Raw genomic sequence first — 144,179 nt, 5'->3', positions numbered from 1 at the left:
CTCCACGAGGTAGGAACGAACCCAAGAATATTTTATAACACAAGCCAGGAACGAGAAGGCGGCAATGTGTTGTAACACAAGCTAAAAACCAAGTGCAAAGCTATTTACGAGAGGACATTTCTGTCAAACACATATCTATCTTACAAGAAGACATTTCTGTCAAACACATATCTATCTTTTTTATATGTTATTTATCTTTTTTATATATTGTTTTATTATAAAATAATTATTGATAACATTGGCATATGAATTATCACAGGTCTCAAGATATTCCTTCGTACACCCTGGAACACACGAATATATCTTCGGGGGAGAACACACAACCCCTTTTCATTGGATTCGCCATTTATCTGTTGGTTCTCTTGTCACTTCTGATGCAGTGCCAGTTAATGCATGTGAAGGAATGGTTATGTATATCAGCTCTCTCTCTCTCATAGTTCTTTTAGGTGAGCATCATTATCATATGGTGGGCATCTTGGGGCAAAATGCTTAAAGATATATTTTAGTAAAAAATATAGGTTTGGTCACATATATTGTTGATGCAAATTGTGATTATCGTTAACACTTTTATTATTTTTTTAAAAAAAGTCACTTTCATTATGGCTTAATTTGGGGTGTTGGGCTACAACATGCAGTAGGCTTTAAGTATTGGTTTATATGGTTGCATGTTGTTTTTGTCGTGACTCAGGCCGATCGGGTGTTGTCCTCATTGGTTCGCTTTTACAAAATTTATTTAGTAAATTGTTTTTTTATTTGTTTTGAAACTAATATAGCCGATGATTTTTATCATCGACTATATCCATTTTTATTTATTTTGAAACTAACATAGCTCATGATAATTTATCATCAGTATAAGAAATATAGTCGATGATTTTTATTGTTGGCTATTTCTATTTTTTAAAAAATTTGAAACTAATATAGCTGACGACTTTTATCATCGACTATATCCATTTTTTTTTAAACTAACATAGCCGACAATAATTTATCATCTATATAAGAAATATAGCCGACAATTTTTATAGTTGGCTATCTCAAAAAAAAAAAATTGAAACTAACATAGCCGATGCTAAAAATCGTCGACTATATTTCTTATGTGGATGACAATTTTGTTACAACAATGAAGTCATACATGATACTTCAAGTACAAGGTTTTGATGATAAATAAGTAAATCAACTGCATTTCAGCTAAGGCAATAAAGAAATATGACAAACATTGAAGAATTCGATGAAGAATCTTTGAAGACTAGCGTGCAAATGTAAAATTCATTAAAAGTCTTAGATTCTTGTAAGAGCCTTACTTAGAGTGCATAATTCGGTTGCATTTCACCTAAAAAGTTTTTAGAAAAACTTTTCTAAAAGAACCCTTCATGAAAATCTTTTTATAAAACTCTTTATTTAATTTTTCGTGTTTATTAGTCGACCAATAGACTCACCAGTTAACTAATCCTTTCGCGCCAAATTTTTTAAACAAAATGTCATTTTTGTCAGATTAGTCGACCGAAGGTTTTATCAGTCGACCGGACAAAATGTCTATTTTTTGGAAATTTAGCAGCAGTCGATTAATGATTTTATCAGTCGATCGAACAGAACATGTATTTTCAGAAAAATTTAGCAGCAGTCGACTGGAAGGTTTTTCAGTCTACTGATGATATTATCAGTCGACTAATTTTTTCTCTAGTCGACTAAGTTTCAAAAGTTCAGATTTTCAAACGGCTTGATAAACACATTAGTCAACCGACGATAACTATCAGTCTACTAATAGTTAATTATCAGTCGACTAACTATTGTTCCAGTCGACTAATTTTGTCATTTTTCCTAAAACTTTTAAAAGGCGTTTCTTTTCATTTTTCAAACGTTTTGATCGTTCAAAATGGACTGTTTAGACATCCTTTCATACCCTCAACGTATGGAATCTTTCAACTATAAATATGAGTGCATTCTACACTCAAAAGCAATCAATTTGAATCGAATTATATTAAATTACTCTTTGTTTTTCACTCATATTCAGTTTCTCACTCACTTGATATTTTTCACTTCAACTTTTCACTTAAATTCCTTTGAGAGACAGTGAATTTGTGAGTAGAGTATTCCAACAACCTCAAAAGCCAATTGCATCTCATTTTCATTCATAAGAAGGGCTCATAGGTTATTTTATAAGATGTTACATATTTCTTTTTTCTGTAAAAGGAAGGACTCCTTGGTTTAAAGGAGTTGTTTGCTTTCAGTAGGTGTGTTACTTAAAGTGGGACCGGATTTGGTCTGTTTGATCTTGTAGTTATACAAGGTTGATAGTGGAAATTTCAAGCGGGTTTTGCTTGAGGACTGGATGTAGGTCGGGAAAGACCGAACCAAGATAAATTATTGTGTTCTTTGTGTGATTGCTTTACGAATTGCAAAATCCGTCAAAATTCTAAAGACGTTATTTAAAAGCACTATTCACTCCCCCCCCCTCTAGTGCTCGTTGTCTCGATCCTACTGCACTTTCATTTGGTATCAGAGCAGGTTTGCTATTATTTTTATTTGACTATCATATAGCATGGCAACAACATCATCTCAGCACAAAGAAGGATGCTCCTTCGTTCGTCCTCCTCTCTTCGATGGAATAAACTATGGATACTGAAAAGTGAAAATGACAATATTCTTACAATCCATGGATCTCGAAATTTGAAGAGTTGTTTCAGAAAAGTACCAAATGCCATCAACTGATTTCAGTCAATGGACTAATGAAGAAAAGAAGACTGCCTCACTTAATGCCAAGGCTATGAATGCATTGTATTGTGTTGTTGACAAGGTATAGTTCAATCGCATCTCTCAATGCTCTACAGCAAATAAAATTTGGCATACTCTTCTTGTGACTCACGAATGTACGTCAAAGGTAAAAGAATCTAAAATTGCTTCTTTAGTTCATAATTTTGAATTGTTTAAAATAAAGCAAAATGAATCTATATCAGACATGGTAACAAGAATGACTGATATCACTAACACTCTAAAATCCCTTGCAAAAGAATATTCACAAGTGGATTTAGTCAGAAAAATCCTAAGGTGTTTAACTTCTGAATGGGAGAGAAAAACCACAGCTATTGAGGAAGCAAATGATTTAAACACTCACTCTTGAAGATTTGGTTGGTAACTTAATGGCATATGAAGTCCAATTTCAAGACAGACAAGAAGAAGAACCCAAGAAGAAATCTCTTGCTTTTAAGGCTACTTCTGACTCTGAAAATTTAAAAGAAGATGAATATGAATATATTGCTCTCATTACAAGGCAATTCAAAAGATTCATCAAAAAGGGAAGATTTCAAAGAAAGGTAAAGAAAGCAGATTCTTCTAATCCAAATGAAGTCAAGTGCTTTAATTGCAAAAAGGCAGGACACATTAAGAAAGATTGTCCTCTTCTCAAGATCAAGGACCAATTCATGAAGAAAAAGGCATTTCAAGCATGTTGGGATGATAGTGGCTCCTCCTCCGATGAAGCATCAAATGAAGAAGTCGCCAACATGTGCTTTGTAGCACAAGAAGACTTGGTAAGTCAATTTGAGTATGATGATTTATTAGAAGCATTCAATGATTTATATGCTAAATTTAAGAGTCTAAGTTCTAAAAACAAAGAGTTAAAACTGAAAATTCAACTCTTGACTCTCAAAACAAAGTGTTACTTCAAGAGATAGAAGATCTCAAGAAGGAAAACTCTTGTCAAGCATTTAAGATAAAAGAAATTGGAATTAGAACCAATCTCTTACAAAAAGAAGTAACTATTCTAAAAGAAAAATCAAATGATCTTCTTTCTATAGTGACCAAATTCACAAATGGTCAAGAGAATCTAGAAAGACTTCTTGGTTCTCAAAGATGCTCGGTTAATAAAACCGGATTGGGATATAGCTTCTTTGATACTCAAAATAGACCAAATTATGTGGTGAAGAATCAAAGACAATATTCTCAACCATTTGTTCAAATATCTAAATCCATCTAATCATGAAACTTATAATAGAATGATTTTCTAGTTATAATAGAAATACATCTAATCATGGAACTTATAATGCTTATAAGCCTAGACATGATTACTCTAGAAATGCTAATTTTTTTTATCAAAGGAAACCAAAATCCAAATGGATATGGGTTCCTAAGACTAACTCTCATGGACCCAAAAATAGAAAAGGGTCAAATGCTTTGTCTTCTAATTTTGTTGTAGGTACACAAAATAAGGAGCAAATGGATATTGGACAGCGGTTGTTCCAAACATATGACTGGAAGGCCGGAGTTATTTTCCACCTTCCAAAGTAAGGATGAAGGAACCTTCACCTTTGGTGACAATAACAAGGGAAAAGTAATCGGTATTGGTAACATTGGCAATCCAAAATTTCCCTTGATAGAAAATGTTCTTTTAATATATGGTTTTAAGCATAATTTATTATTCATTAGTCAATTATGTGATAAAGGTTTTCTTGTTTCTTTTGAACATGATTTATGCTTAATTTCTGATTTTCAATCTAAAAAGATCATTTTTAAAGGTAAAAGAAGAAAAATGTGTATGAACTTTATCTAGATGAGTTACTCACTTTTAATGAAAAATGTCTTATTGTTTCAAATGAAATTCAATGGTTATGGCACAAGAGACTTGGACATGTTAACTTTAAAATTATTTTCAAGTTATCCAAGAATGATCTTGTTAGAGGCCTACCTAGAATACCATATAAGAAGGATCACTTATGTGATGCTTGCCAAATGGGTAAACAAATCAAGAGTTCTTTTAAAGCAAAAGATATAGTTTCAACAAAACGTCCTCTTGAACTTTTACATTTAGATCTATTTGAACCATGTAGAATTCAAAGTTTGAATGGTAGCAAGTATGCTTTTGTTATAGTAGATGATTATTCTCGATTTACATGGGTGATTTTTCTAAAAAACAAAAATGATGCTTTTTCTGAATTTTTCAAACTTTGTAGAAGAATTATAAATGAAAAATCTACATCTATTATTAAAATTCGTAGTGATCATGGTGGTGAATTTGAAAATGAATCTTTTCTAAAGTATTGTGATTTACATGGTATATCTCACAACTTTGCTTTTCCTAAAGCGGCTCCACAAAATGGAATTGTTGAAAGAAAGAATAGAACTTTGCAAGAATGTGCTAGAACCATGCTTCAAGATAAAAATTTACCAAAATACTTTTGGGTTGAAGCAATAAATACAGCATGTTATGTTTTAAACCGTGTTCTTATTCGACCAATTTTACATAAAATATGTTTTGAATTGTATTATAATCGTATACCAAAGATCTCATATTTCAAATTTTTTGGTTGTAAATGTTTCTTGTTAAATACCAAAGATAATCTTGATAAGTTTGATTCAAAATCAGATGAATCAATATTTCTTGGATATTCGTCTAGAAGTAAAGCTTATCGTGTTTTTAATAAAAGAACATCTTGCATTGAAGAATCTTTACATGTTGCATTTGATGGGAATTGTGAGCAGGTTATACCTTTAAGTGAAGAAGAAGAAGTAATACTTCAAGAAGAACCTTTGATAGAGAGTACTTCTCAAGAAAATATTCATCTTCAACCTGTTTAGAAAGAAGTTCTCAATCATCCACATGAACAAGTTATTGGAGAAATAAAGAGTGTTGTCCAAACTAGAAGGCAATTGCAATACATTGCAAATATTGCTTTCATATCTAAAATAGAACCAAAGAATATCAATGAGGCTTGTGATGATGAATTTTGGCTTTTGGCCATGTCTGAAGAACTTAACCAATTTACTAAGAATGATGTATGGGATCTAGTTGATAGACCAAAGGATCATCCAGTAATTAGAACAAGATGGGTCTTCCGAAATAAGCTGGACGAAAATGGTGAAGTTATTCAAAACAAAGCAAGACTAGTAGCACAAGGCTATAATCAAGAGGAAGGCATAGATTTTGATGAAACCTATGCACCAGTGGCTCGATTGGAGTCAATTCGAATGATGCTTGCTTTTGCTAGTTACATGAATTTTAAGTTATATCAAATTGATGTTAAGAGTGCATTCTTAAATGGACACATCAATGAAGAAGTTTATGTAGAGCAACCTCCAGGCTTTGAAAATGAGAAATATCCAGAAAAAGTCTACAAATTAAAAAGAGCTTTGTACGGACTTAAACAAGCACCAAGAGCGTGGCATGAAAGACTATGAAATTTTCTAGAAAAATCTAGTTTTTCCATTGGTCGGGTAGACTCCACTTTATTTATTAAAAATCTTAATTCATATATTCTTATTATGAAAATTTATATTGATGACATAATATTTGGTTCTACTAATGATTCTTATTGTAAAGAATTTGCTAAAGCTATGCAGAAAGATTTTGAAATGAACCTGATGGGCGAATTAAACTACTTCTTTGGACTTCAAATAAAGCAAACTGAAGAAGGAATCTTCATCAACCAGGCTAAGTATACAAAAGAACTTCTCAAGAGGTTTGGGATGGACTTATCGAAATCAAGAAGAAATCCTATGAGTACAACCACTTCTCTTGATAAAGATGAAAATGGTAAAAATGCAAATACTAAGCTCTACAGAGGTATGATCGGATCTCTATTATACTTAACTGCTAGTCAACCTGATATTATGTTTAGTGTTTGTATGTGTGCTAGATTTCAAGCTAATCCAAAGGAATATCATTTAACTGCAGTAAAACAAATTCTTCGTTACTTGAAAGATACTTCAGATTTTGGTTTGTTTTACCCAAAATCATCTTCCTTTGATTTAGTTTCATATAGTGATACAAATTTTGCAGGAAGTAAATCTGATCGCAAGAGTACTAGCGGAACTTGTCATTTCTTAGGAAATGCCTTAGTCTCTTGGTTTAGTGAAAAGCAAAATTCAGTGTCACTCTCAACAACTGAAGCCGAATATATAGCGGCTAGTTTAGCGTGTTCACAAGTTCTATGGATGAAACAGACCTTAAAAGATTTTGGTTTGAATTACTTCACAACAACTATTTATTGTGATAACACTAGTGCTATAAATCTTTCGAAAAATCATGTTCAGCACTCAAGGACTAAGCATATTGAAGTTAGACATCATTTCTTAAGAGATCATGTGTTAAAAGAAGATATTTCGATAAATTTTATATCCACTAATGAACAACATGCCAATATCTTCACTAAACCACTTAAAAATGAAGATTTTATGAGAATTAGGAGAGAACTAGGCATTTGCTCATTTTTAGATTTATAAAATGCTAATTTTTTGAACAAAATCTCAAAATTGCATCTTATTAGTCGACCGATAAACTTCTAGTCGACTGATGTTTTAAAGATTTTTTTTTTAAGGTATTGCACATTATTAGTCGACCGATAAAATTTTAGTCGACTGATATTTTTTTTAAAAATTCAACTCAAGGGACCCGATACCCCTTGAATTTTTTTTTCACCCATTTTTTTTAAAAGGGCACCGTTTCATTTTTATGCCCATTTCGTTTTTCTTAAACGATACCCTCTCTCTCCTCTCTCTCTTCCGAAAATCCCTCGGAGTGCCGTTCGAACCCCTTTCTCACTGAAATCCTCTTGTCGTGACCGGTGCCTCTTCAGCCTTCGTCGAAATCCTCTTGTGGCAACCTCTTCTCACCCGTCGTCATCCACCGTGTCATCTTCTTGCAGACGAACTCCTCCTCGCCTCTTCATTCTTGCCTAACATCTGTGGAAAATCGACATCCCTTTTGGTGGGTTGTTTCTATCGATTGTTTTGGCCACTACCAACGATCTTGATCGTAGAAGGCACATCTTTCACTTTACACAAAGTTGCATTAGTTCTACGCCACGACGCCGGATAACATCTTCCTTCCGCCGGACGTCATTCTTAAAGCATTTGGAAGCCGACATCAACACTATCTTCAATTGTTTTTCTCAACGACTGTGTTGATCAATCACTCTCTGCAACTGCAAATTTTTTTTCAGGTGAATCTGTTTTGTTCCTTATCAACCATGCCTCGTCAGAAGACTGCATCCGCACAAGGTTCCCCTCCAACAACACCACAAGCACGTCATGGATTTTCTCTCAGACTACTCAGAAATCCTCTTTTATATGATACTTTTGGATCAATTTCTGTACTTCCTATTTTACCAGGCCGAAATGTCCTGTTTCACCTATTTTCTTGTTATAAAATCAGAGAATTATTTCTAGGTATTTCACATCTTTTTTATGCCAGTGCAGACCCTCTTCATTATCCTTTTCTGATCCACTTGTTTTACACAAATTTACAAATTGATCATGAAACTGGATTTCTTTTCTCTCTTGTCCGCGATGTTGAAATTAAGTTTGATTCTAAACTGCTTGGACAAATCCTAGATATTCCACCTTCAGAAACTCTTTTCAATATTATTGAACTTAATGATGAAAGAATTTTTGAACAAATTCTTCTTCCCGGTGCACCTCATTACCCTCCTTTCAAAAATACTAATCTTCAAACTCGTGCACGCATTGCTGGACGAATTCTTGCCCACAATGTTTTACCTAAAACTGGTTCTTTTGATTATTATTCCACAGATCTCTTTACGACTCTTTATGTCTTATTTGAAAATATTTTTGTAAATTGGGCCAACGTGTATTTTACTAATTTATGGAAACAAAAACCTTTTCTTCCATATGAATGTCTTCTTACTCGTATTTTCAGATATTTCAAAATACCCTTAACCAATAAAAAATACATTAAACAAAAGGAGTTCTTTGATCAAACTATTTTTAAACGTATGAAAATCAAATATCTGCCTCCTTTAAACTGGTATATTGATCAAACTGAATCATCTGAACCATCAATCTCTGAACCCTCACCATCTTCTGTGACACCTTCATCTCAAGCAAAACGAAAGAAATTCTCTACTAGTCAAGACAATGATGAAGTTTTGCAGTGAATGGAAGCTTTGGAGCTACATCAATACACTTTTCATGAAGATGTGACTCAACAACTTTCTTCAATTCAGAAAGATATTGTTGAACTCAAGGAAATGATCAAGCAACACTTCTCTTGATCTTTGATTAATGTCCTTACTGAACTTTGATACTTTATGGGTTGTAATATTTTGAACTTGAATTTGCATTTTGCTTATGCTATGACTGCCCTTACTCTTTTTTATTATGACAAAGGGGGAGAAATAGATAGAACTTGTAATTAGATAGAACTTGTATGAGAAATTAGGAGAAATTGATGGAACTTGCATGAGAAATTAAGAGAAAAAGATAGAAATTGCATATTGCATCATGACATGGAAATTACATCATTTGAAAGCATTGAAAATTGCATTTATGAAAAGTTTTAAAAATGCATGAAGTAATAATGGAAATGCAAACCAATCAATATGTGATATATATGCTTTGAATGTACTAACTTTTAATGTTTTGCAGCATATTGATAGGGGGAGTAAAATCTCCACCTATGCATCTAAATGCTCCATCTTTGATTAGTTTGTCATCATAAAAAAGGAGGAGATTGTTACAACAATGAAGCCATACATGATACTTCAAGTACAAAGTTTTGATGATAAACAAGTAAATCAACTGCATTTCAGCTAAGGCAATGAAGAAATATGACAAACATTGAAGAATTCGATGAAGAATCTTTAAAGACTAGTGTGCAAATGTAAAATTCATTAAAATTCTTAGATTCTTGTAAGAGCCTTACTTAGAGTGCGTATTTTGGTTGCATTTCACCTAAAAAGTCTTTAGAAAAACTTTTCTAAAAGAACTCTTCATGAAAAACTTTTTAGAAAACTCTTTATTTAATTTTTCGTGTTTATTAGTCGACCAATAGACTCGCCAGTCGACTAATCTTTTCGCGCCAAATTTTCTAAACAAAATGTCATTTTTGTCAAATTAGTCGACCGAAGGTTTTATCAGTCGACCGGACAGAATGTCTGTTTTCTAGAATTTTAGCAGCAGTCGACTAATGATTTTATCAGTCGACCGAACAGAAGATGTGTTTTTAGAAAAATTTAACAGCAGTCGACTGAAAGGTTTTTCAGTCTACTGATAATATTATCAGTCGACTAATTTTTTCTCTAGTCGATTAAGTTTCAAAAGTTCAGATTTTCAAACCGCTTGATAAACACATTAGTCGACCGACGATAACTGTCAGTCTACTAATAGCTAATTATTAGTCGATTAACTACTGTTCCAGTCGACTAATTTTGTCGTTTTTCCTAAAACTTTTAAAAGGCGTGTCTTTTCATTTTTTAAATGTTTTGATCGTTCAAAATAGACTGTTTTGACACCCTTTCATACCCTCAACGTATGGAATCTTTCAACGATAGATATGAGTGCATTCTACACTCAAAAGCAATCAATTTGAATCGAATTATATTGAATTACTCTTTGTTTTTCACTCATATTCAATTTCTCACTCACTTGATATTTTTCACTTCAGCTTTTCACTCAAATTCCTTTGAGAGACAGTGAATTTATGAGTAGAGTATTCCAACAACCTCAAAAGCCAATTGCATCTCATTTGCATTCATAAGAAGGGCTCATAGGTTGTTTTTTAAGTTGTTACTTATTTCTTTTTTCTGTAAAAGGAAGGACTCCTTGGTTTAAAGGAGTTGTTTGCTTTCAGTAGGTGTGTTACTGAAAGTGGGACCAGATTTGGTTTGTATGATCTTGTAGTTACACAAGGTTGATAGTGGAAATCTTAAGCGGGTTTTGCTTGGGGACTGGATGTAGGTCGGGAAAGACCGAACCAGGATAAATTATTGTGTTCTTTGTGTGATTGCTTTGCGAATTGCAAAATCCGTCAAAATTCTGAAGACGTTATTTAAAAGCACTATTCACCCCCCCCCCCCCTCTAGTGCTCGTTGCCTCGATCCTACTGCACTTTCAAATTTATCATCGGTTTTAAGAACATAGTCGATGATAAAAATCATCAGCTATATTTCTTATGTTGACAATAATTTATCATCGGTTTTAAGAACATAGCTGATGATATTTGTCGTCGACTATGTCAACATATATGATTTTCCAAAATTAATATGATGATAACTATCATCATTTTTAATCTATCACTGACAATATTTATCATCAGTTTTAATTAATATTATCGATGATATTTATCGTCGACTAGTACAAATCATTATCGCATTAATATTTAACATTCATTAGTATAAATTATGAATATATGGACTGCAACGAACTAATGGCAAATTAATTGCATATTTTTAAGTAACCCCCTTGACACTTTTCTCATGCATATATAGGCTTCTTCACTTTTAGATATCAAATTTGTAACATGCATAAGTGACCTACGTAGTTGTTGGTAACGGGAGGCTATATGGCACTTCTCATCAACACCAGATGGACTAACATTATCTGTATCCAGCAATTTAATATTTGTTTGTCTCGTTTATCTTTACATTAAATATGACTCACTTATTTCTTGTATCTTTTCTTGATTAAGTGTTTTTAATGCATGACGATATAAAATACCTTTGAATGCATACATTTTGCATGTATGTTCAACTGTTTTGTTGTCAATATTATATGTAACATGTGTTTCTTGCCTTTTTGGATGCTCTTCACCCTCCCATACAATATGATATGTATGCATATTCTCGGTTTGCATATGTCCTTCTATGTTGCAATTCATGACCTGTATAGCCTCCTTAATCCATTCAAATACAGTTAGTGTATACAGATCTTCAGGTCACATCAATATTTTTATGCCCAAAGTTACGGGGTGTGTGTTGATGCATTTCACATCTTGTTCAAGATCATTCTGTTTAAGACCGTCTATAAATAATTCATATTGTTCCATGAAGTAAAACGTTGTTAAACATGAATATAAGTTTTTCTTCAGTGTGACATACATAGATTCAACTCTTTCTGTGTTTATCATATATGCATAAAAGTATTGTCTTTCATATGTCAATGCCCACTTTTCTTTGTCTGCATATAAATTTTGTAACCACACAGAGTCTTCAAGATCGTACATCTGAATCATTTTCTCTCAATCAGACATAAAGGTGACCTCATCTACGCTCTCAAGTATATACCTTGTAAATTTTTTATTAAACCTTGTCTTCTAATTGAATATGTGTCCTATTTTCTTTGTCGTATTTTAAAAGATATATCATAAACATAGGTGATGATGTACATCTGACCATACATGAGACACTATAACCGTAATTGCATAATCACCATCTATAAGTACAGCTTTAGGGTGCTTCTCATTCATTGCCTGTGTAAATATTTTGAACAACCACTCAAAGGTTTCCTTGGTCTGATCATACAAAAAACTGTCACCTAATATGCAACTATGTGAGTGATGGTTCACTCTAACAAACTGTGTAAATGGCCATTGTTCAATATTAAACTTCATTGTCATATAAAAAATAAATATATCATTAAAGCATTCATAATCTATTCTTGATTTTGAATCTGCCCAAAACATATTCACAGTATATCCATCTTCATCCAGTTGCATTGCACTAAAGAAACTACGGTCATTGTTTGATTTTTTTTGTAAATAATCAACCAAAGAACAATTTTCTCTATTTTTCATGTTATTTGGCATCTTCCTTCTCAAGTGGTTTCTTAGATCCATATGTGTGAATTGTATGTCTTCTTTGGTGCAATGTCAATGCTATCATCTATTTCAGCAATTATAGCATGCACTTCAGTTACTTTACGATATGACCTTAACATAGGAGTCATAAATGAAGTTGTTAATTCATGGTTATGATCAGTGATTAAAGCACGAACTACATATTTCTCATTCAAAAGTCTTCTTAACACCATTCTTGTTGGACAGTGACATCTTAAATTTGGCTTGCTCCATGTTGGATTTTCAATTGACTTCTTTCAACCTTCCTTAGAACAAACATATGTCTTTCTTACCACGACACCATGTGCATTTTTGACCAAGAATACCTTCTAACACTAAAGCCAAGTTTGAAGATATAATCATTATAAAATTTGTATGCAACTTCCTCATTATTAAACTACATTACTTATACGGGAACAAAGTCAAGTATATTGTCATGATCGTCTACTTCATTATCGAATTGCATTTCTTCTGCTGGAACATTCAAGTCAAGAGTGAATCCAATGCTTGTACTCTTTTTATCATGTGCATCATTAGTGCACATGTTCACTTCTTTAGGTGCATCATTAGTACATATGTTCACTTTTCCATAACTTTCCAATGATTGAGATACATCATCTTCACTGCAACCAGATGATAAGCTCACCACTGTCATAAGCAAGATATCAATTTGTGTTAGCCAGTATATACTTTTACTGCAATTTATTCAATATGCATATAACAACGAATATCGATTACTTAAGCAAGTCAAAGAAATGATTGAATGAATCACAGTATAAAAGCAACAACGATTTGTTATTTGCTTATACTATGCATCAAGTTATTATTTATCATGTCAATAAAAGAAACAATTTATCATATATGTGTGTTGACGATAGCGATTCACATAACAATGATTTAATTATATCTATGACACTATGATGCGATTTCAATAAAAATCGCTAAATGAGCAGCGATTTGAATACACAAATCGCCATTATAAGCACACAACAATATAAATTCCGCATGCACATATTTTAAAATCATACTACAAATATCTTACAAATCAACACTAGTAAATACACAATATCTTACAAATCGATATACATATCACATAATATATTACAAATCGATATGGCAATTCAGCATAATAGCTTTTAAATCGATATTAACAAACAAAATCATATCTCACAAATCGGTAGTATGTTACTACAGCCGTGATTTATGATACATTGCATATATTGAGTGAATTGATTATATCAGATGAGGTAGAGGCCCTTCCTCGCATCGGTAACCAAACATTCTTGTCAACAGGTCCCAGTGTCATACAAATGTCTTTAATTTTCTAACCATTAAAAAGTCAACATCCACCTGCAATAACAAAACAATGCCTTAATGACACTCACGACAACATATGTTCTTCAACAATACCATGATGACATAAAAAAGTACTTATGACGCATTAATGGCACTTGTTGGAATGTTTGTGCGTCATTGTTTTTTTTTTATACTGCCTAACAAAAAATGAAGAAGAAGAGAAGACTGTAAAAAGAGATGGGTGACAAATCCCTCTATGACATCCACCAATGATCAAACCAGTCGATCAATTTATAGTTATCTCCACGAGGTAGGAACGAACCCGAGAATATTTTATAACACAAGCCAGGTACGAGAAGGCGGCAATGTGTTGTAACACAAGCTAAAAACCAAGTGCAAAGCTATTTACGGGGGGACATTTTTTTCAAACATATATCTATCTTACAAGAAGACATTTCCGTCAAACACATATCTATCTTTTTTATATGTTATTTATCTTTTTTATATATTGTTTTATTATAAAAAAATGATTGATAACATTGGCATATGAATTATCACAGGTCCCAAGATATTCCTCCATACACCCTGGAACACACGAATTTGTCTTCAGGGAAGAACACACAACCCCTTCTCATTGGATTGGCCATTTATCTGTCTGTTCTTTTTTCACTTTTGATGTTGTGCCAGTTAATGCATGTGAAGGAATGGTTATGTATATCAGCTCTCTCTCTCTCTCATAGTTCTTTTAAGTGAGCATCATTATCATATGGTGGGCATCTTGGGGCAAAATGCTTAAAGATATATTTTAGTAAAAAGTACAAGTTTGGCCACATATATTGTTGATGTAAATTGTGATTATCGTTAACACTTTTATTATTATTTTAAAAAAAGTCACTTTCATTATGGCTTAATTTGGGGTATTGGGCTACAACATGCAGTAGGCTTTAAGTATTTGTTTATATGGTTGCATGTTTTTTTGTCGTGACTCAGGCCGACCGGGTGCTGCCCTCATTGGTTCGCTTTTACAAAATTTATTTAGTAAATTGTCTTCTTTTTTAACTAATATAGCTGATGATTTTTATCATCGACTATGTCCATTTTTTATTTATTTCGAAACTAACATAGCCCATGATAATTTATCATCATTATAAGAAATATAGTCGATGATTTTTATCGTTGGCTATCTCTATTTTTTAAAAATTTTAAAACTAATATAGCTGACGACTTTTATCATCGACTAGTTCCATTTTTTTTTTAAACTAACATAGCCGACGATAATTTATCATCGGTATAAGAAATATAGCCAACGATTTTTATAGTTGGCTATCTCCAAAAAAAAAAATTGAAACTAACATAGCCGATGATAAAAATCGTCGACTATATTTCTTATGTTGACGATAATTTATCATCGGTTTTAAGAACATAGTCGATGATAAAAATCATCAGCTATATTTCTTATGTTGACAATAATTTTCATCGATTTTAAGAACATAACCAATGATATTTGTCGTCAACTATGTCAACATATATGATTTTCCAAAATTAATACGATGATAACTATCATCCTTTTTAATCTATCATCGACAATATTTATCATCAGTTTTAATTAATATTATCAATGATATTTATCAATGTATTTAATTAGTATTGTCAATGATATTTATCGTCACATTAAGAATGATATTACTGACGATCTCCTAGAGCCGATTGTTTTAAGCGACGATAATTATCGTCAGGATCAAAGACAATGATATATATTTGTTGTCGGAAATAGTAATAACGACCTTAAAAAGCTGATGCCTAGTGCGATAATATCTATCATCATTGATATTATTGTTGACCACAAATTAGCTATTGACGACGATAATTGTCATTGGCAATGACCTGTTTTCTTGTAGTGAGTCCTTCGTCCAACATATAGCTATCGCAGATAAGTCGAACTCAACTAGCCATGACAAATGCAAAGAACATTCACCCTTGCTTCATTCAGCACTAACACCACAATTTGAATGTGCCCCATTTTCACAAAGATTTTATTCAGAGTCTCCCAAAGCTTTCGAATGATACATTGAAAAGGGACTAGCCAAGCATTTTATAATTTCTTGTCTTTAAACAGGTGGTTACCCCACCAATGGAGGGCAGCTTTAATTTCATTGGGAGGCATTTTGTTTCACCCAAAAAGGCTCAATATCTTACTCCATATGAGTTTAGCTCTAGGGCAGAACTCCTAAACTTCACGTAATGGAAAACGATTTGCCAAAGCAAACCCCAAGCATTGAAGTCTATCCATGGTCATTAGTTTGTATTCCACTATAAACTTCAAAGTAAGACCTACCTTTAGGGGTGTGCTTTCTATGCCAAATTCTCTCTTAAAACGTGGGAGATACTTTACACATAGTTCAAAAATGCATAAAATATAAAGAATCAATTTAGTTTTAGAAATATGATCACATAAAACTATAATGTATCGTCATACATTAAAAGAAATCAAATAAACTCATCTTCATTACATGTTGAAAATACAATCCTAATGCTAGCCTTTTAGTAATAGTATCCACAGTCATTTTCTTTATGTTGATTATATTAATACACACTAAATGATTCTCAGTTCTTTCTTTAACAACAAAATACTTTAACTTTATATGTCTAAACAAAGTGAAACTTTTGTTGTTATTAGAAAAAGACACAGTAGCTTCATTATCACAAAAGATCTTTAGTGACCTCTCAATAGAGTCAACGATGCCAAGACTCAAAATAAAGTTTCTAATCCATATGGCCTAAGACAAAGTCTCATATAAAGTAATAAATTTTGCTTCTATAGTGTGAGCTACAGTTGTAGACTGTTTTTCGCTTCTCTATGAGACGACAACACCTGCTAACAAAAAGACATATCCCGTAGTAGACTTCCTACTATCGATACATCATCCTAAATCTGCATCCAAATATCCAACGATCTCTAAGTGGTTTATGTTTCTATAGGTCAATATATAGTCAAATATTCCTTGCAAATAACGCTTGACCTTCTTCGCAACTGATATCTACCATGCATCCCAACAATAAATGTGATGTCAGGACACATGAAGGTTTGCACATATTGCAAACTCTCAACCGCCAAAGCATATGGGATGCTTGCCATCTAAACTTTTTCATTATCTTGAAGACAACCATTTAAACTTAATTTATTCATGTTTACTATGGGTGCCAAACTTGAAGAGCAATTTTACATCCTATATCTTTTAAATTTTTTTAAGGATATAGGATTTTTAAGAGAGGCTGAGTAAACCCTTAATTCTATTATAACGGATCTCAATTTCAAGTATATAAGCAACTTCACCAATGTCCTTACTATCAAAATGAGAGAAAAAAAATTCTTTTGTTTCGTGTAGTAGACGCAAATCATTACTTGTAAAAAGAATATCATCAACATACAAAATAAAAACATGAGCTTACTCAAACTATCCTTAAGGTGTATGCATTGTTGAACAATGTTTTAACTTAATCTGAAAGCAAAATTACCTGATTGAACTTTTTATACCACTGGCGGAAGACTCGTTTAAGTGCATAGATTGATTTTTTTAATTTGAAAACTAAATTATTTGAGTCATCTACACTAAAACCAAGAGGTCGTTGCATATATACTTTCTCTTTCAGATCCTTATTCAAGAAAGTCATTTTCACATCCATTTGATGCAACTTTAAATCAAAATAAGTTACTAACCATGATTATTCTCAATGATTTCTTAGTTGAGATAGGAGAAAATGTATCATTATAATCAATGCCTTTCATTTGAGTGAATCTCTTTGCAACGAGCCTAGCTATGTATCTCTTCACTTGCCCTTTAAAGTCTATTTTTGTATTAAAGACCCACTTACAACCAACAGGTCTAACTCTACCAGGTCGAGGTACAAGATCCCATATTTGGTTCTTTGTCATAGAGTAAGTTTTTCTTTCATGGCATTGATCCAATGCATTGATTTATCACTTTTAATAGTTTTTGCAAAGGTTAAGGTATCATCATCAATATATATATATATATAATTGTTGGGCTCTTACAAATATATCACATAATCAGAGTGAATAGCAAATTTCTTGGTCCTCATAGACCTCTATGCAGGTGCTATTAGTGTTCAATTTGAAACTCTATATTCTCTTGTTGTTGTAGTATATCCTCATCAATAACTTATTCTACTTGAGATTGATTGTCATGGAACGAATTTTTCATAACATCAACCAAAGGGACAATGATCGAGAAAATTGGGTTTTTTTCTTTGCAGATAAAGGAACAAAATCTTGTAATTCTTTGAATATTAGACTTTGTGATGTATTTATTCCAATAGAGCTATGTTCAATAAATCTCACTTTATTTGTTTCTACTATTTGTTGTGTATGAGATGGATAATAAAACCTAAAACCCTTTGATCTTTCTAGATAACTAATGAAAAAACCACTCATCATCCTAAGATCAAATGCTTTTATATATGGCTTATACAATTTAGCTTTAGCTGAATATTTTTATATATGAATATATAACAAAAAAGGTTTCCAACCTATCCATAACTCATAAGGAGTCATTTGGATAGCATTCGTAGGAACCTTATTCGATATGTGCATTGTTGTCCTAAGAATGTCACCCTATAAGGTTAAGAGAAGGTTAGTTGATTTAACATCGCTTGAACCATCTTCTTAAGCGTATAGTTTATCTTTTTAGTTGCACTATTATGATAGGCACTACCAAACATGATGTATTGAGGTACAATGCCTTTCTCCTATATAAATCGTGCTAATGGCCCTTCCTTTTGTCATATCTCAATGAAATGATCATAATATTCTCTATATCTACCTGACCACTTTTATAACTTCATCGGTTCGTTTCTCTACTTATCTCTTGAAGTCCTTAAAACCTCAAAAGACTTGACATCCTTCTTATATGTGTTGGCTTGCTTAGTCTTTATGCAGTCAACACATGGCTTTGTATCTGTGAACTCAAGGAATTCCATTATCCCTTCTTTCATAAGTATTTGTATTCTCTTTTTTAAAATATGTCATAACCTTTGATGTCAAAGCAAGTAGGATTGATAATCAGTTAAACCACATTTATTGCCAATCAACATATTTTCAACAAAGAAAGATTCCTAAATATGATGGGTCATCGATCGCCACTTCCCCCCTCGCCACTGACTTTCAAATCCGAACGGAAGTTTGGTGAGGGAGAAGAAACTACCAATAATTCTTCCCCCATTGCTCAGGCTGTTAAGTTGAGAGGTGAGCAAGATCCTTGAACCCCAAAGATTGAGAGAAACCAATATCATGTAGCACTCATTATACTTTCATAGTGATTTATATAGTGAGAGGTTTTCTGTAGTTTTAAAACCCATAAATTTTTAAGAGAAAATAAATAAAGGAATTGCCTTATTTCAAGTTAAAAATGTGTTTTTTTATCTCTTGTTGTAAATTTTGTTTGTTTATACGGTAAAATGATCATTTCAATATTTTTTTAAGATAAAAATATCATTATAATATAAAATTATCATTAAAATATAAAACTATCATAAAAATTTATCTTTTTAAAGAGCATAAAATTATTGGAGTGTTTTCGAGGTGTTTTGAATGTAACAGAATGCATTTTAATGGTTTTTAGAAAAAATTGGTGAAAAGGGTATTTTGGTTATAAAATTAATTATGAAAAATATTTGAATTTAATAAATTATTATTTTAGAACCAAATTTCATCTAAGTTAAGACTATGAACCACTAAGTAGACTTAGTTTTAGTGTTATTTTTATTTTGTTTTCTTTATTTATTTCATTATATAGATTTTTTTCTTTGTATTGTATAAATTATTATTTTTTATTTAGTTATTTAGATTCCTCATGTTGGGTCCGAACCGGACCCAAATTAGGTCTGATCCAAACCCAAATCGGGTCTGATCCGGACCCAACGCTTTTCATACCCCGCGTAAAGCCCCAAATTGCACTTCCCTTCTTCCTCTTCTTTCACTATTCACAACCTGATTTTCCCCATTTCCCCTTCCCCGTTAGCAGACCCGTCGGAGCAGCGTCGCCGCCGACCCTCGTTGACTGACGCCCACCTTCCTCCCTTCTTCTCCTTCCTTCTTCTTCTCCCCTCTCTTTTCTGTTGTCGTTCCCACGTTTCCCCTCCGTCTGAGCCCGACCGGAGGCTGCCACCACCCATTGTTGTCGGTCACTGTGTTGGCCACCATTGGACGACCTTCTACTCCAACGTTGTAGCCGCCGGACCTCACCCTTCCCGTGCTGCAGGTGAATAGCCTCTGATGTGGCTCCACCACCAATGTCGGTGAACCTTGGTGAGCCGCTGCACCTTGCTTGAATATTTTTGTTCTTTTCCTCTCCTCTGTTTAGCAAAACGCCTGTTAATCATAGTTTTTGTTCTGAGGTTTGATTTCCCCATCTGCGCAAAATCGGAGTCATTGTAGGTAGTTGGATCTTCGTTTTTGCCGAAAAAATGACCTCCAGCAGGGAGGGCTTCACTGTTTAGTAGTATGTTGTCTAGATTTTTCCTGTTTTTCCCTGCTATATGACCCGATCGGGGTTTTGCAAAGAGGGGATGCACAATTTTCAGACCAACCAATCGGGATTGGTATTTCTTTAGTTAATTACACTGACAAGGGGCAAAATTTCATGTAGGCATTATAGTAAATCCAAAATTGTTGAGTTTTCCTCTTACTATATGTTAGCCATTTTTCTTTCATGCTTCACGACCTATCTTATGCACCCAATTCTAGGCATAGGAAACCATGTAAGGCAGCCTTAGTGTTGCAACTTGTATATTTTCATTTTAGTGACCATATTGTGTTGATTTTTCTGTTGCGGTTCGTATTCCCTATAGAATACGAAACTCCTTTTGAAACCAAGTGCCTCGGTTTTCATGCCATCGTGAGGAGCGATGCTTTGGACTGCATGCTGCTATGAAATTTACTCAAGGTTGTCCAGTTTTGTACGAGCTTGTGAACACGCTACTTTTTTATTTTTTGCAATCAGGTTACCTATTCGCGTTTTGATTTTTGTCACTCATATTCGAGAGTGAAATTTGCTAAGTTGTTGTGGTGTGTGTGCAGTTATAACACTCTCTCCTTGTGAGAGGGACAAATAGATCATGTTGTGTGGCAGTTGCACTGGACCTTTAGGATCTCTAGTTTTGTTTTACTTTTCATCACGTCGAAAAGGTAGGATTCCTAAACTAAACTTTTAGAATGTTATTCATATTGTATAATAGAATTTAAAAGTTAGTTAATATGCACACTTTGGTAGAAAATGTTAGAATTGTATTGTATTGTCTATATAAATATGCATTGCAGGTGCGTAGCAGAGCAAATTATGCAATACTTAATGCTAAGCATCGCATGCGGCTAAAAATGCCATGCAAAAATAAAAAGAAAATTGCAAATGCAAAAACATGCAAATCGGGTAAATACCCGTGGTAAGTAGTGCAATCGCATCATAGGTTAATTACTTTCTTGAATGCAATACTCTCATGCTCACACACTCACTTAGTTGTCGACATCTAAGACTGTTGACAATTATAGTTCGGAGATCATGCTAAGCATGATTTGAATGTATGAGAATAAAAGTGATCTTATTTTTGTAGTTAGGAGATCATGCTGGTCATGACAATAGTTAACGGGAAATTAGAGTGTGTTTGCTATAATTACATGTTTGACATTGTTGTGAAATGAATGGTTGACTGTATTGCCATATTTGAATTGACTGCATCAAATGTTTACATGACATTATTTTTTTATTGAGCTTGCTATAGATGTAATAATTATATTATGAAAACATGTGTAGAATAAATGTATCATGCTAGTGTGAAATAATAATTGTGTAATCATGTACAAAAACATGAACGAAAGAATCATGTTCATGATAGGATTATGCAAATACCATTATGCATGGATTGATACATCCTGTGATCTCATGAACAAACCATGATTTGTGTGAATGCTATATATATATATATATATATATATATATATATATATATATATATATATATATATATATATATAAGACACATTATGCATGAAATGCTTGCTTTGTATATTGATTCATGTAGTGAAACAATACGTATATGACTTGAATCATGTGTGCATAACACGAACTATGTAGGAGTTACATATGTTGAGGTTTAGTTGCTTCGTATTATGAAATATGCATGTTCACGTATGCATGCATAGAAATAATGTTTTGTTTGTGCATGTTTTGAGGTTCAATTTATGAAATATAATGTTTCTTGTGACGATGATATAATGCGTAGGATAATATGTTTCTGTATGATGTGATTTTAAATGCCACGTGATATAAAATTATGAATACATGTGATAAATGTTTAAGTTCAATAGTGAACTATAGTTCATGGAACCTTATTTGTTAAATGTATGATTTTATGATTTAAGTGTCATATGAAGTGATGTATGATATGATGCATATTGATTGTATACATGCTTGTGCCCGTGTTGGTGGCTATTGACCTTGAGAGTGGTCAATTGTATTGATGCATGTATCATAATAGTTTTTACTGGATATGGTACCCATTGAGAAATTGTTCCCAAAAGATTCTCTGTGAGGGTGTGCATGACCAAATTAGGTAATCCGACTAGAGTGATAAGTCTCTGTGAGGAAGTGCATTGTCCAAGAGTGGGTAGCCCGCAAAGACGGTATATTCTTGTGAGAAAGTGCATTGTCCAAGACCAATCAAATCTTCCATCTAGGATGGTAACTCCTTTTGAGGTTGTATATTTCTCAAATAAGGCGATCTGGCATAGATCTTCTGAACATTTATATGATTAAATAAAATATTATGATGAATTGTGATGAGTTTTTAAGTTGATTGAGATAGCCTGTTATGAATATATAGATTAAGCTTTTTTGTTGTAGCATGATTATATACTGAATTCAGATGTTAGAATTAGATTCTTATTGATTTTAGATCTTGATATGAGGTTATAATTGTGACGCTTATGTTAGCGTATAGGTGAATGACACATCACGCCTACAAATGATTAGTTTTGACTTATTAGGTGAATGATACATCACACTTACATAGTTTTATTGCAAATGATTACATTATGATTGTCTGAGTGAATATATCACATCTATGTATCATAATTGATGTGCATCATGAATATCTAACTAAATTATTTATAAGGTATGTGCATGTGTTTCATGCTAGAATGGTCAAATGCGATTTGACTTATTGTTTATAAGAATTATGAATGCATATGAAAATGATGCAATGATTTGAATGTCTTAAATGCATATATATATGTACGTATATATGTATATATATATATGCAATGACTTGTATGACTTAAAGGCATATAAATTATGTTTTATTATGTGAGTTAAGGTTGAATAGAATATTAAGTGATAAAATGCTTTATGTTTGAATGGTTGAAGTGAATGACTCATGGGATGTTGTTCCTTTGTCTATCACTTGACGATTGATGAATAATATATCATGTTTTTACCTTTAAATGCTTGATATGTTTTTTTAAAATTAGAGTTAGGGATGCAAGCCCAATTTTTTGCTTGTATTTTGGGTTGGCGTAGGCCAAGACCTGAGACCACGGGTCCATTCTGCCGACCACGGGTCCGTTCTTCCAACCACTGCATTGTAGGGTTGAATCACTTGGGAAAAAACCAAGTCATATGAAGGCAATAAAAAATACATAGAATAATGAATACTCATATGATTATTTCTGGATGTCTATCCCCTCTATTATACTAGATGAGTTTGAATAAATAAAAGAAACAATTAATTAAATTTTTAGGGTAACTGCTTTCATATGCATAATCATATATTGTGAATATATAGACTTTTAAGGTTTTACGTGATTATTGCATATGAATTTGTTATATGTGAATGAAAAAGACATGTTTATGTTTGGTCATGTGATCTGATCTGTTGATACAAGCTAAGAGCTTGGTTGATGCACGTGAGGTGCTTGTGTGTATGACACACATGAATGGTCGAGATAAGACTTGTTCCATTATTTTATTTGAATGCAAAGTGCATAAATATTATGAGATAATGACATGTGGAATTTATAATTAAAATAATGCATGCCTTAGTCATAAGTTGGACATGAACATGTTTCTTTTGAGCATAAAGAAAGTGAATGATGACATTTCATGATATATTGCATTTCTATTCTATTTTGTAGTATGCTATGAATTGTTAGTTTCATACATTTATGCAAATGATTATCATGTATATGAATGGTTTTGAAATTGAAAGCCATGAATTAAAATGAGAAAGATTTTTAGTTTTCATGTATGTAAGTGATGTAATTATGAATGCCATAAAATGAATGATGGTTTATGTGATTGAATATCGTGTTCTTATTATGATGTGGATTCCCTCGACTCTCATTTCTAAAATGATGGAAATTACACTTGATTGTATCATTTAAACTTGAATTGCATTCTTCAAGTTTAGTTTTGGATTCCTACGGGCATGTGGTTGATGCCATACAATATTACAGATGACCTCGTAGATGATTAAAGCGAAGCACGGGTTGCTGCCCGTCTGAAGGTTCCACTCTTACTTACTACGATTCCTAGAGAGATCAGACAAAAGTTTGAGATGGTTAAAAAAACTTGTGTAAATTTTATTTCTTGTCTAAATCCTTACATTTAAAGAATTATAATATTTTAGAATGAGAACATTTTTAAATTTTGTCTTTTCATTTCAGTTATGTTATTGCATATGATTTAGAACTTTAAATCTTTACGTGACTCCTCAATTATCTTAAATCGTCATATGTTTTGTCTTTCATATTTTTTTACATGCGAGAAACCCTTAGAGTAATAGTCTCAATCAAGTTGTGTATATGGATGATTCTGTACTAGATCTGATACTGGGAGGCTAATATACACTCGTGCTCAGGTGGCCCGTTTATTACTTGGAACAGTAGAAATATGGCCATAGATGAACTTGTTGGTATATTACTTTTGAGAATCATGTAAATTGCTTATATAAATAAAAAGTTTTAAATTTTTCTCAAAATTTGGGGTTTGAGAAAGTTTTAAAAAAGATTAGATTTTTGAGAGACATTATAGTAGTGTGAGGTTTCCATACATAGATAGTTATGCGATTTCTTCACATTTTCACAAGTGCCCTATAACCGAAACTGAAAACCTTGTCTTTATGTGCTTGTGTCAATATGGGTTAGATCAAGTTGGATCTGATCCAAAGTCCAACAAGACTTTCTTTGGTACTTGACAGCCACTAGGTGGGTCCAAGGATTCTCGTGTTTAGAAACAGCCGCATAAACCATTTTAGAAAAAAGGGCTATGTTCATGTCACCACCAATGTGTTTTATACCCATGTTCCCTCCTTTAGTGGATACCAAACGATATCACACACCATCGAATGAGAGTGATGGGAAGTAGAAGAACCGTCCCATAGAAAGTTTCCAACCAACGTCTCTAATTTATCAATGATCTTGTACTAGAGTTTGAAAACTGGCATCCAATAAATAAGATAAGAAGATGATACCGAGTTGATGAGAATGATTCTCCCAACCAACTGGTGGTGGGGGGGGGTTGTGTTGGGACGTTGCAAATTCAAATCCCATTGGTATGATGCAAAATTGGTGGGGTTTGCCTAACCCCAACTTGCCTTTAAAAGAGAGAAAAAAACAATTTACAAAATAGTTTTGCATTATGTTATTTTTCCCAAAGCAGGTTATATGCCCCCCCCCCCCAAGATGCACTGTTTGCTATAGTGCGTGTTCGGGGTCCCAATGAGCGCCACATATGTAAGCACGTGCGGCTCGTATCTCCATGTTTGTCAGCATCAGTTAGCGTCAAAGTCCGGTGTGGTTGCAAAGACTTAAGTACCCTTTCCTCCATTGGTGCCATAAAACGACAATTCTAGAAAATGAGTGGTTGTAAAGACTTAAGTACTGTAATACCCGTAAAATTTGAGTGATTTTATACATATTGGGCCCAGGATCTATTACCCGGATCCATAAGAAACCTACAAATGGGTATTAAAGTATATATATAATAATAATTATAAATAAATAAGTAACTAATATTATTTGTTATAAAAAAAGAATAATTAAAATCGTGTTGGATGGGTCAAATCCATAGTTGGACCCAAATGGATCCAACTGTGGATCCGACGATTCACGGTCGACCCGGATCCACGCTATGGTGGATCCGGCATCGCAGGTCATGGGTTTCGGACCCGGCCGCATGTTCTTTCCAAACTCAAGAAGGGGGGAGAGGTTACGGAGGCCGTAACCGACTCTTTCCGCCTTTCTCGGAGGGGGGGGGGGGGGGGGGAAGGGTCTCGAATCGTTAAAAAGGGGGTGGAGGGGAGTTTCACCCTTCACTCTGCTCTCATACTCTCTTCGACGCTCATCCCTCTCCGTGGTTCCTGCGCACGCCGGTGGAGTCACCAACATCGGAGGGTTTTCGACCACCTGCAGGTCTACTGCCGCCATCCCAACTCGCCGGCCATCACCTTCGCCAGCCATTTCTAGTCGCCGGCCACCTCCTGCGTTGTCCTCACGCCGGAAAGAGGTAGGATTCTGTGTCTCTTTTTGTAGGTATCGACTGACATCGGTGTGTGATTGGTTCTGTCAAGGGAAGGGAACCGGGTTTTCGCATGTCCTAAACACCGGTTGGGACTCTTGGCTGCCGGAAAGCTCAAGCCGGTAAGTTGGGGGGGGGGGAGGTTCTGGTAGCGGCACCATCCGATTTGGGGTTTTATTTTGTATCTTGGGTTCCGATCGCTGTCAAGATTTGGGGTTTCCTATCAACCCTCTATCTAAAACCTAAATCGGCTAATTGGGGGTTTTATTTTGTATCTTGGGTTCCGATCGCTGTCAAGATTTGGGGGAAGGGTTCTTGTTTTGGATTTTTTAATGGTGTTAAATAAAAGGGGGTTGGCCGATTTCCTATGGTTTTGTTTCGGTGATTACATCAAGTATAGGGCTATGCTACTGTAGATGTAAACGGCACCTGTATATTCTTTTTCTTCGGTAAATGAATGCAAGGTTGTTAACACATGGGATTGGTTTCGCAAATACTGAATTCATATATATTATTGGTCCTGAATATTTTGACGAATTTTCGTGTATATTCTTTAAGGTTTATGGTTCAGAAATTGGGTAGTCCCTTCAATCTCATGATATCATTCTGTGAAATCTTCTTAGTTGTATATCATTGGTTTGGTGTTATCAGCAAGGTTATCTAATGAGATAATACTTGTAGCATGTTTCCTCATATGTCTAGTAAATGGATGAGTTGGTAGGTACTTTTAGGTTCGTCAAACATAGATTGGTGTGTTTGAATTTGGAAGTGTCATTATCATCCTGAAAGAGAAGAAAGAAAAAAGAAAAGAAAAGAAAAGAAAAGAAAAGAAAGGTTACCTCCGTATAATTCTTACGTTAATTGAAGGTAAGATACCAATCACAGTTCAAGATGCTCAAGCTTATTTCATGCTTCTTATGCTTACCCAACAGCTAGCCCATCGAGGCAATCTACTCGTGTTTCTTCCAGCGTTTCTATTTTTATTAATTGATTAGTTAATGTTTCTGATAAGAGTTTACATTTCATGTTTTGTGGAAAAAAATGCCAGAAGAGAAATCATTAGTAGTGCTTGTTTGGAAAGGGCACTTAGAGCACATTTGTTAACAAATTTGCATTCAGAGTGCCTAAAATTAAATAATGTGCCATGCATTTTTCAAGTATCATGCTGTTATATTGGCTTTTAATTGCCTGGTTGTTGTGTGGTGCCCGAATGCTACTTCATCGTTCAAGCAAGACAAAGATGCTGGTATACCATTGGACACACGGATCTATGTCAATGCTTCTTTACATTGGCATTGCATTTGCTGTAATGCAAATATACTTTTCCATGAGTATGCACATGATTGCTGGGTTAGGGCTGGTAAATGAGTGTAACTAACCAAACATGGGTTATTCAGCCTCAACACCTTGATATTGTTTGGGCATTCTATTTATAGTGGGAAATATGTGATGCTACACATTTGGGAAACATTGGGTTTTAAGCCTTATTGATAGAATGATGGGCGTATATGTAAATTGCCTATATATGAACGTCATGTTATGTAAGTTGCTGATATATGCACCATTATCTCTGAATGTTGGTAATGAAATTTATCTTAAGGTTGCTGGTATCATTCATACTTAGTAACTATTAAACTAAGTAATTATGTTCCTATCAAATTAAAATCAAATCAAACTTGTATTTCAAGTAAACTATAAGTAAACTATGGTGATGACTCGAGAACACTTTTGTGCCTCAATGAGTAAATAGAGGTCATGATTGGTGCTGACACATAATTGGCCAAGCCTGATGCATGATGGGTCCACAGGGGGCTCCTCAAGTTTATAATGAGACTTCACATGAAAATGAGAATATAAGATTGTTACCCGACTGGTTTAAAGGTACCAGGACATTGGTGATTGACTGGTTTAAAGGCACCAGAGCACTTTGAGTGTGTTTATGCAATCAATATAACAAAGGATTGAGATTGTTTTATACACCTTGGTAAAATGACTAAGGTTGAAAATTCTACTGCTATGGTAGTAGAAGGAAGTTGGGGAAATGCTCCTGTACTTTGGGAAAATTAATTAAATGAAAAGATTAACCCACTTAGTTTTTGGGCTTACCTTGGAGAGGGTAGGTGGTACGAAACTCCGGGGACATGTGTTTTGGTTTTGAGCAAAAGCGGCACATTGGTCCCCAGTCCTCGGAGTTGGGAGGACCCAGGTTACCAATGTGTCCTAGGTGGTAACTCTTTGTTCTTCTGCAAAAGTTAGTGATGCATCCTGTTTGGTTTTGGCCTTTGGGAGATTCTCTCGGTCACTGACTGCTTCCTTAGGATTTTCAGTCTCAGTTAGAATGTTCAGGTTAATAAAACACCCTTGAATAATATACCCTCGAACGTTCTCTTCTATGATGGTTGACTCAGCCCGTGTGTACCCGTGGGATAAGATAAAATAATCACTATTTAGAACAATTTGGAATCATAGTGAGTGGAGTTACTAGAGAGACATTTTCATATTCCTTCAACATGCTTTATATTCTGAGCTTGTGATGAAAAAAAATCTTGAAATGTGTAGATATGAGATAATTGAATTCATATTGTGACTGTTACATGAAAGTTATGCATATTACTGATATTGTTGTTGCTGCATAATATGCTTTACTTGATTAATTACAGTTGTTGCATAATCTGCTTACTTGCCTAGATATATGACTATCATTATAGTTGCATAGTCTGCCTTACATGCCTCTGTATATACTGAAAATTTCACATGACACCCACATCACATCACTAGATTCATGATATACCGGCATTAAAAATTACAGATTTCCTACTTAGACTGTTATAGTCTAATTCCTATAATTTTACTATTTTCAGGTGAATAATAGCATTTACGAGCGACTGCAGGATGAGGCATCAAATCAAGATGTTGATTTATTGTGTTCCTGAGACAATCTAATATTAAATTTTAATCTATTAAAATTATTGTTAGTTGGAAACTTTGATGTCGGTATTTATTTGGAATAAAATCAATGTTATTGCTTGGTCACTCCTGTAATGCGTCTGAATGCTAAACCCTATAGTATTTCTTGTTTTCGCTGTAATAATAATAATAATAATAATAATAATAATAATAATAATAATAATAATAAAATTTCCTCAAAAAAAGTTGGGTTATAATTTCAGTGCATTACAAGTACCCTAGAGATGGTTATTTAAGATACAGTCTCTCCAATGCAGGATTATTCGAGAAAGGAATCCCCCCTGAAGAAGGCCATGAACATCAACCCTCTCTCTCTCTCCCTTCTCTTTCTGCCTTTGTGCACATCCAGCAAACGATCCTACACTACTCCATCAAGCACCAACTGACCTGCACACTGTTTGTAGTATGGTTCAACTCGATGAGTTGTGGAGTCGGATTCAGAGTTTTTGCCCTTATAGGAGGGGAGTCCGGGGGATCCACCCGATTTTGGTCCCGCTGCACGTTCAACGGGCGGGGGGTCCAAGGAGGGCCGCCCCTGGTGGGGTCTCTACGGGCAGTGCCCCCGAAGAATTTTTTTTTTGGGCCTTGTATAAATTCTTTCTTTTCTTTTCCTCTTGTAACTGTCGAAAAAGAACAATAAAGTTTTTCTTCTGGGCGGCCATGGTTTTTTACTCCCTCTCAGATTTGAGGGGAGGGTTTTCCACGAAAATCTGTGTCATTGTGTTTTGTTTGATCGTTCTTGTTTATTGTTTCCTTTGATTGTTTCTTGCTTGCGGTTTTCGTAATACCCATTCTCGCCATTGGTGTTATGAAATGAAGATTCTAGAAAAGGACAAAATTTCTTTTTTTTGCTACACGATTTACGAAAATTGTTGTGATTTACCTTTTTTTTTGCAACGCGATTTAGCGATTTACGAACATCGCGTAGCAATTTTCAATTTTTTTGCTACGCGATTTTCGTAAATCATTGCTCGATTTAGCGATTTTCCATTTTTTTTTGCTATGCGATTTTCGTAAATCGCTACTCGATTTAGCGATTTACGAAAATGGCATAGCAATTTGCCATTTATTTTAACGCGAGGTCCGTGACGAGGAAGCCGAAGAGGAACATGCCATTCCCGATGTTGGAAGGGAGGTGGGTCTTGTCGGAGAGCACGACGCTGGAGGTCGAGATGAGGACCTCGCGGTGCCAGAACCTGATGAATGCCCACCAAGACTTGAGGGTGCGAACGCCCGTGTTGAGCAGCGTCAGGGTGGCCTGGAAGGCATAGCCCTGATCAAAAGTATTGTCGACGTAGGGGTAGATGGATTGTACTTTGAAAGACTCCGTTGTAGGTGTATTGGAGGAAGATTTCGTTATAGGTGTCCCTCAAAGGCAGAGGAGGGGGCCACCACAATTGGTTGTCCGCTGGATGAGGGCAACATTTTGGCCTTTGCTAGTAGGAAGAGGACGATGATCGCCATTGGATCGTCGGCTCTTTGCCTCCCTTAATTTCTTCTCTACAGAGAGAGAGGGTTTTACAATGTTTCACGGAGAAGGAAGAAGAAGAAGATGATGATGGAAAGTTCAAACGGAAAAGAAAGAGAGAACGCTTCGGGTTCATTTTGCTGTTTGGACTTTGAAGAGTTAACATCATCCTTGATTTTATGGACGGATGACATTTTTGTCTTTTTCTCGAATCATCGTTTTCCTTTTTTTGAATAGAGAACATTTTTGTTATTTTCTCAAACCGTCATTTCATGACGATAATAGCAAGAAAGGGTACTTAAGTCTTTGCAACCACATCGAACTCCAATGCTAAGTGATGCCGACACACACGAGAATACGAGTCTACGTGCTTATATATGTGGCGCTCCTTTGGACCCCGAACATGCACTGTGGCAAACCGTGCGTCTTCGGGGGAGAACACACAACACCCTCCAGGTTGCACATCAGTCTGAAGTTAACAATCGTTAGATTCTCTGACAGTGGCCAGGAGATTGACAATATTGCCCATACAAAAGGACCAATTTGCAAAATACAAATATGGTATAGACTAATTTGCAAAAGGTTAGTAAACTAAACAACTATTGGATGAGGGGCATTTTTGTAACCAGCTAACCATGGACAAGACTAATTCGTAAAAACGGTGAGAAAGACTGTACCGATTTGCAAAATGTTAAAGGTAGGGACTTTTCCAAAATCACTATAAGGAAATGACCAATTTACGAAAACCTTTTTTTTTCAACAAAATCCCTATTAAGCCTCAGCCGAATCGAATTGAGCTCTAATTTTAATCTCTCCTCTCTGAAGTGCATACCTAGCGAGGAGCCAAGGACGCAGTGGTGCGTGAAGGCCACAATTTTCCTGATGTCGTGTCCAGCCTCCGGTGATCAGCATCGGTGACTCTCTATCTGCCCCTTTGCTTTTTCTTCTGGTTTCCTTTTTTTTTGGGGTGGGGGGAGGGGTTAGAAAGTTACTAATGATTTGTTTAGTGTTTCCGTGTTGAGTTGGTGGGCTGTGGTTTTCCCCCTTTTTTCCTTCAATCTTATGATGATCATTACATTGGAGAATTTGTACAATTTGTATTTTTCTTTTATTGTATAATATATTTCTCTTATATTATATTATTATATATATATTTTTGTATTTTTCTTTTCTTTATTTTTCTGTTTTATTATCTGGTTCAAATAGAACTAGTTTGAATAAACTAGTCAAGTCTTAGTTAAGACTTGACTAGATAGGGAGTCGTTGGACTATGGAGTCCCCTCCTCCTCCTCTTCTCATATGTGTATAAATAGGGGTGCTTCCCCTCTCTTATGAATCAACGCTTCTTAAGCATTTTGTGTATGAATAAAATATTATTTATTTTTTGAGTGTTCTTTCATTTATACCCTTTCAAGGGTCATGCTTGTAGTGTCTTCAATAGACACCTTTTTGTGAGTTCTGAAAAAGTTGTATCATATACCCGACCCGGGTCCATATGGGTTCTAGTGTACATTGTATTCTGGGTCTGGATATTATACCAAACCCAGATCCATTTTGTATACCAAAACATATAAATATATTATTCTTCTCTCTTTCTCTCAATACAGGTTCTACAGAGGATTCTAACATGGTATTAAAGCCGAGATCCATCTAGGGGTTGAAGAGGCTTTCAAAAGGTGCGTCCGACCAGAGGTTTGAGGATTCCTTCATCTCTTGTCTTTTTCAGTTTTGTTTCTTCTTCATCTCTCATTTCTTCTCTAGTTCTTTTCTGGTGGATTCACGTCTCACGTGAATCCCTAAATTCACCTGTGAGGAGTTCACGTGAATCCTTTTGTTCACGTAAATCCCGTGTGCCAAAAAAAGCGGGGAAAACTTGTTTCACGTGAATCTTCTGTTTCACGTGAATCACTAAAGTCGACCCACCTTCTTCTTCGTCTGGTATATTAAGATCTGGTGCACCAGATCTGTACCCTCTGCGCATCCCTTCTTCTTTCTCACTTGGACTGGATGATTTGTTTACTGATGATTTGTTTAGTGTTTCCGTGTTGAGTTGGTGGGCTATGGTTTTCCCCCTTTTTTCCTTCAATCTTATGATGATCATTACATTGGAGAATTTGTACAATTTGGTATACCAATAGTCACACAGATGATGATTCTCACCTCTCCTTTGAAAATTGTTAAAAGAGCTGTAATGGGGCGAGACATCTCAAGAACTACCATTTGAAGGGGTTCACCTACGGGGTGATATGGATACAAAACAAGGTTTCTCTCTGGTAGTTTTTCCTGACATAAACGTTGGTGCCTTTATATGTTTGGGGAGGTCACATAATGTAACCTTGTCTGTGCTTCGATTCTTGGATTGTGAATTTGCGTTCCATTTTTTCTGTTTGGTTGTTTTAGAAAGGTGTTCACTTGCTGAATATTTGATTTTTGGGCTTCTTAGTCTTAAAAAGAGAAAATGGTTCTAGTGCTTTATTTGTTCTCAATGAGACATTCTTGGACATTTATATTCAGTTTTCTTTCTTAATGAAACATTGGTAGTTGATTATGGTTTCTAAACTTGGCATTCCTACACATTTGATGTTTGATGCTTGATATTGTAGGTTTTAGAATCAGAGTGTGTGCAGGGGAAGATTTGAGGAGAAGAGGATTGAGGATTGATTAACGACCTGCATCAGGGGGATCCTTGATCCTCTTAGGATTGTCCTGCAGAGGCAGGGGGCTGAAGAATTTAACCTTCTCTGGGTAGCCGTTATCCAGCCTATCTGTCCCATTGGATTCCCAAACATGCTTGGAATCCAATGTAGACTGGGCCCCACCATGATCCTGGTGGTGTATATTTCAATGGCCCACTAAGTGGGCCATTGGATTTCATGTGAGACCCATTTGGTCACACTGGATCCATAGCAGGATCCAACATCTCCCACTTGACCATATGGGACGAAGACCCATATTTTATCATAACCAGTGCATTATGTATGCACTCATGACATTATGATGTTTACATACGCTAGTTGAAGTTTTCCTTCATGATATATTCCTATGATGAGGTTATTCACAAACTAGGTTATTTTTCCATCATGTCATAACTTTCAAGTATTCACCATTCATTGCATATTCAGTCATGCAGTCCACAAATACATCATAATGTGGGTCTTACATAGTCATGGGGTTCTTTTGCTCTTCCGTGACCTTACCATAGGTATGCACTCTAGTGGAGTACTATGAAAATTCATAAATTCATGATTTGCCAAACATAACAAATACTCTCACTTTCCATGTGCATTAACACATATGTTGATCACTACCTGATCATTTCAGATCAGTGTATTCGGATCCAAATAGATCAACATCATTTAGTATTTCATCTATAGGAAACATTATTATCATTATTACAGATAAATATCCTCACATGCATGTGCAAAAATTATAATTTCACTCTCAATTTTCCAATGCATTGCATTTAAGCAATATGTGCATTAAGCTATGACATCATGTGGCATGACTAGTTGGATTTTTCCTTCATGATATATCCATATCATGAGGTTATTCGCAAACTAGGTTATTTTTCATCATGAAGTAAGTCATAAATCCCATACCCATATCCAATTTGGATATGCACCAGATCCATTATAGTATTTGGATATGCCAAATATGATAAGCCAATTACCAGGCTTTAATCAAATCACAAGTTTGAACATTTAAGTTCAAATTCATTACCGGATCCACATATATATATCTAATTTTATTGCATTTGAAGGATTCCATATCCAAGTCCGTCTTGAGATGTTATCTATCAAGTCCAACATGATCCATATTAAAATGGATCTCCATACAAGTTTAAATAAAACCATAGATCTTACAGGATTTGACTATAATCTAAATCCATATCCAAAAACATATATTTCAAATGCCAATGGATCCATATTACACATCCAGTATTTCACTTATCTGGATCTAACCGTGTAAATCCCAAATCCATATAAAAATGTATATCATTATTAGATCCAAATATCTGGCTTAATACTATCCAGATTCAACATAAACTTGGATCAAATCTAGATCCATATAGTATATGTATATCTATTTAGATTTGTCTCTGGATCAATTCTGGATCCATATCCCATATATATTTATTCGGATCCATAACAAAACTGGATCAAACTAGATCCACATCCCGTATCCGGGTATCACTCAATTGGATCCAATCTGGATCAATCTAGATCCTTTCAAGTTCAATAAGATCTAATAACAATGTTTGGATCCAAAACTAATTAAACTGGATCTATACTAAGTCATATCATATCCAGATCCATATAAATTAGGACCCACAAAATTGGATCGATGCCAGATCCAAAACATGAATCATAATGTGAAGCATAAGAACAATGCAATAACTCAAAGAATTTCATGATTCAAAAGTTTTACTGGATCCAACGAGGTCTTTTATAAAAATACCTGTACCAACTGGATCCAAACCTGTAAGGATGATGCTCTGGGAGGTATTCCGCTAACCAGAAGCACTTTTCTGTAAAAACAGAAAAATTAGAAATAGTTTTGAGTAAAATAAAAAAAACAGAACATTAAAAACATAATATCTTTGAGTTATACAAAAAACTTTAAGTGGTCTTTTGTAATTTTTGAAAAATTTAAGATTGTTCTGAACAAACTAGAAAATACGATCTTGCCTCAAGAATTAACGAAAAGACATGCCTTTTTCTGAAAAATCCAAAAACAGAGCCTCTGTTTTGAAAAACAAAGGGACTGAATCGGTTCCTTAAACTGGACCGGTTCCTTAAAAGTTTTTTTTTGGTTACCCTTTTCGTAAAAAGGGGACTTAGCTTAGGGTTTCCCCTTTTTAAGAAAAGGGGAAAACCAAAGTAAAAAAAAGGAGGGAACAAGGGCGACGATCGTCGCCTTCGCCGCCACCTCTGCCAAAATATCTGGCAACCATCGGTCTCTTGGAGGGGTCTTGTCCTCGTCGCCGCCTTCACCGGAAGATCTGACAACTGCTTGGCCGTTCAACCACCCCACGAAAAAAAGGGGTTCTCTACCATCTTCCGGCCAGAGATTTCCAGCGAGCATCCAGTGGGGATCTCCGTGGCCACCACCACTGATTCTGCCATAACATCCCGATGAAGCTGGAATCTACTCTGCCATCTCCGTCGAAGCCTCTTCCGGCCTCATCTACCTGTGATGCGAGTCAGATTTCGGTCGCTCGCTTGTCATCTGCAACCCCATCATGTGAAAGTTCAGGGTTTCAAGATCCTCGTATGGTAGCTGACCCTGTAATCCTCCTCCTTGGCCTCCTCTGCAGGGTTCTTCTCCTTCCTTGGTGGTTGCACTTCTGGCATGTCAATCCGGCGGGCCGCAAGTATGATTGAGGTCCAGTAGCGATGCCATTTCGATTGGATCTACCTTTGGCTCTGGCAGGCACTCTATGGTAGGGGATCTCTTTCAGTATTGATGATGTCGATAGTGATCAGGGGTTTTAAAGAAACAAATTTTTTTCTTCTGCTGCTTCACCGACATCAATGTCTATCTGCAGGTCACCATTGTTCGGTGGACGAGCCTTTCAGATGTTGGGCTCCCTTCCACAGTAGCCTCTTTGTGGCTGCTACCATTGTCAGGCACCACTACTGTAGGTTTTAGAATCGAAGTGTGTGCAAGGGAAGATTTGAGGAGAAGAGGATTGAGGATTGATTAACGACTTGCATCAGGGAGGATCCTTGATCCTCTTAGGATTGTCCTGCAGAGGCAGGGGGCTGGAGAATTTAACCATCCCTGGGTAGCCGTTATCCAGCCTAACTATCCCATTGGATTCCCAAACATGCTGAGAATCCAATGTAGACTGGGCCCCACCATGATCATGGTGGTGTATATCTCAGTGGCCCACTAAGTGGGTTATTGGATTCCATGTGAGACCCATTTGGTCACACTGGATCCATACCAGGATCCAACGGATACTTGATGGTTGTTATTTGATGTTTGATATTTGATACTTCCTAGATATGATTATTGGAATTGCAAATAGATTTTTTGTTTTGCATTAAAAATTTAATTATGTAACCAGTTTGTTTTCATTTGATTTTTTTTCTTAAATTTTTTGTTTTTTCTTTTATTTTTCAGAGATTTTGCCTATAAAAAGCACAAAAAAATATTTTTTCTTTTGAAAATCTCACGAGATATTCATAACCAAGAAATTGCCTGTTTAAGCATTTGTCACTATGCATTTGAGTATAATTTTCCTTCTGTTGGTGGTTTGAAAATCGATATTATTTGTCATTCCTTTGTTTTTTTATCTGATAGTTGTGTAACAATTTTTAATGAAAGACGAGCATGAGAATGAGGTTCTAATAGTTGTGCTAAAGTGTGGAACTTTACACGGTGACATCATCAGAAGAGTGGTAGGTACGAACTAAGAAAGAAACAATGTGGTCTAGTTTGTAGCTGGGAGTTGGTAATCTTAGATGGCCATTCTTCCAGAAATCACTTGCAAATTCAGATTACCATCATGATGGGTTCCACAATAGTCATGATAAGGTAGCGACTTGTGAGATCACATGCTATAAAATGTGTGGTAAACTTGAGAAAACAATGATGATGATTCGGTTTGTAGTTTGGAGCTGCACCATTTTGCTATGCATTGTAACATGAATAATGCACAAAAAACGAAATCGTATGGAACATGCTTGATGTGCAAGGCATGATTCCTCTTTTCTCCCCACACTGCATTTTTTTATGAAACTTCATCTCCATTTTGGAGGTGGTTATTTATGAGGTCTTTGCCATTGGGACCGGCTATGTCAACCTTTATATGCTATGCAGCAGACTTTAACTGGCAATCTGGCATTTGTATGAATTACCTCCTTGTAGGGGTCAACTAGGAGAAAAATCACGAGTTTTTGTATAAGAGCCTGTATCTTGTCTAATTGAGTGCTTATGCTTTAAAGTCTAACACCCAACCAATTTCATTTATCTCATTTTTTTAATTATTAGTCTCTTAGAGATCTTTACAGAATAATTTGCTGATGTTTTATGAAAGAAATGATATTCTCTCTCTTGTTCATGGTGATATAGGTTAATCTCTCAAGCCACTAATTCTGTGTCAAAACTGTAATTAGAATATTTACAAACTTTTCTGGATACGTTGGTGCAAAATTATAAGGAACCTACTTTTGCACTATATGATGACATTTTTACTTCATATCGGTTATCATGACCTATGTAAGTGATCCATTTCTGAAGTATATGATATATTAATATTTTTTTCTCCAGCTACATGTGGTTCATATTCTTCTTATTTCTGAAGCATATGATATATTAGTATTATTTTCTCCATCTACATGTGGTTCATATTCTTCTTATTCCTGCAGTATAGCTCTTTTAAGCAAATCAATAACTGAAGGGCTCGATTCATTCATGGAAGAATCTGTTCAGCGCAATGTATCTGCATTGGCTAATCCAACTGATGAAGCATATGCAGTGATGGAGAAGGCAGAAGGTGAGCAGCAGGTCACTAGTGAAGAGGAGATGCTTAGGCAACAGGTGGATGAAATGGCTGTCAAGGTTGATGAGGTAATCACTTTGGATCTGTTGTTTCTGTTCTGGGTTTTATACCTTTCACAGGATTTACTAGCTGTAGATAAGAACTTTGTAAATTACTCGTCATGCATTTGGCTTTAGGGTTACTTGGAGTAAATATAAGTTCTTCATTGATGTCTCAGGCTCAAGTTTACTTCCACATTGAGATTTCTGACAGTGGAACTCGTTCATGTTTTGTTTGGCAAGCTTTTTTATTCATGTATATGACTTCTCTGTAGTGAAGGAAATTTGTTTAGGCGAAAGCATTCTTACTGCCTTTCTGTAGCCTGCCTACTTCAGCATCATCATTCTTTGCATTATCTTCTGGCAATAAAAACTTTTCTTATCCTGGATTTGTCAGTAAGGTTTGATGTTAATAAATAAGCTTATTATGAAGCAAAGCTTTAGTAAATTGTAATCTGGCTTGTTCCTGTCTTCACAGGTACTTTGTTACCTTCGAATGTAGAGATGTTTTAGTTTTCAAAACATGGTCTGTAAGCCTAATGACTAATGAGTTGACTTGTTTGGACTCATTTCAGACTTGGTGCACACAAATGCAGAAGTCTATGACATCAAAAAAAGGAAAAAAAAATAGCAAATAAGTAACATGTAATGGTTTAGTAGAATATAAATATCCAAAAAAATGACGATTCATAGTATTCATGGCCAACTAAACTAGTGTCTAGACATCCGTAGTCAACTAGCAACCATCATAGAAGAAATATCTATTTCCACAATCAACTAATATCCAACGGAACTTTGCTGTAAATGCATGATACTATTATTGCTTAACTACACAATTTCATAGCTGTAAAAACAACATTGGTCTTAGCTTAACGTGAGAGTTGACGAACAAATACAGCATATAAAATCCAATCTTTACCTTTACAGCTCATGTATATAACATCAACCATGTATAACTAAAACCTAGAAAGGGAAATATGAAGCCAGGTATGTATTGGTTGGGTTTACCGTCTATCCTATCCCTGTAGAATGGTGATTTGGGTTGACTCAGGCATGTCACCATGTCAACCCACTGGATTCCTAGAAAATGGTCATAAGGACATCATCTCTATTCTCACCTGAATTTAATATTTTGAGGTGAAAAGTTTATTAAGTGTCGTATAGTGCTGGACCCAGTTTGGGTCTGACCCAGACCCAAGCTGGGAAATCCTATTGACGTGTTTACTGGGGCACATATGTAATATTGTAACTTGTTAAGTTGTAACCTAATACATAATGCTTAAATACATTAAACCAGGCCACGATAATGAATTGAAAAAGTCGTGAGCCTGTGTGCAGTAAAAACGACTCAGCATCTCATCTTCTTTCTATCTTTTTCTTCTCACTTTTCCCTCTTTTGCAGATCAGCCCAGGAGGAAACTGATGTTCTAACATGGTATCAGAGCGTGGTTGGACCTAGGGCTCGGTATTGATTCCAAAAGGTATGACCTTAGAGATCATCTAATTTCGGCCAGGAAACTTTCTCTCTTCCACGATCTGTGTTATCGTATTTTCTCTCAAACTAACGATCTCTTCTTCTCATCCAGATTTTCTTTTCTTGAAAGCACCTTCGTGTTTTCATCTGAAACCCTATCTTGAAACTCGTGATTTCCTCTTTCTTGCTTCATCTGAAAACACGATTTCTTCTTCTTACTTCTCTAAAATTTGTTTTCTCATTCCTTTATTGCTGATTAATCTGAAAATACGATCAATCAACATCTCTTGAATCGTCGCTCATGCTTTCTTTTCTTTTCTTTCTGTTGGATCTGTTTTCTCATTCCTTTATCTGAATATTCATCGTTGATTAATCTGAAAACTCAGTTAATCATCGTGATCTGACACTTGTTCGCGTGATCCGATAACTTGAATATGCACAACGTTGATTAATTGTGCTTTGACTTGATTCATACATATTAAGTCGATAATTTGAGTATTCTCGTGATCTAATATAAAAAAAAGGCAGATCCGAGTTTTGTTATAGCGAGTTCTCTTCTGGACTGATTTTAAACCGTCACATTATCTCGAGTTTTAAGTAGTCATTTGATTGCTTTTTTCTTAGAGTGCTTTCCATTTTATATTCTCGTGTCTCGTAACCACGTATTCTTTTCCATCAGAGTCTGGTTTGTCATCAAACTTAGTCAATTCGTTTCTGAAAAATTAAATAGCTCCAATTTCCTGACTTGGAAGAGGCAAATAGTTCCTTTCATCAGGAGCCAAGATCTCTTTGGTCATCTGGATGGATCAATTCCAGTCCCACCAAAGTTCATTACAAAGGAGAAAACATACGCTCATGAGGCTGCATCTACTCACCTTGTTCGCAACCCGGATTATGTCTCTTGGATGAGAAAAGATCAGGCATTAATTGCCTACATCACGTCTACCTTGTCTCAGGAAGTACTAGTTGCTATCCCCGACGACTGCACAACGATGGAATTTTGGAACAGGTTGACACAGACATACTCTCAGATATCTAAAGCAAGAGTTTTATTCCTCAAGCTAGAATTCCAGCTTCTTAAGAAAGGTGGTCTATCTATCATGGATTACTTGAATAAGATGAAGACTATTACAGATCAATTAGCCATTATTGGATGTGAAGTGCCAGACAAGGATAAAGTGCATTAGACATTGAATGGTTTAGCCCCAAATTATCATGTATTGGTGACATCATTATTGTGCTTGCCCGTGCTTCCCGCATTTGAAGACCTTCAAGCAAAACTTCTACAATACGAAATGTCATTGAAAGGCATCACTGAAGATTCTGGTGCTCAATCTGACTCCCAAGATGTCTTAGCCACTGGGTTCTCCTTTGGTTGTGATCGTGGAGGAAATGGCTTCAGAGGAGGAAGAGGTCGTGGTAGATTTGCAAGTCCAGGTTTGCTTCCCATACCCAATATGTCGTTCAACTCTAATGCGAAGAACCAAATTCAAAGAGTTGTCCCGACATGTTACATGTGCAATAAAAAGGGACATATTAAGGCAAATTGATGGTTTAATTCTCAAAATAAAGGCAAATTGCAAAACACTGAGAGCAAGAAGGAAGATAATGTTACCAAGTCTGATGGGGAGGTGAAACAACTTTTGCTGGCCGCACTGTCTGGGTTACACTTGAAACAGAATGATCAAGGATCATGGTATGTTGATTCAGGAGCAGCGACCCATGTTACAGGCGATGTTGGTAAGCTCTCGAACTCGGTTTCTTACTTTGGTAAAAATAGTATTGTTACTGGAGATGGATCTCACCATCACATTTCTCACATTGGTAATGCAATCATTCCTCTGTCAAAATCATCTCTCAATTTGTCAAATGTTGTTCATGCTCCTAACATAAAAAAGAACATCATCTCTGTGTCTAAACTTGTTGATGATACACATTCTTATGTTGAATTCACTCCCTCTTCTATGTATGTCAAGGATCTTCAAACGAGGGAGACATTCGCTGAAGGGGAGCGAAAAGGAAATATGTACATCTTCAAGAAAGATCCATTTGCGCGTACCAGTCCCGTCTTGAAGCCCTTATTGAAGTCTAAGTCTTTTCAGTTTGAGTTATCTAAGTTAGGTCCTGAGTCTGTTTTTAGTCTTTCCAAATGTAATAAGCCAAGTCTTTGGCATGATCGTCTTGGTCATTGCAGTTATTCTTTTCTTGAGAAACTTGTATCAAGCAAATTAATTCCTAAATTAAGCTTAGCTCTTGAGATCAGTAATAAAAAGTGTCCCAGTTGTCAGATGCGTAAGAGTCATGTACTTCCTTTTGATTCTATAAATAAAAGAGCTTCAAGATCCTTTGAAATTGTTTATTCAGATGTTTGGGGTCCTGCGCCCGTATGCTCTTCTTCCGACAGAAGATATTATTTCATCTTTATTGACAACTACTCTCGTTATACTTGGATATTCTTTATGAAGCATAAGTCTGAAACCTTTTCCATATTTCACAACTTTCATGCCTTTGTTCGAAACCATTTCTCTACCAATATTTTGCATTTTCATTGTGATGGAGGTGGTGAGTATACATCAAAGGATTTTATTGATTTTCTCCAAAGTAATAGAATAAAGCGTAGAGTGTCTTGTCCACATACGCCACAACAAAATAGGGTCACTGAGAGAAAGCATAGGCATATTGTTGAAACGGCCGTGAGCATGATGCACGGCAGTAATCTTCCCGTTAGTCTGTGGACAAAAGCATTCCATTCAACTGTCTATATTATAAATCGTCTGCCTATGATAGTTTTGCAAAATAGTTCACCATTCTGTTCTCTTTTCGGCATTCAACCCGATTATAATGCTCTGCTTGTGTTTGGATGCATTTGTTATGTTTATATTGATGATTCTCTCAGGAACAAATTCCAACCAAAGGCTTCCAAGTGTAGATTTGTGGGATATGCTGATGATTATAAAGGTTATCGGTGCTATGACCCCATGACTAAGCGTATTAAGATTTCCAGGAATGTTGTGTTTGACGAGAATAATCTTGGAGATGTATCATTTAATACTTGTCAAAGGATTCCCAAAGAAGAAGTTTATCATCCATGGATGAATACAAAATTATTTGCAGATACTTATGGTGATTGCTCACCTCAGTGTACTCAAGAAACAAACTCGGCTGACCAAAATAATATTGACTCAGGCCAAGCATGCTTACCTTAATCTGGTGATCAGGTCGGTGGAGCTTCACACACTGAAGAAGGGGCAGACAAGGGTATGTGTATGTTACTCCCTCTGCTCCTCACATTGGATCAGATACTTATATGCCTGTTGGAAACCTGAGGAGTTTGAATAGAATCAGACATCCTATTGACAGATGGCTCAGCTACAATCATTTTTCTATGGATCTTCAACTTTTTCTGTCTCAGGTTGATAAGCATGATGAACCCATAGGGTTTCATCATGTGAAATCAAACAAATGGATTGAGGCCATGAATGAAGAAGTGGAAGCGCTTCATGAATGTTAGACATGGGAAATTGTTGCCAGACCTCCTAACATAAATGTTGTTGATTCCAAGTGGGTTTATAAAATCAAATACAGACCCGATGACACTATAGAACGATACAAAACAAGACTTGTTGCAAAGGGGTTTACACAGAAATATGGTCACGATTATGATGAGATTTTCAGTCCCGTGGTCAAAATGGGGACAATAAGAATTATATTGTCTTTAGCTGTCAAACATGGATGGACATTGAGTCAGTTAGATGTCAAAAATGCGTTTCTTCATGGAGACTTGAAGGAAGAAGTTTACATGAAACAACTTCCAGGATATGCTGAGGGAGACCCGAGCACATATGTATGCAGACTAAAAAGAGCCATATATGGTTTGAAGCAGGCCTCACGCTCGTGGTTTGAGAGTTTCTCCTTAGAAATACAGAGGCATGGGTTCTGTAGATCTCTCTTAGACCACTCCTTATTCATCTTCAAGGATAAAGCTATGTCACAGGGATTCGGCCAGACAGGTGTCGCACCCGCATCGACGAGGGTGCGGGAGCGGGTGCGGCACCCGGTGCGGTCAACCCATCCCTGGGTGCGGTCAACGTACCCAGGGTCATTTTGGTCTATTTTTGGATTTTTTTTTTTTAAAAATTTGCCCTTGGAAATGGGCTGCAGAATGTAAAAAATGGTTGTTCTGGTACCATCATCAACAAAGACGTTCAGGCCGTGACATTTTTTTAGGTGGTGGCTGGTTGGAAAATCTTCAGACGAAACCAATTTTTTTAGAAAAGATCATTTTGGGCCATTTTCAGGCCTGGCACTTCGAATATAAATGGCTGGAATTTTGAGCCTGAGGGAGTGAAGGGGGGTTGGCCTCAATAAACTTGGTTACAGGTAAAGTTAGCACTTTTGTTAAACTAATGATATATAAAAGAATGCAAAAATACTGTGCCTTTGGACAAATTGAAATTTGAGAGAGAGAGAGAGAGACGCATCTGTGGCAATCCGAAGATCGAACCCTTTAATTTCACTGACTTGCCTCAACGCCTCCCTCCATTCTTTTACCGTCTTCTCTTCAATGCATTGCTCATGTTGATTAAATGCTGCCTCAAAGGGACCCTTCTGTTTTCGTACATCTGAAGGATTGACATCGTAGAAGATGGGAATGAGCATCTTATTGGTCTCAACCATCTTGGCCACCTCCTTGAGGCACCATTTTGATTTGGCATAGTTTCTGGACAAGATGGGTATGCAGACTGCAGACCCCTCAATCGCCTTCCAAAGGTTGTCTCCTATCTCCTCTCCGATCTCCAGTCTCTCATCATCAATGAACGGATGAACGCCTTTCTGTACGAAAGCCTCATAGAGGTGTCCTGCAAAACCCCTTCGTGTGTCCTTTCCTCTAAAGCTCAGGAATACTCTGATTTCCTGTTCCATAAGAGAAGTAGATGAAGAAGATGAAGGGTTCTGAGAGAGAGTTCAGCCAGTCTTATTTCTGCACTTGAGGAGGGTAAAGATCCATAGGTTGCAGGGTATTATACTATTACTATAGAAAGAAGAAGATGAACGACAATGCCTAAAAGGTGCTCTGGGCCTAGCGTACATTGAAAGGTAGTCAGCCCAATGAACTGATGCCACGCGTCCGTTGATGGGACAACTGGAACCACACGTTTTGGTAATGTTACATCACTAAGGCTGGATTATGGAAAGTTTCGTCTCTTTCATGAACAAACAATGAAACATTTTGGGATATGCAGCTTGGTCCAAGAATCAACCACAGATGAGCCCCACGAAATGTTTTTCAGCCGTTCAATTTTCAGATTAATCTAGATTGACGGCATCTAGAGCAATGTTGTCGGTGTCAGCAGAAAATAGATGCGATTACGATACTAGCCTGAATCGGCTATTTTTGAATAAATATAAAAAACGCTAAAATTAATTCTTAATATTTTTTAATGGTTTTAACACATGTCATGTTTTGATTGACATGAAATATTTTTTAATTGTTTTTTAACCTATTCAGAGCTATTCAATTAAGGGTTGGTATCGGCAGATTCACCTGAATCGTTGGCCCGATACTGATAACATTCATCTAGAGGATTCGCCTGATCCACTTTCTTTTACTTGGTGTACAAGTGTCGGTTCAAGTTTGGTTTTGTTCGGAGATGTTACCCTACCCAACTCGATTCGGGTCTGAATCTGAATCCTGCTAAAATTGTAGACTTTTAGGGCATGTTTGAAAACGGGGGCCGAAGCTGCGCGGGGAGAACTGTTTTCAGTGAAGCCCACACGCCCCATCAAATAACAGTAAATTTACAACCGCTGCTAAATATTTGGACGTACATGTGAACGGGGCTGCGATGGCCTCGGGCCGGCTACTGCATGCTCTACACTCACTTGTACGAGAGAGAGGACCCGTGCCGGGGGAACCCCTTCTATATATATATATATATATATATATATATATATATATATATATATATTGCCGCACCCGCACCCATGTGACATAGGGATAAAGGCATAACCACCTTGTTGATATACGTTGATGATATTATAGTTACAGGGAATTCCATGAATCACATTGAAGAAATAAAATGACTATTAAGTCAAAGGTTTAAGATGAAAGATTTGGAAGATTTGCGTTATTTCCTTGGGGTCGAGGTAGACAGGAAGGATGGTTACCAGACCTTGACACAACATAAATACACTCTAGATTTATTAAAAAAATTTGGTATGCAAGCCTGCAAGCCTTTATCTACACCGAGTGTCTTACATCAAAAGCTCAGTTCACAGGATGAAGATTTGTACCCGGATCCTACAAGATATCGAAGTGTAGTTGGCATGACTCAATATCTTACCTTTACTCGCCCTGACATTGTTTATTCTGTCAATCAAGTGTCGCAGTTCATGCATGAGCCACGAACAGGGCATATGGATGCAGTCAAGAGGGTGTTGAGATACTTAAAAGGTACTATTGGAGATGGGTTGGTGTATCAGAAAAGTTGGAAAAGAGGAAGCATGCATGATGTCATGGTCTACAGTGATGCGGACTGGACAAGAGATCCTGATGAAAGAAGGTCAGTTTCTGGATATTGCATCTTTCTTGGGGAAAACCTAGTATCCTGGAGCAGTAGAAAACAAAAAGCAGTAGCTAGATAAAGTACTGAGGCTGAATATCGATCAATGGGCTGCAACTGCTGAAGTTACTTGGACAAGGCATTTGTTGAATGAATTGGAGGAACATATTTCCAAGTCTATTTTATTGTGTGACAATCAAAGTGCCATTAACATATCCTTTAATCCTATTTTCCACAGTAAGACAAAGCACATTGAGATAGATCAACATTTCATTCGACAGAAGGTTGAAGACAAAGAGATTGAACCTCATTTCATTCCTACCGAAGACCAGGTGGCGGATTTGTTTACAAAGGGTTTGACAAAAAACAGATTTTGGTTCTTGAAGAACAAGTTGTCCAACTTGAGGGAGAGTATTAAGTGTCGTATAGCGCTGGACCCAATTTGGGTCTGGATCCAGTTTGGGTCTGACCCAGACCCAAGCTAGGAAATCCTATTGACGTGTTTAGTGGGGCACATATGTAATATTGTAACTTGTTAAGTTGTAACCTAATACCTAATGCTTAAATACATTAAACCAGGCCACGATAATGAATTGAAAAGTCGTGAGCCTGTGTGCAGTAAAAACGACTCAGCGTCTCATCTTCTTTCTATCTTTTTCTTCTCACTTTTCCCTCTTTTGCAGATCAGCCCAGGAGGAAACTGATGTTCTAACAAAAAATACCTAAGAATATGCAGTGCATTGCACACAAGTTGGATATGTGAAAGTTTTCACTTTAAGATAATTTTTCCAGGTTACCAGATGACACGGGAGAACACCTTGAAATCAAAATATTGGACCATTGAGACTCTTTATTCAATGATCGAGGTATTTAACCATCAGAAACTGCTTCAGATGTGTCAATGACTCCATTTGGTTTCTCAGAATTTTAGACATGTATATCTTTAAAAAGACATGTCCAAGCAGACATTCAGCGAGCTTGCTGCTGTCAGGTTCTGCACCGATCACTACCCTGTGAAGAAAGAAATTTGATTTATTTGAAGTCTTGTCTAGCAAATACAATATTATATTCAATTACTTTCAGTTTAGCTAGCAAGGTTAAAGCCCTTGGAAGGCTTGAAGATAGTTCTTTTATGAGATCTCTGTCTTACTACACCATTAGCAGAAAAGGCCTCTTTTAGGAATCTTTGTTGAATATGAGCATTGTTAGTCTCACACAAGCAGCCAGCGATACTTTTTTTACGTTCTTTTATGAGATCTGTCTTACTATACCATTAGCAGAAAAGGCCTCTTTTAGGAATCTTTGTTGAATATGAGCATTGTTAGTCTCACACAAGCAGCCAACGATACTTTTTTTATTAGTAGAAGTTTAAAACATGATAAAGACAATGAGATAAAAAACATTACATTGTTTTGAAAGAAAAGCAGAAACTTGTCATAAAGGTGAATATTAAAGTATTAAACAGTTGTCTGAAAAAGATTAGGCGATGCCAAAGATTACCTAATGCTGAAATCAATCAGAAGCTTCCTGTTGCTAGTTTTCAATTCACCGGTCCTAACATCTGTGTTTTTTATTACATGTTTCATGTAATGCTTGAACAAAGAAACATCCATCTGAGATAAGCGTGCATAGCTAGTTAGACCTTGAAATTTCTAGCTATTAGTGGTTTTTAACTACCCAGTTATAAGAAATGATGAAAATCTTCTTTGCAGGCCTGTTAATCTTTATTCTTATGCGTATCAATGCTATCATTTTTATTTCCTTTTCATCTGTTTTTTTTGGATAGTTTATCAGTTTGAATAACTTCAAATGCTTAATTAACATCATTCTTGGCAAATAATTTTGAGGATATTTTGGAATTGATAGATATTTGATATGTATTATTGGAACTTGTTGGTAATGGATTATAAAGTACATGAGAAGTTTTTTATTATTCTAGATATGGGTAATTCTGAATGGTTGTTGGAGCACATTCAATGGAAAGACAATAACTGCTTAAAAATCAGCAGGATAGCTGGGCTGTACTATTAATAATTTGACCCATATTGTTAATGATATGCAGATAGAACAAAGAGTAAATGAAGTTGCTCAGTTCTATTCATCTTTTAACAAGAAGAAATCAAATAACTCTAAAGGTAGCTCAATGAAGGACAAGGAAAGGGATAAAGCAACTGCAAACCTTAAGAGGCAAGAAGCGGCTCAACGAGAGATTGCATCTGCAAAGCGAATGCAAGAACTCATTCGCCAGTTTGGTACAATATTTCGCCAGGTAACATAACATGAACAGTTTCTCTGTTAGTTCAAATTATCGAGATGATTTGGTAAAAAGAACTGTATCTATCTGACGTAGTTTAAAATCACATCCCTGCTTTAAACTCCTCTGTTCATATTATTTTTTTATTTATTAAAAGCAAACTGTTCTGTTACTTTTCAGATTATGCAACACAAGTGGGCGTGGCCATTCATGGATCCTGTGGATGTTGAGGGCCTTGGCCTACATGATTACTATAAGGTAAACTTTCCTTTTTTGTGTACTAATTCACATAGCATCTTTAGTTAGTCTTTTTTATTATATTTTGACTCTAGATGTTGCTTGAAGAGAATTTTTTGTTTACGTACCCATCTTATCCATGTTAACAATATGACCGGGTGCACATTAAATTTATTCTCAGATGCATATCTTCCTAAAACCTATAATATCATAGCTGTTGGTACCGCTCTCACAGCCCGCACCAAAACAGTGCTAGATGTCCATTTCGGAGAGAACCAGCTAACTCTGGGTTCAAGTGGCATTTGGCTTATGTTCTTCATGTAGCACTCAGACCGAATGACTATGAAATTATGTTGATACTTTCATTCCACATATTACGGGTAACTTAGGAGACATCTCTATTTTTTCCCCTGGGGGATCTTTAGAATTACCACTGCTTAGCTTTCAGTTCGCCTCTTGACCATCAAATGAAATGTGAATAATCCATCCTCTCTTTGAAATAAGGGGTGCTTCCGGTTCTATCTGTGCTTCAAACAATTTTATCTTCTCCATATTACTATATCTCTAGAATCAATAATTTTATATGAGGAACCACTAAACTCAATCACCTGCTGCCATTACTCTTCAATTTTCTATTGAGGTCTATCTCGTAGAGGTACTCAAATTGGATCAGTGATCGATTTCTAGGTTTTGTCGTAAATCTATTTGGTTACTTCCAATTACATAAATCAATGGTTCAAACTGCAATGGTGTAGTATCAGATCCCAAGGTGAGTAAGTCCTTTTTTCTTATTGAAGAAAGACTTTTTTAAAGATTCTATATAAATTTCTAGACGAAACCGAGATAGTTAACTTTCAGAAAACTCTAACGATAGAGGGGGATATCTATTCTTCATTATTCTGAGATCCTTGTCATAGGAGGCCAATCTCGTAAAAAACAATAACAATAAAAAAGTAAAAGAGGAAAGAGATTGGAATGGAATCATCATGTGAGTAAAACATGACTAAATAGAACAAAACAATACCCAACCTCTTGAATGGCATAGCCTTAACATTTACGACAAGGTTCAAACGAGGAAAGGCTTACGGTGGATACCTAGGCATCCACAGATGAAGAAGGGCGTAACAAGCAGACAGACCGATAAAATAGCAGTAGCTACAAATACTATTCTCATTCAAAAAGGTCAAAATGTAATATGTGTTTATATAGCTATTGGTAAAAAAGCATCTTCCGTGGCTCAAGTATTGACTACTTTACAGGAACGGGGAGCGATGGAATACACCATTGTGGTAGTGGAAATGGGAATCTCACAGTAATTTGAAATTTCAAATTCTCATTTTCCTGATTGTTCATTCAATTTATTTCAAATCTTCCTCAGACTGGGGCAGTCAGTAGAAAACCAAAATAACTAGCTATAGTAGGCATGAAGGAACTAAATGAGGTACATTCTTTTTATACATATGTTTATAAAGCACTTGCCGAAGTTTCAGTTTTTGCGAGATATGGTGATATGAAGAAATCCCAATTGAAGGAATTAGTCCTAATTGAATTTGTTTTCTTTTGATTTATTAGTCATTTTATTCATTATAAACAAGACTAACAAACGTTGTGTGATGAAGGAAATTAGTAAATTTACCTTACTATGAATTCATCGTCTATGACATTTACTGATCTCGTGATATTTCACTCCCCAATGGGGGTTCTTTTCACCTTTCCCTCATGGTACTACTTCGCTATCGGTCACCCACTAGTATTTAGCCTTGCAAGGTGGTCATTGATGATTCACACAGGACTCGATGTGCCCCATGCCACTCAGGTTAGAGTGTAAGCCAGTGATGCTTTCGGCTACTGGGCTCTCGCCATCTATGGTGCAGTACTCCACCGCTTTGCCTAGCAATACGACGCTTGTATTGCTCTCCCACAACCCCGTTTTCACGGTTTAGGCTGCTCCCATTTTGCTCGCCACTACTACAGAAGTCACTTTTGCTTTTTTCCCTTTGGCTACTAAGATGTTTCAATTCGCCAGGTTGTCTCTTGCCTGTCCATGGATTCAACAACAATTCAAAATGTTGACAGCAGAATAATCAGGATCATTAGAAAAATTCGGGTGTAGAAAAATCCGGGTGGCTTTCTTTCATATCTTTCGAGATCCACCTTATGATATGGGGTCAAAAAGCCAAAATAAGTGATTCGTTTTTAGCTTTTATAAAAGTAATTCTTGAACCTTTTTCACGCTCATGTTACATCGAGGTACTGCAGAAGAAAAAATTGCAAAATCCGATCCAATTTTGGAGAAAGGATTGGAAGGAATCCCTCGGGTTGTAATGATGAAAACACTTTCCTCTCCAACTCCATCGAGTGTTCGTAGACTGGTTGTAATGGGAATCCCAGAAACTTGAATGGGCGAACCCCTATTCTGCTCGATCGTTTGTGCTCTCTCATTAGTACCTTGAGAGATCTCTTTGTCTCAGGTCGATAGATCTTCTCAGTTGGAATATCTCTTATATGGATAATACACATTCCAGTTAACCGAGCCTAATTCTAATTGTTTTGTTCCGAAGCAAAGATATGGGTTCAGCATGATCTATTCGATACTGGTAAGAGAAGAACCCGACCTGGTATTATTAAAATAGAAAAGAAAATACAAAAAAGAGAGAAAGCAGAACCAAGTCAAGATGATACAGATCAACTCGTTCTTTTTGCGCCAAAGATCACAATACTCTTTCTACCACTGCGTTCGTACAAGATAATATGGTTTCAAAATGCATAAATAATTTAAATTTAGTTGAGAATTTATTTGATATAGAAGACTCTATCAATAAAATGATTTGAACCATTCACTGGAGGGTCGAGAAAGAGTAGATAGGAATCCAATCCACTATCCTGTAACTGAGGACAACTCCTTCTCATATCCCTTTTAGCTAGGGATGGCAGTGGACAGGGGACAACATGGCCCCGTCCTGCCTCACCCCGTTTGGACCGGGGATGAAGGTCATGAAACGGGGATGGAGGCGGTGTTAAAAATAAAATTGTATCCAAATACCCAATAAGGGTATTTTTGTCTTTTATCATATAGTACAGTCCACTAGGGACTGAAATGTAATTTAACATTATAATAAATAAATAAACTGTCATACAACTTAGGCACAACAGGCATAATAATGACTGTTGGAAGGCAGTCCAAAGAGCTGGACTGCCTCCCATGTGTTGGAGTGAGGCTCTATAAATAGAGCCTCACTCCCTTGTTATTCCTCAATGCTTTTAGAAGCATTTGAGGGTTTTCTCTAGAGTTTTTTCCCATCTTATAGGTTTGTATGCCTCTTGTGCTGTTTGGTATTTTGATCTCTTTTGATATTGTATTTGGTCCATTAGTGACCAACTTTAAGTGAGTTTATTAAAGCCCTTTGTTGGCATTGTGTTTGTTTCCCTATTGTTCTATTGTACCTTGTTTCATTACATGGTATCAGAGCGAGGTTTTTGAAAGAAGGAGAATCTCGTGAAGGAAGTGTTCTTCGATCATTGATCATTCCCTATCTTCTCTAGTCTAAACTCAAGTATTCATTATGGGAGAAAGAGAGTTCGCCACCGTCATCACCTACAAACTCAATGAAAACAACTACTTGATGTGGGCGATGGCTATGGAGAATCATATCAAAGGAAAAAAATTGTGGGGTTTTGTTAGTGGTTCTACTAGTGAACCACAACTTAAATTGACTAGAAGAGAAGGAGATCAAGTCAAAGCCTTGTCCGAAGAAGAAAAAGAAAAAGCCTTGGAAGAATTCCAAAATAAATTGGAAGATTGGGAGGCAAGCAATGCACAAATACTCTCATGGTTTATGAATACCATGGAGTTCAAGATCGCCACCAGTATCATTAAATTCAAGAAGGCATGTGACGCATGGAGCTTTCTAAGAAGTACTTTTATCCAAAAGGATATGGCTATACTTTATTATCTCCAAGATAAGGTACGTAATTCAAAACAAGGAGATAAAAGTGTAAGAGATTTTTACGGTATTTTATCTCCTATTTGGGATGAATTAGCCATGTTGGAACCAAAATGGGAAGGTTCGGCTATTGATATGAGAATGACCCAAATCGAAAGAGAAAATCTTTTCTCCTTTCTTGATGACCTTCGATCGGAATTTGAGCAAGTAAGATCTTCCTTACTTCATAGGATCACTTCTCCTTCTATAAGTGAGGCCCTTGCTCAAATTTGTCAAGAAGAGACAAGACTTGGAATGCACAAGTCTAATGATGAGGTCCTTGCCATGGCAAGGCCCGGAAATTTTGTGAAAATATATAAACCACCTCACTTTGAGAAGAAGTTCAATGGAGAAGGACACAATGGAGGAGGATACAAGGGAGGATACAAAGGAAAAATTATTTGTCATCATTGTAAGGAACCCGGACATATAAGACCGGAATGTCCCAAATTTAAAAAGGTGGCCGCCTTAAGTGAAGAACCTCAAGAATCAAGAAAAGGGGGCAGCTTCAATGAATTAAATTTTGCTCAAATAGCAGAAGCCGTCTCACAACTTTTTAAGGCTGCACCTTCTACAAACGGAGCTGCCATGTCTTCCTCGTCTCCTCCAGGTAAGACCTCTTGGATTCTAGACTCAGGTGCTTCTTTCCACATGACTCATAATGAGTCTCTATTATCTGATTGCACTAAATCATATTTTTCATGTGTGTCAACTGTCGATGGTACCGCTTTAAAAGTCAAAAGCTTAGGAAACCTTGATGATATTTCAAAAAAATTCTTTGTTCCAAAAGTGAGAGTCATTCCCAAACTGGATTTGAATCTTTTTTCGGTCTCTCAAATTGTTGACTATGGTTGTAAAATATTCTTCTCATCTAAGGTGTGTTGGGTGCAGGATCTCCAGTCAGGGAAGCTGATTGGGCAAGGCCATAGACGAGGAGACCTTTACTACATGGATTTCCTGTGTTTACCAAAATACTCGTTTTGTAATCATGTCAAAGACATTAATATAGATCTTTGGCATAAAAGATTAGGACACCCAAGTATATCCAAATTATCTCTTTTTCCATTTTTGGAAAAATTTTGTAAAGATAAAAATTTTGTATGTGAAGATTGTATACTTGGAAAAATGCAAATGATACATTTTGGGTCTAGAACCTCTGTGACACATAAATTTTTTGAATTAGTGCATTCGGATGTGTGGGGTCCTGCCCCTGTTATGTCAAAAGGTGGTTATTCGTACTATGTTACATGTATAGATGATTTTAGTAGACATACTTGAATTTACTTTCTAAAACTCAAATCCGAAGTTTTTTCATGTTTTAAAAACTTTCATAATCTAGTTAAAAATCAATTTAAAACAAATATTAAAGTCTTTCGCTCCGACTCTGGGGGAGAGTTTCTTTCAAATGAATTTCAATTATATCTAAAAAATCATGGAATTGTGCATCAAAAATCATGCCCTAGGACACCTCAACAAAATGAGATTTCTGAAAGAAAACATCGTCATATCATTGAAACTACTAGAACCCTACTTATTTCAAAAGAAATTCCAAAGCAATTTTGGGCTGAAGCTTCCCTAACCGCAGTCTATCTGATAAATAGAATGCCTTCTCAAACTTTGGAAAACAAGTCTCCTATTGAAAAACTCTTTAAAATTTCTCCTGATTTAAAAAGGCTAAGGGTATTTGGTTGTAAATGCTTCTTGCTTCTTGAAAAATATAGCAAACTCTCTCCTAAAGCCATAAAATGTGTCTTTCTTGGTTATGCTGATAATAAAAAAGGATATCGATGTTATGATAAAACAAATGATAAACTCTATGTTTCTAGAAATGTTACCTTTCTAGAAAATGACAGTGGATTTGATTTTGAAGTTCCTAAGAAAGAATCCGAGTATGCTTTCTTATTTGATTTGTTACCCAATAAAGATATTAGTAATGATATTGAAACCTTCGAGTCTATTAATGACTCAAGTAGTGAATCATCTCAAGATCTTCTTCAATACTCTAGACGAAATACTGGGGAGCATCCATGTGCCCTTGACATATATAATCAATTAACAAATACTGAAGAAACTAGTGTTAGAAGGTCAGAACGAACACATAGGCCTCCAAGTAGGTTTGTCTCATATGAATCCTTCTTACCAAACTACAAGGCATGTCTTCTAGCCATTCATTCCTATCATGAACCATCCAACTATAACGAGGCCAAAAATATAAACGAATGGGTTGAAGCCATGAAAATTGAATTAGATGCATTACACAAGGCTCACACTTGGGCAATTCAACCTCTTCCTATCGGAAAGAAGACAATAGGGTGTAGATGGGTGTTTAAAATTAAAACAAAAAGTGACGGGTCTCTTGAGAGATATAAAGCAAGACTTGTTGCAAAAGGATATTCTCAAGAATATGATATAGATTATGAAGAAACCTTTGCCCCAGTAGCTCGTATGACTACAGTTAGAACTCTAGTTGCTATAGCATCCATTCGAAAATGGCCGATATATCAGTTAGATGTTAAAAATGCATTTTTGAACAGAAACTTAAATGAAGAAGTATATATGGATCCTCCCCCTGGTCTGTCTATTGAAAAAGGCATGGTCCTTCGTCTTCAAAAAGCCCTATACGGGCTTAAACAAGCCCCTAAAGCATGGTATGATCGATTCAGTGGTACGATATTAAAACTTGGATTTAAATCTTGTTACACTGACACTGCTCTTTTTGTGAGATCTACAGGTACATCATTGATCGTTCTTCTTTTGTATGTTGATGATATGATCATCACAGGGAATGATCAAAAGAAAATTGAAGATATTAAAATTTTGCTTAAAAAATCTTTTGATATGACTAATCTTGGTTTTTTGAGATACTCTTTAGGAATTGAAGTAGCCTACTCACCAAGAGGATATATTTTATCTCAAATCAAGTTTGCAGCTGATATTGTTGAGCGTTCAAGAATCACAGACACAAAATATGCTGATACTCCTGAAGTAATAAATGTGAAAATGCGAGCTGAAGATGGAGTATTATTAGATGATCCAACCCCTTATCGACAACTTATTGGATCGTTGATGTACCTGTCCATTACAAGGCCAAATATTGCGCATGCCGTACATTCTGCAAGTCAATTTCAACAAGCGCCCACAACCGTCCACCTGAGTGCATTATTAAGAATAGTTCGATATATCAAGAAAACTATATCTAAAGGACTATTCTTATCCTCTTCCTCATCTTTAAGTCTTATTTCTTACACTGATTCTGACTGGGGAGGAGATCCCAATAACAGTCACTCAACTACTGGCTTTTGTGTATTTTTAGGTGATTCTCTCATTTTTTGGCGATGCAAAAAACAACAGAAAGTGTCTTTATCCTCTACGAAAGCTGAGTACAGGGCAATGGCTACCACAACCACTGAAGTTGTGTGGATGAGAGCACTACTTTCCGATATGGGTGTTGATGTCTTAGAACCTTAAAAGCTATGCTGTGATAATAAAAGTGCCATCTATATAGCCAGCAATCACACATTTCACGAGCGAACAAAACACATTGAGATGGATTGTCACTATGTTCGCGAAGAATATTTGAAGGGGACCATTACATTGCCATATGTCCAGTCTGAATTTCAGATTGCAGACTTCTTCACCAAAGCTCTTCCACTACCTCAATTTTTGTATCTTCTTAGCAAACTTTTGGTGATTTCCCCATAAGTTTGAGGAGTGTTAAAAATAAAATTGTATCCAAATACCCAATAAGGGTATTTTTGTCTTTTATCACATAGTACAGTTCACTAGGGACTGAAATGTAATTTAACATTATAATAAATAAATAAACTGTCATACAACTTAGGCACAACAGTCATATTTATGACTGTTGTGCACAACAGTCAAAAATATGACTGTTGTGCACAACAGTCAAAATATGACTGTTGGAAGGCAGTCCAAAGAGCTGGACTGCCTCCCATGTGTTGGAGTGAGACTCTATAAATAGAGCCTCACTTTCTTGTTATTCCTCAATGCTTTTAGAAGCATTTGATGGTTTTCTCTAGAGTTTTTTCCCATCTTATAGGCTTGTATGCCTCTTGTGCTGTTTGGTATTTTGATCTCTTTTGAGATTGTATTTGGTCCATTAGTGACCAACTTTAAGTGAGTTTATTAAAGCCCTTTGTTGGCATTGTGTTTGTTTCCCTATTGTTCTATTGTACCTTGTTTCATTACAGGCGGGGATGGACTTATGCTTTCCCACACCCCGCCCCATCCCCGCCCCATCCCCGCCTTTCCCCGCCCCGCCCCGCCCCTCCCCGCCCCATCCCCAATCCTTTAAGTAATGACTATAGATCGAGGGGAAACGGGCCCCTGCCCCGCCTCACCCCCGTTTGGACTGGGGATGGAGGACATGAAACAGGGATGGAGGCGGGGATGAAGGTTCAGATTTTGAAACAGGGCGGGGGTGGAGACCTTGTCCCTACTTTTAGCTACTCCGTCAAATAGCTCAACTGATGCACACCCCATGCTGCACATAAATAATATTCCAAAGCCTTCGAATGTTCTTTGTTGCTTGTGTGTATAAGGCCTATATTATAGAGTATATAACTTAGATCGTAGGGATTAATTTCTGGTCGCATAGCTTTGTAATAATTCTGTGAAGTCCCCAAGTATCGATTAGTCATCATGACTTGAAGCGGGTGCAAAAGATCAACTGTATGGAGTAAAAACTCTTGTATGTATTACCATGCCGAGGTTCCTATAGGATCCTCCCCCAGCCCCCCTAAAAATTGGCATGAAGGTTTCCTCTCATCCGACTTAATTAGTTATACTAAATAAGGGGTTTCTAACTTCCAAATTTTGCTCCAGAAAACCCCCACAAGGATCTACTCCTTACTCTAGCAGAATGCGAGAGATTGCCCTTTGATTTATCGAAAGTCGAGAAGGAATTAGTAGCAGGTTATCAAACTGAATATTCAGGTATAAAATTTGGTTTTTTATGTTGCTTCTTACCTAAATCTAGTAATATTCCAACCGTCCCATGAATTGGTTATTCCTAAACGAGTCATGAAGGGTATAACGAACATATCTTTTAGCCACATTGGATCAAGAACGGGATCAGAGGGATCAAAAACAGCTAAATCGTATAGAGCCATGGAATCGGCCCAACACCATTCATTCGTTAGAACAACATCCATTGATTCTTTGCACCTATCCTTTTTTTATTCTCGCTTTCTAGGAAAGTAACCCTTGTTTTTTGTAAACAAGATTTGGCTCAGGATTGCCCATTTTTAATTCCAGGGTTTCTCTGAATTTGGAAGTTACCACTTAGTAGGTTTCCATACCAAGGCTCAATTTGATATTAGTTGAGAATTTTGTCAGCGATTGCTATGAAATGTTTCATTCATGCCTAATCCATGTCGAGTAGACCCCGATTATTGTGAGAATTCTTAATTCATGAGTTGTGTGAGGAACTTATGTAATAACAATAATTTCATTCAAACACAAAGCAATGGTATATTCTTGGACTCACGAAACAGAACAAAAGAGATACATATTTTGCTATCATTTTCAATTGGACGATCCATTAATCCAATTCGAAGAAGATTTTAACTGGATAAATTTCTTTGATTTTCACTGGAGACTCGGAATCGATGGACTTTCCATAGGACCTATTTTATTGTCAGGATTTATCACTACTTTAGCTACTTCAACGGCTCTGCTCAAGTCTCTAGGCTGAGTAGCAGGAGCAACTTTTAATTTGTTATGAGCCAAGATGATGGATTCAATGAGTTCTTGCCAACCACGACCACTAATTAGAAACATTAAACTGAAGGCCTAGACAAAATGAGCACCTAAAAAAAGAGACCATAGGCAGATTGATTTAATAACTATCTTTGTAGCTTCAGAATGTTTCAGTTTATGCTCCTACCTAGATATACCAAGAGAGATGTACGGTCTAATGAGGCTACTACAAAGTATTTACTCATAGGTGGGGGCAAACTCTTCTATTCTGGTTTATGGTTTCTCTGGGTTATATGGTTCATCCGGAGGAGAGATCGAGCTCCAAGGGAAGTCGAATCCCTGCTGCCTCCTTGAAAGAGAGATGTCCTGAATCGTTAGACAATAGGGGCATGCCCACCCGAAAGCCATCATACTATACTCATAGTATGAGTAGTTTTTTGGAATTGTCAATGTCAATATAATGCTAGGATACATAGGAGCATAAACTGAAGCATTCTGGAGTTACAAAGATAGTTATTAAATCATTAGGACCACATAAAAATATTCCTCCTAGAGTAGCTGTTAATACAAATAACAAAAACTTTGTTATAGCCATTTCTGTACATTCAATGTACTCTATGGATAGCGGAATACATAGAGTTGAACATAGTAAAATAAGGAATTGAAAGGTTTCGGAACACATCAAATCAATTTAGATTTTCTCTTCCAATTATCCTTTTTATCTATGTGTTTGTTTTGTGAAATTTTAACTCTTTTTGGTTGCCATGTGGATAAAATACCATTCAAAGAGGTCTTATCCGTGTCCTTTGAACCACAGTGACAGTCCCAAGTAATTCATCAAGGCATTTCCCAACATGAAAAGTTCTTTATGTACATGCACACTTAACCCAGATGAGGAAGGTTTACGCATAGATGCATCACACATTTTCAGTTGTCACATGGAACTGGACCACTATATTCATGGGATCCTTTTTTAAGTGTTGATTATCTTTATTCATTTTCTTGCTGGTTCTTTATGAAAGTTTTGTATCATGTAACATTTAGATGTATCATTTACATAATTTCAGTGAGCCCTACTCATCTCTAACCTTTGTCTTAGGTTATTAATGTTCTGTCTCTGCATTTGTTCACCTTGCCACACACACACACACACCACCACCACCACACACACACTTCCCCCAAACAAAAAAGAGAACTTTGAAGTCCACCTAGTCTGAATATTGAGTTATTCAAACATTTGCTACAAGTATTAGAAGCAAACCCAAAGGTAAGACAACCCATCGTTGTATGTATGAAAAGATAACGTGAATTAATTCTCTATTTAAGGCTTATGGTTAACAAATTCTTTTGTTTTGTGCTTCCATCTAGCTGTAAAATATAAGCAGCGTCCCACAGATATATATATATATATAGTATTGGTATTTCCTCAAGATAAAAATGGCATTTATTAGTGAGCTTGCTAAATCAATAATTTAATTCATTACTTTCCAATCAAATATAACACTTTAAGGTTTTGGTTATGATAGAAATAAAAGAAATCAAAACTCATGTAAGTGCACCTATTTTTCTCTTTGGTATATTGTTGACCTATGCTAATATCATAATTGTTTTATTTGTCATGTGTTGCAATTCCTCATTGTTTCTTTTTGATAGGTTCTCCTCATCGTTTCATGTAAATACCAGAGTGTCTTTTTTCCAGCTGCATGATTTCTTTCAGGTGGTTCAAGTGAAATCCATCTGTTTTTCATGGCATTACAGTTTACCCTAAAAAGATTAAAGGAAATGAAAAATATTTCTTCATTCGTTTCAATGGCCAAACCAACCATATTCTGATTGTCTTCATGCTTTTCTGTTAATTAAATGATTCTGTACTATCACTGCAATCTACACCATAACTTGGAAGTATGAGAATGGCTCAATCAACCATTATTGCTGTTTTCTACATCAAGCCAACCTGCAAAGGTGGACGTGATCTGGGTTCTCCATAAGTTGCATTTGCTGGTCATCATATATATTAAGAATGGAACAACCCATCATTTTACTGAGAGAAGATTGGACCATAAAAATAAGAGGGGAAAAAAGAAGGGCAAAGGGAGCACTGATTTTATTGGTGTTGAACTCATCTTTGGTTGGCTCATTATAGTTGTTAAAAGTAATATTCATATGTCTTGAGGTGGTCATACGTAATTAAGCATAATTGTGTATGCCTACTTGTAATTGTGTTACACCTAATCACCTTTTTAAATAGGTGATTAGGGTTAATGAATCGATGAATTCTCTCTCTCTCTCTCTCTCGTCTCTTTGAAATCGAACCTAGGGCTGAAAGAAATCAACATGGTATCAGATCGGGTCTCCCTTTTGGGATGACGCTGCTGCCGCTGAACGTAAAGAAGGACTGGATGCTGTAGATGGGGCGACGCTGTTGAAAAAAACAAACAAAAACAAAAACTGTGCTGCCGTGATCGTGTTTTTTTTGCTGGTGAGGAGGTCACTTATCGATCGTGATTGTGTGCTGGTGTTGATCGTGGAGAAGCTGCTGAAACTGTGATCGCATTTTTTTTGCTGGTGTGGAGGTCACTTACTGATCGTGATCGTGTGCTGGTGTTGATCGTGGAGAAGCTGCTGAAATCGTGAACTGATTGTGGGTTGAAGACACTGCAATTGCTGATTGTAGATTGCGTCTGAAAACATTGACTGGATCAAAAATAAATAAATTTATAGATCAAGGTTAGATCGTTTTGATATCGTCTTGGGTTTAGAATTATTTTTAATGGATGCAGTTGAACTATTGCAGTCCGCGATCAGATTTAAAAATAGGGATCAGTCACTGTTGAATGTCTGGGAACAAATCTTTGCTTTGGAAGATTAAATGGTAGTTGTTTTCAATCTCAAGTTGATAGTCGTTGTTTAACTTTTGGTTGTCGTGGTAGTGATCTGATCGCTATTCTGATCTGAAACAAAGTATGCAGGAGATTATTGTTTCACATAAATAGTTGGTTGGCTAAATTTTTTTTGGTTGCCCCGGGTGAAAGAAATTTTACATGGCTGAGTCACGTGCTTTTAGATAATCATCAAAAGGGAGAGGCCATTGGTGAATATAAGGCCTTTGCAAATCCATTTTCATATGGATGTTCAGTTAAGCTAGATGATTCGAATTATGCAAGGTGGTCTCGCATCTTCATAATATCTGTTTCCGGTCATCGAAAAAAGCACGTCTTGTTGGAATTGGAGCCCACTGAAAGAATAGGAAAATATGCCACCTGGGATGAAGACAATGACATCGTGATGTCATGGATAATGAACAGTGTACAACCACATATAGTTGATGGACTGATTTATTACACCTCAGCTAAACAAATGTGGGACAATCTTCGTGATACATATTCTCATGAAACTAATGTGAGTCGTATTCTACAAGTTGAGCAGAAGATTTATCAGTTGCAACAAGGAGATCAGACTTTAGCGCAATACTATGCCTCAATTAAATATGCTTTTGAGAGGCTAAATGCACACAAACCCTTATGCTTCACCAACCAGAAGATCCATCAGGAACAGACTATGGTTGCTCGTTTTCTTACAGGGTTGTCATCGGAATTCTCGGTTGCCAAGGTCCAAATTCTAACGAGTTCTGATGTTCCTACACTTGCAGAGTCCTATAATTGTCTGAGTAGGCTTGCCATCACTCTTCCTTAAACTCATTCTGAATCACAGGCATTTGCCCTAGCAATCACCTCAAGTCGTGGAAGAGGTACTTTCTTGAGTTTTTGAGGAAGAGGTCGAGGTCGTAGTACTGGAGGTAGAGGAAGACCTCAATGCACATATTGTGGTAAAATTGGACATCTTGAAGATAGGTGCTGGGATAAGATTGGTCGACCTCCTATTCCATCACCTAAACCGAATGCATCCAAGGCTCAAGTTGTTAATCTCGAGGCAGAGAACCACATTACCTCCTCCAGCGATTTGGTTATTCTCAGTCGTGCAGCATATAATGAATTGATGTCTCACCGGCTTCCCAGTTTGAGTGCCCCTATGCCTGTTGCTGATGTGACATGCTCTACAGGTGATAGCCTGAGTTGTCAAGGTAGTAGATGGATTATTGATTCTGGCGCCTCTAGACATGTGTGTGAGATTTCCCATAATTTCTCTAAGCTACATCCTATTGCAGAACCTCGCAATGTTATACTTGCTGACGGGAGATCTTCTCCTGTTGTAGGCCAATGAAACATTCCTATATCCCCCACACTTCAATTGACTAATGTCCTTCATGCTCCTTCATTTCCTCAGAACTTACTATCTGTTAGTCGTATTGCTAAGGAGAATAATTGTAGGATGATATTTGATCCGGTGTATTGCATTTTTCAGGACTTGCTGACGGGGAAGCAGATTGGTGGAGGCCATGAGGAGGGTGGTGTCTATTATCTACATCAGCCGGTTGGATCCATGAATTTTGTGTCTGAGCAATCTTCCAGTACCTATCAGTGGCATCTCCGTCTTGGTCATGTTCCTTTGCCAAAGCTTCGTAGACTTATTCCTCAGATTTCTCCATCTGATTCATTCCAGTGTGACGCCTGTCAATTGGGCAAACATCACAAAAGCTCCTTTCCTTCTCGTCAGAGTCCATCGAGTCAAACATTGTTTGAGATTTTGCATGTTGATGTATGGGGACCTAGTCAGTCTCAGTGTCATTATTACTTAGTTATTGTTGATGATTTTTCCAGATTGTTATGGGTTTTCTTAATAAAAGAAAGGTCTGAGGTTGCCTCCATTCTTATATCTTTAATTATTGAAATAAAGACTCAGTTTCAGTCTCTCGTCAAGATTATCCGCACAGATAATGCTCTTGAGTTCAAATCCAATGAATTGTTACAATTTTATCGAAGTTGTGGCATTCGTCCTCAAACTACTTGTGCTCATACATCTCAGCAAAATGACGTTGCTGAAAGAAAACATAGGTATCTTCTAGACGTAGCTCGCACCCTTATGTTGCAATCAAATATGCCATCCTCCTACTGGGGGGACGCTGTTCTCACCGCTTGTTATCTCATTAATCGTATGCCATCTTCATCTTTGGAAGAACAAATTCCCTTGCACATTCTCTATCATAATGCTCCTTTGTTCCCAATTTCTCCCAAAGTATTTGGATGTGTTTCCTTTGTTCATAAACTTGGATCTAACCGTGATAAATTGTCTGCCCAAGCTATCAAGTGTGTATTTCTTGGATATCCGTAAAATCAAAAGGCTACCAGTGCTATGATCCCATCTCCTGGCGAGAGTATGTTAGTGCAAATATATCTTTCTTTGAATCTGTTTCTTATTTTTCTACCACTACATCCAGACTGCATGTTGAACAGGGTGATACCCTGCCTCTTCCCATTCCTCCTTTTCCTTTGGAGTCAGTTTCTAAGTCTATCTCTCATTCTCAGTCTCCCACATTTGCTCGGTACCAGGATCCTCCTCTGGTGTACACTCGCAGATCATCACCTGAATCAACACCTACACCATCGCCTTCTTCAGAAGTGAGTTCTCCTGAAAATATTACGATGTCTATTGTTGATGATGACAGACCTATTGCTCTCAGAAAAGGTAAAAGGCAATGCACATTACATCCTATCTCCAAGTTTGTTACTGAGGCAAGACTTGGGGTTCACATGAGGAATTTTATCTCTGCTTTATCTGCCACTTCTGTCCCACTTAATCATCAACAAGCATTATTAGATCCTAAGTGGAAGCAAGCAATGCAGGTCCAGATGGATGCCTTGCTTTCATGTGACACATGGGATTTGGTTGTTCCTCCCACTGATGCAGATATCGTTGGATGTAAGTGGGTCTACACCATTAAGTACAACTCGGATGGCTCAATTGAAAGGTACAAGGCCCGGTTGGTCGCTAAAGGGTATACTCAAACATATGGAGTTGACTTTTTTGAGACCTTTTCTCCAGTAGCCCGTCTTGGGACTATTCGGTTGGTCATATCTGTAGCTGTCCATTATGGATGAAGTTTATGTCAGTTAGATGTGAAAAACGCCTTCTTATATGGAGATCTATCTGAGACTGTGTACATGCCTCAACCTCCCAGGTTTGAGGTTCAGGGGGAGTGTAGCAAGGTGTGCAAACTAAAGAAAGCTATATACGATCTTAAACAAAGTCCACGTGCATGGTTTCAGAAGTTATTTGAAATTATGTCTGCATTTGGCTTCAACAGGTCATCTTCAGATCACTCCTTGTTTATCAAGAAAACCTCTGTTGGTATTGTGGTTATGGTTGTATATGTAGATGATATTATTCTTACAGGGAGTAGTGCAAAGGATATCTTAGACATAAAGATTCATCTTCAGAAGCATTTTGTCACAAAAGATCTCGGTTCTCTTAGATATTTCTTGGGCATAGAAGTGGCCATAAACAGTGAGGGGTTAGTCCTATTACAAAGAAAATATGTACTTGATCTACTGCAGGAAACAAGGATGTTAGGCGCCAAACCAGCCAATATACCAATGGATCCTAAACTGCATATGTATGATGAAGAAGCAGAACCTATTGACAGTGGAAGTTTTAGATACGCCAATTCATGGACAAACCTACTCGAGTGCATTGGCAGACAGCTATGATGATTCTTAGGTATTTGAAATCCTCTCCTGGAAAGGGATTGCTATATGAACAAGGCTCCAACCTTGATATAATTGCATACTCAGATGCAGACTATGTAGGGGCCATTGATGATAAAAAGACTATGTAGGGGCCATTGATGATAAAAAGTCCACCACAAGGTTCTGCATGTTTGTCGGAGGAAACTTAATTACTTGGAAAAGTAAGAAACAAACTGTGGTAGCTCGTTCTATTGCTAAATCAGAATATAGAGCTATGGCTCAAACTGCTGCTGAAATGATGTGGGTTAGGTCCATTCTAAAAGATATACAAGTGTTGATTCCATCCCCCAATGTTGATGATGTGTGATAATCGAGCAGCTACCCATATAGCTAACAATCCTGTTTTTCATGAGAGAACGAAACACATTGAAGTTGATTGCCACTATATACGTGACTTAGTGCAGGTGGGGCATATTTCTACTAGTCATGTGACGTCTGAACATGTGACGTCTGAAGATCAAGTTGCAGACGTCTTCAGCAAGCCTCTCGCAAGTGCAGGTTTCTCAAGATGTTGCAGCAAGCTGAGCATGATAGATATATATGCTTCAGCTTGAGGGGGAGTGTTAAAAGTAATATTCATATGTCTTGAGGTGGTCATACGTAATTAAGCATAATTATGTATGCCTACTTGTAATTGTGTTACACCTAATCACCTCTTTAAATAGGTGATTAGGGTTAATGAATCGATGAACTCTCTCTCTCTCTCTCTCTAGTCTCTTTGAAATCGAACCTAGGGCTGAAAGAAATCAACAATAGTACTAGGGCACTTATATTTGAAATGTACTAGGGCACCTTATATTTGAAACTGAAACCCAGAGAAAGCTAAACAAGATTCCCCTTGTAAGGTTTTCACCTGGTTTGACACATCTAATATTTAATATGCGCATGCACGCACGCGTATACACACACTCATTCATACATACAGCTGGGGTTTCCAGCATACTAACAGTGGCAAAATTGATTATGTCAGATTGGTGCTTAAAACTTTTAAATGTACATTAAGTTGATTGAATTTTGATTGTGTAATATATGCTGCAGTCTTGTCTAACACATAGGCCAAATGCCTTGTTTTGAAGCTATTTCATCAAGGGAAGGTCTCTATTGTTGTAGATTGCTGTAGGTAGTCTGAAATTGTCACTGATACCCGAGGTGTAAGAGATGTGAAAGCTTTTGTACATGCATGAACCATATTATATGCCGCATGGATGGTGTATGTTTTGTATTAGCAATCTAAATTTATGAGAAAAACTTTTTAGTAATGATGCTTGGTTGTTGGTTTATACTCTTCTTTTCATTCAAAAGGGTGATGAGTATTTATTTGTCAATTGATTATCTCATTAGGTAATTGAAAAGCCAATGGATTTTAGTACGATTAAGAATCTGATGGAAATGAAAGATGGCTCTGGTTATAAAAATGTCCGTGAAATATGTGCTGATGTGAGGCTGGTTTTCAAGAATGCGATGAAGTACAATGTAGAGAATGATGATGTGCATGTAATGGCAAAGACCCTACTGGCAAAATTTGAGGAAAAGTGGCTGCAATTATTGCCTAAAGTTATTGAGGAGGTAAAGTTTTGTTGCTATCTCTGCATCAATTTCTTTCCAGTTGCCTTGGATGCAAGGTGCTTCCCTGAAGCTTTGATATGAAAGCTATCGTCCTTGGTAGTTTAGTACAAACTTGTGCATGCCATCCGTGAGTATTAACCTTGTTTTGATATTGATGATCTTCCAGGAAAGAATAAGGGAGGAGGAGGAAGCACAAGCCAACATGGATATGCAGGTTGCTCAGGAGGCATCTGTTTCCAAAATGGCAGCACGGATAAATGCTGAGGTTTGTGTATTTTTCAGAGTCCTTGTTGAAAACCTTTTGCTGCCTGTTGAAGAATAAAGTTTATCTGATGCTTCTAATTTTATCATGAACATTTATCCAATGTATAGCTGGTTAATTGGAATGATTGTTGGTATGTGCATACTTTGAGTAAGTAGTATGAGTTCTTGAATGCTCTCCACCTGGTAAGATAAATTGCATTCTTCAAAGCATCAATTTTATTTTGCCTGGAGCACATAAAGAGGATGTCCTTTACTAACCTATCAGTTACATATTTTCAGCTTGATGGGCTCAATTTGCATTTGGATGATCTTAGAGAAAGTGTGGTACTCCAGTGCAGGTTTGCTTCTGCAATGTTTTCTCCACTTATTATAATGAAATATACTTGTATTTTTATGGTAAATTATAAGATGTTATTCTATGATAAAGTCCATTGATGCAACTTTTTGAGAAAGTATTTTTAAAATATGTTTTTCAGTAAAATTCGCTTGTGTAAATCATGTATCAAATTTCAAATTTCGGTTCACACTAATGGTGAAGTCCGGTCGAACACAATGAACGTGAAAAAAAAACTTTTGTACGTCACACAGAACAATCTTTATTGCCTTAAATAAAAAGTAAAATAAAAAGTGTTACTCTTTGCGGAGGGCTAAAAAATAAAAAGGCTTTATTACAACCCAACGTAAAGTAAATGACCCTTTGGCTAAAAAAAAAAAAATCAAAGAAAAGTCAAATTGACAGTCTTTTTTACTTGCGATCTAGCCTCTCTTGTTTGCTTGGATGCTATAGTTGAACCTTCAGGCTTAAGGGGTCTCTTTCTCAAGGGGCACGTCCTTGAGGGGCTCTTTGGAGGGCTCTTTGCACAAGAAAACTTCCCTGCAAAACACAATAGATACGAAAACACAAAACAAACTCAGAAAACTATTTCTAAAATTGATGTTAGTTATATAGAAACAAGAATCAAAACCTATGTCACATGGGTGCGGGTGCGGGGATGCGGCACTTCCAAAAAACCCGGGTGCGGGGGTGCGGCAAAAATAAATAAAAAAAAAAAAATATATATATATATATATATAGTCCAAAAGTTGGACATAAATGACCTTGGGAGAATCCTTGTGACATATAGGTCAATTTTTTTTTTCTTCGCAATATTTTTTTAAGTCTGAAAATTTGACCAAAATGACCCTGGGTGCGGTCAACGCACCCAGGGTTGTGTTGACCGCACCCGCACCCGCACTCACGTCATGTCGATGCGGGTGCCGCACCCTCGTAGCGTTGACGCGGGTGCCGCACCCTGCTAGCCGAATCCCTGTGACATAGATCAAAACTAACTATTCTAACAAACTAACTAATTTGATCTAACGATCTAACTAAAATTGTAACAAACTAACAAGTTCTAACTAATTGCAAAACAAACTAAAACAAATTAACTAATTACAATTCAAGAAAAACGTTGAATCAAAACTAACTAAACAAGAAATTCTAATCTAACTAATTACTATAAACTAATTGAACAATTCTAATAACCTAATGCTGACTTGTTAAATTAACTAACTAGTGAAGGAGAAACATGAACTTAAACTATGGACTAATTAATCATAACATTAAAAGTCTAACACAAACTAATTAAAAGAAAGAAGTTGGATCAAACAACCTAATCTAAATAATGCTAAAAATTTAAAACATGCTAACTAACTACATACAGAACTATGCAGATTTAATCTAATGATAACTTGAACAAAAAAAATCTACTAAACAGAATAAACTGAAACACGCTTGCTGCAAATAACAACTGATTAATCGTTGATCATGCTGGTGCGTGATCTGCAATTAATCAACGTGATTCAACAAGATGCAACGCGAAGCAGTGTGATTCAACGTGATTCAGCAAGGTGCAACATGGTCAGGCGTGAACCAGCGTGGACTGTTCACACTTGGTGCTATACGAACTGCGTGAATCACACAGCTTGCTGGAGATCCAATGATAAAAAAATTATCTCAACTATTATAACAGCGTTTTAATGCTCATTCCAGCAACCTGCAGAACGATCCAGCGCGCAGAAAGATCACGTTATCTACCCACATGTTCGCACTGGTTGCAGCAGATCGTTTCACGTTGGTTTATTCCGTTTTGGCAAGACCAAACTGGTCTGCGTGATTATGTAAATTACGCAGATCAGTTTGCAGGCCCGAGAAGAAAAAAGCTAAAGATGCTACAGTTTCTAAAAAAAACTAATATCAACGAACTACAAGAAAAAATCTACGATGCAATATGCTTCTAATCTACTGTGCATAAATCAAAATCGATTATTCTAAATGAAACAATATTGCATGGAAATAAGCTATATAGTATGCAATGCTGAAAATAAATCTAAACTATGCATTACTCTAATAATGAGACAGGGGAGAAGAAGCAAACCACACAGCTACTTTCGATGGAGGGGTTGAGAAAAAGAGGCGGTCGCTCCCGCGGTTGAATGTGCGCTCTAACGATAGGTTAAGAAGCACCGGTGAAAGCAAAGACCAGAAGAGCGATGAAATCAAAATCAAAGAAGGGAAGAAGCGGGGAAGAACCGGTGATCGAATGAAAGATAGAGAGAAGAAATGAAGAGAGGGAGAGAAGAGGCTGGCGTTTTTCCCAATGGAAGGACGTCGACCCCTTCTTAATAATGCTATTTATAAAACATAATTAGGTTAAAAACTATATTTTCTAAAACTCGGTTTAAGTTTTCAAAAAATTCTAAAAACTACCTTTTCAAAAACATGTTTTTCAAAGAAAGACTCCTAAAAGAAATAACATTCTAAACAAATTGTGCAGGTGAACTCTATTTGTGCGATTTTTCTTTTTGAAAATAAACCACTGCCCTGGAAAACGTTGATAAATATGGGTATTTAACCCATTTTTGTGCCGAATCATGCATAAAATCGTGAATCTAATATGCATAAATTATGCATGATCATCCATGAACGCCATAAAATAACCAAGTTAACTCAAATTTTTAAATGAGACTACATTTGAAAGCCTTCAGTCTCAAAGATGAGGGATCTCCTCGGATAGCGCCCCCACCCCAATCATTGCTTAGATACATGGATCTCCCCCTTTCCTCCTTTATATCAGGGATCTCAAATCCTTGATTTAACATCCCCTGTTTGAACTACCTAGGACTTTGGCATGGGGCCCACACTGTTAAAGTTGTATATATATAAGCTATATATACCTATATAATGTGTATGTACATATCTATACATATAAATATGTATATATATTTTATATTGTTGCAATAGGTAATACCCATTAGGGGTATTTTTGACATTTCACATTATGTAATAGGCTGTGCCCATTAGGGGCACATTAGACCTTTTCTATTTTTCTTTCTTTTCTTTATTTTTTGTCCTTTTATTTCCAGCTAAGGCATTACTGTCCTTAGCAGGAGCTCCCTAATGGCTATATTTATAGCCTATAGCCGTGGGGGTGCTCCCAATGGCTCTTTTAGCTCTCTATTGCCTATATAAAGGGGATGTATCCCCTTCTTGTAACATGCTTTTCTTGAGCATTTTATATATAAATTTTGTTATTTTTATTTGTGTTTTCTTAGCCCATAACAGGCTTTTGTGTTGATTGTATTGGTCCATAAGAAACCTTGTGTTTGTGTGCACTTATTGTAATCTTGTAAGCCCATAAGTGGCAACCTCTTGTGCACTTCTTTATTTCATTACCGAGAAAAAATGATGAAGGTTGATGGCACATTTCCCGAAGCAACGATCCAATGCTCCCTTGAACTTAGGAACCACCACACAATCTTCGAATACACAAATTACAATTCAAGAGCTCCAAGTCTATGATACCATGTAATGAAATAAGGAAGTGCACAAGAGGTTGTCATTTATGGGCTTACAAGATTACAATAAGTGCACACAAACACAAGGTCTCTTATAGACCAATACAATCAACACAAAAGCCTCTTATGGGCTAAGCAAAACAGAAAATAAAAATAACAAAATTTATATATAAAATGCTCAAGAAAACCATGTTACAAGAAGGGGATTCATTCCCTTTATATGGGCAATAGACAGCTCAAAGAGCCATTGGGAGCACCCTCAACTGCTCTTTGTACTAAGGACAGGAATGCCCTTAGCTGGAAATAAAAGGACAAAAAAAGTCTAAAGTGCCCATAATGGGCACATCATATTACATAATGTGAAAAGACAAAAATACCCCTAATGGGTATTACCTATTACAACAATATAAATTATACATATACATATTTATATGCATATATATGTGCATTCACATTATATTAGGTATATATAGCTATATATATACAACTTTAACACACTGCATCAATGTGTCCCACTCCATCTCAGATCCTCGGATCTGAGACTGGAGGCTTTCAAACGCAGCCTGGGAGTTATACTCTTTTTCTTCTTAAGAATTATGGTCCTTGCACTGCTAAATGTTAGAAGGAGGCCGAGTTCTAAAAGATGTCAGTTTGGTTTTCAAAATTTTCATGTTGCTCTTCCCTGTTTCTCCACGGGCTTCTTATGACCACAAAAAATTGATCATATGTTTTGTGTGCTTGAGATTTCACAAGTTTTCTTGAAGACTTCAATCTCATGAATTTTGATTATACTCTAGGGCGATGTCCACAGAAGAAAAGAGACAACTTGGAGCAAACCTCAGCCGGTTATCTCCTGAAGATCTTACTAAGGCACTTGAAATTATTGCTCAGAAAAATCCAAGCTTCTTGGCTACAGCTGAAGAGGTGGACCTTGATATAGATGCTCAGGTTGCTAGTTTTTCTTTCTGAAGATCCAACTTATTGCAGTTTACACGGCTTCTCTACTTTCATGATTCCGATAATCAGATTAAAGGGGGTTTTGATACACTCTGTTAGATAAAAGTGGGATCAGCATTGAATTGTAGATCATAGTGCAATATCTGAGCTTGCTCCACTTTTCTGGATAAGCGGGGTGTATCCAAACACTGTTAGTCAAGACTTCATAACCTGGTAATATCTTATTGCGTGTAGAGTGCGTCCACATTATGGCGGTTAAAGTATTTCGTGAAAGAAGCATTGGATCTTCAAGCAAGAAGCTCTGCCAACAAGGATAACACAAACCCGAAGCGCAAAAGGGAGGTAACTGATGCCATCGCTAAGAATGCAAAAAAAAGAAGCAGAAAGATTGCAACATAACAGCTGGGTGCTCCCTCACAATTAAGCGGCTGTCATCTCTCAGTTTGAAGGTTTAGTGTACTGAAAAGAGCAGAAGCTACTAACCAAGTTGATGCTTGTCACTATAGCTGTGGCACATCTGGTACAACCTTCCAATCCTGGTGTTCTGAAATCATGTTGATGCAGATTATAACTTAATGGCATTGCTACCAACTAGATAACCAGTAACTGGTTTAGCATTTGTGGCTCTGCGTAAAAGTATCTGCGGTCGTTGAATCTTGTTCCTTTTTTGCTGGAAGGCAGGTGTAGCCGCTAAATTTGAAATGGATGTGCACTTGGTTCAGTTTTGCATCTTGCGTGCTTGCTGTGGTGTTTTGCTAAGGTTGTTTTCACTTAACAAATGGGGAGGATCATTTGATCGAGAAGATTTTAAGCAACGAAAATAGGACTGGAAAGAAAAGTGCACCAGATCGATCATGCCACCGTCCATTTCATACCTTTGAATGATGGCTCCTATTAAATGATGATCGGCTTAACTTTCTTTGTTTGATGGGCTTGCCCCTCTCTCAGGGTCACTTAATGGGCCTGCCCCTCTCTCAGGTAAACTCCCGGGTGGGTTCACAGCCACCCTGCACCAAGGCCCCCAACCATGTACAAAGCTATGGATCTACCTGAAATGGTTTTCACTTAGGGGGCTTCTGAATACTTCTGATTTTGAAACCGTTTACTGCTTTTAGCGTGGAGCCCACACCGGGTTGATCCGTGTGCTCTCAGAGTTTTACGCCACTAAGACAGCAACAATAGGTTCAGCAGGCTAAGACCAGTGCAGTCATGTCTTCAATTTCTTGTGTGATTAAAAAAAATTAGGATCTGCGTTATGCAATGCTGAATCTGAAATCTACCACAGGATGGGGATTTGAGATTGGTGTGGGAGGGGGAGGTTGGGCCAGAGATTTGAATGCAGTTTCCATCTTTTAATCCAGGGAAACCATGAGAAATGAACAAACTTTACATACAAATGATAAACAAAATTGCAAGAAACCATGAGAAATGAACAAACTTTACATACAAATGATAAACAAAATTGCAATATCGTTGCCGTGGTTATCCATGTGGTCAGCGGGGTCCTGTGTCAAGCTGAAGGCCCAGGACCGAATCCCACTGGCTTATGAGGGTTGATGATGCTTTATCATGTTTGGGTCATGTAAGGCTGCGTGGTTGTGTCCTCAACCTGGAGTTTTAGCTTGCAGGTAGTCGGGCCCACTAAGTGACCCTGATCTTGGTGAGGGTTCTTCTGTCATAAAAAATTTTGCGACAGTATTATGAATCATTTCGATGGACCTAAGTCTTCTTGGATCTGGAACCAATATTCAGGATTTGCAGTGTGCACCAATAGGACGCAGAGCACAAGCTGGTCTTAATATGAGTCTATTAGGTCCTATTGGTGTTTTTAAAGTATTTTGTTATTTGGGTTAGATTATTGGATCCATTTTACAGTTTAGATTATTTTAGATTTTATTTAATAGATATTGGATCCATGTAACAGATCCGTATCTACATTTAGCAGTTTCTTAAAATTAGGATGCTTCAAGATAGGAAACTTGAATCATCATGATTGTAACCTCTATTCTATAGAAAGATGAGAGGGACAGAGTCAAGAGGAGAGTTGGATATGAGATTATTTCCAATTTGATTGAATTTTCTATTATTTCAGTTATTTCTTGCATTTCTTTCCAATTTCCTGCATTTTCTTAGAAATTCCTAGATAACTTAGCTTCTAGCTGCGTTCGGGTATCAAATCTTTAATCGCTACAACAAGTAGTCAACATCCTCATTTGGCTTGCTTGAGAAGATATCACAATCCTGCTTGCTTGCACAAACGATGTGCATTTCAGCCAATAGAATCATTGGTCAACTACAGTGACAAGAAATGCAGGAAATTGGAATGATAATCAAATCAACAGCAGAGATTTTATATGGTCACCTGTTCTTAAACTTAATTGACAATCATTTCATACTGCCGTTTTTCTAACCTTAATTAGAGACTATCATTTAATTAATTGTTTGGTTAAATATATAAGAAAGTGATCATAATTATATATGCTGCACAATAATCAAGATTACCCATATTCTTTGGTCACAACTGTAGACTAACTTGTAAATAGAACAATTAAAACAAGGAGTTGCTACCAATGACACCCTTTTACAAGCATAAGTTGGGTTGGAGCGGTCACAAGAAATGCATGGCCTAGCTACGTTGGCATCCTCATACTTGCATTAAAGAAGAGGATACCCATGGCTGGAAGTTTGCAGGAATGAGCTGCAAGAAGAAGACTATGGTAAGAGGAGTCATTATGTTGGTTCTTGGGCTTGTTGTGGTTCTGGGGCTTTCATTCTTCATTGAATCCAATTCAGGGAGGTGGGGTACCATACTCTCTCCAACACACTCTGATTCATTATCTCATAAGGTGCCCTTTTATCTTTGTTCTCTTACGAACAATTCTCTTAATCTTCTCTTACACAAGTAATTCTAATATATATATATATATATATATATATATATATATATATATATATATATATATATATATATATATATATATATATATATAGAGAGAGAGAGAGAGAGAGAGAGAGAGAGAGAGAGAGAGAGAGAGAGAGAGAGAGAGAGATTTGGATTGATCAAAATTTTTAGTATGGCATGATTCGACCCCTAAAGCGATTTGATTTGGTGCTAATTTGATTCGAATAATGCAATTCGATTTGATTCTGGTAACATTGAGGTAATGTTTATGGTTTTGGCAATTCCGAATGCCTGTGTGGGTTCCTGCCTAACATCGGGTCAGGTTTAAATAGGTCGAGTAGGTGCTCCATGAAGCCTTTAACGGGTCAGATTGGTTCGGTTTAGGTGTAAATCAGGTTTTCAATAAACAATACGGATTAAATGAGTTTGCTCTAACACAAACCGGGCAAGTTGCTAACGAGTTTGACTTGAACAAGGTTAAAAGAGGTGAACTTAATTAGGAAATTTAGTAGTGTGTATTAAATACAGGAAAAAATTATGTTAATTAGCGTTTCAGAAGATAATGATTAGGTAGCTCCATGAAATTAAGAATATGTACATATTCATGCAGGCTATAAATTGGTTTTTGTTCTAAAGTTTTATGCATGAGATCCTACCCGCTTCTTAAATGAATAAAAACGTTGGACATGACACAGTTACATCATGTAAGACCTAAAGGATTTGGTTTCTGAGTCAGGTTTAGTAGACCCACTTGCCCCAGTATCAGGAACGGTCAAGTTGGACAAAAAGCTCTTGGAGCAAGCTTGCCCCTTACTCAGCTCCAATTTATGAAGAGTCACTTTGAGTTCCTCCCACTCTAATGTCGGATTATTTGATTGTTAATTGAGTTTGAGTGGTATAAAGTCCCCCCCTAAGATCACATTGCCAAACTTGATAAGGATGATTCATTTTACAAGGTTAAATCTAGGGATGTCAATGGGTCAGGTAGCCGATTCATTAGTGCTGGACCCACCTAAATAACAAATCACTGGGCTTGGGGTTTTGTCGGGTCACAAAAATGGAATCCCAAATCTGGACCTGCATAATTTCAGAAAATAATAATGCAAATATATTCGGGTCAGAATTTTTCATACCCATACCCAAAATTCAGGTTCGAGTCGGGTCGGGGGTGTCCGATACAAACCCAACTTGTTGATAGTCCTAGTTTTCCCCCCATAATTTGCTTGGAGAAATTGTGTTTGGGACTCGGGACATGCCATCTCGACGGCGTAAAACACTAGGGCTAGAACCCTCACCCCCAGGGCCTAGTTGGGCTTCGACTTATGAAAGGCGGTAGCGCCCGAGGGAGTGGAACCCCAAATGCCTGTCTGACTCCAACTACGCTAACCCCTTTGGGGTTCGATGACAGCCCTAGTTAAATCCCTAGTCTTATGCATTTAGAATGACAACTAACCGTCTGTCAATTTCTCGTAAAAAAATTAAAATATCTCTTGTGCCTTAATCAGCAAAAAATAGAGACAAAAATTAGTGATGAAAATGAGAAAATAATGCCACATTTTTTCAATAGTAAAAAAATACAGCGAGTTCTTATGTCAAGAAGATAACTACCACATGCGTTCACACCTTTTAAACTGGAATCAAGTTTGCAAACACAAGGTGGAGGGAGGTCTTGGCATTCAACATTGAAGAGACCAACGTCATGGTTCTTACTAAATTAGCATGGATGATATGCCAATGACAAGTTACTTTATGAACTTAGCTAGTCAAGGCTAAATATCTACTAAAGGGGTTCATGTGGGTGCCTAGGAAGAGCAAGATCACATCTTATGGGTGGAAGGGAGTATCTACTGATGCCTTCAGTACATTAAAAGAGAGTATAAGATGGGCTGTTGGAGAAGGGAGAACGGTTGAATTTTGGATTGATCCATGGATGCCATGTAGCCTTCTTCAGTTGCCTTCAAACTATCAATAAGTATTGTATTATACCATAACATTCAACTCATGAATGTCATAGACAAAGGTTCTCATCCCAACATTCATCTTACCCATACAAGATATGAGAGCAATAGAAAGGCAATAATGGCAACTTGGGAAAGAAGACAAGATTCAATGAATGTCAACAAAGGAATATTCAATGAGAAGTGCATGAGAATCATTAGAAAAAAATGTCCACAAGATCAGGTATACAAGAAAGTTTGGAACAATAAAACCCCTCCACAAGCAACAATTACCTTAAGATTCACTATCTAAAGGAAGTTGCTCAATCAAAACTGCCTTCAAAAGTTGGGTTTACAAATGCTAATCAACCTATTCCTAAGAGCCCATGAGCCTTAAAGGTAGCAGGAAGGTTGTTGTTACATATTTTGTACTATAGCTAATGTAAGGCTCCTTTTTTTGGTTAAAAAACCTAGCACACTTAGCAAGAGGGAGAATGACCAAGACTTGAAAAAATCAACCCCACTCATTGCGAAGGGTGAATTTTAGAGGGAAAGCAAAAAAATACAGCGATATTTGTTAAAACCCCCATAACTATGAGACAAATTCTACATAATGCCCTTCCCCAATATTTTTTTCACACGAGTAAATCATAAAAGAGGCCTAACTCATCAACTACTTACAGAAAACCACCAAAACGTTTTGATACCTACATTTAGCTGTCAATTTTTACCATTTGTGTTTTAAACCACACGCTTGGCCTTACATGCACCTGGCCTTTGTTTAGTCAAAGTAACTAAAACACCCACATTCGTCGATTTGTTTAACAAAGACAATGAGATTACATAAGATGAGTTTGTTAAAAAAAAAAGACATACTGTTCTACAGCTCAGGTTATTTGAAATGCATTAAGATAAAGCAGTTGATTGTAATAAACTTAATATTAAGTTTGTTTCTATAACTAGATGAAAAGTTTGGTTGGTTTTTGTAATATTCTTTTTCCACATTACCTACCACAAGATTCATATTTTCTTGGTTACAAACTTACAAAGGACCCGCTTGAAGCTGAACTAGAGAGAGCCTCCATGGGGAACAAGACCCTCATAATAGTAGGCATGAACAAAGCATACACTACAGGGAACGACAACATGCTTGATCTCTTCCTACAAAGCTTAGAGCAAGGTGAAGGCACTCAACCTTTGATCCAGCACCTCCTCATTGCTGCCTTTGACGAATCTGCCTTCGACCAGTGTCGAGCTCGCCTCCTACACTGCTACAAAGTCATCACAGATGGTGTCGATTTCTCTGGAGAAAAACCCTTCATGGGCAAGGATTTTATCAAGATGATGTGGAAGAGAACCCTCTTCTTAGCCAAGGTGCTTGCCCGAGGCTACAGCTTCATCTTCAGTGTAAGTCTCTCTGCTAGAATGTGTACATGAAGATGCATTTTTAAACATGCCTATTAAACATTCAACTTGGCCCTCTTGGGAAAAAATGAATTGATCATGGTAGAGACAAACATGGCACTCTCCCATTCGCAAAAGCTTTGTAAGACTTTGCTTCTTTTAGATTTCCTAGTCATATGCTTGGAACCATATGGTGCACCAATGTGAGCACACTATAATAATATAATTTGCACATATAGTTTTCCCAGTTACATGAACCACAATGTAGGCTGTGAGCTTGTGATCCACTCTAGCCCCACAATTTAGTATGATAATTGATGCAACACTCTGATCACATCATTCAAATTAATGGTAGACCAATAACTCAGGCAACTTCCTGCTGAGAGAGAGAGTAGCTCAAGCTACGACCTCCATGTCTTGAGTTGCTTCAGTTAATAGTCAGTTGGAAGTTCTGCATATAACACAATGAACTAGCATGGATCATCCCACTTAACATTGGACCCAGTTGGTGTGCAAGTGGACCTAACTCAAGCCCTTGTAATAAATAAGTCAGTTCAAACCAAGCCCCTTATCAGTCTTGAATTAAAACTAAAAATTAATGTAGAGTTGCAAATGGGTCGGATTCAGGAAGAGGAATTTGCAAAATTTGGCTGTCTGGGATCCGAACCGATCGGACTCCCCAATGTATTTTAGGATCCAAAACCTGACCCGTTTGCATATAAGATATGCTATTTGCCATATTTTTATCTGCAGGATGCTGATATCTTGTGGTTCCGGAACCCATTCCTGCTGTTATCTCCGGAGGATGATCTGCAGATAAGCTGTGATGGATATAATGGACGACCATATGATACCTCTAATCCATTTAACACCGGCTTCTATTTCGTGCGCTCGAACAACAAGACTATCAAGCTATACAACATGTGGTATGAGAGCAGGAACATCTTCACATTCATGAAAGAACAAGATGTGCTTGATATCTTCAAGAGCAATGGGGTTTTTGAACACCTGGGCCTGAGATTCAGGATTCTGGACACACTCTACTTTGGAGGGTTCTGCCAGAAGAGCAGGGACTTGAGGGAGGTGGTCACAATGCATGCTAACTGCTGTAAGAGTATAAAGGCCAAGATGACAGACTTGAGAGCCCATCTTGATGGTTGGAAGAGTTTCATGGCTACAAGCAATGAGAACTCTGTTGGGTCATGGCCTGAATCAAAGGCTTGTCAGGTATCAATGATGTGATCGTAAAGCCCATTTAACAATTTTGAACTTTGTTTCTCAATGAAATTTCCATCTCTCCCAGAATCTAAATCCAATGAGCCATGCACACCCTACATGGCCTTCAGACTCATATGTAGTATCTACGAACTGAGCTCCTATTGCACAGTAGATGAGCTTGATCTCAAGGTGCATTTTCAAAGCATAGGCTCATCACACTTTTTTTTCATGGGGGCGGAAAAACTGCCTCCCGAAACAGAGACCTAATCGAAAAGCCTACTGTACCAACGGTTACCGTCCAGTGGCAAAAAACTGTGGTGTACTCCCCTTGACCCCCAAGAAGAGCAACCATGCTTCAGCTTGCAAAAGGGAGCGCCCACTAGGGGACTCAAACTTAGAATAGAGAAAGCTCCCTATCGCCAAGCCTGAGGCCAAGTAGGCAAACCCTTGGGGTGGAACAAGCACACTTTTATAATACCGTTTTTCTATTAGTTCTGATTTTTACACTTATACTACCGTTCTTATATTAGTTCTGGTTTTGACATTCACATTACTCCTGTTTTATTTTCCAAAGGGCCCCAGTCAAAATTTGGATATAGATTCAATTCGACTGCATCAGATTAGTTAAGATCCAAGGATTCAGATTTTCATCTAATGATCAAGCCTGTGTCCAAGCCGTTGGCATCCCTAATCCATGTCTGACCAATCTTAAGTCATTGCAGCGCAGTCTGATTAAAATGCTGCGATCATGGCCCAAAATTTCGACCATCTTTTTGTTTTGTTTTGTTTTTTTTATCAACTCCTGTTTCAAGCCAAAGAATTCGAAAAACTAGGCAAGCCAAACCAATAATCCCATTCATGGGATCCGATCTCAAGTACCTTTATTTTTTTTTATTTTTACTTGGAGAAACTGCTCCAGGGGTACAGTCCTAACCGTGCTGGCTCAGCCTGCCATACTTACGGGCCCTGTCCATGTCCTTACCCCTCGACCCCAGGGAGTCGCCAAGCTTCGGCTTACGCATGGGGTGACGCCCATGGGATTTGAACCTAGACTACCTCAGGCCCCATCCCACTACGCCAAACCCCTTGGGTCTGATCTCAAGTACCTTAATGATTTCTTGAACTGCCTACTGCTATAAAGATAAAGCCTTGATTGATAGCTAGCTGCTGTCACGTGCCAGGTGTAATGTCAACACCTAAAACAGTTAGCATGAAATTATGGAGACTATATACCAACGCTCCGCGCTCTGCGTGGTTGGTAGGAGCTATCAGTGCACTCTCCTTGTGGTGGGACGTTGCAGGTTCAAACCCCAATGGTACTTTGAATATTAACTGGTGGGTCTGCCTAACCCCAGCTTGCCTTTCAAAAAAAAAAAAAAAAAATTATGGGAACTGCAAGTTTTTTGGGCATCTGTTGGAGATTCAGGGCGTGCTTAAGTGCCTCCCTGTGTGACACAGGCCAATCACATGACAGCATTCCATGGGCCCCAAGGGTGGCAAGCAGAAAAATGCTTCTCACAAGGGAGGTATGAACCGCTTTTCATACGATAACCCTGTATCCGTGGGAAAACATGGGGCCCACATTGACCTTGTAGATTACATGTATGAAGAATTTATTGACTCCCACCAGACTAGACATTCATACAAAAGGTAAAATGGAAATCTAACGTCTATCATAATTAATAACCAAGAATCATACCTAGAAAACTCATCTTCCAATTTTCTTTTCTAATAGGATAAACGAAAACCATACAATTGCCACTTTGAGCTTGGGCTTCCTCGTTAAGCATCTTTCCTGCAGCCATAAATTCAATAGAAACCTTTAGTCTTTACCCTGTATATAACATCATCTGTAAGAAAATCATAATTTGAAAATTCATCTTACAATTCGTTTCTCTGTCTATTGGTTTCCAATAGAATAAAATCATACAGATGCCACAGAGCTTGGCATTTCCTTGTTAACCATCTTTCCTGCAGATGCAATCCAATAAAAACCTTTAGAATTTACTTGCAAATGAGCAAAACACACACTCTAGCATGTGCACACCACACAAACAGTCATACACCAACACATGCAGAGATGCACAATAGGAACCCACACACCCCCCCCCCCCCCCCCCCCCCCCCCACACACACACACACACACACAAAAGAAGACCAGTTACGAAACCTTGCAGTTTGGCATCAGAAAGAAAATTGGATTTCTTGATACAGCAAAGAACGAAATTGGTCCCCATCCCAACGAGTCTTGAAGCAACTATCTCAACAGGATTTACACAGGATCAAGTTAGTTATGTTGGTGTGCATCTTAAGCTGCAGAAACTAGCTATTGAATGAGTTTTGACAAGATAACCTCTGTTGCAGTGATTGGATTACAGGATTTCTTATAGTTCAACCAATAACCAGAGTCTCCAGACAAAGTGAAGAGAAGCATGAACTTGTAGCAGGCCTAGGAACTCATGCATCTTATGCATAAAAACATAACCTCCATCCCAGGTATTTATAATGCACGGGTTCATGCCTCTAGGTAGATGCAGGAATAGAAAATGGCTAAAGAACCACCAAGATTCCTAAAAGAACTCTCTTATACCATGATCTTATAACACATTTCCTATCACGACACCAGTCAGTGCTTCAAGAGGGAAAGAGCTCAACAAATGGAAACACGGGGGGATAAGTTAATGGGTAGACCATCCCAACGTGGGGCGATCACCATCTTGAAAAAATGATATCTGCTCCATGCAAGATCACCTTATGGAATTCATCCTCATATTCAGATGAGTAAATTTTTGAATCGCTAATGAGCAGGACCAGATAGTGGTTTTCTATTAAGGTGAACCAAACAGAGAAATACTGGTGGGTCAAATCTAAACTGCACTATTACAAGGTTAGTCCATTGTACCCACAATAGTGGCAAGGGCAGTCAAGGACATCCAGATTGGTTAGCTATTTGATTCTTCAACAAGATAAAATATGCAAAACACAAAGTAAAAAATATGCAAAATAGAGAGTAAACTACAACGTACTTTCTTTTTCTTCTGTCTCCTGCAGTGTTTCTCATGTCCACCTTCATGAAATTAGATCCTGATGGCACAGTCAGCTGCATTGGAGAAGGTGCAGATGGTGCTGAAGGAGCGGCTGATGCTGGCACAGGTGGTGCAGGTAGTGATGGAGCAGGTGGTGGGGCTGTAGATTCAGGGAGAGATCGAGGTAATATGTGCTTCAGCCGATTGTTCCTGTAGTTCTTCCAGAGATAGAACTGCTGTCGATGAGCCAATTCCTGTGAAGCCCAAAAGAAAACATTAGCATACATTGAGCATTTCCACAATAAAACATGAGAGAATGTGGAACAAAACATAGACGATAGAAGACTTGAAAAATATTATTACAAAAAGGATCCTAAGTTATTAATCATGACATGTAGCATATTAGCAAAAACATCAATAGGTGGTGAATCAATAGACACTAGGTAGGCTAGAAATAAGCAGCATAACAGGAAAGAGACTCAAGTCTTTGAAATCTTTCAAAATTCAATTTCAAGGAAGTACATTTATTAATGGAACATAAGGGTACAGTCATACCCTCAACCTAGAAAAGCAATCAGAAAATGCATCATGAATATATGGAACATGGTGTGTGTGTGTGTGTGTGTGTGTGTGAATTGTAAGAAGAATAGTTTATTAGTATGAACTGTGATTGGCAAACACAATGACAAGTGATGACGTGCCCAGTTTTTCATGCTCAAGAGCACACAAATAAAAGTAGAAGCAAGTAGATAGAAAGCTGCTAACTTGGTCCCCGGGCTTCCAGCCTCACAAAGGCAATGGAGAAACTTGTGCAACTGTACTTCAAGTGTTAAATCTACTTCCACATGTCAGACTGGATCAGATGCTCCAGCTGTCTGATTGGTTGGGTGACAGAACCAACCCATGATGGGCATGTCAGCATCCATAGTGAATCCAGTTCCAAAGCAAGCATCCCTTACTGTCCTGGTGAATCCAATGCAACCAGATCGGAATAGTTGGTGCACCTGATCCCATCTCTCTGTGTGACTGGATGACGAATTGCTGAAACACATCCACTTATCTAATGGCTAATAAGTCAAATATCACAACATTAGTTGCAACCATAGTTTAAAAACTCGCTGGGTCAACCCAGTGACTCGGTTGACTCAGCCCGGATCGCCCAGTCATTGGGTAAAAAATGAGTACAAACTCGTTTTGTACAAAACTCTGCCCAGTCACCGAGTTGACCCGGCCGAGTCATGGGCGATTAATGCATATATATACATATATAATATATTATATATATAATTACATATATTATATGAAATATAATATAAATATTATCTATATTATATATAAAAATATGGTTATACATATATTAAAAAAATTATACATTAAATATATTATAAAAAATATCATATAATGCATATTATATATAATATATTGATAAAATACTATAAACTATACATAGTATACACCAAGGTTGCCAAACTAGGAAGCGGAAGCAAGGCATTTTAAAATTTATACGAAGCGGGAAGCGAAGTTTCAATTTAAAAGCAAAATATGAATAAAAAATGAAGCAATATGGAATCAAACAAGAAACAAATAAAAACTAAAATAAAATTGATCATTCTTATATTTCATGATTTTTTTGTAAAAGAGTTAAATTTTTTGTTAAAATCTATGGTTACCAATTTAAAGAAAGTACATGGAAAGTGAGTGAAAGCGTGAGAGAAAATACATGAAAAAGATGAAAAGAAACGTGAGAAAAGTATATAGTATGCATAGATCATGTGTATGAGAAGCATAGAAGAAGCGTGAGGGAATCGAGCTTCCCATGAAGTTTCGGAAGCGAGGAGTATCGCGCTTCCGAAGCGAGTTTCCGAGAAGCGAGCTTCCCACCTACCTAAGAAGCTTCCGGTAACTCTGGTATACACATATTTATATATTTTATATAAAATATAAAGTTAACATGACATGGTCAAGTCACCGAGTTGACCTGGTTGAGTCACGGGTCACTCAAGAATGAGTCGAGTGACTTAAAAGTTAAAACCATGGTTGCAACAACTTTCTAGAAGGGAATGAAGAACAACTAAAAGGAGTCAATAGAAGGTAGACAGGGAAGCATTTGGCCCAGCACATGAACTAAATAAGGACCTAAAGTAAGGATCAGATGGTTGCATGGTTCCTGTTAAGTTGTATATATATATATATATGTATATATTTTTTATTTATAATAATGTAATAGGTAAATACTCATTAAGGGTATTTTGGTCATTTCAGTCCTTGTAATAGGTTGTGCCCATTAGTACTTTTACTTTATTCTTTTCTTTTGTCCTTTTTTGCTTTTATAGGGACTATTTGGTCAAATACCAAATAGAGTTTTTGGGTTCTTTTTTGACTAGTCAACATAGAGTTGACTAGTCAATAAAGCTGTTGGAACAATCCACCAGCTTTATTGAGGTCTCCCTCTCTCTTGTATGTATATAAATAGGGGCTTTTATCCCTTTTCATTTCCTAATGCTTCTCTTAAGCATTCATGCTCAATAAGATGAATATTTTTTATTTTTTTAGTCCTCTCTTTAGTTCTTTGATGTATTGAATGCACTTAGTGCTTGTATAGTGTCTTTGTGCTCTTATATTGTCCCTTAGTTGGACTTGTGTATGTGCATATGCACTTTGTGTTTATGATTTTATAATCCCCTAGAGGCCCTCGTTTTGTATTTTTAAATATTTCATTACATAGTATTAAAGCCAAGAAATATTTCTTAGTATTTTGCCTTTTTTGGGTTTTGAGATTCTTTGGTTCGAGTTTGTGCTTCGTAAAGGATTTGTGATCAGCGTGTGGATTGGATTCAAGAGAAATCATGACCTGGTATGTATCTTATATCTTTAAGGTTACTTGAGTTATCTATCTCATGCATTATGCATGAGAAAACACTCATTTTTCTTGTCTTTGAAAATTTATTTGTTATTTTTGCTAAAAATTAAAATGTTTAAATATATTTTTTTAATTATTATTGGATTTATTCTTATTAAATATTTTATAAGGTTTATAATATTTGTTTGACCTTGTGAAATTATATATGTGCATGCTTTTATGAGATCTAGTTTGAATCTTAGTTTTTCGAACTTTCTTTATTTAATATGTATGTACATGATCTAATATTCTTGAGCATGTATTGTTGGCATTTAGATGCTCTATTTGAACACTTCAAGGTTATAAATGTCAAATCATGTTCATATTTATTATTGAACTTTGCTTTGTTTCTTTTTGAAAAATTATCAAATATTTTAAAATAATTTGAAATGGTGTTGAGTGTCATTCACAAGTATGATCTCATGAGATTCTGCTTAACTAGTGTTTGAACCTTTTCTTCTTTCTTTACTCTTGATGTATTCTTATGTGAAACCTAAAATAGATTATGAAGTATTATGTAGTTAGGATCTATGTCACATGGGTGCGGGTGCGACACGGGTGCTGCGCAATTTTAAAAATTTTGGACACAGGGACTCAGCTATATATATAGATATTTTTTAAAATATATATAATAATATATCCAGTGTGTGCATATATATGGATATTGTCCTCTAAAGTTTGGCACCAGCATGAGTGTTTTTACAAACTTTGCAAATTATACTTTTGCCCTTGCAGAAAGGGGGGTCCGGGGGCTCCCCCCGACGCGGGTCCCGTTGCGCAGTCAGCGGTCCAGGGTGGACCGCGCCCCTTGGATTTTTTTTCTGGGGCTTATGTTTGAGACTCATGCTATATATATATTTTAAAAAAATATATAAAAAGATTATTTTTTTTGTTTTTTGCCCTACAAATGGACATTTTTGGACTCAGTCAACGTTGACCGAGTCCAAAACAAGGACAGACTCGGTCTCGACTCGTTGACCGAGTCTGACTCGGCGTTGACCGAGTCCGGGCCATGTCCGAAGCCGCACTCGTGTCTGCACCCGTGTCGACTCGGGTGCCTCGACACGGGTGTGGTGCCTCCCTAGCCGAGTCCGTATGACATAGGTTAGGATCTTAGTGATCATGAATACCTTGCTATTTTTGAATTTTGAATAAATAATTTTATATTGATATATGATGAATAAGATTATCTATTCCTGCACTTATGATTGCCGTACATGATGAATAAGATTATCTATTCGTGCATAACGTATTGAGCATGATTTCTTATGGAAATCATTCACTTTTATGAATGCCTTTTAAATATGTTTCTTTTTAAAAATTATTAAAAATAGTTATATTATTGGGTGCTTCTCTTGTTGGCCCTTTTGTGATCCTTGTGATTGTGTTGTTTTTTTAGTCTCATGGTTCTTTAACGAACATTATCTTACATGTTTTGCATGAGATTTAAATATTATGCTTTTTGGCATACTTACAACAACAACAACAACTACGCCTTCATCCCAAAACAATTGGGGTCGGCGATATGAACCAAAAAAGAAAATCATTCTGGGTCTTCCACATGAATCCTTCTCCTCCAATCATTTCTATCCAATGCCATGTCCTCTGTGAGGTTCAAAGCATTCATATCCTTTCCTATCATCTCCATCCATGTCTTCCTAGGCCTACCCCGACCTCTTTTAACTAATATATTTTTCCATTTCTCCATTCATCATTAGACCTTCGCCGAATATGTCCAAACCACCGTAAACGATTCTCTCTCATCTTATTTTCAATGGGTGCAACGCCTACCTTCTTACGTATCTCCTCATTCCGAATCTTATCTTTTATTGTATTTCCACACATCCATCTAAGCATACGCATCTCAGCTACACTCATTTTTTGAATATGATGTCTCTTGGCAGCCCAACATTCCGTACCACATAGTAAAGCGGGCCTAATAGTCGTCCTATAAAACTTTCCCTTCAACCGCAATGGCATTCTACGATCGCACAACACTCTAGTTGCACTTTTCCATTTCATCCATGTGAAAACACGTGAGAGAGAGAGAGAAAGAGAAAGAGAAAGAGAAAGAGAAAGAGAAAGAGAAAGAGAGAACCTTTCTTGTGAAATCGGCAGCCCAATCTGTCTCGGTTGTTGCGCTAGTCCTTCATTAGTATAGGGTTACGAAAATCTTTTACAAGGACAACATTGCCCCTTATAAGTAACACATGTTACATTATGATACAACTTAAAGCAAAACTCGTGGATGGATATGGATCCGATATCGGATCCATATCCAATCCATATTCCACATTCTAATACCCTCCCTCAAGTTGTGCATGGGGTTGAACCATGTGCAACTTGTTCTTCAGATACCAGAAACGATGACTTGTAAGACCTTTTGTAAACATATCGGCAACTTGGTCTTCTGAAGGCACATAAACTGGTTCAATCTCTTTGTCGGCTATCTTTTGTCTGATGAAATGTTGATCGATTTCAATATGTTTAGTCCGACTGTGATGGATTGGATTGAATGCAATTTGTATAGCACTTCTATTATCACACATAAGTGTCGAATTTGAGATATCCTCTCCCATCTCTGTAAGAAGATGCCTAATCCAGGTCACTTCTGTTGTGGTAGCTGTCATAGATCTATACTCTGCCTCTGTGCTAGATCTTGCCACAGCCTTCTGTTTTCTGCTACTCCATGAGACAAGATTTCTCCCAATGAAAACACAGTATCCTGAAACAGACCTTCTCTCATCTAGATCCCCTGCCCAGTCTGCATCTGTATAGGCAAGTATGTCATGTTTTGGTGATTTCCATGAAGATTGAGTATATATGAGTCCATCACCCACCGTTCCTTTTAGATAGCGAATAATGCGTTTGACAGCATCCATGTGACCAGTCTTTGGTTCATGCATGAATTGAGATACTTGATTGACATAATACACAATGTATGGTCTAGTGAAGGTAAGGTATTGTAACATACCTACTAAACTCCGATACTTGACAGCATCAGGATATAACTCACCATCACAGATACTGAGCCTTTGATTAACAACACTGGGTGTGGGTAGAGGTTTACAATCTGTCATTCCTGCTTTAGCTAGAAGATCAAGAGTGTATTTATGTTGAGTTAATGACATTTTATCACCTTGTCTATCTACCTCTACTCCAAGAAAATATCTCAGCTCCCCAAGGTCTTTCATTTTGAATCGCATACTCAATAGAACTTTAATTCGCTGAATGTGGTCTGGAGTATTACCAGTGATAACAATATCATCAACATATATGAGTAAGAAAACCACAGTGGTACCGTTCCTATATATGAACAGAGAATGGTCAAGTTGGGAACAAAAGAAACCATGTTTATGGATTTCTAAGGAAAAGCTTTTAAACCATGACCTAGAAGCTTGCTTCAATCCATACAAAGCTCTGGTTAACTTGCATACATATTCTTTTGGGCTTCCCTCTGTATAACCTTGAGGCTGCTCCATATAGACCTCTTCCTTTAAGTCCCCATGAAGGAATGCATTCTTAACATCAAGCTGACTGAGGATCCACCCATGTTCAATTGCCAGGCCAAGTATAATGCGAATAGTTCCCATTCTCACCACTGGGCTGAATGTCTCATCATAATCCTGACCATATTCTTGAGTGAAACCCTTGGCCACAAGACGCGCCTTGTACCGTTCAATGCTACCATCCGGTTTATATTTAATTTTATAAACCCATTTGGAACCAACAACATTTTTCTCTGGAGGACGGCCAACTATCTCCCATGTTCGACATTCATGAAGTGCCTCGATCTCCTCATTCATCGCTTCAATCCATTTGTTGGATTGGATAGCTTGATGAAAACCAAGTGGTTCATCGTGTTTTTCAATCTGGGATAGAAAGATCTGAAAGTCCATAGAAAAGTTGTCATAACTAACCCACTTTTCAATAGGGTGCCTTATCCTCCCTGATCTTCTTGGTGCTTCTCTGTCATTAGACAATGCAATGTGTTCTTCAACAGGTACATTCGTTTGCTCTCTAGATCTCCTGGTATACACATTTCCTTTGTATCTTAGGCACTCTGCTTGTGATGCATCATCTGAAACTGTCTCACCATGTATGCTTTCAGGAGACAGAATAGTATGCTCGGCAACATGTGAAATAAGTTCAGCACTAAGCCATGGATCATACCAATTAGCAACTGAACCAGTAGGTTCACGATTGGCATCTGTTTCTTTTCCCAGAAAATTATTTTCATCAAAAACAACATTTCTGGAAATTCTAATCTTCTTATTTGCAGGATCATAGCATCTGTAACCCTTGTGTTCATCTGCATAACATACAAATTGGCATATAGAGGCTTTGTCTTGGAATTCAGTCCTCATGGATTTGTCAATATGAACATAACATGTGCACCCAAAAACTCGTAACTCATTATAATCGGGATGTGCACCAAAGAGAACATAATAGGGAGATTGATTTTCAAGAATAAGCATAGGAAGGCGGTTTATCACATGAGTGGCAGTGTGAAAGGCTTCAGACCAAAGACTAATGGGTAAGTTACTCCCATGCATCATACTCATTGCACTTTCCACAATATGTCTGTGTTTACGTTCAGCAATTCCATTTTGTTGTGGAGTGTACGGGCAAGAAACTCTACGATGCATCCCATTATCTTGGAGAAAATCTAAAAATTCTTTAGAGGAATACTGGATATCCAACAAGGGCTAATTGATATGTGATGCTTTTGACTTGATTTAAAAATTCAATAATGGTCATTGCTCCTTTCTTTAAAAGCTGAAATTCACGCTTGAGAAACGGCACCTTAGCCTTTGATATCTGAGAGTAGGTTTGAGCTAAAGTTTCCCACAATACTTTAGATGTGCAATAATCAGGGATAGAAACCAAAACTTCTTGCGACAGTGTGGAAGTGATATATGCAACGAGAGCCTGATCACGTTTCATCCAAGCAGTAAATACAGGATTACGAATGGTGCTTGACATTGCTCCATCCCCTTTTTCTTCGGTGGTGACAAATTCCGGAGGTATTTGAGTGGAGCCATCCAAGTGACCTGAAAGATCTTGACTGCGAATAAAAGGGGTAATCTGCCTTTTCCAAGTCAAATAGTTATTTGTATTCGATTTTTCCGAAACCAGCTGCCCCAGGAAGTTGGAGGAAAGACTAGAATTGCCTGAAGAATCCATTTGTAGGCTTATGACAGAAATGTGACTGAAAACAAAGAATAGAGTGACGCAACTTATGACAGAAATAGGTACCAGAAGAAACGAATTCAGCCTTTTTGTGTAAACTGAGAATGAATGAAGAAGAAAAAATGACTTGCAGTTGTTGTGGGAAAATTAAGAAAAAGAAGTGCAACAACTAACCCAGTTATGACAAGTTGTTGTGTGTGGATAAAAAAAAACAGCAGGCTGTGTGTGGATTAAGAGGAACAAAAAAACTGCAGCAGGCTGTGTGTGGATTAAGAGGAATAATAAAAAAAAACTGCAGCAGACTGTGTGTAAAAAAAAACTACCAGTTGCTGTGTGTGAATAAAAAGGAATAAGGAAAACTATAAGAAAAGAAGGTGAAATCAATAAGAAAAACTATGAGAAAGGAAGGAGAAATACCAATTGCTGGAAAAGGAAAATTGAAGAAGACAAATTAGGTAGCAGACGTTAACAGAGAGGGGAGAGAACCTGATTCACGTGAACAAATTCACGTTGCTGAGGAGGACCAGATTCACGACTTCTGAAAGAAACAAGAAGAACACGTTGACAAAGAGGGGAGAGAACCTGATTCACGTGAACAAATTCACGTTTCTTGCTGAGGAGGACCAGATTCACAACTTCAAAAAAAAAACAAGGAGAACTCGGCTTTTGCTTGGCTATTCACGTCCCTGAGGGAGAACTCGACTATTGCTTGGCTGTTCACGTCCCTGAGGAAGATCTTTTTTTCTACCCAGGAATACAGCGTGCTCTGATACCATGTGAAAACACGTGAGAGAGAGAGAGAAAGAGAAAGAGAAAGAGAAAGAGAAAGAGAAAGAGAAAGAGAGAACCTTTCTTGTGAAATCGGCAGCCCAATCTGTCTCGGTTGCTGCGCTAGTCCTTCATTAGTATAGGGTTACGAAAATCTTTTACAAGGACAACATTGCCCCTTATAAGTAACACATGTTACATTATGATACAACTTAAAGCAAAACTCGTGGATGGATATGGATCCGATATCGGATCCATATCCAATCCATATTCCACATTCTAATAATCCACCCAACCTTTATCCTATGATTTACATCTCCATCAATTTCTCCATACTTTTGAATGATAGATCCCAAATATTTGAAAGAATCATCCACCAGTATTTCTTGCTCACCAAGATTCACTACACTCCCATCACTACTTCATTGCTTACTAAACCGACATTCCATATATTCTGTCTTACTCTTACTCAACTTAAAACCTCTTACTTCCAATGTCTGTCTCCATAATTCTAACTTAGCATTAACCCCAACTCTAGACTCATCAATCAAAACAATATCATCAGCAAACAACATACACCACGACACATTTTCTTGAATTGATCTCGTAAGCTCATCCATAACTATAGCAAATAGGAAAGGGCTTAAAGCAGATCATTGATGTAACCCAACCGTTATAGGAAAATTGGTTGTCACCCCTCCACAAGTGCAGACATTGGTTACTACTCCTTCATACATATCTTTAATTATACTAATGTACTTGAGATAAATACCTTTCTTCATCATTGTCCACCAGAGAACGTCCCTAGGTACTCTATCGTATGTCTGCTCCAAATCAATAAAAACCATATGCAAATCTTTGTTCCTCTCTCTATTTCTCTCAATAAGTTGTCTAAGAAGATGTATAGCTTCCATAGTTGATCTTCCAGGCATAAAACCAAATTGATTCTCCGATATCATGCATACTTAGTTTTAATAAAATATTAATTTGAGAATTATAAGAACCTTCTTTGTGTTGGACCTTTGTGGGTGTTAAAAGTGTTTCTCTCGTGGTTCACTTTAGTAATTGTTCATTATTAATGGATATGCTTGTTCGTAATTGAAGACTCTCATTGTTGAACATTTTATCTTGTCGTATGATTGCATGTTTTTACTAAAACTTATTTGCATTATGATACCTCACATGAGTTTTAAGTGTTATGTTTCTATTGCATACTTATGATATTCAATAAAATAGCATCTTTTGTATTGTGAGTCTTGTTTCCAATTTCAACCTTAGGTGATGGACCCATTCTACAAAATGGTCCCTTAAAGAAAGGCCACGGATAAAACATTGAACAAGGTTTAACAAGAACCGTTAAATACTATGTCACAGAGACTCTTCAACTAGGTGCTGCACCCGCGTCGCACCTGCACCTGCACCCGCACCCGATGCGGTTAGCCCGACCCTGGGTGCAGTCAACGCACCTAGGGTCATTTATGTCCAACTTTTGGACTTTATATATATATATATATATATATATATATATATATATATATATTATATTTTTGCCGCACCCCCACACCCAAGTTTTTTGGAAGTGCCGCACCCCCACACCTGCACCCATGTGACATAGGTTAAATATGAATATGGGCCACAAAATGGAGTTGAGTTCAGAAACGATAAAAGCAGAGAAAGGATCAAGGTGCCCATGAAAATTGTCATCCAAAACCCCCAAAAAAGAATTCCCTGATGACTGGAATTATACAATAATGAACCAAAGAAGGCTCTTCTCTAGTAAAATCTTGACACATTTAGTGCAACTTTCTCCAAAGGCAGCGACTACTTTGACTAGAGGAACTTCATCATGCACAACGCAATTTACTGAAATGAAATGGGGATCTTCGAAACACGAGCTTAGATTAACAAGGGCAAGTGTCAAGAATGACACTAAAGCATAACCCTTAAAAAGGGTATAACTGGAAAGAAAATAAAAATAAAAATGTATTCTTTATTGATATGAAAAACCAATTGCTTAAGAAGCATTGGAATAAAATACAAGAGGGGCTGCACCCCTTTATATACACAGCTGAAAGAAGACTCAATAGAGCTGTTGGACACAATCCAACAGCTCTATTAAGAGTTGTTGGACTGTGTCAGTCCAACAGCTCTATTGCTAGTCAAGTCTGGACAGGACTTGACTAGCAACAGTCATTCTAGTTCAAACTGAACTAGATGACATAAAGACAAAAAATAAAAATAAAGGAAAAAAATTACAGAAATGAAAGAAATGAAAAATGTATTTATATATATATAATAATATAATATTATTATATATACATATATGTACAGTTTTACATTTTAACACTCCCCCTCAAACTTACGGTACAATGAGCGAAAGTTTGTCTAAGAGAAAGTGAAATCGGGGAGCAGCAAGAGGCTTTGTAAAGAAGTCTGCTAACTGATATTCTGAAGTGACATATGGCAGATCAATTATCCCGTGTAGATATTCCTCTCTGACGTAGTGACAATCCATTTCGATGGGTTTGGTGCGTTCGTGGAATGTTCTGTTACTGGCAATATAGATCGCACTTTTGTTGTCACAACACATTTGTGAAGCCTTTGTTGCTTCAACTCCCATGTAAGCAAGCAGTCGTCGGAGCCAAACTACTTCCATGGTCGTGGTTGCCATGGCTCTGTATTCAGCTTTGGTGGATGAGAGAGATACCTTCTGCTGCTTTTTACACCTCCACGAGATCAATGATTCCCCTAAAAAGACACAAAAGCCAGTGGTTGAGTGTCTGTTATTGGGATCACCTCCCCAATCAGCATCAGTATATGCAATTAAATCAAGAGAAGAGGAGGAAGATAAGAAAAGTCCTCGTGAAAGAGAGGACTTGATGTATCTGATAATACGCATGACTGCTCCCATATGAACAGAAGTAGGAGCATGTTGAAATTGACTTGCTGTATGAACAACATGTGCTATATCTGGTCGAGTAATGGATAGATAGGAAAGTGCCCCGACAAGCTGTCTGTAAGGAGTAGGGTCTGCAAGAATTTCTCCATCATCAATCTTCATTTTAACATTAACAACTTCTAGAGTGTCAACTTTCTTATCATCAGTAATACCAGACCTGAAAACAATATCAAAAGCAAATTTAGTCTGAGATAATAAATATCCTCTAGGAGAATAAGCAACTTCAATGCCTAAAAAATATCTCAACAAACCCAAATCAGTCATTTCAAAATGAGATTTAAGAAGTGTTTTGATTGTTTCAACTCCCTGTTTATCGCTTCCAGTGATGATCATATCATCCACATAGAGAAGAAGCACAATGATCCCTGTATCAGAATTCTTAATAAACAAAGCAGTGTCAGTTAAACAGAATTGAAAACCAATATCAATCATAACACGACTAAACCTATCATACCAAGATTTTGGTGCTTGTTTAAGTCCATAAAGAGCTTTTTCTAAGCGAAGGACTTTACCCTTAGGAATACTTAGACCAGGAGGGGGTTCCATATATACTTCTTCAACTAGCTTTCCATTTAAAAAAGCATTTTTGACATCCATTTGAAAAATAGACCATTTTTTGATAGAAGCTAAGGCAATTAAGGTTCAGACAGTAGTCATACGAGCCACCGGAGCAAAGGTTTCTTCATAATCAATCCCATATTCTTGGGCATAACCTTTGGCTACTAAACGGGCTTTATATCTTTCAAGAGTACCATCACTCTTGGTTTTAATTTTATAAACCCATCGACATCCTATAGTTTTCTTCCCTGGAGAAAGATCTTGAATATTCCATGTAGAAGCCTTTTCAAGTGCATCTAATTCAGCTTTCATGGCTTCTATCCATTTGATATCATTTTTTGCTTGAAAATATGTGGATGGTTCTTCATATGAGTGAATTAATGCAATAACTGCCCTATATGTGGGTGAGAAAGACTCGTATGATACAAACTTTCCTGGAGGCCTCGAGATTCGGGATGATTGTCTAGTTGGAATGTTAGAATATTTCTCAAGTGCACATGGAGGATTAGACTCTTGTCGTCTGGAATATTGAATACTAGTATCTCTATGAACTTCTTCATTTTCAACATTAAGATCAATAATTCTTTGATCATCATCAAAGTTACAGTCAAGGTCATATTCATCAGATGTTGATGTTAGATCTAGCAAAAAGGAGTACTCAGTGACGTCTTTTAATTTTCTAAAATCAAAGAAGCTCTCCTTTTCAAGAAAGGAAACATTTCTAGACACATATAGTTTATTATTTTTGAAGTCAAAACATCTATAACCTTTCCGGTTTTAAGCATATCCTAAAAAGGCACAGGGAATCGCACGAGGGGAAAGTTTATCATTTTTGTCAGTAAATATGAAACATTTGCACCCAAATATTCTTAGTCTAGTGTAGTCTGGAGAAATGTTCATAAGTTTTTCAATGGAGTGATATTTTGTAATGAAGAAGATGGCATCCTATTAATGAGATAGGTGGCAGTTAAGGCAGCTTCTGCCCAAAAGTCTTTCGGGACTTGATTTGCTATTAATAAAGTCCTAGTGGTTTCTATAATATGACGATGTTTTCGTTCTGCCAGTCCATTTTGTTGAGGTGTATAAGGACAAGATCTTTGATGTGTGATGCCATGCAATTTAAGATAATTTTGAAAATCTGTGGATAAAAACTCTCCCCTTGAATCTGTGCGAAAAATAGTAATATCATTTTGAAACTTGTTTTTAACCATATTATGAAAAGTTTGAAAGTATGAAAATACTTCAGACTTATGTTTGAGAAAGTACATCCACGTATGTCGGGAGAAATCATCGACAAAAATAACATATGAAACAAATCCTCCTTTAGAAATTACTGGTGCAGGACCCCAAACATCCGAGTGTATTAATTCAAGTGGTCTTGAAGAGAAAAATGTTCTGTTCTGAAATGGTAATCTTTTCATTTTGCCGAGAATACAATCTTTACAATCAAATGATTCAGAGTTACAAAATTTCCCTAGATTTGGAAAATGTTGGATTTTGGCTATATGTGGGTGACCAAGTCTCTTATGCCACAATTCCAACTCTATTTTTTGAATATTATAACAAAAAGCTTTCTTCGGCATTTCCAAAAAATCCATGTAATAGAGTCCTCCTTCTCTATGGCCTTCCCCAATCAGCTTGCCTGACTGACGATCCTGTACCCAACAACCATGAGAAGAAAAAGAAATATTACACCCATAATCAGAAATTTGAGATACAGATAAAAGATTTAAATTTAATTTGGGAACATGTCTAATTTCTGGAATAAAAAAAATTTTGTTTTATAAATTTTTTCAAAATTTCCTATTCCTTCTATTTCAAGAGAAGTCCCATCGGCAGTAAAGACCTTTGACACACTTGTTTTATTTTTAACACATTTGGATAGACTTTGATTATTTGGGGTCATATGAAAAGATGCACCAGAGTCAAGAAGCCAAGAAATTTTACCTAGATCAGAAAAAGATGAGGCTGCTGCGCCGGTTGAAGCTTCAGGTGAGGAAGAGGCACCTTTGATGAGAGGTTGAAGAATCTCCATTAGTTGGGCCAGGGAAATTGGTGCATCCTGATCTTTAGGCTCCGATCCAGCAATTGCAACTCTTTTTTCTCTCAGCTCCTTAAGTTTGGGACATTGTGTCCTGTAGTGTCCCGGTTCATGACAGTGATGATAAATAACTTTCTTCTTATCATAGTCACCATTTTGTCGGTTAAAGTGAGGAGGCCTATATGATCGAACATGATTCCCTGGTCTAGACACGGCTAAAACAGAATCATTTTCAATTTTTAAAGAACCTTTCCAGAGACGATTTTCTTCCATTGTTAACTCTTCAATAGTTTCAACAATAGAAGGAATTTTTCCCCGGTGAAGTACGGCCGATTTAGTGGTTTCAAATTCCGGCCTTAATCCAGTGATAAACTGGTAAAAATGTTCAGCATCGAGTTGTTTCTGACGAAGTTCGATGTCTTCGGCACAATGCCACTTTGGTTCTAAAAGGGAAAGTTCTTCCCAAAGTTCGTACAACCCATTGTAATATTTACGAATAGTTTTGTCTCCTTGTGTCATCATTTGAACTTTTTCTTGGAGGTTGCACACGTGTGCAATATCTTTAAGGGAATACATATTCTTAAGGTATTCCCTTGCCTTATCGGCATGATCAAATTTGGCAAGACTTGAGCATTTTTTAATGTCAATGCTATTGATAAGCTATGACATTATCTTCGCATGAGATATTCTCCATTCTTTCCATTTCTTCTCGTATGAGGCAATAGCCTTGATTTTCTCTTCTTCCGATAGAGGGACCTCTTTATCTCCCTCCTTTTTAGTAAGAGATAGCTTAGGTTCCGAATCGGAACCATCCACAATCCCCCATAAGCCTTTTCCCCATATATGGTGCTTCATGATTGAAGCCCATGTTACATAGTTCGTATCGCTTAGTTTCATAGGCATGATGGTGACTTTATCATTGTCATCCATCGATTACAAGGAGAGAAAGAATAGGGATAGAAGAGAAACAAGAAGGAAAATGAAAAAGAAAGAAAAAAAATACAACAAGATGTGAAATCTTCTCCAATGAAGTGATAAAACACTTATCTTCAAGTGACGAACACTTTTGCAAACGGGCACAGAAACCGAGGCAGCTTTTCGTCAAGATTTAGTACTTCCGCGGCTCTGATACCATGAAATGAAATGGGGATCTTCGAAACACGAGCTTAGATTAACAAGGGCAAGTGTCAAGAATGACACTAAAGCATAACCCTTAAAAATGGTATAACTGGAAAGAAAATAAAAATAAAAATGTATTCTTTATTGATATGAAAAACCAATTGCTTAAGAAGCATTGGAATAAAATACAAGAGGGGCTGCACCCCTTTATATACACAGCTGAAAGAAGACTCAATAGAGCTGTTGGACACAGTCCAACAGCTCTATTGCTAGTCAAGTATGGACAGGACTTGACTAGCAACAGTCATTCTAGTTCAAACTGAACTAGATGACATAAAGACAAAAAATAAAAATAAAGGAAAAAAATTACAGAAAAGAAAGAAATGAAAAATGTATTTATATATATATAATAATAATAATATAATATTATTATATATACATATATGTACAGTTTTACATTTTAACATTTACTAGCATATCATAGAACATAAATAAACTTACATGGTTAGTGGGTAGATGCTCATGTCATTTGCAAGGAAAGGAATTGGTTTTACACTCAGATTATTTCCCCCTATTCTCCAACCGATTTAAATTGGCTGAAAGAAGAAGGCATTGCTTTGAGTGTGGCAAATTGGCATCTTAGTTGTCAAAAGTTGTGCTTAGGCTCACTAGGCGTAGGGTCACCGCCTAGGCTTATGGGTCTAGGTGGTAGGACCCTATTTTTTTTTACCTAGACTGCCTAGGCTGTCCATGCCTAAGCTGTAGGGACATAGTTGTCATGTTTTTTTTTAAATTTTTTTCTCTTTTCTTTCTTTTTCTTCTTCCTCCCGCCTCAAAAGCTTTCTTTTTTTATCTTCTTTTGTTTTTTTTTTACCTTATTTTTTTCTTCTTCCTCCTCTCACCCCTCCATTTAGTTGTCAAAGGCGGAGCCTAAGCACCGCCTAGGCGGCCTAGCCGAGGTAGTCTCTCGGTCTGATGCGCAGTTGCACACACACACACACACACACACACACACATATATATATATATATATATATGTTTTCCGTGTAAATGTATACAATTATATATATTAACATATCATAAATATATATTATAAATTTATAATATTCAGTGTTTATATTATATATATAATTATATATATACATATTTATGTACTTAATTCATATATAATCTATAAGTGCATGAGTTATCTATTTGACTGTTTTTATGTAATATAATTGCATTACAATGTTTGACATCATGTTATTATTTGTCTATTGTTTATTGTTGATTGATTTTATGTTGTATACATGTTTGTTATTAATTTTAGTAGTTTGTTTACATATTTTGTATGTTTTTTTTATTTGGGGTACCGCCTAGGCCTCGCCTAGGCTCCGCCTAGCGCCTTTGACAACTAAGATTGACATATAGAAGCATGCAACTTAAGGGGAAAAAAGTGTTTTTTAGGATAATGGAGCTGAGGCTTCAATTTGCTTTGTGGGAATTCAGACCAAGCAGGATGATTGGAATTTCAAAGGAATCTTGGGACCATTCCCTATTCTTCATGATAATAATACAAAAAAAGGTTCAAACTTGTTGACAACATTATTTGTCAGGATGTATACCTATTATGCATTAGCTCTTGTGTCAAAAATATCCACCTACAAGGGTTAGAGATGAGGTAAAGAGAGAAGAGAGGGGTCGGCGGCAATAGGGTTTCCCTCTTTTACTTATTATTTATAAGTGTTGTACATAGTATTGTTAAATTGTATCTCCTAAAATCGTTGATGTAAATATAAATATATATACTTATATAAATAGAGATACATATACATATAATATATATATATGTATCTCTATATATATAAATATATATATTTATATATATATTTTATTTTTACCCGATAAGGGTATTATTGTAATTTCCCCTCTTGCGCATATTCCATTTGGAATATGCTGTATTTTTCTTCCTTTTTATTTTTGTATTTTTTATTCTTTTTATTTTTTTGCTTTTTCATAAAAGGCGCATTGGGGGTCCCCCAATAGAGTCGTTGGCCCCCCCCAACGGTCATAAATGTGACCGTTGGGGGCTCTCCAACGACTCCTTTGGGAGCCCCCTTGCACCTCCTCTTTCTTGTATAAATAGGGCTGTTCCCCCATTGTTTTCCCTAAGCTTGAGAGTCTCAAGCATTTGGTTATTTCTATAAAATACATGCCATTGTGCATGTTTATTATTTTTACGCTTTTGCGTACTTTGTTCAAGTGTTGTGAGAGTGCCTTCGTGCACATCTTTTCTATATTATTTGTGCTTGTTTGCGTATTGTCTTTTCATAGACAATTTCACATGGTATCAAAGCAAGGTTGATTATTGAAGATCGTGGGATTCTCCATTTTCGAGTGCCTCAAAAAACGTGCCTTCCGATCTTTGAAGTTTGAAGTGGTGGATCTTTCTTCTCAAATATTTTAGAAGAATCTTGTGCAAAGCTGGTATTGAAAATATTGTGTTGGTACGCTTTTTTCTCTACCTCTTTACTCTCTAATGGGCGAAAAAGAGTCTCATTTTGCTCTTGGTTTCAAATTAAATGGGTCCAACTATCATGTTTGGGCCGGAAATATGGAGGCTCATATAAAAGGGAAAGGCCTATGGGGATATGTACTTGGCACTATTCCGGAACCGGAACCCAAGATTACCGTAGTAAATGAAGGCGAAATCAAGATTCTTGAGGAAGAAGAAAGAACCAAAGCCCTTGAAGAATACTCCAAGAAACACGATGAATGGGAAATGAAGAATTTCAAGATTCTTTCATGGTTTTTCTCATCCGTGAAAACCAAGATAAATGCCAACATTATTAAATTCAAAAAGGCATCGGAAGCTTGGCATTATCTTGAAAAAATGTACACCTCAAGGGATCTCTCTCATAAGTATTACCTTCAAAAGAAGGCAATCTCCCTTACTCAAGGTGAAATGACGATTAGGGAATATTTTGCCGATCTTTCCTCTATTTGGGATGAGCTTGCAATGCTTGAATCAAAATGGAGTGGAGAGGCAATTGAGCTCCGTCATAAGCAACTTGAAGAAGATCGGTTCTTCAACTTTTTGAATGGGCTAAGGCCCGAATTTGAGCAAATAAGGTCATCTCTTCTCTCCTCTTTTTCTCCCTCTTCTCTTGAAGATGTTCTCACCAAATTAAGTGGTGAAGAGACTCGTATGAATTTATGTAAACAAGGACCAAATGTTCTTGCGGTCCCTTGTAATATTGAAGAAAATAGTGAGGTCAATGTCGTATCCAGACCCGGAAACAATGTAAGAACCTATCGTCCCCCTCACTTTAAATTTCAAAATCAAGGTGAAAATGGTGGTCAAAGAGGAAGAAGGGACTATAGCAAAACTATTTGTCATTTTTGTAAAGAACCGGGGCATATCAAACCCGTATGTCCCAAATGGAAGAAACTTCTGGCCATGGCTACCACTGGTGTACCACAGAAGGATGAGGAATCTTCGAGTGGGACCCTTTCTATAAATCAAATAGTGGAAGCTCTTCAACCTCTCCTCAAGGGATCTACCTCCGGTGCGGCCGTATCCACTTCTTCCTCTCCAGGTAAAATCTCTTGGCTTATGGACTCCGGTGCATCCTTTCATATGTCCCCAAACATTTTTTCACTTTTCGATTATTCGAAAAATGGTTCCCCATCTTATGTCTCCACTGCTGATGGAACCTCTCTTGAAATAAAAGGAATAGGTAATTTTGAAACTCAAGAATTTTCTATTCCAAAAATCAGATTTATACCTAAACTTCACTTAAATCTCCTCTCTGTTTCTCAACTCACGGACCATGGCTGCGATATTAAATTTTCTTATGATAAATGTTTAATACAGGATCGCCAGTCTGGGAAATTGATTGGGGAAGGCTTTAGAAGAGGAGATTTATACTATATGGAATCTCTTCAAGTTCCAAAAGTTTTGTGTAATGTTGTCCGACATAAAGATATAAATGTGTGGCACAAAAGACTTGGTCATCCTAATATCACCAAGTTATCATATTTACATTTTGCAAAAGACCTATGTAAAAGCTCTTTTTCTTGTAATGACTGCATTCTCGGAAAAATGTGAAGTTTACCTTTTGAGCAAAGAACTATGTTCTCTTCTAAAACTTTCGAAATTGTTCATTCGGATGTTTGGGGACCTGCACCTATTGTTTCAAAAGGAGGTTTTTCTTATTACGTAATATTTGTGGATGATTTTTCCAGATATTCGTGGATATATTTTCTTAAGTTTAAACATGAAGTGTTTTCATGTTTTAAAAATTTTCATTCAATGATTAAGAATCAATTCAACAGCAACATAAAGATTTTTAGAAGTGACTCTGGAGGAGAATATCTCTCCAATCAATTTAAGGTATATCTTGAGGATCACGGAATTATTCACCAAAGGTCTTGTCCTAAAACACCTCAACAGAATGGGTTGGCTGAAAGAAAACATAGTCACATTATTGAGACCACTAGGACCCTTCTTATATCTCAAAATATTCCTAAAAACTTTTGGGCTGAAGCAGCTCTTGCTTCTGTTTATTTGATAAATCGCTTACCATCTAGGATATTAGGAAAAATATCTCCCTTTGAGGTATTGCATAAGCTTGAACCTGATTATAATAGGTTAAGAGTCTTTGGATGTAAGTGTTTTATACTTACGGATAAGAATGACAAGCTCTCTCCCAAGGCTATTCCTTGTGCCTTTCTTGGTTATTCCGAAACTCAAAAAGGTTTTCGTTGTTATGACCTTAGAGATGATAAGCTATATGTCTCTAGAAATGTAACTTTTTTAGAAAACGAGAGTGGTTTTGAAAAAAATGTTTCTCAACAAGAAAATTTTGATTACTCCTTATTTGATTTATTGTCTAGTAATGATGATTTATCTAGTGATGATGAGGTATCATTAAACCATGATGAGGAAAATGATGCAAATATTGGTGAACATAACTCATCCAATGAACAAGAAAGTAGAGTTCCAAGTGAGCCAAAAACTTACTCTCGTAGAAACCAAGACACCTTTAGAAGTACTATTGATCAATATAGTGAGCTTTCTTCTATTCTTGACCATAGAAGATCTGAAAGGAATAGAAGACCCCCAACTCGTTTTGTATCTTTTGACTCTTTTTCAGCCCGATATAGGGCTTGTCTTAGTGCCATTCACTCTTATTTTGAACCAAGAAATTTTAAAGAAGCTAAAAAATGTATAGAATGGCAAGAAGCCATGCAAAGTGAACTTAATGCTCTTAAAAGGGCAGAAACTTGGGATTTCCAAACTCTACCTATAGGAAAGAAAACTATAGGCTGTCGATGGGTATTTAAAGTTAAAACCAAGAGCGATGGTTCTCTATAAAGGTATAAAGCTCGCTTAGTTGCAAAAGGGTATGGGCAAGAATATGGAATTGATTACGAAGAAACCTTTGCCCCTGTGGCTCGCATGGTTACCGTTAGGTGTCTTATTACTATTGCATCTATTAAAAATTGTAACATTTTTCAAATGGATGTTAAAAATGCCTTCCTAAATGGTGATCTTAACGAAAAAGTGTATATGGATGCCCCACCAGGCATGATAATTCCTAAAGATAAAGTTCTTCGTCTTCGTAAAGCTCTCTATGGCTTAAAGCAGGCTCCCAAAGCCTGGTATGATAGATTTACCAGTGTGATGTTGGAAAATGGTTTTTCCTCATGTTATACTGACACTGCCTTGTTTACTAGAAAATCTAATGCAGGGATTGTAATTTTGTTACTCTACGTTGATGACATGTTAATTACAGGTGATGATGTTCAAGGAGTCAAGGGTATTAATGTTAAAATGTACCTATTATATATATGTATATATATATATATATATATATATAAATTCTGTATATTACATCAATACCCGATAGGGGTATTTTTGTAATTTCACATAGTTGTTTTAGAAAACAACTATTTTTCTTTTTTGAATAAATGTAATTTTTATTTTTTATTTTTTTAATTCTTTTTTTATTCTTTTTGAGGACCTAAAGGGGCTCCAACATAGAAGTCGTTGGAGCCCCCAACGGTCACAAATGTGACCGTTGGGGGCTCCCAACGACTCTATGGGAGCCCCCTTTTGGCTCTCCTTTTGAGGCCCTTTGGCCCTCCTTTTTCCTCCTCTTCCTCTTGTATAAATAGGGGTGACCCCCTTGTGTATTTTCATTTTGGAGAGCTTCTCTCTCTTTTCAATAAGAGGCTTTGTATATTGTTGCCTTCTTAAAGGCTTGTGCTTGTATTGTCCCTTCGTGGACTTGTGATATTTTCTCTTTTATTCATTGTTGTATGTGCTTGTATGCACTCTTTATATTTCCGCAATATCTCATTACATGGTATCAGAGCCACTCGATTCTTGAAGGAAAGGTGTGGTTCGTGTATCTCATAATTTAGTGAACATCTTCTCACTTCTTGGCAACATCATTGAGACAGATTGATCTTTCTTTCAAGCTCAATGGAAAGAACTATATGATGTGGGCATCGGCAATGGAGAATAATCTCAAAGGAAAGAAGCTTTGGGGTTATGTCATGGGGACCGTTCCGGAATGGAAGAAGATCAAGAAAAGGCTCTTGAGGGAGATGCTCGTCTCAAGGCCATTGAAAATCATCAAAAGGAAGTGGAAGATTGGGAAAGCAATCACGCAAAAATCCTTGCGTGGTTTATGAACAATGTGGAGCTTAAGGTATGTGCTAATATAGCTAAATTTCGTAGAGCCAATGAGGCTTGGTCCTTTATGAGGGGTATGTATACCCAAAAGGATCTTGCAAGAGCATACTTCTTGCAAGAAAAGGTTAGAACCACCAAGCAAGGTGATTCTAGCATTCAAGACTACTATAGTGCCCTAAACCCACTATGGGATGAATTGGCTCTCTTAGAGCCAAAGTGGGTTTCTATGGAAGATGTTGATTTAAGACAAAAACAAATGGAACAAGAGCGATTGTTTCAATTTCTTTTTGGGCTACGTCCCGAATTTGAGCAAGTGAGATCCTCACTTCTCCATAGATCTATTTTTCCTCCTATTGAGGATGCTATTGCCAAAATCACTCAAGAGGAGACAAGGCTTGGCATGAGTAAGCATGTTGATGAAGTCCTTGCCGTATCCAAACCGGGTAACAATGTTAGAACCTATAAGCCTCCTCATTTTGGGAAACAAGGGAACTACAATGGAGGAAGAAAAATGATTGTTTGTCACTATTGCAATGAGCCGGGTCACATTAGACCCGCTTGTCCAAAGCTTATGGGAACCTTCAAGCCTAAAGTAGCCTCTCTTGAAGAAACCACCACCAAAGAAGATGAAGGCAAAAACAATGACATTAAAGAAACTCTTGGACAAATATCTATGGCTCTCCAACAAATGCTAAAAGTTTCTTCCTCCACATCGGGTGCGGCCATTGCTTCAACATCATCACCCGGTACGTATTCTTGGATCCTTGATTCCGGAGCTTCTTTTCATATGACCCCTCATGAAAATGCACTTAGTGATGTTTGCATCAATTCAAAGGACTCTTGTGTCTCAACGGCCGATGGAACTTTTTTGAAAATTTCAAGTATTGGCTCTTTTAAAGATTCACAAATTTTTTGTGTTCCAAAAGTAAGAGTTGTTCCCAAATTAAATTTAAACCTTTTTTCGGTTTCTCAAATTGCCGACCATGGATGTGAAATATCTTTCTCATCTAATGGTTGCTTTGTGCAGGATCTTCGGTCCGGGAAGCGGATTGGGCAAGGCCATAGAAAGGGAGACCTCTATTATATGGACCATCTTGATCTCCCTACAAACTTTTTTTGTTCTTATGTCCAAGAAAAAAATATGGAAACTTGGCATAAAAGACTTGGTCATCCAAGTTATTCCAAAATGTATCTCTTTCCTTTTGGAAACAAATTTTGTAAGGAAAAAGAAATTAATTGCAAAGATTGCATTTTTGGAAAAATGAAGTCTATTCCTTTTCCAACTAGATCTTTTTTCTCATCAAGGCCTTTTGAATTGGTGCATTCGGATGTTTGGGGTCCTTCTCCGGTTATGTCTAAAGGGGGCTATTCATATTATGTTACGTTTATTGATGACTTTACTCGGTATGTTTGGATTTATTTCCTTAGTCATAAGTCGGAAGTATTTACTTTCTTTAAAGATTTTCATAAAAAGGTTCAAAATCAATTTCAAAATAACATATCTATTTTAAGATCCGATTCCGGTGGTGAATACTTATCTCACGAATTCCAAAACTATTTAAACCAAAATGGCATTTGTTATCAAAAGTCATGTCCTAGGACTCCTCAACAAAATGGCCTAGCGGAAAGGAAACATAGGCACATTATAGAAACCGCTAGAACATTACTTGTGTCTAGAAATATTCCAAAAAAATTTTTGGGCGGAAGCCGTTCTTACCTCAACCTATCTAATCAATAAAATGCCCTCTTCTAAGTTAAAAAATGCTTCTTCCTATGAGAAACTCTTTAAGTTTTCACCCGATTTTAATCGACTTCGTATTTTTTGTTGCAAATGTTTTGTCCTACTACATAAAAGGGATAAGTTATCTCCAAAAGCAATTGAATGTGTATTTTTTGGATATGGTGAAAATCAAAAAGGGTATAGATGTTATGATTTTAAGAATGATAAACTATATGTTTCAAAAGATGTAACATTTCTCGAAGAAGAAAACGGTTTTGATAAAATAGAAGAGACAAATGAAATCGATTATATATTCTTATATGATCTTATTGATGACATACAAGAAGATTCTCTTGAAAACATAGATGACACTCACGAGGTATCCCCTCTTGACATAACACTCTCAAATGATAGTAATTCAAATACAAATGTTCATGATAGTGATGCCAATATAAATGTTTACTCAAGAAGAAATCAAGAAAAACCTATTAGTGCCCTCGAAAAATACTCTCAAATTTCCGAATCCATTGAGGAACCACAAGTTAGGCATTCTTCTAGAATATCAATACCCCCAAATAGGTTTGTATCCTATGATTCTTTATCTCCCAACTATCGGGCATGTTTGATAACTCTACATTCTTATTTTGAACCGGCTCACTATAATCAAGCTAAATCTATACCTCATTGGGTTGAAGCAATGCAAGTTGAACTAAATGCTTTAAAAAAGGCCAATACCTGGGAAGTAGTTGATCTACCCTCACGCAAAAAACCTATTGGTTGTCGGTGGGTCTTCAAAGTTAAAACTAAAAGCGATGGCTCTTTGGAACGATATAAAGCCAGATTGGTGGCTAAGGGATACTCCCAAGAATATGGTATTGATTACGAAGAAACATTCGCCCCCGTAGCTCGTATGACTAGTGTCAGAACCTTAATAGCTGTCGCATCAACCAAAAAATGGCCTATTTATCAACTTGACGTAAAAATTGCTTTTTTAAATAGAAGTTTAAGTGAAGAAGTTTATATGGATCCACCACCCGGAATAAATATTAAGCAAGGTCAAACTCTTCGGCTTTTAAAGGCCTTATATGGTCTTAAACAAGCCCCTAAGGCTTGGTATGATCGTTTTAGTGATATCATGATAAAATTAGGATTTCATTCTTGTTATACTGACACTGCTCTTTTTGTTAAAAATGCAGGTTCTAGTATCGTAATTTTGTTGCTTTATGTTGATGATATGATTATCACTGAAAATGATCAAAGTAGTATTATTAATGTTAAAAATATGTTGAAAGATAATTTTGATATGTCTGATTTAGGTTTTCTCAGATATTTTCTTGGAATTGAGGTTGCATATTCTCCTAGAGGATATATTTTGTCACAGATGAAGCTTGCTGCAGATATATGTTCTAAGTCTGGGATTTCTGATGATAAGAAGGTAGAGACTCCCGAGGTTATTAATGCCAAATTGCGGTTAGAGGATGGGGTTCTTCTGGAAGATCCTACACCGTACAGACAACTCATTGGGTCTCTTACATATTTGATCATCACCAGACCAGATATCACTCATGCGGTTCACTCAGTCAGTCAATTTCAGCATGCTCCTACCACAGTGCATATGAGTGCGGTTCTCCGAATCATCCGCTACATTCGGAATACCATCAATAAAGGGCTATTTTTATCCTCCTCTTCCCCTTTGAATCTTCTTGCTTATACTGATGCAGATTGGGGAGGTAATCCCAATGATCGAGTCTCAACTACTGGTTTTTGTGTCTTTTTAGGGGACTCATTGATTGCCTGGCGATGCAAGAAGCAGCAGAAAGTTTCACTATCATCCACTGAAGCAGAGTACCGGGCGATGGCAACCACAACAATGGAACTTGTTTGGCTTCGCAGTTTGCTTAAAGATATGGGAGTTGATATTACTGAAGCCTCAAAGTTGTGTTGCGACAATAAGAGTGCCATTTATATTGCGAGCAATCATACTTTTCATGAACGTACGAAACATATCGAAATGGATTGCCACTATGTTCGTGACGAATTTTTACGAGGAACTATTGCTCTGCCATATGTCACTTCAGAATATCAGTTGGCGAACTTCTTCACTAAAGCTCTTCCGGCTCCTCGCTTCATGTTTCTTCTTGGCAAACTTTCCGTCATTCCCCTGTAAAGTTTGAGGGGGGTGTTAAAATGTACCTATTATATATATGTATATATATATATAAATTCTGTATATTACATCAATACCCGATAGGGGTATTTTTGTAATTTCACATAGTTGTTTTAGAAAACAACTATTTTTCTTTTTTGAATAAATGTAATTTTTATTTTTTTAATTCTTTTTTTATTCTTTTTGAGGACCTAAAGGGGCTCCAACATAGAAGTCGTTGGAGCCCCCAACGGTCACAAATGTGACCGTTGGGGGCTCCCAACGACTCTATGGGAGCCCCCTTTTGGCTCTCCTTTTGAGGCCCTTTGGCCCTCCTTTTTCCTCCTCTTCCTCTTGTATAAATAGGGGTGACCCCCTTGTGTATTTTCATCTTGGAGAGCTTCTCTCTCTTTTCAATAAGAGGCTTTGTATATTGTTGCCTTCTTAAAGGCTTGTGCTTGTATTGTCCCTTCGTGGACTTGTGATATTTTCTCTTTTATTCATTGTTGTATGTGCTTGTATGCACTCTTTATATTTCCGCAATATCTCATTACAATTAAATCCGTCTTGACTTCAAAATTTGAGATGTCAGACTTAGGTTTTCTGACATATTTTCTTGGAATTGAGGTTGCATATTCGCAACGTGGTTATTTTCTATCTCAGTCCAAACTTGCCTGCGAGATTATTGACAGGTCAGGTATTTCTGATGTCAAATATGCGAAACTCTTGAAGTTGTTGGAGCAAAAATGAAGATTGACGACGGTGTCCCTCTAACCGATCCTACTCCTTACAGGCAGTTGGTAGGTTCTTTAATGTATCTTAGCATTACTCGACCCGATTTGTCACATGCTATACACATCGCCAGTCAGTTTCAGCATGCTCCTACAACCGTTCATATGAGTGTTGTGCTTCGCATCATCAGATATTTGAAGGGAACGGTAAATAAGGGAGTATTCTTATCCTCTTCATCTGAATTGAAATTGCTTGCTTATACTGACTCTGATTGGGGACGTGACCCTAGTAACCGTCACTCCACCACTGGTTTCTGTGTTTTCTTAGGTGAGTCGTTGATCTCATGGCGATGTAAAAAGCAACAAAAAGTCTCCCTGTCATCCACTGAAGCCGAATATAGAGCCATGGCGTCTACCACCATGGAAATTGTATGGATTCAAAGTCTTTTGGAGGATATGGGAGTGTTTATCAGAGAACCAACAAAGTTGTGCTGTGACAATAAAAGTGCAATTTATATTGCCAAGAATCACACCTTTCACGAGCGAACAAAGCATATAGAGAAGGATTGCAATTATGTCAGAGAAGAATACTTGAAGAGGGTTATTGACCTGCCATACGTCACGTCTGAGTATCAACTTGCTGACTTCTTCACCAAAGCTCTATGTTCGCCCAGATTTCATTTCCTCCTTGGCAAACTTGCGGTTATCACACTGTAAGTTTGAGGGGGGGTGTTAAATTGTATCTCCTAAAATCGTTGATGTAAATATAAATATATATACTTATATAAATAGAGATACATATACATATAATATATATATGTATATGTATCTCTCTATATATAAATATATATATTTATATATATATTTTATTTTTACCCGATAAGGGTATTATTGTAATTTCCCCTCTTGCGCATATTCCATTTGGAATATGCTGTATTTTTCTTCCTTTTTATTTTTGTATTTTTTATTCTTTTTATTTTTTTGCTTTTTTCATAAAAGGCGCATTGGGGGTCCCCCAATAGAGTCGTTGGGGGCCCCCAACGGTCACAAATGTGACCGTTGGGGGCTCTCCAACGACTCCTTTGGGAGCCCCCTTGCACCTCCTCTTTCTTGTATAAATAGGGGTGTTCCCCCAATGTTTTCCCTAAGCTTGAGAGTCTCAAGCATTTGGTTATTTCTATAAAATACATGCCATTGTGCATGTTTATTATTTTTACGCTTTTGTGTACTTTGTTCAAGTGTTGTGAGAGTGCCTTCGTGCACATCTTTTCTATATTATTTGTGCTCATTTGCGTATTGTCTTTTCATAGACAATTTCACAAGTATGACATTACACAAGAAGTAAAAACAAATTACAAACATGCCACCGTCCACGCATCCCAAGATGGATCCTTGGAATGTGGTGCGGGTCAGATCCATGATCCAAAACTAACAGCCTCCCTCAAGTTGAGTATGGTCTTTATGTAAAGAGTCTTACACACAATCAAGTCTACAAACAACTTGACAAAACATACATTCACCCAATATGGTAAACCAAAATAGCATACAAAATGCTCCACAGCACAAACATAAGAATAGTGCATAAATGCACTTGAATCTGAATATGTAAGAGGTAAAACCCTCTACATTTGTATATTAAAATTACAATGGGCAGCATGCCCTTATTTATAGAGAGGTTACATGAGAGGAGCTATTAAAATAGCTGTCGGGATAGTTGTTGGGCTACTCCCAACAGCTCTATGAGCTGTTGGGAGTAGCCCAACAGCTCTATTCAAACAGTCAACATTTTGACAGTCCAACAGCTCTAGTCAATTATGACTGTTTGACAAAAAGACAAAAAAATAAGAAAGAAATAAAATTACAAAAATAAATAAATAAAAAAGTATTACAAGAATATAAGTATATACTTTAAATATATAGTTATACACATATATATATATATACATATACATACTCTTGTATTACGAAAAGTATGTATATATATATATATATATTCAAGTATATACATATATATGTCATTTTCTAACAGTCTCCCTCAAACTTATGCTGAAATCACCGAAAGTTTGTCAAGTAAAAAGTTGAATCTTGGTGAGTGTAACGCCCAAAAAATCCAGGACTTGTAACTTTTAGAATAGTTTAGAAAGCTTTGAAATCATACAATTATCAGAGTTTAAATAATACTTCAGCGGAAAATAATATTTTTAAAACCACAAGTCAATGGACCTTGAGCGCATTACAGTGTAAACTTTCCTTTGTCAAATCTGGCACAACTATTGAAATCAAATGGTTTTGAAATGCAATTTCAATGATGGAGAATTTGTTTGTTGAAACCGAAAAGAAGTTTACTAAAACAGCTTTAGTAACTCAAGGTTTAATAAAAAGAGAAATTTTGGAATACCCTTCATACCCAATTTACCAACATGTCCTCAGGAGCGGAACGTCAGGGAAAAAGCTCTATCTTGCTCTCATCACGCCATCGTGCCATCGCAGACTGTATTACCTATCCAAAACCTGCCCATAAAATGGGTCAGTTTCACTAAAAACTGGTAGGTGGACAGACATGACAATATTGAACATAATTAAGCAGAATAATTTAATATGTCAAGTAGACAGACAATTATATAGCAATTTAATTTCAACAGATTCACAGAGCAACTATCATGAACACAATGTTAAAATTATTACACGCATTTTACTGGCACCAGTAGGCTAACTATTACAAGCAAAGCACTGCACAAGAAAGTTAACTAGCAAAATACAATGCTTCATCAACCATACACACAATTCCATTAGTATTGAACCTGTTGTACCCTATAACTTTCATACGTGCATAACTGAACACATTGCGATCAGATTTAACTTATGTTTCGATATTAACTGGCCAAGCGGGTACGCACAAGGCACGACTCTAGAAACAGCCTAGACTGATCCGGGGGTTTATTATGCTATGTATTTTATGATAACCCGGATAGCTGACTGAGTCCGCACCTAAGGGGACGGTCGGTGACCAAGAGAGAAATCCCCAAAGCAGCATAAACAATGGATGCATCCCAAACATGGAGAGCTACCACCTAGGATAATTATGGTAGTCCCATTCCCCTAACTCCGATGACTGGGGAAGCCGAGTCTTTTGCTCGTAACTGCCATTAATGGCATGTCCATCGAAGTTTTGTACCTTCCTGTCCTCTCTCCTGACAGGAGTCAGCGATTCGAATGAGTACATCAGGGGTAGTTAACTGAAGACTCATTCTACATACTCTGGTCTTTCGACCCACTCGAGTATCTTGCCGGTGAAGGCGAAAACATCACTTATTTAGGTGATCACAACATTTTGTTATTTGCGCTCATCGAGGTTGCCACAACCTACTCATCCAATCATCGCAACGTAAGAAGACGTACTTGTCAAAAAGTACGGTCGTACATGTCATAAGTACGACTACGATGAAAGGGATATGGTTCCACAAAAGAAACCCCAACAGATGTTATCTGCAAAAGAATTAATACAACACAGCCTGGCAAGATAAATCTTGAATTCACTTCAACAACATTTTTCATATTTCATGATGCAAGGTCATCTCGGATCTCTCGTCCGATCAACAAAGTACTTAACATGTTGTGCATGTCTAAAAGTACGCCATACTGAATCAGGGAGGTCTGTGGGCTTCTCAAAAGGAATACCCAACACCCAACTTCAAAACAATTCAAAGAATATAGGAGTGCTCATTTGGCACGATTCATCCTTAAAAGCCATAATGCCACATTAAGTCATTCACACAAGACACAACACTATCAATCTTACATCCAAAATTTATCTTAGTATCGACATGTTACACTAGATTGATACATAAGGAATGGGTCCTTCAACAGAACCCCACTCATTCATATGCTCATGCCCATGATCAGGGTTATTCAAAATGAGCCGCAACTTGAGTCAAGGTTATAAAACATTTCTCCCAAGTGTGTGGACTTGGGAGGGGCCAAATGTGACTTCGCAATCCTGCAAGATTTAATCATACTTTGCAAAAGTTGTGCATTTTGAAGAGCCCTGGGTTTGCAGAAGGAAGTCCTCTTTAAAAGAACTATAGTGCACAAGTGCAAATTCTGGTGTTTTGAAAACAGGTGATAACAGGATAGGCACAAGACTACATTTATGTAAGTACATATTTACCATGAGTGTGAGCATATGCAGGTTATAACATGTCAACAAACAACTCTCGACTTGCGATGCCGCACATCGAGGGAAAAGCACATAAGTAATACATGAGGTACCAACACCATACATTGACCACTTAGACAGACAAACACATAAGGTCATAAGTAGTACACGAGACACAAGGTCGTACCTCACTCAAAGGAAACATGCAGGCCAAAAATGGATGCAAGCAAACAAGGGCATATGTATTTCAAGAAATACGAAACCACACCTCAAATTCATAAACACTACGCAAAATAATAATCGAATAATGAAATTGTACATCCACCCATAGAAAGGTACAGGCAAGTATACATGCAAGCAATTTAGGGCATAAGTATTGCAAAAAGTGCGAAACCACCTTCAACACGTAAGCAAATACACAAATTAATACTCGAAGAGTAAAACAGTACCTCGACTCATAAACATGGAGACAAGAATAATAAGTCACGCAAAAGCAGTATAAATCTAAGTACAACTAGCATAGACATTTTAATTATTTCAACTTAATTAGATCTTATTGCCCCTTGTGCGACTTTACCCTACCTTGGGATGTCGTGCAGCTGCGTACGCCTACGCGAGAGGATAATACGAGGGTTGAGCCGTGGAGCACGATCGGAACCTGTTGCGTAAATAGGCAAGAGTGTTAAATATTCAATTATGTTAATATAATTAATGGTGCAACGGGGCAAGGGTAGAATTAGGCAAAGGCGGCACCGACGACAACGGAGCGACAGGGAATGAGCCACTGTCAAAAAAAACAGCGAGGCGGCAGGGGGTCAGCCCCTGCAGACAGCACTGAAGTGGCAGGGGTCGCACCCTTGCCGACAGCAGCGAAGTGGCAGGGGCTAGCCACTGCCGACAACAACGAATCGGCAGGGGGCTAGCCCCTACCGACCATACTAAAGCGGTAGGGGTCACACCCCTGCCGACGGCAGCGAAGCGGCAGAGGGCTAGCCCCTGCCGACAGCAACGAATCGACAGGGGTCACTCCCCTGCCGACCACACTGAAACGGCAGGGGGTCGCACCCCTGCCGATGACAGCGAATCGGCAGGGGGCTAGCCCCTGCCGACAGCAACGAATCGGCAGGGGTCGCTCCCCTGCCGACAACACTGAAACGGCAGGGGGTCGCACCCCTGCCGACGACAGCGAATCGGCAAGGGGCTAGCCCCTGCCGACAGCAACGAATCGGCAGGGGTCGCTCCCCTGCCGACCACACTGAAACGGCAGGGGGTCGCACCCCTGCCGACGACTGCGAATCGGCAGGGGGCTAGCCCCTGCTGACAGAAATGAATCGGCAGGGGTCGCTCCCTTGCCGACCACACTGAAACGGCAGGGGGTCGCACCCCTGCCGATGACTGCGAATCGGCAGGGGGCTAGCCCCTGCCGACAGCCACGAATCGGCAGGGGTCGCACCCCTGCCGACGACAGCGAATCGGCAGGGGTCGAGCCCCTGCCGTCCGGCGAAAGGACAATGGCAGGGGAACAAACCCCTGCCGAAGAGAGAGAGAGAGAGAGAGAGAGAGAGAGATCGGGGCGAAGGGGTGTCGCAGGGGCCCTTGGCCCCCTGCCGGCACTCCGGCGAACCCCCAAAAGAGGGAAGGGGACGACAGGGGCCCTGTAGGCCCCCTGTCGGGTCTCCAAAGGCAAGGAGGAAGGTGGGAGGGCGCGGCAGGGGCCGTGCGCCGCCTGCCGGCATCCTGACGAGGTGTCAGAGAGGGAGATGGGAGGGGGAGAAGAGGGAGGAGGAGACTGAGATAGAGGGCGTACCTGGGAGGCGAGGTGGCTGGCGATCGACGGTGTGCGCAGGGAAGGAGGAGACGCACAGGGGGGCCGAAGGGCTGTGTGCCTTCCCCCGCCCCCTGCAGTGCTTTTAAAAGCCTCAGGGGGGCGACGAATGAGGAAACCCCGATGGGTTTCCCTAATCTTCCGAAAATGAAGGTGGAAGGGGGGCGGCGCTCGGGAAGAGGATTTAAAATCCTCTTCCTGAGTCGGCTTATTAAAACCCTATCGCAGGCGGGCCCGGGTCCGATAATTTTTTTTTTTTTTTTTGAAAACGTGGGTTTTACAGTGAGCATAGTGCCTTGGTGAAGAAGTCAGCAAGTTGATATTCTGATGTCACATAGGGAAGATCAATAGTCTTCTTCAAATATTCTTCACGAATAAAATGGCAATCCATCTCTATATGCTTAGTTCTTTCATGAAATGTATGATTTCGAGCAATGTATATCGAACTCTTATTGTCACAGCACAATCTTGTAGGATTCTGAAGGTGAATCCCCATATCTGAAACCAGTTGTTTGAGCCACACGACTTCCATAGTAATAGTTGCCATTGCTCTATATTCAGCTTCTGTAGATGATAATGACACCTTTTGTTGTTTCTTGCACCTCCATGAAATCAAAGATTCACCTAGAAATATACAAAACCAGTTGTTGAGCGCCTGTTATTTGGATCTCCTCCCCAATCAGCATCAGAATATGCAATAAGATCTAAGGAGGAAGAAGAGGACAGAAAGACTCCCTTATTTATAGTGCCTCTGATGTATTTAATAATTCTCATGACTGCACTCATATGAGCTGATGTTGGAGCATGTTGAAATTGACTGGCTATATGTACAACATGGGCTATGTCTGGTCTTGTAATACTTAAATACATAAGAGATCCCACTAGCTGTCTGAAGGGAGTTGGATTGTCCAAAGAAACTCCATCATCAGCTCGCATTTTCAGTCCAACAATCTCTGGAGTATCAACAACTTTATCATTTGAAAGTCCTGACCTGTCAATAATATCTGAAGCAAACTTTGTTTGTGACAATATGTATCCTCGGTTAGAGTATGAAACTTCTATACCAAAAAAGTATGTTAGAAACCCAAGATCTGTCATTTCAAAAGAATTTTTCAAAAATTGTTTTACTTTCTTGATTCCCTCCTTGTCACTACCTATAATTAACATATCATCAACATATAAAAGTAAAATTATAATACCAGCAGAAGAGTTCTTGATAAACAAAGTTGTATCAGTATAGCATGGTTTAAAACCATACCTTGTAATAACATTGTTAAAAGTATCAAACCAAACTTTAGGTGCTTGTTTGAGGCCATATAATGCCTTTTTTAATTTAAGCACTTTACCTGAAGGAATTATTAATCCAGGTGGAATATCCATATATACTTCCTCATTGAGATTCCCATTTAAAAATGCATTTTTAACATCCATTTGAAATATATTCCAATTTTTAATAGTTGAAATTGCTACAAGCATTCGAACAGTGGTCATCCTGGCAACAGGAGCAAAAGTTTCTTCGTAATCTACTCCGTATTCTTGAGAATATCCTTTGGCAACTAATCTGGCTTTATGCCTTTCCAAGGATCCATCACTTTTGGTTTTTACTTTAAAAACCCATCTACAACCTATTGTCTTTTTTCCTATAGGTAAATCCAGAATTTCCCAAGTATTAGCATCTTTAAGAGCTTCTAATTCTATGTGCATAGCTTTTATCCATTCAGGTAAATTTTTTGCTTCATTGTAACATGAGGGTTCAAAATATGAGTGGATAGCTATAAGACATGCTCTATGTTTAGGAGAGAATGAATCATAAGACACAATTTATTTGGGATTCTTGAGGTTCGTTCTGATCTACGAATAGTGGTTTGTTCTGAAGGAATTTTTGATGCTTCATGATTACTTTGATTTACACCTTCATTGAATGCATTTCGATTTCTTCTAGTGTATACTATTGGTTCAACTATTGTTCTATTTTCAATAAGAGGTTCTACATAAATATTTTCATCATTAGACAATAGTTTGAACAAGAAAGAATAATCAGAGTTTATGTCTTCCGACATGTTTTCTTCAAATCCACTTTCATTTTCAACAAAATTAACATTCCTTGAAATGAGAAGTTTATCATTTTTGGTATCATAACATTTAAATCCTTTTTGTGTTTCTAAATAACCAATGAACGCACAGGAAATAGCTTTAGAAGATAGTTTATCTCCTTTATCATTCAAAAATAACATTTGCAACCAAAGATTCTCAGTCTTTGATAGTCAGGTTGATATTTGAATAATTTTTCAAAAGGAATTTCATTAGATAAAGTTTTGGAAGGCATCCTATTTATAAGATATACTGAGGTTAATGCAGCTTCAGCCCAAAGATTTTTTGGAACATTTTTAGCAATAAGAAGAGTTCTTGTAGTTTCCATAATATGTCTGTGTTTCCTTTCTGAAATTCCATTTTGTTGCGGGGTTCTAGGACATGATCTTTGATGTAAAATTCCTTCATTTTCTAAAAATTGTTTAAACTCATTTGACAAGTATTCTCCTCCAGAGTCAGTTCTAAGAATTTTGAGTTTACTTTCAAATTGATTTTTAATCATGTTATGGAATGTTTTGAAGGTTGCAAATACATCTGATTTATACTTAAGAAAGTAAATCCAACAATATCTAGTGAAGTCATCAATAAACACAACATAGTAGGAGAATCCGCCTTTAGAGGCTACAGGAGCAGGACCCCATATATCTGAATGAACTAATTCAAAAGGCATTGAGGAGTAAAAAGTTCTTTGACCATAAGGCAAGACTGTCATTTTACCAAGTAAACATTCTTTGCATTCAAAATTATCTTTACAAAGATTCTTGGTAATAGGTACAAAATTTAATTTTCTTATATTTGGATGTCCAAGTCTATGATGCCAAGTCCGTATGTCTTTTGTTTGGGCAGTGTTGCAAAATGGTTCCTTTGGAATACAAAGGAAATCCATATAATAGAGATCTCCTTGCCTAGAACCTTCCCCAATCAATTTCCCGGACTGGCGATCCTGCACCCAACATTTACTTGATGAGAATATGACATCACATCCATGATCTGAGATTTGAGAAACAGAAAGTAGATTAAGATGAAGTTTTGGTATGAGTCTTATTTTCGGAATATAAAAGTTGTTATGTTTTGACAAATCATTTTTAAAAATTCCAACACCCTCTATTTCCAAGGCAGTATCATCGGCAGTGGAAACAAATGATGCATTTGAATTAGGTTGACATTCAGATAGTATAGATCTATGTGGGGTCATATGAAAAGAAGCTTCTGAATCAAGAAGCCAAAATCACATACCAGGAGTAGAAGAGGTTGCAATGGTCGCTCCTGAGGTAGATCCTTTAAGCAGTGGTTGCAATGCCTCCGTCAGTTGAGATAATGATTTGGTGAGGTCTTTGAGATTCAAAGTATCTTCATCTTGTTTTGATGGTGCAGCCGCAACACGCTTTTCTTGAGGCCTATATTTGTATCTAGGACATTGAGGCCTAATATGACCGGGCTCATTACAATTATGACAAATGATTTTTTATTCTCCTCGATTCTTATTAAAATGAGGAGAGGTTTATATGGCTTGATATAGTGTCCTGGTTTTGATGCGGCAAGTGCACAATACTCTTCTTGACCATTGCTAGAAGTAGCAAGCACACTAACATTTTTACTCATGTTTAGCCTAGTCTCTTCTCCACTAAGTTTAGTGAGAATCTCATGAATAGGAGGAGGTGATGAAAATGATAGCAAGGAGGCCCTTGTATGTTCAAACTCGGGTCTCAAACCATAGAGAAAAGCGAAAAGTCTCTCTTCTTCAACTTGAATTCTCCGCATTTCTATACACTTTCCTTCCCATTTGGGTTCAAATTGGGCAAGTTGGGTCCAAATGGAAGATAACTCCATAAAATAATCTCTTATATTCTTATCTCCTTGTTTAATGTTTCTAACTTTTTCTTGGAGATAATACTTGTGAGTCATATCTTTTTCGGTAAACATACCTCTAAGATATTCCCATGCTTCATTTGCCTTTTTGTAATACAAAAGGTTTGAGGCAATTTTTGTCTCAACTCCACTAAGCATCCATGAAAGAATTTTGGCATTTTTCATTTCCCATCAAATTTTTTGTAGTATTCTTCCATGACTTTGTTTTTTTCTTCAAGACTAGTCTCAACGTCATTTTCACCTAATGTAATTTTGGGAGTGGGTTCAAGAATAGTACCTCTTACAAATCCCCACAAACCTTGACCCTTGATGAATGTCTCCAAGTGTCCCGCCCAAATGTTATAGTTGCTTCCTTCAAGTTTGAACGGCGGAATGAAGTTGGAGTTGCTTGTATTGTGCGGAAAAAAATCACCCATGATGAATCCAAAGAAAAAAAGGAACCACCAATCACGAAAGAAAGAAGGCACGCTTTACGAGGCAGCTCACCAATGCACGGTTGATCATACACCAAGCTCTGATACCATGTAAAGAGTCTTACACACAATCAAGTCTACAAACAACTTGACAAAACATACATTCACCCAATATGGTAAACCAAAATAGCATACAAAATGCTCCACAGCACAAACATAAGAATAGTGCATAAATGCACTTGAATCTGAATATGTAAGAGGTAAAACCCTCTACATTTGTATATTAAAATTACAATGGGCAGCATGCCCTTATTTATAGAGAGGTTACATGAGAGGAGCTATTAAAATAGTTGTTGGGATAGTTGTTGGGCTACTCCCAACAACTCTAATTAGAGCCGTTGGGAGTAGCCCAACAACTCTATTCAAACAGTCAACATTTTGACTGTTTGACAGAGCCTGACAAAAAGGCTGTTGGCTGTTTTGACAGTCCAACAGCTCTAGTCAATTATGACTGTTTGACAAAAAGACAAAAAAATAAGAAAGAAATAAAATTACAAAAATAAATAAATAAAAAAGTATCACAAGAATATAAGTATATACTTTAAATATATAGTTATACACATATATATATATACATATACATACTCTTGTATTACGAAAAGTATGTATATATATATAAATATATATATATATATATATATATATATATATAAATATATATATATATATATATATATATATATTCAAGTATATACATATATATGTCATTTTCTAACACTTTGATCATGCTCAACTTGCCTTTGAGTGCCCAAAACTGATGAGTGGATAATCCCTTGGTAAAGATGTCAGCAACTTGCATATCCGACCGAACATATGCAGGTTCAATTTCTTTTTCTTCCACCTTTTGCCTAACAAAATGTTGATCGATCTCGATATGCTTCGTGCGACAATGAAGGATGGGATTGAAGGCAATATTAATAGCACTCTGATTATCGCAAAGAAGCATAGAGGACGAGATCGGTTCTTGTAATTCTTGCAGTAGATGTCTCACCCATGTAACATCGGTTGTTCCTGCTGCCATTGCACGATATTCTGCTTCAGTACTAGATCGCGCCATTGCCTTTTGCTTCTTGCTACTCCATGTTACAATATTATTGCCGATAAGAATGCAATACCCCGAAACTGATCTGCGCTCATCAAGATCACCCGCCCAGTCCGCATCTGTGTAGGTGAATAGTCGATGCCCTGACATATAAGCTGTGTCCTTGGTGTACATCAAGCCATCTCCAATCGTACCCTTTAAATACCGAAGTATCATTTTTGCTCCTTCCATATGTACATCTGTAGGAGCATGCATAAACTGTGAAGCCTGATTGACAGAGTATGCTATGTCAGGCCTAGTGAATGTTAAGTATTGTAACATCCCTACAACTCGACGATACAAAGTAGGATCATGATAAGTAGTGCCTTCTTTAGCACTTAGCTTATGATTTAGAAGGCAAGGTGTGCTAATTGGTTTACAATTCTCCATCCCTGTAGCAAGTAAAATATCAATGGTGTACTTATGTTGGCTCAATGTAATAGTCTCATGTCGACTATCAACTTCTACACCCAAAAAATATCGCAAGGGACCCAAGTCTTTCATCTTGAATTTAGCCATCAGCATAGACTTAACCCAAGATATGTGAACCTCATCACTCCTGGTAATAATGATGTCATCAACATATATAAGCACCCAAACAATAGCTGAATCACTTTTGAATATGAACAATGAATGATCTAGAACACTTTTAGTGAACCCATGATGCTGGATCTCCGTGGAAAAACTCTCAAACCAAGATCGAGAGGCTTGTTTCAAGCCATAAAGAGAGTGTCGAAGTTTACATACCCAATTTGATGAATCATGCATACTATAACCAGGTGGCTGCTCCATGTAAACTTCTTCCTTTAGTTCACCATGCAAAAAAGGCATTTTTAACATCAAGTTGACTGAGTGACCATCCATGTTGTAATGCCAATGCAATGATAATCCTGACGGTGCCCAATTTTACTACTGGGCTGAACGTTTCATCGTAGTCCTGCCCATACTGTTGTGTGAAGCCTCGTGCGACCAGACGAGCTTTATAGCGCTTAACACTGCCATCCGGTTTGTGCTTGATCTTGTACACCCATTTGGACCCTACAACATTCTTATTATCTGGCCTTGTACAATTTCCCATGTATTGCATTCATGCAATGCTTCTATTTCCTCATTCATCGACTCTACCCAGGCACGGGAATGTACAGCATCATGAAAGGAGGAAGGTTCTGTTTATTTGGACACTCTGGTTAGAAATGTTTGAAAATCCAAAAAGAAATTGTTATAACTTACCCAGCGATCTATAGGATGTCTAATCCGAGTGGAACGTCGTAGAGGAGTCTCATCATTGACTGGATGAGCTCTACGAGAATAAACAAGACCAGAAAAACGTGAGGATGTTGTTGTAGGAGGAATGTCTTCCATATGCGGTTCCAGATCAAAAGTATAAGGTTCATTGTGAAATGAAATGGGGATCTTCGAAACACGAGCTTAGATTAACAAGAGCAAGTGTCAAGAATGACACTAAAGCATAACCCTTAAAAAGGGTATAACTGGAAACAAAATAAAAATGTATTCTTTATTGATATGAAAAACCAATTGCTTAAGAAGCATTGGAGTAAAATACAAGAGGGCTGCACCCCTTTATATACACAGCTGAAAGAGGACTCAATAGAGTTGTTGGGCACAGTCCAACAGCTCTATTTAGAGCTGTTGGAATGTGTCATTCCAACAGCTCTATTAAGAGCTGTTGGAATGTGTCAGTCCAACAGCTCTATTGCTAGTCAAGTCTGGACAGGACTTGACTAGCAACAGTCATTCTAGTTCAAACTGAACTAGATGACATAAAGACAAAAAATAAAAATAAAGGAAAAAAATTACAGAAATGAAAGAAATGAAAAATGTATTTATATATATATAATAATATAATATTATTATATATACATATATGTACAGTTTTACATTTTAACACTCCCCCTCAAACTTACGGTACAATGAGCGAAAGTTTGTCTAAGAGAAAGTGAAATCGGGGAGCAGCAAGAGGCTTTGTAAAGAAGTCTGCTAACTGATATTCTGAAGTGACATATGGCAGATCAATTATCCCGTGTAGATATTCATCTCTGACGTAGTGACAATCTATTTCGATGGGTTTGGTGCGTTCGTGGAATGTTCTATTACTGGCAATATAGATCGCACTTTTGTTGTCACAACACATTTGTAAAGCCTTTGTTGCTTCAACTCCCATGTAAGCAAGCAGTCGTCGGAGCCAAACTACTTCCATGGTCGTGGTTGCCATGGCTCTGTATTCAGCTTTGGTGGATGAGAGAGATACATTCTGCTGCTTTTTACACCTCCACGAGATCAATGATTCCCCTAAAAAGACACAAAAGCCAGTGGTTGAGTGTCTGTTATTGGGATCACCTCCCCAATCAGCATCAGTATATGCAATTAAATCAAGAGAAGAGGAGGAAGATAAGAAAAGTCCTCGTGAAAGAGAGGACTTGATGTATCTGATAATACGCATGACTGCTCCCATATGAACAGAAGTAGGAGCATGTTGAAATTGACTTGCTGTATGAACAACATGTGCTATATCTGGTCGAGTAATGGATAGATAGGAAAGTGCCCCGACAAGCTGTCTGTAAGGAGTAGGGTCTGCAAGAAGTTCTCCATCATCAATCTTCATTTTAACATTAACAACTTCTAGAGTGTCAACTTTCTTATCATCAGTAATACCAGACCTGAAAACAATATCAAAAGCAAATTTAGTCTGAGATAATAAATATCCTCTAGGAGAATAAGCAACTTCAATGCCTAAAAAATATCTCAACAAACCCAAATCAGTCATTTCAAAATGAGATTTAAGAAGTGTTTTGATTGTTTCAACTCCCTGTTTATCGCTTCCAGTGATGATAATATCATCCACATAGAGAAGAAGCACAATGATCCCTGTATCAGAATTCTTAATAAACAAAGCAGTGTCAGTTAAACAGAATTGAAAACCAATATCAATCATAACACGACTAAACCTATCATACCAAGATTTTGGTGCTTGTTTAAGTCCATAAAGAGCTTTTTCTAAGCGAAGGACTTTACCCTTAGGAATACTTAGACCAGGAGGGGGTTCCATATATACTTCTTCAACTAGCTTTCCATTTAAAAAAGCATTTTTGACATCCATTTGAAAAATAGACCATTTTTTGATAGAAGCTAAGGCAATTAAGGTTCAGACAGTAGTCATACGAGCCACCGGAGCAAAGGTTTCTTCATAATCAATCCCATATTCTTGGGCATAACCTTTGGCTACTAAACGGGCTTTATATCTTTCAAGAGTACCATCACTCTTGGTTTTAATTTTATAAACCCATCGACATCCGATAGTTTTCTTCCCTGGAGAAAGATCTTGAATATTCCATGTAGAAGCCTTTTCAAGTGCATCTAATTCAGCTTTTATGGCTTCTATCCATTTGATATCATTTTTTGCTTGAAAATATGTGGATGGTTCTTCATATGAGTGAATTAATGCAATAACTGCCCTATATGTGGGTAAGAAAGACTCGTATGATACAAACTTTCCTGGAGGCCTCGAGATTCGGGATGATTGTCTAGTTGGAATGTTAGAATATTTCTCAAGTGCACATGGAGGATTAGACTCTTGTCGTCTGGAATATTGAATACTAGTATCTCTATGAACTTCTTCATTTTCAACATTAAGATCAATAATTCTTTGATCATCATCAAAGTTACAGTCAAGGTCATATTCATCAGATGTTGATGTTAGATCTAGCAAAAAGGAGTACTCAGTGACGTCTTTTAATTTTCTAAAATCAAAGAAGCTTTCCTTTTCAAGAAAGGAAACATTTCTAGACACATATAGTTTATTATTTTTGAAGTCAAAACATCTATAACCTTTCTGGTTTTAAGCATATCCTAAAAAGGCACAGGGAATCGCACGAGGGGAAAGTTTATCATTTTTGTCAGTAAATATGAAACATTTGCACCCAAATATTCTTAGTCTAGAGTAGTCTGGAGAAATGTTCATAAGTTTTCAATGGGAGTGATATTTTGTAACGAAGAAGATGGCATCCTATTAATGAGATAGGTGGCAGTTAAGGCAGCTTCTGCCCAAAAGTCTTTCGGGACTTGATTTGCTATTAATAAAGTCCTAGTGGTTTCTACAATATGGCGATATTTTCGTTCTGTCAGTCCTTTTTGTTGAGGTGTATAAAGACAAGATCTTTGATGTGTGATGCCATGCAATTTAAGATAATTTTGAAAATCTGTGGATAAAAACTCTCCCCCTGAATCTGTGCGAAAAATAGTAATATCATTTTGAAACTTGTTTTTAACCATATTATGAAAAGTTTGAAAGTATGAAAGTACTTCAGACTTATGTTTGAGAAAGTACATCCACGTATGTCGGGAGAAATCATCGACAAAAATAACATAGTAAACAAATCCTCCTTTAGAAATTACTGGTGTAGGACCCCAAACATCCGAGTGTATTAATTCAAGTGGTCTTGAAGAGAAAAAGGTTCTGTTCTGAAATGGTAATCTTTTCATTTTGCCGAGAATACAATCTTTACAATCAAATGATTCAGAGTTACAAAATTTCCCTAGATTTGAAAAATGTTGGATTTTGGCTATATGTGGGTGACCAAGTCTCTTATGCCACAGTTCCAACTCTATTTTTTGAATATTATAACAAAAAGCTTTCTTCGGCATTTCCAAAAAATCCATGTAATAGAGTCCTCCTTCTCTATGGCCTTCCCCAATCAGCTTGCCTGACTGGCGATCCTGTACCCAACAACCATGAGAAGAAAAAGAAATATTACACCCATAATCAGAAATTTGAGATACAGATAAAAGATTTAAATTTAATTTGGGAACATGTCTAATTTCTGGAATAAATTTTTTTTTTGTTTTATAAATTTTTTCAAAATTTCCTATTCCTTCTATTTCAAGAGAAGTCCCATCAGCAGTAAAGACCTTTGACACACTTGTTTTATTTTTAACACATTTGGATAGACTTTGATTATTTGGGGTCATATGAAAAGATGCACCAGAGTCAAGAAGCCAAGAAATTTTACCTAGATCAGAAAAAGATGAGGCTGCTGCGCCGATTGAAGCTTCAGATGAGGAAGAGGCACCTTTGATGAGAGGCTGAAGAATCTCCATTAGTTGGTGCATCCTGATCTTTAGGCTCCGATCCAGCAATTGCAGCTCTTTTTTCTCTCAGCTCCTTAAGTTTGGGACATTGTGGCCTGTAGTGTCCCGATTCATGACAGTGATGACAAATAACTTTCTTCTTATCATAGTCACCATTTTGTCGGTTAAAGTGAGGAGGCCTATATGATCGAACATGATTCCCTGGTCTAGACACGGCTAAAACAGAATCATCTTCGATTTTTAAAGAACCTTTCTGGAGACGATTTTCTTCCATTGTTAACTCTTCAATAGTTTCAACAATAGAAGGAATTTTTCCCCGGTGAAGTAGGGCCGATTTAGTGGTTTCAAATTCCGGCCTTAATCCAGTGATAAACTGGTAAAAATGTTTAGCATCGAGTTGTTTCTGACGAAGCTCGATGTCTTCGGCACAATGCCACTTTGGTTCTAAAAGGGAAAGTTCTTCCCAAAGTTCGGACAACCCATTGTAATATTCACGAATAGTTGTCTCCTTGTGTCATCATTCGAACTTTTTCTTGGAGGTTGCACACGTGTGCAATATCTTTAAGGGAATACATATTCTTAAGGTATTCTCATGCCATATCAGCATGATCAAATTTGGCAAGACTAGCATTTTTTAATGTCAACGCTATTGATAAGCCATGACATTATCTTCGCATGAGATATTCTCCATTCTTTCTATTTCTTCTCGTATGAGGCAATAGCCTTGATTTTCTCTTCTTCCGATAGAGGGACCTCTTTATCTCCCTCCTTTTTAGTAAGAGATAGCTTAGGTTCCGAATCGGAACCATCCACAATCCCCCATAAGCCTTTTCCCCATATATGGTGCTTCATGATTGAAACCCATGTTACATAGTTCGTATCACTTAGTTTCATAGGCATGATGGTGACTTTATCATTGTCATCCATCGATTACAAGGAGAGAAAGAATAGGGATAGAAGAGAAACAAGAAGGAAAATGAAAAAGAAAGAAAAAAAAACAATACAACAAGATGTGAAATCCTCTCCAATGAAGTGATAAAACACTTCTCTTCAAGTGGCGAACACTTTTGCAAACGGGCACGGAAACCGAGGCAGCTTTTCCTCAAGATTTAGTACTTCTGCGGCTCTGATACCATGAAATGAAATGGGGATCTTCGAAATACGAGCTTAGATTAACAAGAGCAAGTGTCAAGAATGACACTAAAGCATAACCCTTAAAAAGGGTATAACTGGAAACAAAATAAAAATAAAAATGTATTCTTTATTGATATGAAAAAACAATTGCTTAAGAAGCATCGGAGTAAAATACAAGAGGGGCTGCACCCCTTTATATACACAGCTGAAAGAGGACTCAATAGAGCTGTTGGGCACAGTCCAACAGCTCTTATCCAACAGCTCTATTAAGAGCTGTTGGACTGTGTCAGTCCAACAGCTCTATTGCTAGTCAAGTCTGGACAGGACTTGACTAGCAACAGTCATTCTAGTTCAAACTGAACTAGATGACATAAAGACAAAAAATAAAAATAAAGGAAAAAAATTACAGAAATGAAAGAAATGAAAAATGTATTTATATATATATAATAATATAATATTATTATATATACATATATGTACAGTTTTACATTTTAACACATTGTCTGTCAATAAAGATGAATCCACATAAGGCAACGAGTCATATAAAAGTGAGTCACTGAGCCAAGGATCATAATTGTCCTGTGTATCTGTGGAAGACGAACCCAGAGTGTCAAAATTTTCATCATAAAAAACAACATTTCTAGATACCCGAATTTTGCCTGTATGAGGATCATAACACATGTATCCCTTATAGTGTAACGCCCCAAAATCGTGGACTTGAAACCTTTTATGAAAAAGGTTGAAAGCTTTGAAATCAATCATTTATCAGAGTTTAAAACAGAAGTTCAGCGGAAGATCAGGTTCAAAACAACAAGTCCCTTGCTAGTATCCCCGTCCTACTCGTGCACAGACTAATACAATGGCAAACCGAGAGGCAAGACTCGATGGGTGAAGCTGCACCTCGATGGTAGAACGCTAGGGCTCCACACGAGATATGAGATCATACCTCGATCATCGTAACGCACAAGCAAGCAACTTACGCAAGCAACTCGTGAGGTATGAGATCCTATACTGACTACGCAAGTGTGAAGGACGACTCACGAGGCATGGGGTTGCACCTCGATTAAACGATAAGCATAAGTAAAGAAGCATACAATGTAGATAAGAATGCATGCATGAGCAAAGCATATACACGAAGAGCGACAACAAAGTAAAGACACACACAAACAAAAGTAAGTGCGACAGCAATAGGAAAGTAAAGTACGAAGAGTAAAGCAAGAAGCAAGGCCATGGCGCATAAAGCGCGGGGCAACAAGTAAATGCAGGAAGTGAAGTGCAAGAACGTAAAGGAGGACCAGGATGTCCTGGAGTAAAAGACAGACATAAGCAAGTAAATGCCAGGGCGCAAAGCGCGGGGCAGCAGGAAAGTAAAGTGCGGAAAAGTAAAAAGGACAAGGATCGCGAAACCGTGTCCTTGAGTTAAAAGACATGGAATGTAAAGACAGGAATAGAAAGCCTAGGCACATATAGCGCGACGGCGATAAAAAGGAAAGTGTAAGAAAGTAAAGAGGACAAGGATCGCGAAACCGCGTCCTTGAAGGTAAAGACATACGTATATATATTATACGTATACATATATCGTCCTCTTTTAGTTATCTTTCTTATTTTAGCATTTATCAGTTCATTGTCCTTTCACGCAAGAATCCCCTACCTTAAGGGGTTGCGGGTCCTCGTACGCATGCAGCGTAGGCAAACAAGAGCTCGAGCCACAGAGGGCAAGCTGGATCCATTGTTCAACCTGGAGAGCTTAGAACGTTAGCATATGCCGAAGGTAAACAAGCAACAAGGCAGCAAGGTCTCTTGCCTGCAGGAGGCAGAAGCAGGAGCTTCTGCATCCTGCAGACAAGGGTGCCAGAGGCAGGGGCCTCAGCCCTGCTTGGCAACAGCAGCAGAGGCAGGGAGCAGAAGCTCCCTGTCTGCCAGGCACAAAGAAAAAGGCAGGGGAGGGAGCAGAGGCTCCCCGCCACGCCTGCTGCAACAAGGCAGGGGGGAACACCCCATGTCAGAACACGAGACAGGGGTGCAGCCTCCTGCCGGCAGCAAGAACAAGGCAAGGGGGCAAAGCCCCTTGCCGGAGAACAACCAGGGATGCAGGGGGCAAGCCCCTACCCAAAAACAGGAAATCAGGGGGGGCTTCGCCCCCTGCTGGCAAAACGCGAGAGGCAGGGGGCAGAACCCCCTGCCGAGGAGCAACAGGAGTGCAGGGGGGCTCCACCCCCTGCCGAGACAACCACACGGAGCAGGGGACTTCAACCCCTGCTGAGGAAAAATAGAAGGCAGGGGGGCCCTCGCCCCCTGTCGGCAAACAAAAGAAGACAGGGGGGCGAAGCCCCCTGCCGAGAAGCAACACCAAGGCTGGGGGACCCCTCCCCCTACCGAGAACCAACAAAAGAGCAGAGGGGCTCAGTCCCCCTGCTGACCCACTGCAAAAAGGCAGGGGGGTAACCCCCTGCCGACAAGAGGCGACAGGGGGCTCAGCCCCCCTGTCGACCAACAGCAAAAAGGCAGGGAGGGGGTAACCCCCTGCCAAAACAAGAGGCGACAGGGGGCTCAGCCCCCCTGTCGTCCAACAAAAAGAAAAGAGTGATAGGGGGCGGAACCCCCTGCCAAGAAGAGCCAACGACAGGGGGCTCAGCCCCCTGTCGACCAATAACAAAGGGAGGCAGGAGGGTTTAGCCCCCTGCCAACAAGCGGTGATGACAGGGGGCTCAGCCCCCCTGTCAAACCACCCAACACACAGAAGAAAAGAAGCAACGAAGAGGGTAGGGCTCACCTCCGAAGACGGCAGCAACAGGGGAGTCGTCAGGCTGGAGGGTCGAGGGCCACTGTCGGTTGAGGCCACCCGGACGGAGGGTGGTGGCGTTGCCGAAGCCCAAGGGCTGCCGGAGCGTCTGCCAGACGTAGGGAGGAGCAAAAAGGGTGGCCGAGGCTGCCGGCTGGCGAAGGCCACCAAGAGGGGAGGATCGCTGGTGCTTGCGCCGTCGGGAAACCTGCCGGACCGAGGAAAGGTGGTCTCGCCTGCGTCGATCGCCTGCAACCGAAGATCACCGAAGGCTAAAGGGTTGTCGAGGACTTCGATCGCCTGCAGCAGCAAAGGTGGAGGGTCGGCTTGAAGGTCGCTGGATTGAGAGGGGAGGCGGTCGGACGGAATCGCTCGCCGGCATCTCTGATCGCCGACGACAGCGTGAGGGGGGAGATCGGAGCAGAGGAGAGAGAGAAGGGGCGAGGGGTTCTGCCCCTCGCCCGAGACGCCTGTGACTTATTAAAGTCACAGGCTTCTCGAACGATCGAGAAGCCGGGTCCGAGTTCGGGCTCGGGTCCGGGTCCAGCTCGGATCCGGATCCGACACGTCGGACCGACTGTGACGCGTGTCCGACGCGTGCAGGGCACGTGTCTGACACGTGTCCGACACGATTTTTTTTTCACGGTTGTTACATATAGTCATCTGTATACCCAAGAAACTTGTACTGTACAACTCTGTCTTGAAACTTATTTCTCAATGAATGATCAATGTGAACATAACATACACAACCAAAAAGATGTAGTTCTTCATATGATGGATGGCAATTATAAAGAACAAAATATGGAGAATTATCTTCAAGGATGGTCATGGGCAACCTGTTGATAACGTAAACAGCTATATGGAAAGCCTCGGTCCAAAGAGAGAAGGGAATACCCACAGTGTGCATCATGCTCAAGGCTGTCTCAACAATATGCCTGTGTTTTCTCTCAGCTACTCCATTTTGTTGAGGGGTATGAGGGCAAGAAATGTTACGTGTAATGCCATGCTCCAAATATTCACTAAAATCATGGGATATGTATTCTCCCCCCCCCCCCCCCCATCACACTGGAAATATACAACATTGGTATTGAATTGGTTTTGGACTAGTGCATGAAACTGTTTGAACAACTTGAAAACTTCATGTTTGTTTTTCATGAAGTAAATCCAACTAAATCGAGTGTAAGAATCAAGAAAGAGTATATAATATCGAGATCCAGAAAGAGAGGCAGTGGGCGCAGGACCCCAAACATCTGAGCATATAATCTCAAAAGGCTTTGTTGCTCTTTTATTGATATTATGAAAAGGAAGTACATGACTTTTGCATAAATGACAACTTGGACATTTTGACTCTAAACTGACTGCGAGTATTAGACCTTTAGCAAACAACTTGTCAAGAAAAACTTGACTACAATGACCCAAATGAAGATGCCATAAGTCTGGCTTATTAAGTTTCAAGACTCTAGATGAAGAACTATGATCTGTGGATCGACTCAAAAATGTTAGAAAGGAAGGAGCTGAAGAAGCCACGGTTACGGAAGACGACGTCTTCAAAGGCACATGAGATTCTTCAAAGACGTACATGTTCCCGCGTCGTTCACCTTTAGCGAGCATCTTCTTGGTGTGAAGATCCTTAAGATAAACAGAAGGATTAAATTCAACGGAAGAATTTGTTTCATCAACTAATTTAGACACAGATAGAATATTCTTTTGAATAGCAGGTGTGAGTAAGACATTTGACAAGGGCAATTGAGATTCATGCAAAGAAAGGGAGACATTTCTAGTGTGAGAGATGGGGTGGTGAGATCCATCTCCTATGACTATAGTGCCATTTCCAGTGTAAGGAGTCAAGTGAGAAAATTTACCTGCATCAGAAGTAACATGTGTTGCTGCCCCTGAATCAATATACCATATACCATCATCATTTTGACGCAAGTTCATCTGATTGAAAGTAGTCATAAGGATATTTTGTACGTCCTGTGGAAGAACCTGTCCCTGAGGAGTGCGTGCAAACGTTTGAGTTGCCCTCTGCCCTGGCCTCCCTGTTTTGTTCCGGTTCTGAGGATTGTACCAGCAATTTGCTTTAACATGTCCCCTCTTGTTGCATAGAAAACAAGTAGGAACACGTCCCCCTCGTGGTACACTGCCTGAGCAAGGCCTCCTCCAGCTGGTGTAGGTAGTAATCCTCCTTTGTTTATAGTTGGTCCATTTGGACGAGGAGTAAATAAGGCTCCTGTTTGAATAGGCGTATGTGCCATCATCACAGGATGAGTATCATCTGACGTGTGTTCCTGATTTAAACTGACCTCATATTGCAAAAGCTTAGATTGAAGATCATCAAAACATGGAAGAACTGAGACAACCTGGAGTGTTGTGCAAAACATGCGATATTCAGGTCCAAGGCTACCTAATACCTGTTGTACCATGTCCTTATCTGATACATGACTTCCAATGGCAGCTAACTGATCTGTAATAACCCTGACATCCCCCATGAACTCTGTAATAGATTTGTTTCCTTTTCGCATGGATTGAAATTGCCACTTGAGTTGCAAAGCCCGAGATTCAAAACCTGAGAAAAGGAATGAGCTAGTCCATTCCACAACTCGGCAGCAGATTGATCATCAAAAATAGTTTGTAAAACACGATCAGAAAGTGTGGAAGTTATGTAAGCAACTAATGTCTTATCCCGTTGTTCCCATATGTCATAAGCAGGATTGGTGGTTCGAAGTTGACTCACCTTCCCATCTTCACCTGTTATTTCTTGCATGATATGTGTAGGTGGGGCGGGTGATCACCCATCTAGATGCCCATAAAGACCATGACTGCGAATAAAAGGCACAATCTGACGTTTCCAAAGTAAGTAGTTATCATGAGATAACTTGTGGGTCATGAGGTGAGTAAGAAAACTAGGGTTCAACTTGGAATCCATGGATTATATGAAGAATGAGAAGCCAAAACTGTTCTAACAGTGTATTGAAGAGGAGACAACAATGTTGTGTGCTGAAAATAATATCAGCACACACGTTATTCAGAGAAAGAGGAAAACAACAATGCTGCTGTGTGCTGAAAATGATACCAGCACACACGTTACACAGAGAAAAAAGAGGCAGCAATGCTGTTGTGTGCTGAAAATGATATCAGCACACACGTTACACAGAGAAAAGGAAGCAGCAATGTTGTTGTGTGCTGAAAAAGATATCAGCACACACGTTACACAGAGAATAGTAACGTGCGAACCAGAAAAAGGGAAAGAATCAGAAATATTTTAGGGAGAAAACAAAAACGCGACCAGAAAAAGGGAAAGAATCAGAAATATTTTGGGGAGAAAAACAAAAAAACTCGAGATGTTAAGACGTGCGTACCAGAAATATGCGTACCAGAAATATTGAGAATGAGAAGAACCAAAAAGAAAAACTGGAATGACATGAAAGAGGATTAAGAAAAAGGAGGAAATAAGCAAAATCTGATTTAGGAAGAAGGGACAGAAATAAACCTACGTCCTTTAGCAGCACGTGTTGGTCTTTAGAGGCCTTCTAGATGATTGATTTCCGCGCCTGTGCTCTGATACCATGTCAAAAATATCCACCTGCAAGGGTTAGAGATGAGGTAAAGAGAGAAGAGAGAGAAGAGAGGGGTCGGCGGCAATAGGGTTTCCCTCTTTTACTTATTATTTATAAGTGTTGTACATAGTATGACATTACACAAGAAGTAAAAACAAATTACAAACATGCCACCGCCCACGCATCCCAAGATGGATCCTTGGAATGTGGTGCGGGTCGGATCCATGATCCAAAACTAACATCTTGTACCGTGAACATAAGCTCTTTCCCCACCAACAATGCAACTTTGTGTATATTTTTCATGTTCTATTATTTATTTTTCAGGTTAGGATAACTTTTTTTCCATATAGGAATGGGAAAACCACCCTAGAGGGGTGTAAACTCGGACCACCACTTGACTCCAGGGAGCCACCGGGGTTAACATTTCACAGATTCAAGCAAACTACGAGTGAAGACTAATACAGAGGTTTGGCCTTAACCTTGTTGCCTGGATGAGCCATTGCAGTACGGAAGTTTGCATTTTGAAGAAGTTCAAGGAAAAACAAACAATGAGGATACCTGTGAGGAGTATAAGAGGTGAGCAGACAGAAAAATGACTTAAACTGAAAATGAAAGTTTTATGCAACTATGTGTTTGCCTATGTGTACTATACAAAGTTGACAAAAAAATCACAATGGAAAGAAAGGAAGTCTTAGGGCTGGCTTGGTATAATTTAGCTCACATGATAAATTTTATATACTCAGGCCGTTGAAAATATTGGAGGTACTTGAGGTAACCAATAAAAGCTTCATCCTCAAAATAGCGGTTTTGAGCCAGATCTGCACAAGAAAGTAGATCATAGGGTTAAAAAGTTATGCCTCCAAATTCTCTGCACTCATAATGAATCGAGTGGGCACAAAGCTACTTTTCTACATTTTCTGCATCATACCTAATATCTGAATAGTAATTATTATAAGAAGCTATCCTAGGACAAACATCAACTTTTTCTATTTTGCAGGTCATTCACTTAAAAATGTAATTGTCTAATTTTACTTAATAGGCAGGAGAATACAACACATATTTACCAGACAGGAATAAATGCTGATTGACTTTTTGGGACACTCATAAGTTGCGCGAATGCATTTCTCAATGATATCATAGAGCAACAGTTAATGTTCTAAACGAAACAACAATGAAGCCAAGTGTATAAGAAAATTTAATTGCAAGAGGCAAGGATAATGGTTATAGAAACATCAACAATATAATCTACACTCAAGATTTTTGCTGATTCCTTATATGCGGTAAACAATGCAAGTGTCATATAAGCATCTTATAATGTATACGTGTATGCAACCATGACAAAGAAAGCTATTGCATTTCTTGTCTATGTCAGAAGTCTAGCCATTTGACCTTCTGTTGACTATCACGTCCCCTCTCAATTATATACATATATACAGACTCTTATACAACATTTAATTTCCAACAAAAGTACATATCAAATAAGCATTCAACACTGCAAACATGGGCCTCATTATTTGATTGTTTAAAACATTTTCTTTATATCTAAATAGATTGTTTCTATCACTCAGATGTGCTGCAACATGAGCGGATGCAAAGATATGATAATCTTTTAGAAAATGGTGCAAAAACCACCCACAAGCAAGATTCAAGTCGAACTGCCGAGAACATAAGGAAAATCCTCAAAGACAATCTGATATTTCAGACCAAATCCTTCCATGGTTTTCATCCCATTTCATAACTTCCAAACCTATTCATTTGGAATCGTTTCCTAGACACAATAGGATCTTATATCAGGAAAAGAATGAATTTTGCTGCGGCACAAATTTTGCATTATGTTATGACAAGATGTGATACAATATAGCAAATTGGTGCCTTAGACCTTTCTTATATATATATATATATATCAAGATTGAAACATTGTATCTTTTCAATTATATATATATATATATATATATATATATATATATATACACAAGACCCAGGACATTAAACTTGCTAAGAGTTTTTCCATCTTTTTCCCTTTGGCTGAACCAAAACAAGCACCTAACAACAAAAATAATCAACGGCCTAAGTTCCTAAATAAAATTATGAGATTCCAAATATATTATCTCTAACCACTTTATTACAAATGAGCATGTACCACATTGTTTAACACATTCAGATTATGCATCCTAACAAAAAGAGGATACAGCTTGCGACTGCGAAAACTTACAATGGATATAGGTTGGATTGGCTAGATATTGAACAAATTCGAGCTCGAGCAAAAACCGCTGACGCCCGTCATCAGGATCCTTGTACACGTTCTTTGGCCTAACAAGTAACATCCACAACCAAAGCTGTAAGCATAGAACATCAACTGCCGCCATCTCACAGAACTAACAACAGCAATGCACAGCTGGGATGGAAATCCCCATTGAAACAACACCAAATTCCAATTCCAAATCTCAAACGCAGTTCACATCCTAGTTGGTGGTGATGCAATTGAAATCATCTTGGGTAGACCAGACCATTTTTTCATCCAGAAACGAAAGAAGGCAAGGTTCCTACACGAATCAAATTCAGTAATGATCCAACTTTTGCCTAACAAACACACCCTCAGCCTCACTTGTTACCAAGAGAAATTATTGGCTTCCTTCTATCGTGTTGCCACCGATCATTGTTACAGAAAAAGAAAAACCAAAAAAATTGGAAAAAAGGGGCTGGATAAGAATCCACAATTGCGAAATCCCAAATCAATATCTCCATCAGAAGAGGCGCAAAAAAAAAAGATAACGATGATCCAAATCGAACAAGCAACAAACTCACACAAACAATAAAGGAATCAAGAACCAGAAACTCACGAGGGCGGGCGTTGCGTCAGATTGGCATCACCATCTTTCGTTGAATCCATGAAATCCTTCACCTACGCATCAAAAAAGTGCAGAAAAATTTACGAAAAAAGAAAAAAAAAGGTTTTCACCAAACCATACATTGGCTGAGCAACCACCAAACTTGAACTAAATGGAGAAACCCTAACCCTAGTCCACGAGTTGCCGTCTGAGAGAGAGAGAGAGAGAGAGAGAGAGAGAGAGAGAGAGAGAGAGAGAGAGAGAATCGTCAGTCGCCTGCTTGAGAAATTGGAAGCCCAGATTTTCAAAAATCAAATGTAATAAAACGTTATTTTGGCGTTAGTTTCATTTTCAGATTTAAACGCCGTAAATAACAATTAAAATATGCCACAAGGTCACGTTAAAAACTCGTTAATGTAACGTTGAAGTGTTGGGAACACTTGTCTGGTAACTTTACGCATATTTTATCCCTGCAGGCCGTCGCTACTACTTTCACGTGATTTAAAATCTCTTAGATTTCTTTTCAACTTTTGAAAAGAGCAGCCAAACATACCCTAAAAGAAATAACGTTGAAATTACCTTAAAAACTCGTTATAATAGAGTTTGCTTGTGGAACCCGAATGTGACTAAGGTTGATGTCATTTATATTTCAGAGCAGGTCATTACTGTATATGCAGATGATAGTTCAGGAGGTATGATTGTGTCTACGGACACAATTACTATATTGATATCTGAGAGTTGTGGCAGAGCATGAGACACCATTCTGTGATTTTCCTTGGGTGGCTGTAGGAGACTAAAGCATAGTCCGCAACCAAGAGGAAAGATGGTCAGTTGGCAAGTGATGAATTTAATAGCATGATCTCAGATTGTGGGCTTAACAAAGTTCACTTGGCACAACAGGCAGCAGGATCAAAGATTCAGAGCATGCAAGCTTGATGGTTCTTTGGTGAATTCTCAGTGTTTCAACAGTACTTGGGTTCATCAGATTATGATATGTGTGAGGACGCCAAAATTTGCTATGTTTATAAATGTCCAACCATGAGCTCTAGAGGTAAAAGACAGATAGATCCGCTATCTCCTTACTTATTTCTTATTGTCATGGAAAGATTGTCGAGAAGATTCACCATTGAAGAAGATAAGAGGGTCTATTATTCCATGCAGTGTTCCCTCTTTTAGAAGGAGCCACACATTTGATGCTCTTTTCTTCTTAAAAGATAAATGCCATTCGATTATGAAAATTTTCAATGTTATAAAAGAGTTCGAAGCTAAATCCTGGTTCCTGAGTGTTAAAAAATCTATCATGATTCCCTTTCAAGTGAGGCCAGATAGAGTTAATCAAATTGCTTATGCTTGTCAATGGCGGGTCGACTAACTTCCTATAAAATACTTGGGTCTTCTGATTTTTGTTGGCCGACTCAATAAGGAGATCATGTGTGCTTCCTCAGTTGCTAAGTTTCAAAAGTAGGTGGATGGTTGGAACATACATGTGCTATCGATGGCAGGAAGGGTTGTTCTCATCAATGCAGTTCTTGCATCATAATTTCCAACATACTGAATAATGTGTTTCAAGCTCCCAAAATCCATTATCAAGCAAATGGAAGCAATTATGCGTAATTTCTTATGGAATGGGCCTAGTGAAAACCAAAAATTGTGTGCACCTGCTAAATTTGGATTCTATTTTCCTTCCTTGTCAAGAAGATGGTTCAGGTATTCAAAAAAATCGGGGAGATTAACGTGGCCTTGTTTGCAAAGATGGGTTTCATAGTATCGTCAAAAGCTACCAACCCATGGGCGGAATTGATCAACCAAAAATATCTCATTTGTAACTCTTTGCCATGAGTGGAGCACTCAACTAGGATCATGAGGATGGAAATTAATCTATAAATGTTGGTTTTTTCATTGTTAAAGATGGTGCTAGGTGCAAGGTGAGAGACCATGGTATGGTGAAATTTTGGTTTGACCCCTGGACAGGGGGAGTTATGCCTTTAGTTTGATTGTTAGGCAATCGGGTGGACAAATCCATATACGCAACGCTTAGAAGAATATATCTGAAGGACATCATTATTGATTATCATAGCAATACCTTACAGTATCTGTTTTGCTTTGTTGAACAAGTTCTAGATCATCTTGTCGAAGTGTGCAGTTGGAACAGTGGAGAAGGGGTGACCAGTTATAATGGCACCATTTGGAAAAAGTGGACACCAGAACAACTTGGGAGAAGTCTAAGAAGAAGAAAGAGGGGCGGCCCATTTATAAGGCAATTTGGTGCAAAAACGTTGTTCCCAGGTCGGCCATAACTCTTCGTTTGCCAATGGAGGATAGACTGTTGACTCAGGATCGGTTACAGAAAGTTGGATATGACCTGACAAGTTGTTGTCCAATGTGCATGGAGCAATGAAAATCTGCAGTTCATCTTTTTTTAAACTGCAAAGTTGCTTGCATGGTCTGGAAGTGGGTTTTAACCGATGGAACTTGTACACCTTTAATGACAAGTACATTAAAAAGAGGGTGAATGGTGGCATTTCAATTGGTTGTGAGAAAAATTTGGGAAATGCGGTATCAAAGGCTATTCAATCAAGATCAGTTGTCAGTGGACATAATGATTAGGGGTGGCAATCGTGTCGGGTTGGCGGGTCGACCCGATGGGTTGGCGGGTCAGCATACCTCAACCTGAACCCGACCCTTTTATTAAACGGGTCGGCAGCTGTGGCAAACATGAACCCGGCCCATTTAATAAACGGGTAACCGGACACTACCCGCCAACCCATTTAATAAATGGGTTGGGTCGGGTAAACGGGTTGGCAGGTTCACGGGTCGGGTTGGCGGGTTGACCCACCCGCCTAACCAGTTTATTAAACGGGTCAGCCCGGTTGACGGGTTGGCATACCCCTAACACGAACCAGGCCTGTCTAATAAACGGGTTAGGCGGGTCGACCAGTTTATTAAACGGGTTCATTTTTTCCGAACCCGAACCCGCCTAAGAGGCGGGTTGGCGGGTCGGGTCAGGTTTTGCCACCCCTAATAATGATAGCAGAGATCTTGAATGGAATCAAGGAGCACTTACTGCCTATTTTAGAAAAAACTTTGCAAACTGATGGAGCCCCCCCGCGTCCCCTCTCTAGATGGATGACTAATGTTGTTTGTATTTAGTATGGTTCATGACAAATGGAGGATAGGGTTCACAGTCAGTAACAATAGTGGTGATTTTATTCTAATGGAATGGATTGCGAGGAGATACTCAATAGGGGAAAGAGAATGGAATTGGTGGAGAGTATTGTTGTGTAACTTGGATGCTGATAACCTAATTATTGAATCATCAAGGGAAGACATAGTGCATATATTCAATCAGGACTTGGAGGGGCAGACCCAAATTTCAAGAGTTGAAGCATCCATACTGCAAATTTTTGCAGGACGTGATGCAAGTAGATTCCAAAGGAGTGTAACAATGCTCCTAAGCATTTAGTTTGATAGAGTGTGGAAGGACAAACCTATAGATTGGTTTCCTTCTAGTGATGACATATGATTGCAATTGATTTTTTGTATCAGGTAGGGTTTTTCCTAACCCCAGCATGTCAATAAAAAAAGGGTTTAAAAGCGAGTTTCCAATTAATGTGGGTTGGCACAAGGTTGTATATCCCTTTGCCCGTAAAGATGTGGTTTACATGCAAGCATCACACATAACGATCCTAGTGTAGGGATGGGAAACGAGACGAACAGCTCGCTGTTTGGCTCGAAAATTGAGTTCGGCCAGCTGAGCTACGAGCCAGCTCATTTTGGTAAATGTGCTGAACACGTCTTTTTATCAAAGAAATAGAAGAAGCCATAAGGGGCTTTGTCGGTCAACCTGTATTATAATTCTTGAATTTGTAAGTGAAGCAAGATCGAGGAAATGATGTCTTGGTATCACTGACTCAAACCCATTGTCTAATCCCACTCGTCATAATATGGGGGTACCTATGGCAAAATGGGCCGATCTGGTCTTTCACAATAAAGTGATGGATGGAATTGCCAAACACGAAAAGCTCGACTTGGCTTGATTAATATATGCTCGTCATACATATTATATATTTTATACATATATTATGTATGTTATATGTAATATACATATTATATGTGTTTTATATATTTATTATATATATATATATATATATATATATATATATATATATATATATTATCAAACTTAAAAAACACTAAGAAATAATTCTTTAAAGAAAATGAGCTTCATCGGCTCATCAAGCTTGGCTCAGCTAATGAAAAGCTCACTAACCGAGCTTGAGCTGGGTTGTAGTTGAGCCCGAACAACCCAAGCTCGGCTCTTTTACCAGCCCTATCTTAATGACTTTCAAGGGCTCCACATACCTGGTTAAGTGGGTGGGCTTAAGTCACTCAAGTTGGACATTAAGAGTTCAATATTGGGTGTTTGTCTTTTGCCTCAAGACCAAGGAGTCTGCAAGCGCTTTGATGAAAAATGATCAAGGGATTGATGAACAAAGCGGGTGTCAATCTCTTCTAGCCTCCACCACGTAAACAGGAGTTTTCCCTAATGAATAAAAAGTGAACAATTGTAATGGACTAAACCTACCCTTTTATCACTCTAGGATATGAGGTCAAGCTGCAACACCTAATTGTTGGATTTGTAAATCTATCAAAAACTAAAAAGACCATCAAACATGTTCTCGCTAAATCATTGAAATCAAAACTAAAACTTGATACGGAAGTGTACCTGAATTTATTGACGCTGCGGTAGATTGTTGATGAGTATGATCTTCCAAAACGTATATACGTAGCCATATTCCTTTTTCTAAACTTTATGAGAGGGACTGAATCTCTTGATGGATATGAGAAGCCTCAAATGGAAGGCCATTATATAAGGTTTGTGGACCATAACCTAATTTGTATCCAATTAAGAGTTTCTCTCTAATTTAGTCTATTACAGAATTGTAGACAGAACAAATCTCTTCACACATTGTACCATACCATATGAGATATCATATGACCCAACAAAATTGGATTACATAAACTGGGCCTGAACCTGAGACAATTTATAATGTGTGATTTAACGTCTGTAAGCCCACATGATTTTTTCTAACAATCTCTCACTTGGGCCATATACGTAACCTTATAATCACACATTATAAGCTTATGAGCTCACAAACATTGTCTTATCAATTGATATCTCTACCAATCCGGTCCATTGATCATGTCAACATAGAACTAAAGCAATGTTCATTATAAATAACGTAATTGGACTCATCAATGATCATATATATCGACATAACCAAATGACATGGATCAAGTATGGATATAAAGCATGAAAATTACATGCAATGTGATCAAACATGCCTATTTCCAACTAGTTCTTCCTTAGACTTTAGTGAGATCACAACAAAATGAGTACATAATGAAATCGAAACTTTAACTTTATACTGAAGAACTTTATTATATCATAGAACGTCCAAATACAAATTCTCACTAAACCAGCATATCATAAAATGATAAGACACCCATTCAAGCAGTGTGCTCATGAAAGATCTTGGGTGACAAACCTTTGGTAAGCGGATCCACAATCATGGAGTTTGTGCCAATATGTTCTATCGGTATTTGACAATTCTACACTCTTTCTTTAACAAAAAGAAACTTAATACAAATATGCTTCGACTTCGAGGAACTCCTGTTGTTATTGAAATATAGCACTGCTGAATTATTGTTACAAAATAACTTTAGCGGTCTCTCAATATTATCCAAAATCTACAGCCCTGTGACAAAATTACGTAATCATATTTCATGATTGGATGCCTTAAAACAAGCAACGAATTCTATTACCATGGTGAAAGAAGCAATGAGTGTCTGCTTAGCACTTCTTTAAGAAATAGCTCCCCAAGCCAACAGAAAAATGTAACTTAATATAGATCGACGACTTTCTTGGCATCCTGCAAAGTCAGAATCAAAATACCCAATGATCTCTAACTGATCTGACTTCTTGTATGTACGCATCTAACCTTTTGTTCTCTGCAAATACCGCATAACCCGTTTGACTGCTTTCCAATGATCCATATCTGGGTTACTAAGATATCTTATTAGTATTCTAATAATGTACGCTAAATCTGAATACGTACATACCTGAGCATACATAAGACTATCTACAACAGATGCATAGAGAATCAATTTTATATCCTTAATTTCAGATTGATGTTTGGGGTACTAAGCGATACTAAACTTGTCTCCCTTAGCAACAGGAGTATCACTTGATTTATAATTCTTTATGTCATATCTATCCAGAATCCTTTCGATATAGCTCTTTTGCGATAATTCATGAATACTCCGAGAACGATCTCGATGTATCTGTATCCTTAATACAAAAGAGACGTCACCAATATCTTTCATTTCAAATTTCTTTGTTAGAAATCTCTTGGTTTCGTGCAGTATGCCTATATCATTACTGACAAACAATATGTTATCAACATATAAAACTAGAAAAATATATTTACTCCCAGTGAACTTATGGTATATGTATTCATCAACCACATTCATCTCAAAGCCGAATGAGAGGACAACTTAATGAAATTTATAATACCACTGACGGGAAGCCTGCTTAAGTCCATAGATGGATTTTCTTAGTTTGCAAATCATTTTCTTGGCATCACCGAAGACAAAATGTTCTGGTTAAACCATATATATTGTTTCATCAATGTCACCATTAAAGAATGCAGTCTTTATATCCATCTAATGCAACTCCAAATCATAATAAACCACAAGTGCCATCATAATCCTAAAAGAGAATTTCATAGAAATCAGAGAGAAAGTCTCTGTGTAGTCAATGCTTTTCCTTTGAGTAAACCCTTTTGCAATAAGATGGATTTTATATCTTTTCACATTACCCTTTGAATCTCTTTTAGTTTTAAATATCTATTTACAACCAATGGGTTTCACACCTTCAAGCAATAGGACAAGATCCAACACGCCATTATCCCTCATGGATTTAATCTCCTAATGCATTGTATCAATCAACTTTTGAGAGTTAGAATTTCTTGTGGCTTGATGAAAGTTAATTGGATCATTTTCTCTTAAGCCAATATAACCCTTATGTTCTTGTAGAAAAATAATATAATCATCTAAAATTGTCATTCTTCTCTCTCTAGTAGATTTCTTTAATGGTACTGATTCTTGAGGTATTTCTTAAGGTTATTGAGTTTGAACTCCAGGAGTAAAAGCTTGATTTTAAATATGGAGATTTAAAACATTACCTTGATACGGATTTGTGAAAACAATGTCAGGAATAAAAATCTGATCATTGTCAACCACAACTGTAGAAAGAGAAATAGAGTCTTCTTCAAAAGCAATGTCTTTTACTTTATCACTCCTCCGAAACTCAACACCCTTAAGAAAACAAGCATTTTCTGTTTCAAAAAATGATTTATTCATAGGGTCATAAAACTTATAGCCCTTGAATCTTTCAGAATACCCAACAAAATAGGCGCTAACCGTTCTGGGGTCCAATTTCTTTTCATATAGCCTGTAAGGTCTAACCTCAGCTAGATATCCCTAAATATGAAAATATTTCATACTAGGCTTTCTGCTTGTCCATAATTCATATGGGGTCTTGGTTATTGCTTTAGAAGGTACCTTATTTAAAATATAAGCTACAGTCTTTAATGCTTCTTCCCAAAAGGACTCTGGTAAAGTATAATGATAAATCATACTCCTTACTATATCCTTAAGGGTCATATTTTGTCTCTCAACAACACCATTCATGCTAGGAGTGTCTAACATGGTATACTGAAGGACGATCCCACATTTCTATAAGAATTTGGCAAAGAGCTATAGATGTTGTTCACTTGATCCATTATATCTACTATAGTACTCACCACCACGGTCAAATTTGACAACCTTAATTCTTTTGCCAAGTTGGTTTTCAACTTTAGCCTTAAACAATTTAAACACATCTAAGGACTGTGACTTTTCATTAATTAAATATAGGTACTCATAACAAGAATAGCCATCTATGAACATAATAAAATATTATTGATCATTCTAAGAAGC

At 37.5% G+C, this 144,179-nt stretch overlaps 2 protein-coding genes and 1 pseudogene across 2 annotated transcripts; 2 read left to right on the top strand and 1 right to left on the bottom strand.

The window, feature by feature from the left end:
* Positions 1-26,261: 26,261 nt before the first annotated feature.
* LOC149845328 (transcription factor GTE6-like) lies at positions 26,262-72,655 on the top strand. Its single transcript, XM_089995696.1, has 9 exons — positions 26,262-26,433; positions 38,257-38,458; positions 48,528-48,734; positions 48,900-48,977; positions 66,646-66,870; positions 67,037-67,135; positions 67,414-67,472; positions 71,769-71,919; positions 72,163-72,655. The coding sequence occupies exons 2-9, from the start codon at positions 38,303-38,305 to the stop codon at positions 72,325-72,327; spliced, it is 1,140 nt and encodes a 379-aa protein (XP_089851822.1). The 5' UTR covers positions 26,262-26,433; positions 38,257-38,302; the 3' UTR covers positions 72,328-72,655.
* Positions 72,656-77,742: 5,087 nt separating this feature from the next.
* Positions 77,743-79,413, top strand: LOC149845327 (uncharacterized protein At1g28695 pseudogene; annotated as a pseudogene).
* Positions 79,414-80,914: 1,501 nt separating this feature from the next.
* LOC149845326 (mediator of RNA polymerase II transcription subunit 31-like) lies at positions 80,915-135,938 on the bottom strand. Its single transcript, XM_089997568.1, has 6 exons — positions 135,521-135,938; positions 134,030-134,126; positions 133,788-133,866; positions 82,416-82,669; positions 81,275-81,360; positions 80,915-81,184 (listed from the first exon to the last, which is right to left on the bottom strand). The coding sequence occupies exons 1-5, from the start codon at positions 135,672-135,674 to the stop codon at positions 81,348-81,350; spliced, it is 597 nt and encodes a 198-aa protein (XP_089853694.1). The 5' UTR covers positions 135,675-135,938; the 3' UTR covers positions 80,915-81,184; positions 81,275-81,347.
* Between the last annotated feature and the right edge of the window lie 8,241 nt (positions 135,939-144,179).

This window comes from Nuphar pumila, chromosome 2 (genome assembly GCF_984573655.1).
Source record: "Nuphar pumila chromosome 2, dmNupPumi1.hap1.1, whole genome shotgun sequence".
In the NCBI taxonomy this organism is placed as follows: Eukaryota; Viridiplantae; Streptophyta; class Magnoliopsida; order Nymphaeales; family Nymphaeaceae; genus Nuphar; species Nuphar pumila.
Note: the sequence above shows the minus strand (reverse complement) of the source record. Positions and strands in the feature narration are given on the sequence as shown.

Excerpts from the sequence above, each read along its gene's own strand:
- LOC149845328 (XM_089995696.1), top strand. The coding sequence starts at position 38,303 with ATGGAAGAATCTGTTCAGCGCAATGTATCTGCATTGGCTAATCCAACT. Across the intron at positions 48,735-48,899 it reads TTGGTACAATATTTCGCCAG|ATTATGCAACACAAGTGGGC; the intron begins GTAACATAACAT and ends GTTACTTTTCAG. Across the intron at positions 48,978-66,645 it reads GCCTACATGATTACTATAAG|GTAATTGAAAAGCCAATGGA; the intron begins GTAAACTTTCCT and ends TTATCTCATTAG.
- LOC149845326 (XM_089997568.1), bottom strand. The coding sequence starts at position 135,674 with ATGGCGGCAGTTGATGTTCTATGCTTACAGCTTTGGTTGTGGATGTTA. Across the intron at positions 134,127-135,520 it reads CAATCCAACCTATATCCATT|ATCTGGCTCAAAACCGCTAT; the intron begins GTAAGTTTTCGC and ends TTTCTTGTGCAG. Across the intron at positions 133,867-134,029 it reads GAGTATATAAAATTTATCAT|GTATCCTCATTGTTTGTTTT; the intron begins GTGAGCTAAATT and ends TACTCCTCACAG.